This window comes from Myiozetetes cayanensis, unplaced genomic scaffold (assembly GCF_022539395.1).
Source record: "Myiozetetes cayanensis isolate MyiCay16 unplaced genomic scaffold, myiCay2020 scf1, whole genome shotgun sequence".
In the NCBI taxonomy this organism is placed as follows: Eukaryota; Metazoa; Chordata; class Aves; order Passeriformes; family Tyrannidae; genus Myiozetetes; species Myiozetetes cayanensis.
The window spans coordinates 123,566,264-123,710,442 of NW_026086604.1; the positions used below are offsets into that span (position 1 = coordinate 123,566,264).

At 38.1% G+C, this 144,179-nt stretch overlaps 4 protein-coding genes across 4 annotated transcripts in view; 1 reads left to right on the plus strand and 3 right to left on the minus strand.

Moving 5' to 3' along the window:
• Positions 1-3,874: 3,874 nt before the first annotated feature.
• On the minus strand, positions 3,875-40,490 carry LOC126649969 (uncharacterized). The gene is given in 6 exon segments (XM_050334436.1): positions 3,875-3,931; positions 6,184-6,326; positions 8,225-8,258; positions 9,212-9,502; positions 11,737-11,834; positions 40,397-40,490. Coding segments are annotated over 6 exon segments (717 nt in total).
• Positions 40,491-57,155: 16,665 nt separating this feature from the next.
• VWDE (von Willebrand factor D and EGF domains) lies at positions 57,156-90,067 on the plus strand. Its single transcript, XM_050332876.1, has 30 exons — positions 57,156-57,334; positions 59,735-59,966; positions 61,931-61,987; positions 62,736-62,995; positions 64,567-64,656; positions 65,882-66,026; positions 66,690-66,904; positions 67,233-67,306; positions 69,339-69,612; positions 69,693-69,901; positions 70,347-71,332; positions 72,521-72,657; positions 75,436-75,591; positions 76,182-76,286; positions 76,648-76,762; positions 77,732-77,982; positions 78,102-78,321; positions 78,870-79,007; positions 79,597-79,659; positions 81,134-81,805; positions 82,136-82,231; positions 82,317-82,412; positions 82,936-83,031; positions 83,777-83,872; positions 84,210-84,305; positions 84,800-84,895; positions 84,993-85,088; positions 86,328-86,423; positions 86,980-87,083; positions 88,197-90,067. Exons 1-30 carry the CDS (start codon positions 57,290-57,292, stop codon positions 88,215-88,217), a joined length of 5,337 nt encoding a protein of 1,778 aa, XP_050188833.1. The 5' UTR covers positions 57,156-57,289; the 3' UTR covers positions 88,218-90,067.
• A 3,630-nt stretch (positions 90,068-93,697) lies between these two features.
• Positions 93,698-102,262, minus strand: LOC126649029 (von Willebrand factor D and EGF domain-containing protein-like). Its single transcript, XM_050332851.1, has 5 exons — positions 102,015-102,262; positions 99,198-99,293; positions 95,928-96,032; positions 95,419-95,514; positions 93,698-93,965 (listed from the first exon to the last, which is right to left on the minus strand). The coding sequence occupies exons 1-5, from the start codon at positions 102,223-102,225 to the stop codon at positions 93,856-93,858; spliced, it is 618 nt and encodes a 205-aa protein (XP_050188808.1). The 5' UTR covers positions 102,226-102,262; the 3' UTR covers positions 93,698-93,855.
• A 31,936-nt stretch (positions 102,263-134,198) lies between these two features.
• Positions 134,199-144,179, minus strand: part of TMEM106B (transmembrane protein 106B) — an 18,714-nt gene continuing 8,733 nt past the window's right edge. The window contains exons 6-8 of the mRNA XM_050332826.1: positions 144,051-144,100; positions 140,698-140,751; positions 134,199-139,975 (exon numbers count right to left, since the gene is read on the minus strand). Of these exons, the coding sequence (XP_050188783.1) occupies positions 139,837-139,975; positions 140,698-140,751; positions 144,051-144,100 (243 nt within the window). The 3' untranslated portion in view covers positions 134,199-139,836. The remainder of the gene's footprint in view (positions 139,976-140,697; positions 140,752-144,050; positions 144,101-144,179) is intronic.

Here is a 144,179-nt window from a genome sequence, read left to right on the forward strand (position 1 = left end):
TATAATAAATATATGTAGGGTAAGTTATATATGTATGGAAAATACTAATATTAGTAATGTACAGAATCTATTTATTTGTCTTTATAGACTCAGTATATGTGGCAGACAGATCTGAACATGTTTTTCTGTAACACTGTTTCTTCAGGTCATTTATGAGATCATAGTATTTACAGTTAACCTGTAAACCTGCTTCTTTCTTTTAGGATTTTAGAAAGTATCCACGTGCACTCTCTGCATCTATATAAGCTGTAGAGGTTTTCATAAAGCAATTATAAAGGAACAATCCAATAATGCTGCCTAAAACAAAAGAATTCACCTCCATTAAGCCCATTTCAAAGTACACTGAAGTCAATGGAAAAATACCGACTGACAGGAACAGATTTGAGGTCAGTGAAATTTTTGGTAATGAATACTGTTCATTCCTTGTAAGATGGGCTAAGAGGTGTCCACACCGCATTTGACTGTGTCCGCAAATGCTGGCATAGCTGTCAGCAGGATTTATGGTGTATTTTCACCCCCACAATGAGAAAGCAAAAGTAAGAAGGACAAAGAGCTTTTACATGTATCTCCAACTGCTGAGGCATGAGAACATCAATTTAGCCAGCCCTTGATACAAAAACCACACTCCGCTTCCTTTGAAGAACTTTGTGAAAGGTGTCAGAGGAGATGGAGATCAGCCTGAATGGCAAATATCTCTGCAGGGCAGTCACAGGCTCCTTTGGGCTCTGGAACAACTTGTGTGCAACAGAGGGACAAGGAGATGCTACTCTGGGGCTGACATGAAGAGTTGCCACAGCACTCTGCTTGGGAGCTGAGCTTTTTCATGTGCACCTGTAAATCAGTGTCATGGGCAATGGTACAGAGACACAGCAAAAGGTCAGTGACACTGAACTCCTGCTGGGCTCTGCTGGATGCTGGCATTCACCAAGCCAACACTGCAGTGGAAATAGAACTGCTCTCTGGAGAGCATCTAAATCTCTGTGTTGTACAGCAGCATCACCAGCATCTTAAGACCAAGCCACTGTACTGGTAAGCCTGGAAGGGTAATGGGGGCTTCTAGCTGCACAGCTGGATGGCAGCTTGTAGTGGGTTTCTGTGGCTGCATTTTGATAGCAGGAGGAGTCTACAGGAGTGGCTGCTAGAAGCTTCCCCTGTCCCATGGAGCCAATGCCAGCCAACTCCAGGATGGACTTCCTGACGCTGGCCAAGGCCAAGGCAATCAGGAGTGATAGTAACATCTCTGTGAATTAAGAACAGAAAGTTGTTGTGCAGAAAGAATTCCAGCCAGGGAAGAGCAGAGTGAGAATGTGGGAACCACAATGCAGACACCAAGCTTGGTGGAGAAGGAGGGGCAGGAGGTGCTCCAGCAGCCAGAGTTGAGGCCCCTGCAGGAGAACATGGTGGAGCAGCTGTGCCCCTGCAGCCCATGGAGGATCATCGGGGTGCAGAGACCCACCTGCAGCCCGTGGAGGAGCACACGCTGGAGCAGATGGATGAATGAAGGAGGCTGTGACCCCATGGGAAGCCCAAGGTGGAGCAGGGTCCTGTCAGAGACCTGCAGCCCATGGAGAGGGAAGCCCATGCTGGAGCAGGTTTTTTCTGGGTAGGACTTGTGGCCCCTTTGGGGGACCCACATTGATACATCTCATCTGAGAAGAACTGCATCCCATGGAGGAGTGACCCACGGGACAGCAGTTTATGAAAAACTGCTGCCTGAGGGATGGACTCACACTGGAGAGGTCCATCAGGGACTGTTTCCCATGGGAGGGACCCCACAGGAGCAGGGGAAGGACTCCTCTCTCTGAGCAGCGGCAGAAACAACAGCTGACCACAACACCCATTCCCCATCCCCCTGCACCACTGGGTGGGTAGCAGGGAGAACATGGAAGGAAGGAGGGAAGGAAGGAAGGGGGGAAAGTATTTTTAAGATTATTTTATTTCTCTCTCTTTAGTTCTTATCCTGTTAGTAATAAATTTAAATCATATCCCTACTTTGAGTCTGTTTTGCCCGTGAAGGTAATTAGTAACTGACCTCTCCCAGTTGATATCTAACTCATGAATCTTTAGCTGTTTTTTTTGTCTCCTCTGTTCAGTTGCAGAGGGAGAGTGAGAGTGGCTTTAGTGGGTACCTGGCATCTGGCCTGGGTCAAACCACTACACAGCTCTAGAGCTGCCCTTCACAACAGCTACAGCTGGATGTCGTACCCCTGTAGGAATTTGGAAGCAATATGTTTTTCCTGTCAGTAGCAGTAATGCTCTTTAAGCTGCTTCATTGCAAGGATGTGCTGTTCAAAGAAAAAAGACCTTTATACTTCTTCATGGTGTTCTTAACAGTAACAGCTGTACTTTCTTATATATGTCACATATGGTAAAGGTATGTAATATATAATAATCGCTCAAAGCAGGTGAACAAATTGAGCCAGGATTTTCAAGAAACTCTTAGGTTCGCACCTTTCAGTTAGATTCTCAGGATATCTCTTATATTTGCCAGTAAAGAGGATTTTCCATACACAGATTTACTGCAGGTACCTTTGTTTCCTTAATAGCCTTTTTACTTAGAGGCTCTAGCAACTTGCTCTCTCCTCACTGCAGAGTAGCAGTGTGGTTTTTTCCTGACTCTTTAATAAAAGAGTGAAGATGCCTGAACCAGGAAATGAGTGTCTATAACATGTCCGTGTGACTCCCTCCCCACTGCAGGCAAGTGCAAGAGGCTACCCCCATCTTATGGGTCAGAACAACGGCATAACTCTGACATCCATATTTTTAAAGATGAGGTGTCATGCACAGATGTTTAAGACCAGTTCATTCCTCTTTTCCTTTGGAACACTGGAAGTGCCTTCCCACGTGTTATAAGAGATCAAGTTTACCTGTAAGACTTTGCCTGAAACTGACTCTTCCCTCATGCTCTTGGACCAGTCAATTTACCTGCTCTGTGCCTCCTTTTTCCATCCGTAAAAAGACCAAATCAATAGCATTCCTTTGAAGGACTCCAACATGTGACACTTCATTAGTGTCACTCCTATTACTATGGTGAAGCCCAGCTGGAATTTTATCATTATCCATGATTAGTATGGATACAATGCTATTATATTAAGATTATGTCTACCAACAAGAGCTCCAGATCTAACAAGCTCTGAAACTTTATTTGTCCCAAGTCTTTCATTTGCCATGCAAAGAGAAAGCACCTTTCACTTGGCTGGGTTTGTCTGGCATTAAGAAAATGGGTAATTTACAGGAAGACGGGGGACTTCACTCTTTCCAACCCAGATTTGGGGAACTGCAAACTTCAAATGTTGCCTGTAGATACAATGCAATTGGCAGGAAGTTCTCTTTAACAAAAAAGCATATCGGTTTTGTTCTCAACATCTTACATATTTCTCTTTCCACACAGTGTTACATCTGGGAAATCCTGGAGAAACACTGAACTCCACAACAGTGCAGACAGAGCTAGAAGATCATTGCTTAAGGGATTCTTACTCATGTCCCAAGCTTTCCAACGTGGTATATAACTCACAGTCATTTGGAATGGGCACAATGATCCAATATCTAATTTTTTTGCTAAATCACTGTCTGGGTGTGCATTTACCATGCAGCTACAGTTTTAGTCTAGAGATCTGAGTCCAAATCCGGCTCTGGGTATACCTCCAGAGCCCTCCACAATGCAGACTATTACAAAAAATGCTTCCCCCTGGGTGCACTCAACACCCACACACTCTCAGTTACTAGTAATTAGAGTCAAGAGCAAAGCAGCTATTTCTGTTGATGGAAGAGGGAGTATGTGAGGGTTTATTTTGGCACAGTCTGCTGATCACCAGCTCTTGGGTGCAGAGGACAGGGAGTGTCCAAAGTAAGCTCATGATGGCAGTCAGCACCTCTAGTTACTCGGTGTGATTGGCTGTGCCATTTCTTTTACTTCCAGATGACTGAGGGACTGGTTAGAAAAAAAAAATTCATTAGTTGGAAGCATTGGTAAGTAATTTTTAACAATACAGAGAAATCTGTATAGAGAAGAATTTGTTAAGTAGAAAGAGATAATGTTAATTTCCATGTTATTTCAAAAATCAGGAAATAAGGAAAAGAGGTCAAATACTAATAAACCAGATAAAGTGCATTTAGTATGTTTCTGTACTGTGCTGGTATGTACAGTTAGAAACAGATATTTGCTAAAACATTTGAACATCACTGATAAAGGCTGTTACCCTCTATGCCAGGTTTTGCACTGTTGGAAGGACCTAGGCCTCCTTTGTTACAAGTGTGTCAGTTCTCTCAGAGAGCTCTTTTCTGACCTCACAGAATAGACACAAGGCTGCTCAGGACCACTAGTGTCGACTGTAGCATGAACATATTTCTTGGGACCAAGAAACTGGTAGGTTAGTGTGGATAATGGTGTGGAGTCCATATCACATTGCTTTATTCTTAGCACTATGCTGCTCAGGTTGGAGTTCCTGTGAAAGGAAAGACATTGGCATTTAAATACAGTCATCATCCTGTAGGGTCACATCAGGCTAGTATCCAACATGATGGGAAGAAAATGCAGTTTTACAGAAAATATTGGTTTTATCAGTGAAAAGATCAAGATTTCCCCATGAGAAGTTTGTTTTAGACAAGATGGAAGTAGAAAATTCTAGTTTTCATGGATATTTTTCTCTTTCTCCCTGGACTTTGGATGCCAGTCATGGAGATATGTGTTGGGGGACACTATTAAGTGTCAGCCGCTCAGGAACACTGAAGGAGAGGTGTGTTGGAAGGTAAAAAAGTGTCTCCTAACAGATTAAAAAGCAGTCTTACTTTCTACCTGTCTTAGAAAGCCATCCACCATGACCCTACTTTGAGTGGCAATTACTTCCCAAGATGATCTCTGCCAAGAGAGTTGACAATCAGCAATATAGATCCTGGCTATAGCAGAAGACGACTCTGATCAGACAAGAGTATTTTTCCAAGAAGGACAAGCTATTCCAGCTAAGGTCAGTGTTGTGACCAGCACATTTTCTTTTCTTCATCTTGCACAGATTACCAGCACTGCAACTCACGTTCTGAGACAATGCTACATTGTCTGCATGGATACACCGAGCCCACGTAAACCAGGATCACCCTGGATGCTGCAAGGATCTCACTTGATAGTAACCTTTCAGTAGTGCAAGGCAGCCCAGCTGTCTCCATTTTTAGCTCTCAAATGAAGGCTTGGATTCAGTTTAATTTGGCATCAGTGTCCTCCTAACCCTCTGGAACAATGGAGTTATGGATTCTGCCAGCACCTATCAATCAGTTCTAAGTTTGCCCTCTGGATAAGGCTAGATCCAGTGTCCCTAACACAGCAGAATGAACACTTGCATCTCTGCCTGCCTCTCCCTGATGCAGCTGGCAAAGCTTTTCCTCCACATGATCCAGGAACACAGTGTGAGCACAACGCTGCAGTCTGTGTTGTTGTGGGCAAAGTACAGATCTACAAAATGAAACAGGAGTGGCTGTCATAAGGATGATCTTCAACAAGTTCATCAAAGAATTCATTCTCAGACATGTTTCAGTCTTTACTCAGAGCACAATATGTTGAAATGCCTAGAGACATTTGTGTTCAGCCAATTCATGTGTTTTACAAATGTGCCTATTGACTTGCTGCTATTCGGTAGAGTTACATTCATAACTCAGAATCTGTCACTATCTAAACTGGTTCTCCAAACATTTTAACTTTTTATGCAAATGGGAACTGTTTTATAATTAAAATAGACGTATTCTGCTTTTGGAGATCTCTACGTTTAGGTGTTTGGTATACATATACAAACAATTAAAGCACACACTGAGTACCTGCATGTTCTGAAATACTCTGCGTCTTTGAACAGTCTAATGTGGACATCTTAATCCCATGAATTACCACATACAATGCTGTATAACCTTCTGCTAAAGGCTGAAATAAGAAAATGTTCCCCAAGAGATTATTTCTTCAGCTCCACAAAAGTCACCAAGAGCTGGAAACTGAATTGTATTCTTGAAAAGCTAAGAAAATTAATGGTCCGTGTCTCTAGATCTCCAGTAATATGACATTTCCCTTAGGATAAGCCAGCTGCCCTCTCAAGATTGCATGGTCCAAAATGTTAGAAAAGAAATATAATTAAGAATTACTATTACTATTACTATTATTTCAAAATAATTTTGAAAAACTAGAAGTTGTCTCTTAATGTCACTAACCATAAATGAAGCAGATTTAGGTGGCCAGGGACTCTTTAGTCGTAGTAGCTGTGGATCCCATTTGCTTCCACAAGGCTTGTATGTAAGAACTCTCTTATCTCCAGAGTGCTTTTGCTTTCCTTTCAGTGAATCAAGTCCAGGATCTGAAAATATTAAGCAGACAGCATTTATAAGCTATAGGAAAAACTGTCTGCACTCTAGGATTTGAAAAGCTATGCTTATTGTTAATCAGATAGGATCTAGAAAAAGGAACACCAAGACATACACAGTAAACATCATAAACAAAAAGATATTCTGTGGCCTTTGCTGTGAATCTGCAAAGAAAATAGTGTTGTATGCTACATGGTGTGTATGTGTGTGTATTGTAACTAGTGAGTAGTTAATCATTTTAAAAAAAGCTATCCTTATAAGAGGTGGAGCTATAGAAACTACCCTGAAGGGCAGGCATCCCACTGGGAACTATCCAGCACAGTAGGGATGCAGAAATGGACTGTTGCATCTACCATGACAGCAGCAGACACTGGACTTGAATCAGTTGCCTGGGAATAAACCTCCGTTACGAGATTGAAATTGAAGTCTTATCAGAAAAATTGATGTTGACAAGCAGTTTTCAGCTAGTAATCCTTCTTGTATCAGGTATCCTTAAATCTAAGTGTCTTTGTATTAGTAAACTAGTGTATTTTCTGTGATCTGAGTCTGTTATTTAAAGTTAGGAAGCAGACTTTCTCTGAAACTTACAGGGAAAACCTGACGTTTGGTCTATAAGTTCCACCTGAGGCACTTAAGCCAGTTTTGTGGGTTCAATGCTCTTATTCCTGCTCCCTACTGTTCAAGCACGGGTTCCTGATTTCTTTAAGACAATGAACATGCATGTTGCCAAGGACTTACCTATGTGGTTTCTTCTGAGATACAAGATGGAAAATCAATAATCATCATGTTCTGGAGGTCTCAGCATCATCTGCATGAATAGGAAGATATATTTCCTTGATTAATTGAACAAGATAAAATCAACATGGTGAGGTTCAGCAGCCAGATGCATACCCTGTGAAACCAGGGAGGGAAAAAATAGTGTGTGAAGTTACATGCTGAAAACTCGATTGTAATGAATATTTAACTGTGGGTTGATGGATGTGATACACATCAGAACTGCATAGCAGAGAACGCCACAAGGTTTTGCAAATTTATATTTTTGGTCAAGATTTGAGAAAAAAAACCAACGTATTTTTGTTTAGCAGGTTTAAAGAGAAATTAGCATCTAATTGCTATCATGAAAATTTGTATAATCTTGAAATAAAGCAAATTTTCATTGAGATAGAGTATTGTTGGACAAATTTCTTCTGGCTATGACAGCTAACTAGAGGTTTGCTTTTAATTACTTTAAGTAAACTCAGAACAAGGAAGTTAAATTCCTGCTATAGCAGATGGCAAATAAACTAAGATATGATTTATAGATTTATATTCTTATGGAGACAGAATGAGGAAGAAAATACTGTTTTCCATGGAAATGCAACTTTATATGCCATTTATGTAGTTCTTTAGTAAAATGCATATCCAGGTATAAATGTTTGCTTTAGAGGACAGAAAGAGTTTTGTTTACTGTCTCAATTTTCTTTCCTATTTTAGAACTAGTAAGTTTATTGGATTGCTCTTTGGGTAAGATTCATTGAAGGGCTCAGAGCAGAGGAGATAGGAACATTTGTAATGAAAAGATAACTGAATATGGATAGAATAATGAATCTGATTTTAAAACATATTACAAAGACAAATAAACCAAAGAACTACTATGAAGAAAACCACAATTTAGACTGAATATTTCTCTTCCTTAGCAGATTTAAAGTTAAATTCACTGATTGAAAGGGAATGCACTGATTCAAATTGTACCTTGAACTTTTACATTTCCTTTCAACTTTTTTGTACACAGTTTGTACACAATCAGTGTTGTGAAGAAAGAACAGATCCTTGCCTTATGAACAAAAAAGCTAGCAGAATGAGATGCTGGTCTCATTTAGGGCTGCTAAATGGAAATATTACTGTACAATACTTCCATCAAGCATGTCGAGCAATTCAACTGCTAGCTATTTATACAAGGAAAGCAGAAAGTACAGGCAGATATGTCACAGTGAGCAAGGTAAAGGTGAACTGACTAGCCCTATTTCAGTCTGCTTTACCCAAATAAAAACTACAAAGCACATTAAACTGTTGCCTAAAAGACCGAGGAAAAAAGACTCCAGGTCAGTTTAGGTTGGAGATAAAATAAGGAGAGCAGAAGCTTTAATGAGCCTCCAGCCCCAGGAATATAAACTGCTGCACGCACCCTTGGGCACAGGTTCTATGATCTTATAATGATGTCCATTCAATACCTGCTCATCCAGCCCCTGGTTCTGCCCCGTTCCACCCCTCGGCACACGTCCTCGGGAACTGAGTCCAGGGGAGTTTGGGATCCCTCTTTCATTATCTTCATCCTCTTCTCATCACTTTGAGTCCTTGGAGGCCTTCCAAAGTTCCAGGCTTGAAAGTCATTGTGCCCATGTTTACATCTTCTGGTGCAGATGTTAAGGTGTTTTTCTGCAATTCTACCTTGATAAGAAGACTAAACTGCTAATGGAATTTTGAGGGATTGATAGGGGACAGGGTTTGGTATGTGGACATTACTTTTACTGGAAAATACTGGTAAAAGATATAATACCATGAGAAATATAATAAAGCTACATTTAAAATCTGCATTCACTACGTAACTACTTCTAAAGTCTATAAAAATTAAAAAATCAAAAACTCCAAGGCATCAGTTCCCCCCCATAGAGGTCTAAGGCTGCATTCTTCAGTATTCCCTATGGAAATCTTTTGGCAAATAATCTGTGCCTACAACACAGTTAACTAAGTTAGATCCCAACTGCAGTATTAACTGCAGTGTTTGGGGTTTTTTTTTGCTAATGAGACTGACATCTAGTGGCTTCATTTACTGATTTCCAAGCATCGCATCTATTTCATTGTATTTGCTTTGTAAGAGTCTGGGAGCCAGACACTTTACCTGCCTATAATTGTGTAGTTTGGGGTCTTCATACACACCAGTCTTATATTTGGTATTCTTCACAAAGAGTATTTTGGCCTCATAGAGTTATCTGTGGAAAGTGAGTGACAAGCTCGGGAGAGTCCCTTCTCTTTTCTGGAAGAGGAAGGAGTAGCCTGGACCTAAGCCAGAAAGCTCTTGCATGGCTGTGGTCTCAGGGGTACTTTTTAGTTTCAGTTCCTCTTTCCTCCATCCTTGTGACTTCTGAGAAGTGTTGGATGATCTATAGAGCTGGAAGCTAAAATCAGAAGGCTGCTTTAGCCATGTGTCTGTATTGGCTTTGGGTTGCTGCACTGAAGTTTGTTGTTGGGAGAAAGGCTAGTCAGGGCTTGAAGAAAGTTTGCTTTGAATTTCAAATAAAATTTTTCTCTTTTCTTGGTGGAAGATGAACACACGTATACAACAGAACAATTATGATTGTTGGTACTTTCAGTAGCTAGTCCTGTCTGCATAACCTAGTACATTCATGGAAGATAAATGTGTAATTGTACTTTAATATTATATTGTACCTCTGCTTCAATGAAGTATTACTTCTTAATACCTGCTTTCAGTTCTGCAAAGTAACCTGAAGAAGACGACTCCTAACCCTAGAGAAACCCCATCTGGAGCCAAAAGCATGGATGTTCAGGAATTTACACATTCATACCAGCCTGTAAGAACTGAAGCTCTGACTTTTGTTTTGCCTGAAATACCCATCACTAAGTAACAACACCAATACACCCTCTCCACATTTTTATTCTTGCCTCATTAAACACCTTGACAGGATACTAAGCCTGTGCACATGCAGGGCAGCACAACAGGGGGGTTGGGGTTAGAGGGGCAGCACTGGGCTCACACTGCTCTCAGGTTGCACAAGTAGAAGTGACCAAATTAATCTTAAATCAGAGAAATGTTGAAGCCCTGGTCTCTATGCTTCCCGATGCAGTTACATCTTTCTCTGCATTCCTGGACACACCCAGGCCACAATGTTCATTAGAGCTGCCCCATTGCTGTCCTGATATAGAACAAGGTGTTATGTCCTGCTATGGGCTATCTCATCAGAAGTGCCACTCAAGCTTCACCATCTTGCCCAGAGGTACAGAAGGGCCCTTTCCTTCACCTTTGAGCAGGGTGAAAGACCACTGGAGCAGCATTAACACACTAAATAGGCAGTAAAGTATTTAACTCTGTGCACAAGCTAGATACTGTGTTATATCTGTTTTGTCACTGTGATTTAAAAGCCATTCCCATACTCTGTTACCTTTCTTACACAAGAGCTCCTTGTATGCCCCGAAAATCTGCAAGAAATATGTAGACCATAAGGGTATTGCAACAGGCTCCAACACAATACAAACAATTTTTTCCTGCTTTGTTTAGTACTCAATGCTCAGGAAACCTGAAGGAAAGCTATAACATTACAACTTTCTCTACTTTGTGCTTATTCATTCTGAGGATAGAATGTTTTGGGGTTTTTTTCTGGAAGAAGCTTGTGGTCCATTGAAGGATAGGGGCAAATGGAAATGTATCCCTACCAAAAAAACTGTTTCTGAACAAGGATTTGGGTAGGCAGCTCACTGGAGATAAATTAAGTTCCCACAAACTCTTTTCATCCACTGGGTAACATACAACACTAACTTATGAGTTACATGAATACCCATTCCTCCTTACCTCTCAATCTTCCACCTATTTTCTCCAGCCCTAATTTTCTTCCTAAACCCAAGGTTTTGCATCCAGAGGAAGTTTCTAAAGCTATTCTATGATTCTCCATTAATTTCACCAAAGCAAAAAGTCTGTGTTTTCACACATCCCACCTCTACCCCCTTTGTTACCATTGATATTCCATGCATACATTTATATCCTAGGAACTGAAACTCACTGATCAAAAATACCTGCAGATCCACAGGCACAGTGGCAAATAAGGACACGAAAGAGATGCTAAGAACAGAAAAGACGGAGATTGACTCATCACTCTGCAAAAACAGGGACTTCCAGACAAACTTCATTTGCTCTAGCACAGGAGGGTTCTCCTTCCTCTCTTCTAAGGGAAGTTAAGTGAAGGGGCAAACTTGCAGCACATCCTTACTCTGGGAATTGTTTATTCTTCTATTGTAGAAAAGAGCTGGAATAAACAATCTACCCATCTGTGTTGCTAAGAAACAGGACACTGTTGCCTTGGGACTTGATTCAGAATTCAAAAATGAGAATAGTGTCTCATAGGACTGCATAAATGCAGCTTGAAGCCTAGCAACAAGACTACAAGTTCATTGTACTGCTCTTATATGTTAGAAAACAAGGGTATTAGAAAGAAAATATAAGACTGAGACAAAGGAAACAGTAATTTGAAAACAAAACAGCAGTGGTGTATCATCAATTTTCCTAAGGGTGGGGTGGAACTATGTATTACTAAACACACTTTTATGACCTGTAAGATCTGATACTGCCCTGTGTTTTGAGCAGGTTCATATTTACTATAACAAGTGAATATAAAGCAGCATCAGCATTTACACTAGTATTTCATAAATATTCAACTTGTTCAGTATAAGAGACAACAGAAGAGTCAGGATAGCAAAATGGATTTCCATTTGTATTTCAGTTTTCAAGCACTCTGCCAAAGGAGCAGTTTAATAGTTGCTGCACACACTCTGAAATGGTCACTCAAAATGTCATGGATTCAATAACTGGGAGCAATTACTTAACCACATGTACATAGACTGTTTCCTACATTTGCTTATGTGCAAGTGAAGTATAAATTATAAACACGTTATATACCCTTTCACCTTACAAATGGTCATTATGTGCTGTTGGAAATTATATTGGTTCAATCAGCTATTTCATTGTAAAACCTATTCCCTGTGGTTGCAGAATGTCACTACAGCACTGAAACTGGCTAGCATTCCAGCCAGGTAGGCCAAGTCTGAACAAAGTTGCAGTTCTCAGCTGAGAAAACAGGTTGTTTTTTCTTTCCTTTTTGGTGTCCCATCATGAAATCATGAAGAGGTATTCTTCAGCAGTGTGATATGACTGTGTACGTAATGGATTTAACTGGAGATGAAGAAGGAAACAAAATTCAGTGGTGCAAATCATCTAGAGCCACCTGAACAGTTACACATTTGTTTCTATGTCTTTCTTCTTAAAAACATACTATTTTGAAAACAAAGAAAAGAAGAAAAAAAAAAGCTCTCTTCCTCACATGTTTCTGAGTTTGCAGCACCTCCATGCAGTTCCTTCAACATTTATGTTGTTTCAGTTGCTCAGTCAGGATCAAAAGACTATCTGGGAAAATACTTTTGCTTTTTTTGTTGTTGTTGTTGGTTTTGAAGGACATTCAAAGCCCTTTGAGAGGGTACACTGTTACAATACCTTTTTCTCTGTCTTTAAAGAAATTGACGTTTCTTCTGGCCTTTAGTTGAAAAGGAATTTGGAGATTGTAGTTGAGCTTCGTGGTAGGACTTTGTATCAGTTCAAACAAGAAAGATCTCACAGTGATCCTAAAGTAAATAAGATATAATTGGATGGTCCTTTGAAAATTTACACTGTTCAGATACCTGTAGTTTTACTAAAAAGAAAATAACATATAAAAAAATTCCTCTTTGCCGACAGATGGCAGCATGTTACTTACTTTATAAGGTAAGGGAGTTTTAAAACCAAGGAAAGCTGAGGAGCAAGTGTTTTTGCTCTACTGTAGCGTGAGATGAGGGCTTGACATTTCCCTACACAAAACCACCTCATGTTTTCAGCTAAATGTAAGCTGGTTGTAGACTTAAATAAGATTAAGGAGACCTTAAGAGTACAAGCTGGAAAAGCAGTAAAGCTAGTCAGGATTCTAGTCTGAGCTGCAGAATCATCTTAAGGACAAGTAAGCACAGATGGAATATCATACTCAGATTTAACCTTAAAAATCGTAGCCAACAGTATCTATACTTTCTACCTTGATAGAAGGTATTTCAGAAAAAAAAAAAAAAGGAGAGAGTGAGAAAAAAAAAAAAAAAAAAAAAAAAAAAAAAAAAAAAAAAAAAAAAAACAAGGAAAAATGGGGGAAAAGGCAAATAAAATATTCCTATTCATTATTTATAAATGGTAAAAGAAAAAAGGATGAAAAACGTTTTGTTCAATCGCTATTAGCAGTCAAATATAAAACCTCATCACTTGACAGGAGCATTATCTTGACCCTCTGAGCAGGTTGTGTTCTTCAATAATTTTTAGGGTTTTTTAAACTTGAATTCTTTTCTGCTATATTGATTCCAAGTATCAAAAAGAAAGCAAAACCAAAACAAAAACAACAACAACAACAACAACAACAAAAAAACAAACAAAAAAAAAAAGGAAGAAAGAAAAAAGGAAATTTACTTCTGATTTTGAAAACAGACAATTCTTATCACCACTTTCCAGCCTATGTTATAGAATCTTTCCTTTCTTCAGGCTCTCAGCTTTTTGGGATAGTGACCTAATTTCTTCTTGTATTTCTGTGTCAGCTAGGACAAAAAGTTCAGGGCCCTTGTTTGGGATATATCATAGCAATACTCCAGCAATAACTCAAAAAAATCACGAAGATGTCACTAGGTGCTGGTAGTTCTGATTTAGTCCTTGCACTCATGCAGAATCTGAGTATGTCCACTGAAGTCAGTACAAAGGCAGTGTGAATCAGAATTAATTATTGAAAACCACTACTGGAGCACCAGAATGAAAGATTACATTACAGAAGTTTACATTACTGGGTAAAATGCTGATCAGTATGTAATAACAGGGTAATATTTCATTATTCCTCAACTAAGATATAGAATAGTGTTTGAGGGCAAACGGTGGCTTAGTATTTCTCTGCTATAACTCATTTAAGTAAGGAACAAGCCTACAGATTTCATAAATCCACTTCTTACTTCTCAAATCTTATTAGAGACTGAGTAGAATAAACCCTGGTTTACACTAAAATAACTCTTTCATTTCTCTCACTCTGAGTAGTTGTTCATCAAACCAGGGAATAAGAAGCATGTCTACCCCATGGAATGCAACTGAAATAACCCAGCTAACTCCAGGATCAATGCCTATGGACCCAGGTCAAGGTGACACATCCATTGCCAATAATTAGTCCTCATACTCAGTGCCATGCAGACTTAATTCTGTTGCACTGAAGTGCTGGATTTGAGAAATGGAAGACAGCTCAGAGCTATTTTAGGCTTCTCTGCACTACACAAGGAGTTGTGAGAATACTTCCTTATCATCACTACTTCCACAGAGATGAAGGAAAAATAGAACAGTCTCAAAGGCTAGGAAGGGGTAGTTCTTATTTATTAAAAATGCAATAGACAGGAAAAACAGCTAGGATACCTGGAGTAACAAACCAAACAATAATGAAAACCAAAACCTGAAAACCAGCACCAACACTTGTCAAATTTGAGTCCTTACAGATTTCCTCTTTTATCTGGCTATACCTTCAAACATCTAGACTCCAGTTCATCTTAAGTTATTTTATGATACAAAATAAAAAGTCTCATCTGGTTTTGCTGAGAGAATTATAACAAAATTATTTTTAATGGAAAATTTAGAAAGTGACTGATTAAAAATAAAATCATAAGAAAAATTATTTTTCTTTTCTAATTCATTCGAATAAGAATCTTTCATTCTGCTGTTTCCAAATGACATAGAAATGAGAACATAAACACACAACAAAGAGCAGACAGTAGTAGAAATGATAGCACAAAACTCTCTTATGATTTGCAATGTCCTTCTAAAGCTAAATTAAACCAGACAGCAATTTTCTCCCCCTCATACTTCTCCTTTCCAGTAAGAACCACAAATGTAAGTGTGTGTATGTGTATAAAATTAGCTTGTGTATATTTGGCATTCCTACACTTAAAACAATTATCACCTGTATATATTTACTATTCCTACCTTAAAATGATTATCACTCCATAATCTCAGCCTAAGCCAAGTTATGGCCTTAGCCTTTATCACCAAGTTCTAAATCCCTCAAGAATAGGATTTAATTTAAAATTACTGACAAAACTAAAACAGGGAACCTACATTGCTGCAGATTTGAGTCACTGCTGCTGAACTAACGGTGTTCCCTTTTCTGAGTTGGGAGTCCAGTGAGGTTGGATTCTCTGAATTTTGAATTAATAAAAATCTAGACACTATAACAGATAGGCACAGTGATTCAACATATATATATATATGATATTTATTTGGTTAAATAATTAAACACTTTTCTTTTGAGCTAGCTAACTTTGTCATCATACATTTGGTTTTTATTTGCTTGGTCTAATTCTGTTTTTTCTGAAATCAGACAGCCTTTTTCAAACATTTCCATGATCTCCATGAGGCTGGAAACCATCCACCTGAGAGGATGGAAAATAGCCACCAGAAATAGGGTCTTTACCTCTAGACAATGTATGAGGAATAAAGTATCTCCATTGAAGGCACTGACACATTCAATCTCTGTTAAGGGGAAAAAAAAGGAGATTCACAAATTATTTTCTAAAATACCTTGTACATAACTGTTTCTGTCATAATGACAATTTTGAGTGGCTGTCATTCCATTTTATCACACTGATAAGGTAGGTCAGAATAAAAAAATATGGAAATGACACATCAGAATAAACATTAACCCTTAGCAGTTAATTGCTGCCTTGTTTAAAGTATTTCGGTCTTCCAGCTGGGGTGCATAAATTCTCCCCATAAGGTCATGCCTTTTTATTCTGTACTTGTACAGTTCCTACCAACAAAATCCTGCTTTCAGGACTCTACTACATCTCAGGCAAATACCTACTTTATGCTAGCAGGGAAGTAGGAAACTGAAATGTTTGAAGTTACCCATCTGGAGTTATCAAGTCAGATTATTCAATCAGTGGAAACCATCTAGACAAAAGGTAGGTTTCTCTTTAAAGAACTGCTGAAAGATTTGACTGACGAAAAGGTCGTGACTGAGGCAGAAGGTTGCACAGAGATATAAGAAGAAAATGACTGGAAATGGGTTATTTCCGCAACAGGAATGGAAGTAGAATATTACAATTTGTTCTTAATATTGTACCCTAAGAAAATTCATACTGCAGTGTCTCACTTTTATCCCCTCATATAATATAATAATATCTGTAAACAGACAGGAAGACAAGGGTTTAACCTCTTCTTACAGACCCTGGCTTCTTTAAACCTCACAGAAGTGCATACTTGTATCAGATCTTTATGATTCACACCAACTTCTACAAATCAAGAGCAATACAAAACAAATTAATAATCTCATGGAAATATATCCAAGAATAGCGTTTCTTTTTAAAATAAGAAACAACACACCAGAAGAAATGGCTCATTCCATTTCTTGATTTAGGTGTTCATACAGACCACTGGGTTGCTGCAAATTGAATCCTAGGAATCAAACTGTCCCTATTCAATATGCTCTATCTCAGTCTTGTGAATCACTTTTATATGTAGGTACCTCACCTGGAGGCATCAGAGAGTTAAGCAATATGGTTCCTAAAACATTCTGTTGGATGCATCCTGGGAACTTTTCAACACAATGGTGTCCTTATCAGTACCTTTAACAGGCTGTAAACTTGGGAGAGGACAGAGTGAGTTGCAAGACAAGGTAGAAGGAGTGGCCGTGTCCCAGGGAGCATCATAGGCATAGACATATGATATGGAAGGAGGAACTGAGACCAACCTTGATTAGCACTGCTTTCAGACTTGCAGACTGTGAACATGAGAACCCTACTAGTTCTGTTCTCTTTGAATAAGTAGGGACCTAATAAATGTTCTGAGCAGATTGTCTTTGAAAGACAGTTTCAGTCATTACTTCGTTGTCATTTGACAAATGCAGATGAGAGTCATTTTCTGCAGGATGCTTTTCCTCGTAGGAAACTAAATTCTTAAACAGCAGAGTAGAATTCAATAATTGCTTAATAAAGATAATTCTCTTATTATATAATAAGTCCTTTCCTCTTAAAAATTAATTTTCCAGTAATACTTTATTTCTGTAAGATATGAGAATAATCATATTGACTCTACTGAATACACTTAAGTCATTAAATTCCTTTAGCTAACCATAGTTTCATGAAACAGCCAAATGATCACTGTCTTTGTAATGAAGATCTGCAATCCTGAATGCGTTTCAGTATAAATACAAAATTTTACCACTACAGGCTGGGTATTATTTCAATTAGCCAGAACTATTTCAGGTAAATTGACTAATCATTTCCTAACACTCTAGATTGTAAAATGCACAATAAAGAGTTAAATTAAAGTCTGAATTCACAAGATTCCTTGTTCAGTGTTTCAGAAGCCAAATCAAATATAATTTGCATTACTACAAAGGTGCTAATAAATATATACTGTTTCCAAACGCTGAATATCAACTCAAATAGATTGTGTATATGTGCAGCTCTAAATCACAGATTCATTTATAAATGAAAATCGTTAATTCAACCACCATATTACAATAATATACCACATTGTGGGACCTGAAATATATTCAGGTGGAAGGAGTTTGCTGTCATTATTCAATATGCTTAGCACAAAAAAATAAATAGAAAACAATAATGAGTCAGATCGATGTGGGTAGATCAGTGCATGAAGAAGCTTGGTTTTTATTTATTTAACCATAAAATAAATTGAAAAAAAAAAAGAAAATAGTTATCTAACAACACCTAGCTGTTATTTTTCTTCTCTTAAATATCTCTCTGCCTTATTTTCAAATTTTTTTTCTTGCTTTTTTGGTGAAAGCACCCTCACACTTAGGAACTAGACCTTTATGTAGCCTCACCACCCTTTGCTGAAATACAAGTTTTGACATGTACAGCTCAAATAAAAATCAAGATTCTTTTGTAACAAGAAGGTTTAGATCTTATACAGCTGACTGACAGACAAACTCCCCTTAGCAAGGGTTGATGCAGAGGGTTAGATATTAAAAGCCATGGCAGTGAAGCAGAGTTCAGTGAAAGCTTAGGAGTAAAACCACAAGAAAGTAACTCCTAAATCCAGATTGGGATGTGTCATCTGGCAGGCGAGGCTTATCCGGGTGTATATCCCTCACTAGACATAATTTGAACTGCTGTTCTTTAAGCAAGAGATCAGCTCCAAATATCCCTTACTTTAAAAGACAAGCAATTCCTGTTCTGGAAGGCTTCAAATGTGTCCCCCAGTGGGCAGATATTTTGGAATACTTCCCCAGTGCTGCATCTTATAAAAATAGGTGGCAACGCTAGCAACGAAGTCCCTACATATCAATAACCATCTGGAAATTCAAGACAGGCTTTATGCAGAGCTTCTGTAACAGTGATTGGTATGGCAGAGAACACTGCCAAAAGTCTCTCTGAATTCAAATTGCTTTGGATCAGGACAATTGAATGTACAGATGGATAAGCTATTGACAGAGCTTTGAAGAAAGAGAGCCAGATGCTTCCATCTTGAGATGAAGTGGAAACACAATTACTGTCATGATCTGACATTCTCTCATGAAGTAAAAGAGAGAGTGGAAGTTAGCAAAGGTGAAAGTGCTCTTTTATGTACTTTTGTGCTGAGGTCTCTTCAACTGGATTAACTACTCTTCATTTGCACAGTATGCCTGCAGAGAGAGGTGGCTAAAAAGAGCTGTGAGCATGGTCGTGTGGATAAGTGTTGTTGTCAGAATGAATATTAATACCTCAGAGCCTCATTTTTATTTTTATTTCACTTTCCCAAGAATAATGGTGGTTAGTTTCTGAGAGGAAAAACTGTATTGAATGATCAGAGGGAACTGACACAGAAGAACGGTAGAGACAGCAGAGAGTTAGAAATTAGCAGTATTTATGGAAGAGAGTACACAGGTAGGTTACGTATCACAGATCTGAAGGATGCAGAAAGGTCCAGTTTTCTTTAGGATGATAACTTTGGAGGGCACAGATATATTATAAACATTCAAAAGAATGTGCTGCCTTCCATTCTGGAAGAATTCTGTTTCCTCAGATTAGCCAGGATGAAGTTACAGGAAAATCTTTTTTGTCTCTTTATCTCACTCATAATGACAATCATAACTCATAATGACAATAAATTCATTTACTGACATGACTGATACTGATTTAATTTAACAATGGTCAGACAGATTATATTTCCACCTCAGAAAGTTACTTTTACTGTTTGGTCAATGTAGTATTCCTGAGGATCTACTTCAGACTGACAGGGACTTTGCTCCGCATGGTATCGCTCTACCTCCATCTGCTGCCTAGGGTTAATGCTGGTATTTTCCTTACAGGGAACAGCAGAGATGTTTTTTCCTCATCTGTAAATCCTGAAAAACAAACTAGAGATGGACTGAGTTTACAAATCAGCTGCTACCTTTTCAAAAGAGACACAAATAACTCCTTTGTAGGGACTTCTCATCTCAGTCTGCTTGTTAATAGTAAAATACCTGCTTTCTGCCCAATTTCCTGCCTTAGTGCCTAGGTTTCAGAACATAATTCTGACCTCTAATAAAACTGAAAAACATCAATAGATTAAAACAAATATTACTTCTTTTTGGGGTAGGGATATTCTCTCACTGTCCCACCCTATGCATACTGCAGGATGCCCAAGTCTGAAGACATATTTTGTTGGTATGATGAGATATGTGAAGAGGAATGTAACACTGTGATTAAGTCTCTCAGAAGGTCAGAGACCTTTAGCTTACCTGATTCATTTCATTCATACCTGGCTCTATGCCATATTCAGCTCAAGACAGAAGGGCAGTCACAGATGGAATGCTGACTTGCACATAAAAAGCAAAGGCAGCATCCACCAAAGTACTTGTTATGCATCCACTCTTTGTGGAAGGGAGGAAAGAATGGCAGAGCTGAAGCTATAGTTCCTAGTTTTCAGAAGTGCTGCACGAGAAGGCAACAGAAGAGCTCTTTGTTACTTCTATTGAAGCTCGACCGCTAAGAAATCATTCCTCCTGGAAGAACCACAAGTTAGAGAATGAAAATGTAGTGGGCTGACTCCATCAGTTAGTGAAGGTCACTGTCCTGGGAGATGGAATTGTGGGTCCTCTTACCACAAGCATTTCTCCATATGAGTCATTGCAGCAATCTTTTCCGATGCCCATTACTCAGCCTCACCAGAGGGCATGCCTTCCCCTCTGCTCTTACTGTTGTGTCTGTCGCAGCCAGGCACACAAGTAAAGTAAAAAAGAATGTAGGTTAGGGAACTGAAGCTCCTTATAGATTTGTGCTTAAGCCAAAGCAGTTTATTCCTAGGCCAAGATTTAAGACCTTGTCTTACTTCTAAGTCAAATATGCTTCCCATGTGATTACTCAGTGATAGTTAGGAATTAAGAAAAGATAGTCTAACCAGATCCCACAAATAACTGTCTTAAATAACTGAATAGCCAGGAACTTCTTAAGTCATGAAATTATGGTTTACCAGGTCAGGAATTAACAGGATTACTCTAAAAAGAGCACAACTTGTTTCTTGTTACACTGGTCGTACAGCTTCCTTTCTATTGACTAATAAATCCAGAATTTCACACAATGTATTTCAGTTGAATACACTTAAGGACAGGTTACATGCATACATGTAGGACTGTGCTTTTCAGTTCTGTGGCAAAAACCCAAGTCCTGAAACATACACCTGGAAACCAAAATAAAACTTCTTTGTTCCTTTAAAATTCACTAGAGCTTTATACTCTGTGTAAAACTGTTTAATTTTGGAATAGATCAAATGTCCATCCCCTTTCAAAGTAAGAAAGTTTTCTAGTTGTATCATGATTACTTGAATAGTTAAAGCTTCCCTGTGTCAAAGACCTTCAAATTAATTATTTTTGTTAAAAGATTTATGACAGGTCACTGGTTTACAACTGATTTCGGCTCACAGCTGAATAGTTCCTGCTTTTGCATATGTCTACATAGCTGAAATCCACATAACTAAGCTTTGTGGATATCAGAAAGCTTTTTACATCTCCACAGCAAAGGGCATTTCAAAAATTAGTTCTCAGTAATCAACATCCCTGCCTGGTCTGACCTGGAACATTTGTTAAAAGTGAACTTAGTTTGTGAAAATAATGAAACATCTGTGATTTGCTTTTTCAGCTTCCTGAGGCCACTTTTTAATTTATTAAAAAAGTTGTAGATATACACTCTGACAAGCAAAATACAGTTTAAGATATAAACCATACATATTTAGTTTTGTATAAAAGAATTTGTGATTTTCAGAAATAAATGTATCTTTGATATATCCCGAATTCTACCCTAATTGTGTAGAGTAACAATATATTTCCTTTTTCTAATGACTGCTTTTCCAACTGTGTTTACAAAATTTAACCATTCTTGTATTTTAACGGAAGGAGAAGCCACTCTAATTTGATCTGTTACATAAATAGGTCTCAAGAACTTCCTTGTTTCTTACTACCTATTCAAGATACCTGTAATTTTCTGTTAGAGAATTTTGGTGTCTGCTGTAGGGTGAGCTACATTAATAAAAAGTGGTATCCTCCTTTACAAAGGGAGAATTAAAATATCTAAAATACAGATCAGATTAAAACAATTTCACATCAGAGAAAATAAAGGGAAGTCTGAGAAAAAAAATGGGAATGTTAAATTTCATTTCCAAATTGAAAGCAACTGTTTGCTTTTATGAGTAAACATTGTAGAGGGAGCAGAGGTGCCTAACTTACAGCACAAATAGTTTAGATTGAACAGAGCATCACACTAGTGCCACTACAGGGTTTCCAGAACTAGACTCACTCATTTTCAGTTCTCTCTAGTATTTCAACACATGGACATTTCTCATGTCTCAGTAGAACCTCTCCTATCAAATATTATTGAGATTAAAATCTGCACTTTCTCACCAAAGATCATCTCAACAAAAGTCTGGGTGCCTATTAGCATAAAACCATTACAGCATCCATGTGGGGTTGCTCATTCACTTCTAGTGTTTTCACTTGTGGTGTCTGTCTTACACCTTATTGTCAACAGGCACCCCAAGGTCAGGGTATCACTGCCTACATTTTACTTAAAGGCACTTGAGACACAGAGTGCTATAGTCAGCTAAAGTAATTGAAAGCATACAGGGAGGTGAGGTCTAAAGTAAGTTTTCAGTAAAATTAGGGATATATGCAGAAAAGTCTTGTTTCTAGCAGGAATAATAAATTGCATTGAAAAAAAAAAAAGAATAATGGGATGAGTTTATACTGGCACTTTCCTTGTTATATCCTCCTAGTTTTGGCAGCCTCTGCAGAGGTTTTTCAAATCTCTATCTTTAATGGAGCTCAAATGGCTTTCTTTGCTGATTTTCTAGAATTCATTTTTTGAACCATTTAAACATCTGCCATGCCAAACATTCATTTTAATTATTTAGTTTGAAAAGAAGACCTTTCTGTTTTCTTTCATTTTTTTTTTTTTAAACTGGAAACTTGACAATTTGACCAAATACTCTCTAGTCCTTGTTTTCTGAGAATTCTTTTTTCTTATATCTTCTCTTCATCCCACTCAAGTTTGGCAAATCCCTATCATGTTCCTCACCTGAGTCACTTCTCCAAGCAGAAGAGCCCTAGCCTCACAGAGACTCTTTCCTGACCTGGAAACCACTCCTTATCACATGTGCCTTCATCACCTTTCCCTGTATATAAATGCACAAAGACCCTGAAATATTTGGGCAACCCACAGGCTCATGAAGGCTCATAGCAATATTTTCTGTTCCTTTCCCAATAAAGCTAAGCATTCTGTTTGCTGCTTTTTGACTGCAGCTGAGCCTTAAAAGTATGTTTTCAGAGAACCATCTGCAATAATATGTTCTCTTTTCTGAGTGGCAATAACTGAGAAGAGCCCTTCATGTACAGTTAATGTTATTGCTTTGCCCCATGTTCATTCCTTGCGTGTGTCAAGGCCAAATTTCATCTGCCAGCTTATCACCCAGACAATCCCTAAATTTCTTCATGGTCCATTTCATTTTGACTACCCTGGATTATCCATATCATCAGCAAATTGCCATCTTCCTACTCACTTTATTTTTTCCTAGCTTATTTATGCCTATATTGAAAGCTGTGTGGATATCTTTGTTTCTTACTGAGAACCTCTCTCTCTTACAATAACTAACTTCTGAACAGTGTTTTTTAAACTATTTTAAACAGTTTTTATCCCATAAAAACCTCGATTTCTACAGGAACATCTGGAGGTAGGACCAGAACATCAATCACAAGACCTCTGTGCTCAGGTTCAATCCCCACTTACTCCTAGGTGCCCAAGCATCTTCAAACACCAATAAGACTACAAACTGATGTCAGCATTTTCCCATTCCTTTTGGAAATAATCAGTTGGACTTCCAAATCAGAGTCCACAACACAGAATCAATACACCTAAGATGATAGTGATTTTATCTCCTAGATGCTCTCACACGTGTCTAATAATCTTCTGTGACTTGGTTTTCTTTAAAAATCAATAGTAGCTTTCACTTTCCTTTAGCGTAGGGACAAATGAAGAGATGAAGGTATTCTTGCACTTTTCTTCTTATTTTATGAATATGTAGATGATGTGTATGCCATGGGACAAAAAGTAATGGCAAGTCCAGGGCAAGGAGCAGGTGCTATCAAGTGAGCACTAACATAATCATCAGCTGTAAATCCAGGCTTGGACCTAATCCCTAGAATCATAAGGTTTTTCAGACAAAACCTTGTTTTCAGCATTTCTCAGTGACTCTAAGCTCGATGAATGTCTCCCATGCAGAAGAGTCATGGTTTTTTTTCCTTTCAGACCTTTCAGGCACCGTGCCACAGCCAGCACTGTGACAGTATTCAGCAGCATTCCAGGGTTACCGTTATGTTACTCTGTTGATTTCCAAAAGTTTAGCCTATACCTTTTACCTGTATTCTATTAAGAAAGAGAAATATTATCAATGGAAGCAGAGATGTGCATGCTTGCCCTCTGGCATCACATTAAATGAAACAGGAAACCAATACTGAAGGGATGAGGAACAGAGATTGTCAATTTCAAGGGGCTGTTTTTTATTAAATGTTACAAAATATGTTTAAAAGTCTAATTTCCATTTTAAATGTTTACATTTTGCATTGGATGAGCCCAGTTCAGTGGAACAAACACTGTTTGTCCAATAGGCTGTAGACTCTTGCAGTGTTCTGGTAAAACAGACCCATTATCTGAGAACCACGGGATCTATCTACTTTGTTAATCTCTTTCATTCTTTCGTCTTCAACCAGAAAGTATGATTCTGTCCCAGCAAACATTACTCATGCAATGAGCCTTTTCTTGGGGAAAGAGGTAATACAAAAGTGAAAGAACACCTTAATCCAAACCAAGCATTCTTAGTCTATAAAGTTCCTTCCTGCCATCGGTGTCAATGTCTGTCTTCACTGAATAGAGATTAGATATTACTTATACAGGATAAGTGTAGAATTGCAGACTTGTTTTCAATAAAACCAGTGTATTTGGCATCTCAGAAAAGAAACTTATTCTGCATCCTATTTCAGTACAATTTTTCCAACTAAATTGTTGGACATGGGGAGCCAATCTGTGCTATATACCTGAGGCACAATCAAAACTCTTCAATTTTTGGATAATATATACAATTTTTAAATCAACTTTTCTTACATGTGAGAAAAAAATGACAAATATTGCAGAAGCTTTAGAGAATTTAGTGATTAGTACCAAAACAAAAGAGATTTAAAGATTATGTGCAGTGCGTCTAGAAGGAAACCAGTGTGTATATGACCTACTATCCTGGTTTCAGGACACCTACCAAGACCTGGGGTCTCAGTGAGCTCCACAATAGCTCTCAGTAGCTCCTGGTTTGTAAAGGTGATGCACAAATGCCATTATAGCTTCTCTGTGATTACAGCTTGTGGTGTCATGTGACTGTGATGCAATTCAAAGATTGCATATTAGCATGTATCATTAATAATGCATATTAATTAACAATAGGAAAATAATTTATGTTGGAAAAGAAAGCTGGACAATTACTGCTACAGAAATCCAACCATAAAGGGAATTATCCTGGCTTGAGTGTTTCTGACTGAGACATATTATTATTGTGTAGCACCCCAAAAGAACTGTTACTCTGGAGTCAGAAAATTCCACAGATCAGCAGTGATCTGATGCAGTAATTTGTTTGGGTGTCTTTCCCGTGTCTCTAGCTACCACCCTTACTGCCGTACCTGCTAGCCTCCCCCGTCACTACCTTTCTTTTCAACAAAATGCAATAGCCCCTCTCTCCCTTCCCTGCAGCAGCAAACTGGCTGCCCATTTCCTCCTCATCTACAGAGGTCACCTAGCTCTGAGGCCTGCCTGTTATGCAGAATGCAGAGGCAGAACTGTGGCTGACTCTCAGCTGCTTTGGCATCAGCAGTGGCTGCCCAGTTGCAAGCGGCCTGGCTGAGCAGCAGTATGTTTTCTTGCTGGCCATTCATAGAATCATAGAACTATAGAATCAGCCAGATTGGAAAGGACCTCTGAGATCATCGAGTCCAACCCTTGATCCATGACCACCACGGTTACTAGACCATGGCACTGAGTACCACATCCAGTCTTATCTTAAAAACCTCCAGGGACGGAGAATCCACCACTTCCCTGGGCAGCCCATTCCAATGCCTGATTACCCTCTCTGTAAAGAGTTTCTTCCTAATACCCAACCTAAATCTCCCCTGGCAGAGCTTAGGCCCATGCCCTCTTGTCTTACTGGTAGCTGCCTGGGAGAAGAGACCAACACCCACCTGGCTACAACCTCCTTTCAGGTAGTTGTGGAGAGTGATGAGGTCTCTCCCGAGCCTTCTCTTCTCCAGGCTATTCATTCCTGCCCACCTTATCTGCTCAGAGCAGTAAGTGAGAGAAAATGCTCAGCAGGACATATGTGGCCCATCTGCTGGATACCCTATAGATCCATAGCTCCACAATCCATTTGATTTTTTGATTTGGGGTTTATTTTTCCCGTGTCTTTGCAAGACAAAGGTTGTAGAGTATAAGGACTTCAGAAATAGACTTAAGTGCCCAGAAACCTTCGAAGTAGTTTCTCAGTGGGAACTGCAAGCTGAGGAGTCTTCCCTATAATATTTCTTGTTTATATTGTGAATGAAACATGGTACCTTATGTTTTATTCTCCATATACAAACAGATATGTTGCCCTAGTTTAAACACCAGAATACTTGTAGAACTGTGTCAATGCCAGACCTACCATCCATCCAGACTTTTTTCTATGTCCTTTTACCTCTGAAATGTTTACTTCAGCTAATTAAGGACTTCCTCTGTCTTTTTGTAGGGATTTATTATGAAAATTTTGCAGAGGGCAAGAAAACCAGGAATTTTTAAAAGCGAGCATTGTGGTCCCTACTACGATCTATGGTAAAATTCACTCAAATGTTAATATGCCCAAATTTCTTTTGCCACAATTTGAGAGATGTAAAAGAAAATAACAGGAGAGTCTGAAGTGATCCAGTATTTCAGAAAGCTGAAGTCATACAGAGTGGCAGAGATAAGGGCTACTGGAACTGATGTTCTTAAATATGAGCCCATTGCTGCACGCAACTGTGAATAACTACAACTAGCAACTTCTCCCATTAATTTTAGAAAAGCCTTGCGCTGTTTTTACTGCTGCAAGAAACTGCCCAGTCAACAAAAGAGATTGAGACAGAAACCTCACGCTTAAAGAGATTATAGATGAGGTATTTAACATGCATAGCACTTGGGATCCAGTTAAATGAGGAATGTAGACTGCAAATGCTCCAGGGGATCTATTAGCAACAATGTCTTGCAGTGAGAGTACCCAGCTAGGTAACAAAATAATTTGTAATAAGGGTATTCCCCAGAAAAAAATAAATCATTAATGTGTTCCCACTGTGCTAGGAGTATTCATGACTTATGGAGAGACAGCAGTGGTAACTGGGTTGGAGGAGTAAAACAAGGGGTGCTTTCTACAAGACTGATGGTGTTATTTTATACCGACCAGGTATAGTGGGGGAGTAAAACCAATATGTCTAATGACAGCTCACTAGAGAGGTTATTTATACTGTGCCAAAAGATTTCAGATGCTGAATTTAAACAGCCACCCACCACAGAAGTGTGGAATAAGAACAGTAAGTGATAAGACTTGAGACTTAGTTCAGTTTCCAGGCTAAAAAGATGTTTATTGATTTTATATAAACAGTGAGATTTGATGAGTGTTTGAATTTCTCTTAAGCAGTGTTTGACCGTGATGTGAAGATTGGACTTCAGCAGAGGCTTGGCACATGACCCAGAGACTTCAAAATTTTGGAAGGCTCCTACCTCACAGTCACTACTCCACTGTACACAACCAAGGGTGATAATTCAGTTCTAGATTCAAAATGACACTATTTCATATGCTCTAATTATAATAAACAGACCAGATTTCAGAAATCTTTCTAAGTATGGGAGTCAAGTCTCTTGAAAATGAATGAGAGAATTCCCATCAACACTAATGAGCACTTAATCAGAACCTAAAAAGAAAGAAACTAACTGCAGACATCAGCTCTTTGTCAAGCTATATTCTTTTGACAGTAAGAGTCTGTGTAATCTGTGCCTTTCTTCTAAAATACACTATTTTTCATTGGCTTACTGTGGGATGCCCTTTGATAATAGAGAGTTAATGGATTTCCTGGCACTTACAGAGTTTTGAAAATTCTGACTCTTCATCACATGGAATTACTTAAATTTATTAATGTTTACTGAATGTTTCTGAATCTTCTGAAGGAAAATTTTAGATAAGGTGACAGTACTGTTCTTTTTTGTCTCTGCAGCTTTAACTTGGGATTTGCCTTGATGTTAAACAGAGCATTCATGAGAAAGCTAGAAAGCTTTGGACTTCAAAAGATTCAACCTTACTTCTTAAACAAGAGAAGGAAAAAAAAAAGGTATTCATTATTTTTACCCCCCTGATGATATATGCAGTTATAAAGAGTTCAATTTTTAAGTCCTGAGAAAAGAAACATTAAAATTTGACATCATCTGTCAATAGTTTCCTTTGAAAATAGTCCTGGAAGGGGAGACAAAATACTGCTGATTTATTCCAGAAGCTCAAGATTTACATGAACAGGAAATATACCCCACAATGGTCTATTACAAGCCACTACCGAGAGCCAGGAAATTGAATCTATTACTTTATGCTTTTCAATATGGTCTTTAGGAATTTAGATAGAGTGATTCTCTTTATGGAAGAACATGAGAATTTCACATTGCCCATTCCTCTTGAGATCTGAGTTTCCTTTTTGCCAGTGCAATAGTGTTGCTGTTTTTCCTGTTCATTCATTCTGTCATATCAAAATATATTACCATTCTTTTGAAAAATTATAAACAGAATGAAAAGACAGATGCTTTCAGCATACTCATTAACTAATTCAATAACTCCATTTTATTCCTCTTTCAGGTTTTGCTTCCTGGAGTACAGTAGGTTAGCCCTTGTCATTTGCCCCTCAGCCCCTGCACATGGAAAAGGGAAAATATTGAGTAAAAAGATGGATTAATTTTTTTTTTTTTGAAGCACCACAACACTGTAATATATTTTTTAAATCTTTCTGTTGGAAAGATAATGCCAAATATACAATGCAGATTTCTGGTTTGCAATTCTTTCTCATTTTTTAAAAAAACACCGTTATTTCACATTCTCTAACAGTCATTTGTGTGTAAGCTTTGTGGTCCTTGAAACCACAGCTTTGGTATATTCTAGTGGTCACATATGATCATTTTGAAAAGTTACTTTGGAGCTTCTGTTATATTTTCCTTCCTATCTGCCTTTTAATTATTAGCGATCTAACAATCAGTGTCTAATTACGAGGTCCTCCATACAGGAGAGGCATGGACACACTGGAGTAAGACCGGTGACGGGCCGTGAAGATGATTAAGGGACTGGAGCATCCTTGATGTGACAGGAAGCTGAGGGCTGGGACTGTTTAGCCTGGAGAAGGAGCTCAGGCAGATCTTATCAGTGTGTAGATGATAGATTTTTTCTCCATCTGGCTTCAATGTTTCTTGCATCAGGGCTTCAGGGCTGCTTGTGGCAGTTAACAGGTCTAGTGCAGCTCTGAATTTTTTAAAACAGTATCCCATCAACACTTTCTTCTATTTTTTGACTACTCTATTTAAGTCATTCTTCCATTCTGGAAAGTCCAAGACTCTGCGTCAGGATAGTCACATTGAAAAAATAAATATACTCATTTAGTCACAAACAAAGCAAACTCTCTCTCCATGAGACAGACAATGTATTAAGGAATGCCTGTGAACTGTGCCTGTAAAGAGAGTACTTGCAAATCCCACAATAAGCGATACAGTGGAGACAAATGTAATTGGACCATACAGACTGAGGGGAAAACAGAAAAAGTAAGTAAGCAAGCAAACAAGCAAGGTGTATCATTCTTATTGGATTACAGGAACCTGTGATCACATGAAAACCTGTAGGCTAACTGCCCTCTTTTTTACGACACTTTTATCAACCCATTTTTTATAGGTGTATTTGCAATCATATTTTTAGAGGCTTTTTTCCCCCTCTTATGTAATCTGAATGCATGTTCAGGGACTTATAAGGGAACTCTGTTCATAAGCAATTGCAGAACTAAGTCCTTACTGATAAAGTCAGAATACAACTGTCCAAAATAATTACAGTTATATACAGAGAAGGGACTGCATTCTAGGCTGCCTTGTATGGTGTAAGGCATAAAGCAGACAGCAAAATAATTGATATTTCAGACCCTATCTGTTGCAGTATGCTTTTGGTATAGAAAAGTATGCTGAAGTTCTAATGTTGTTTAAAGTGAACATGATTCCAAAATGGTGTTAACTCTTTGTGTAAACCTTTCTCCTACCCAAGATCCCTTACCTGTATCTTTGGAATGTCTAAGAGATAACTGGAAGCTCATCTGTTGGTTGTTAACCCTTTCTTGTAATTGGTTGGTTTGTAAGACCTCCTGGACTCCCACTGGTCACTTTGTAATTCCCCCAAGAGCTATTTAAGCAGTTACCCAAAACAATAAACTCTCTCTGCCTGCTCTCCCTGCTTGCTGCTGGCGTCCTGGTCTCTCTGGGGGCCATGAGACGCCACGAGGTGGGAAGGGGAGGGGGAGGGCACCTTCCCCTCCAGGACTAGGGGTAAAAGGAAAGCCTCTAGACTGGAGTTCCCCTCCCTAACCACTGTTCAGCATTTGTCACCTATCCAAGTTATCTATTATTTGTTTTTCATGTGCTTTTTGTTTAACTTCATGATACTTCAGATCAGAAAGCTGTCTGATAGTATGCCTAAGAAGTAAGTAATGTAACTTACTAATACTTACTAAGAAGTGAGTATTGGAATAGCTGTAAAGCAAATTACAGATCTACATGGAAGATTCTGCAACAAACATTGTTTATGAAAGTTTTAAAATTGTATCACTGGTACTACCAGAGAAACAAGAATAAGAAGGAAACTGCAGAATGTTATGAACAAGAAAAGAGGACTGAAAACAGCTGTGGAAACAAGTACCCTCTCCACAAATAATATTTTTAATGTCATTTTATAATTCTTTTATGTACAGCACTATCTGCTTGAGGCAGTGCAGAAGGTTGCCAATGAATATATCCTCAATATGCCAGCTGTTGCTCTACAGTTGGATAGGCTATTTTATGTCAGGCAACATTTAGGTTTATAAGAAATCTCCACACAGAATTCTGGAATAGGTAGCTCAATGGGATTCCATTGCCAGGAGCAGCAAGATTAATTGTACTACCTCAGATTACAATTACCAACTCATATTGGAGAAGCAGGAATTAAACCTACAGTCAAGAACATCAGGATGAAGAGGCAATAATCCTACCCTACGAAGCCACCCTGCTGGTTCTTCTTAAGCAAAATTAAATGGGTAGATATTCATTAAACTGTTTGGAACGTGGTAACCTGCCAGGTCCACCAACCACACTTGATTTGGGTGGGTGGGCACCTCGGTGAGAAATCTGATTAGTAGGAGATAGCTCAAAAGCCTCAATGAACTGTTTTGTGAAAAGAGACAGCCCTGCTGTGCTATATTGTTATATCTTAACCATGCCCTGCTGAGATAACAGATAAAGCAGGAGTAGTTATAGCTATAAAAATTTGCCATGTGAATGCAATGCAGCAAAAGGATTAAACTTCTTTTAGTGACAGCACTCAACTTTAATTTTATCAACATCATCAGAAGGGAAAATTCAGTGGAACAGCGAAAAGAGCCCTAGTTTTCACAGTTTTCAATGCTGCTACCAAATATGTGGCCCCACTCTGCTGTAACCAGGTAACCAATCTCTTGGCCATTTTTACTTTTTATGTGAAAATGAGTATGACAGAATTCAGACTGTGAAAGAATATAAACTTTTAAATACACACGCTAGCATCTTGATGTAAAATTATGTCTTGTGTAGTTTCATCTGCAATGTGCTTTTTTCCTAGGATAGTGTACGTTAGGGTTAGATTAACAACTTTAACTCATTTTGTCAAGTATTTTGTCTTAATCTCTTTGAACAAAGTCATTTGTACTCCTGCATTGTCAGATCTTAGGGCTTTTGGCTTTTGACACTCCTTTTTGAAGAAAATTTTGGCATTCATTGAAGAAAACAATACAAAAATACCTTTGCGAAAAGCTATTTTAAAAACTCTGAATGTCCCTCCTGCTAGTGCTCATATGGCACTAACAAAGGCATAACCAAGAAAGAAAGTGCCTTAAGCTCCTAAGACAAATTCTAGCTGTGAACACACAGCATCTGGGAATACAGCAACTTGGTGAGCTGTTCAAGTTTCCTTCCTCCTTTAATTGACAATGTAGTCTGACATTTACTCTCAAACTAGATCCAGAATAGGGCCAATTTTATAGTCATTGCTTTGTTAGGTTCACTCTGAGTGAACCTAAGCTGGAATTAAATGCTACTTTATTATTGAAATCCAAAAAGTTGCATCATGGCAAAACCCACAGCAAGCAGAAAGTACTCTTAGATATGTCCATACTTCACCATAGACAAAAAGAAATTTGTCATTCAATGAAGTTTGCCTCAGGTTACATGAGAAAAGCTACTGAGAAAAATCAAGTTCCACTGAAGCATTGTTGCAATTTGGATCCTGAAAATGCCTCTTTTAACAGCTTTTCTACATATTTTTGAGATAAGACACTAAACTTCAGGTCATGAAGGTTAACTTTTTGTTTCTAGATTCTTTCTGCAGGAAGTGAAAGCAGAGACTTTCTTTCAGCAAGATTCACAACACACTGTTAGACCCAGACACAGAGGAGAAACGTTAGAAATGTTGTCTGTAGGAAGATGTGGAAGGTGACCTTAAGATCTTAAGGTGATTTTCCTCTTTAAGACCTAAGTAGATTTTTTTGCCCAAGACTGTAATCCCTATAGAGACTGTTGAGCTTTCTTTATATCTATATAACTAGTTTGGCAACCTAGTGAAGTCTACATGCTGTACTTTCCCTGCAGCACTTAGACCTGTAAGGCAACTTTATTCTAAATAAAGGAGACCTCTCTGTGAGCACTAAACCTCGTAATGTTCCTAATACTGCCAGTCAGTAAGTGATAGCCACAAGGAACTCAAGTGTGTTTGGTTGAGGCCCCAGGTGAAGTAATCTCTTTATTTCATATTTAGTGTCCATAACAGCTGTTTTAATATTTTTTCAAATACCCAGAATCAATATTGCCATATCTATTATATGTGCAAAGAGAGGATGTGGAATATTGTGTTAATATGCAATATATCTAGTGAGAGCTGTCTCTGTACATGGCAGAGGGGTGGGAAGTAGATGATCCCTAGGGTCACTTCCAACCCAGGCCATTCTACGATTCTATGGTTTTATGATTAAAACCTACAGAAATCCTCCTTTGGAACATGAAGACCACCCTGGTTAAGTACCTTGTCTGGGAGACTCCATTTCAGGACTGGTTGATTCAAATGTGTTTATGCCGTTTACATGTAGAAGTAATGTTAAGTTGGTAGAAGCTCTAGATATAAGTTTAAACCTGTCCCCTCTTTCTTCTAGCCACTGGAGATATCCTACACAGTGCTATCTAGTTTTTTCTGAGAACTTTCTCTTCTTGCCTGTGTCTTGTGGTTTGGTAGCTTGTTTCTAAATGAAACCTCAGCTTTTGTACATAAATAAAATATAATTCTGGTTTGTCATTAAGTTGGCATTTGGCAAAGACAAAAGAAAAACATTGCTGAATCTGTTACTGCCCCTGCTCAACTGTAGAGCTGGGCAACTGAAGAGCTTTGAATATAAGAACTGTGGACAGCAAATCATCACAGATGGAAGAGGTGTAGTGCCATGAAAACACTTTATCTTCTCCATGCCAACACCTTCTTTGGACTCTGGAAATTCATGTATGTGCCGTACAAGTTTCAGTAGAAGATTCAGCTGCACAAAGAGACACCACTTTCCTCTTTTTCTGCTCTTTGGTGTGTATTTGAGAAATTTAAACCCTAATGAACAGCATTTTCCATAAGGAATAAACATGACATTACATTACACAGTAGTGAAGGAGGTATTTCTGCATATTGTGTTTCTTTCCTCTTCATTCAACAGCATAAACATTGTCGGCATCTACGACCAGCACACTAGAAACCTTAAAATACTCTTATAGAACTTGAAGTAGATAGTTGTGTTTCCACTCATGAGAATCTAGAACTAATTTTATTTTCCTTGAGAAGGATAATTCTGATAATCTTTATAATGGTAGAATAGCTGTTCTGTTCATCCAGTATGGGATCTGAGGGATCATAATAAATGTAACTCCTTATATTATATTACCTTATTTTTGTCATGCACTTAAGTCTACTCCTCATGCTGTATTTTTTTTCTGTCAAGGTTAGCTCACATGTTACTAATTAAATTTTTAATAAACTTACATTTTTAACTGTGTCATCAATCAATTCTGAGAAATTTAATTTTCTGTGGGAATGGCTTTAGGAAAGTGTTACTATCTACAGAATAGCCATTAGCATATGTAAATGAAAAAACATGGAAAAGAAGATGAGACCTGTCTGTGGGCTCTGAAATGATCAATCTCTGAGACAAGATAAAAGAACTGCTTTCCTGGGGGAGACAATGACTTGCTTCTTCATGGTAGTTATTTAATGTCAATGTACTTTATTCAGCTAATAAATAAGAGGAGTTCCCCTGAGCCTGATTGCTTGTATAATATGTTCTCATATATAATTATGAAGAGAATGAAAAGCCAAGCTGGCTTGTGAGGCAGCAAACTAACTTTACCACCCACTAGTTCTCCCCATGCAATTGGCTGCTCACCTGGGAAATTGGCAATGCATCTGTAGCTGACACGGAGCTTTTAATCTGCAGGCTGTATTTGTGACACACTTGTGAACTTCATTTCTCTAACAAAACAATCTTGAAGAAAAACCCAAACCATCAATTTGCTTCTTATAAAAGATGTTGCTAGTACATACCTAAAAAGGGTGCAATAACTCCTAATTCAGGAAAAGAGAGAATTAACTACAAATTAGATAGCTGCCTCTGCCTTCAACAGATTTCAAGTGGAATTAATTCTGCTTTAAGATAAGAATACAACAATCTTAATGTCCCAAATCTGAAAGCCACATAGTACCAGATGTTTAAGACATACTCAAATAAATGAGATGCTAAAATCCCCAGAAACGGTTTAACTTTCAGTGAAGAGCTAGGGATTTATATTTAGCTAGAGATTCATAATTTTAGGAGTCTGTCCCACAGTCCCTACTGTGTGAAAGCCAGTACAAAGCCAGTGGAACATGTAAGTCCTATTAAACTCTCCGTCTGTAACTTTAATGATATAAAAGCGTCATGCTGACTTCTGCAGAAATGACTCATGCTGCATTCTTTCTTTTTCTACACTGCCAAGTTATGTAGGTACACAGTGAATATGCAAAAAAGGTTTTGGACACTCAGGTAGGGGGAAAATAGCAAATATTATACAACATCTAATCCTAAAAGTTGCAAATATAAGAATGTTTTCATATCTTGCATGCATGAGAAGGAGAAATTATGACTCAGAAAAAGGTCATTTGCAAATATGAAGCTGTCACTGCTTGGTATGTAACATTGTATTTTCTTAAGGAGTTAGGATGTTAACAAAAATACTCTGTCTCCCCTAGAAAAGAGTTATAGCTGACAAGGCATTTGCTTTGTGGAATGCAAGGCCAAACACTTACTAAAAATCCTTATGTACAGGGCCTCATTAGGATGGAGTTAATTTCTTCATAGCAGCTCATATGGTGCTGTGTTTTAGATTTGTGACTCAAGTGATGGTGTTATCACATCAATGCCTTGGGTGATGCTGAACAGCACCTGCGTGGTGTCAAGGCTCTCCCTCCAGCTACCCAATCAAAGGCCAGTAGGCTGGGGTTGGCAAGAGGTTGTGAGGGAACACACCTGGGACAGCTGAAACCAACTGACCAGAGGGTCCATATAATGTCATGTACAGCAATAAAACTTGGGGACAGTATTTCCAAAGTAGACTTTGCTCAAAGGCTGGGCATCAGTCAGCTAGTGGTGAGTGATTGCTTTTGCATAACTTCCTTTTTTTCCTGTTTTTCCCCTCTCCTATTAACCTATCTTTATCTCTACCCACAAGTTTCCTTACAGAATCTTTCTGTTCTTCTAATTGTCTCTCCCACCCTACTAAGGAAGGACTTAGCTGCCAGGTGGAGCCAACCCACCACACTTAGACAGAAGAGTTCTGTACTTCTGTCTTCACTGTTCTATTGTTCAAGAGTCTCATCCTCAGAAGAGGTCATGATGAAACAGTTGGGGGACCACAGACTTATGAGACCTGGTCTCCTAAGCAGCTTGACAGAAAAAGAACCAGATTAATGCTTCACTGAAATTTCACTGGAATGAAGGTATTTTTCATCAGGGCAAACTGTTTTGTTGGAAGTTTTGCCAACCTGCTCTAATTTGGACTAGATTTTTCTTGTGCCATGCATTCAGAGACCTCCTGGTAGGAAAAGGAATGAGTTGAAAACAGGCACAGCTGGGGACCTAATTACAGCATAATTACCGACCTGTCCATGTTGATATTTTGGAGAGCCTTGGAATTAATATGGCATAGTTATGTCTACCTCACTGGACTTTTATGTCATTCCCTCAGAATATTTTATCTGGCTTTATGGCCAATAAAATTCTGAGCCTACTGCCGTCCCACCCACCACCCACAAAGGAGCATGCAGTGATGTCCTGTGGTCTGATTTTTCCCCTTCCACACATTTCTGGATATGAAAGGCAATAACAGTTCTAACAAAGGAGACATGGTACATTATGTATATCTTCATGAATCACATACAGCAAAAATTAATTAGGCTGTTTTTCAAACAGAAATGTACTGGAGAATATGCATTCATTACTAATGAATGTGACAACAGATGTATGTTTAAGATGGCCGAGTGGAATTAAAGTACGTATATCCAAAGCTGAGGTCAGGAATAAAACCAAAATATTTCAAAGACAGAGAAGTATATAGCTATCTACAAACATAGGTACAAATCAGGTTTCCATAAAGATATTTTATTTTACCACAGAATTTAAAATCAGAGAGAAGTTTTGGCTGAGTAGAGACTACAGAAAACTTTACAGTTGTTTCTAGCCCTTCAGCTATTTCCAGTTTCACTCCAAAGCCATTTTTTTCATGTATAAGAAATGTGAAGATGTATTTAGTACAACTTTGATTTTTCTTGTATATATGTGTTTGTGTGCTTGTGTCTCTTCTTATATATATAGGTAAAAGATATTCTTAGACTCATATAACAGATAAAGGACTTAACTTGCCCATTCATATTTCTAAGATTATATTTGCTGCAAAATTCAAATTAAGTCTATCACGTCCATGAACGGCACAACAGTAGAACAGTTTTATTTTTTTAAGGGACTCCATAAAACATAGACGCAACAATCACTACAATATATAGAATCCTTTAACAGGGACACCAGTGGCTGAACAAAATTTTGTCCCCAGTACATTCAGTTGCTGCTGGTGTTGTCATAAAGACAAGCAGTGACTAGGAGATGCACTTCCTTTGGAGTAATAAGAGCCAAATGGCAAGATAAACTGTAAAGTATCACATTGCTTCATTCAGTAACCAGGTTTGCCCATTTGTTAAGCCCTCATCAGCACACTGTTTTTCATCAGTGGTGGAAGCAAACTGCCATTTAGTCTGTTTGTACTCTCATGGCCAAAAGAAGAGATGATCTGAAAACACCTGCCCTGGAGCAACACTCAGCCTTTGAATTGGTAAAGAAAAACAAGCCAGTTTCAAAGCCACCATTCTTATGTAAAGATCATCATTAAAACTGATTTTTAAATTGCAGCCTTCACAAATAGCTATTTGTGCTCCAAATCCTTACAACATTCCCATGCTTCCCGCATTTCAACTTAGTCCTATTTTAGAAGGAGCTTTTGAGACATGTAAAAAGTTCTCAGAGAATGTGATTTTTTTTTTTTTTTTAAGAATAATGTCCTCAACTAGTTAAATACTGACATCTAGGTAAAAGAATGCTATAATATGTAAGGAATTGTTTTCACATCTGCCAAGTATTCAGACTTTAATAAAAGTCAGTTTCAATTAGAGTAATTATGTTTTTGCTTCCTAGAAAAAGGAAATCACTATATGGGGTGACTTCCATGTCCAGTCATTGCTTTCACCTGTGTCTAGTTTAGAAAGTCACACAAAATTAGCATGATTCCTATACATGTAATAATAGAGGTCTTGTCTGTGAAACTTCTAAAAATTTGTCTTTAAACTGAGTCATAAGATTAAAAACCATTTTTCTCATATCTAATATTTTGTGTGAGATTTTTATTTTATGTGATTTTTGGTCTTCAAGATTCTTTCAGATATCCCATTTTTAAATGAGGGTAATACTTTACTGCATAATTGTTTACAGTGAAATAATCTAAATACCAAGTTGTGTGTGTGAAACCCATCGATACTTTTCCAGGTTTGTGGTAGCTCTTAAAGAGTCTGAGGATCCTCCAGGAGATACTATATAGAAGGGAGGAAGAAATATTTCATGGCAGGATGTTGCTGCAGCTCCATACATGATTTACATGATTTGGAAAGTTTGTAATTATCATGGTTTCTCCTACATTTTTGTAGAATTTGAGCCTATAGCACTCTGTCTATTTGAGAAAACATGACACAATTGTCTTAGAGACATTTTGTTTGCAGCTACTCCTAGAAACAACTAACCTTCCTGTCTGAAAGGTTCTTTTATCTCCGACATTTTTTTACACATAAATAAAGACAAGAGACAAACATTTTAAAAGGAGGAAAACCCTATACTACCAGTGACAAAATGTAGCTTTTGTTTCATTAAAGTACTGCTATGAGCAATGGCATATACCCAGGGTTTTTTTGTGTTTTATTGTATTGTTATGTTTTTCTGGAATGTATGCTTTAAAAACCTGTGATAGCAGAGCTTTTAAAGAATAAACAGATGTTTTTATGTTCTAGTGCAAATGAGTCTCAGCGGCTTTCAGCTATCTCAGCTAAGGTTTTTTTAATGGCTGTAATGTTTATTCAGTAAGCTTTTATGGAACTCTTTTTACTGAAAACTACCTCTACAACTAACACTGAAATAACAGTGAGCATGCACGACCCCCCCACACACAGACACACACACTTCAGCCCTCTGAGTCCTGCAGTTGTAGGGTGGGACATCTCCAATCACATCCACAGTGCCAAATGTGCTACAGAGGGTGAGGTGAACATAGTGCCAAGGTCAGAAAGCACGTCTTCGTACTGAACTGCTGACAAAACATGCTGTTCCCAAGCAGCAGAGAAATGTTTTTCTAAATAGTTTTGATTATATCTATTAATCCCTTGTCTCCTTTAGAGCCCGTGGGTTACAGTTACAAAAACTTCATGACAAGGTAAAACAATATATTCATTGTGCCTATGTTTGTGAAAATCTCTAAAACCTATCTACAGATTTATGATCAGCTTATTTAAAAACAAGCATTTTCAGGTATATTCTAGTACATCATTTTCATTCATGAAGATCTGCCTGGAGTGTTATTGCTATTCTTCAATATTTAAGAAAAATCAGATTGATACACATTGTTAAAACTAAAATGAATTTACACTTTTACATTAAGTTCACAGTAAACCATAAGTGATTCCTTGTGTTCATTGAAAGATGTGTATTTTGCCATGGAAAGAGACAGGTCTCATACATAAAGCTTGATTATTGCATTTACACACAGCAAAGTTTTTCAGCATTTTAAGTCACTAATGTGTCCTATTAGATTAGCAATATCTTATTAGCTGCATTTTAATTTTATTTAGACAAATTTCCACAGATTGGAAAAGCATTCTTAATATTTACTGTACAGAGAACAGCTCCAGTGTGAAATTACAGCTGAAAAGAAAGGTCTCTGGATCAAGAGGTTTAATGTTTTTATTCCACTGGGTAAATTTTGAAGATTTTTGTAGAAACCTGAAGATTTTTGTAGAACATCAGTAAGATTGCTTTGCAATTACTGATACTGCTTTACTCAAGCTACTGAAAGGTTCAGAAAAAACTGTAGAAAATACTAAAGATGCTGAATTTTGAAAATCTAATGAGTAAAACCAGTTGAATCATTTGGAATAAACACTCTTCAGTAAAAAGAAGATTAGGTTAGGGAACACTGAAATAAACTGGACATAAATAATTTGGGACTGTGTGGAAAGCAGCCAGACATGCTGAGGGAGTTGGCCAACGTCTCAGTTATCTTCCAAATGTCATGGCCATTGGGAAAGGTTCCCAAAGTTGGGAAGGAATCAAATGTCTTTACTATCTTCAAGATGTACAGAAAGGAGGATCCAGAAACTACAGGCTGGTCAGTCTCATCTTAAACCTTGGGAAGGTGAAGAAGCCAACCATCCCAGGAACCATTTCCAAACACAGTGAGGACAAGAAGGTGGTTGGACATAGTCAGCAAGTATTTATGAAGGGGAAATCACGCCTGACTAACCTTGTTGCTTTGCACAGTAAAATGACTAGTTCAGAGGACAAAGGGAAAGCAGTGGATTTTGTATACCTCAACTTTAGCAAAGCTTTCAGCACTGTCTACTTTTACCTTCTCAGAGACAAGATGATGAGGTATGAGATAGATAAACAACAGTGAAGAAGACTTAAAATTATCTGGACTGCTGGGCTCAAAGGGTTGTGATCAGTGGCCCAAGGTCCAGCTGGAAGCCACTAATTGGTGGTGTATCCACAGGGTCCACACTGGGGTCAGCACTGTTGAATACCTTCATTCATGACCTGGATGATGGGACAGAGCGCACTGTTAGAAACTTTGCCATTGGGAAGAATTCTTGATGGATCCAGATCTTGTGTGGCCATTCAGAGGGACCTCAATAGGCTGGGGAAAAAAAATGGGAAAATAGGAATCTCATTTTCAACAAAGGGAAATGCAAAAGTCTTGCCCCTAGGAAGAATAATCCCATTAGGGGGTACAGAGTGGAGACCAAATGGCTGAAAAGCAGCTTTCCAGAAAGGATATGGAGCGTCCTGGTGGACAAAAATCCTGGACATGAGCCAGCAACGTACTCTTGTGGCAGAGGAAGTCAACAGCCCATGGGATGTATTAGCCAAAGTCACCTCCCAGTATGAGGGAGGTGATCCTTCTCCACCACTCAGCACTTGGTGAGACCCATCTGGAGCACTGGGTCCAGTTCTTTGCTCACTGATGCAACAGAGGCATGGACATACTGGATTCAGTCCAGTCAAAAAAAGGACAGGAATATGATTAAAGGATTGGTGTATCTGACTTGAGGAGAGTATGAGAGACCTGGGACAGTTCAATCTGGAGAAAGGTGGGATGGCGGGAATCTCCATGTGAAGAGATACCTGACAGACTGGGAGTAAAGAACAAAGAACTAGTCTTTTCAATGATGCTCATAGAAAGGACAAGAAGTACTGGGCACAAATTGAAATACAGGCAGTTAACAGTGCCCAAACACTAAAACAGTAGTGGAGGACCTATTTCTCTCCTTTGCTTAACATGATCATTTTGGAAGTCTTTTAGACTTTGGTTTCTGCAGAGGTATTTAACTGAGCATTATCCCCTTCAAACTCAAGGACCTGGGAACTTTTGCAGAGTGGACAACCTGTGGGACTGCAAGTAACAAGGAGAGGAAGATTGAACTGGTTCTATGGTGCTACCTCTGTTCTGTGATAAGGCTGCACAATACCTTCCAGAGCTATCCATGTAACCTTTTTGTGATTCATAAAGGCTACACAAAGGAAAAAACATCCATTTTCTTATGGAGGAGTTAAAAGATCTTTGTAGAGAATTGATAGTATCAGATGATATAGGTCATGAATGCAGAAAAACACCCCATATATATTAAAATTTAGTGCCTGTAACATGACTTACACTGAACACAAAATTGCATGGCATCATGCAATAAAAATTGTGCATAGATGCTTTAGGCAGATCTACAGTTTAAACCATAGGACAAAACAATAAACTTTTTATATCCACCAGTATCATTAGTTATCCTTTATATGTGAAAGGTACATGTGTATGTATTTACATAGACACACAAACACACAGAGACATACACACATATATTCTTTAAATGAACTTATAAACATACACACACACATGTAAGTTACAATTAACTGCTTCAGACTAACACTAAATGGAGGCACAGAGAAGTACAGATGGAATTTAAGATGAGAAGATAAAAGGTAAAGGAATATTTGGTGGGTTTGTTTTCTAGTTTGTACACTACATGCTAGTACATGGTCTGGAATTTTGAAAATGGTCTGAGCTTTGCTGTGCAGACAGAATACAGGGAAGCAGGGAATAGTTTATAGAGCTGGACAGAAAGTAAAATGTTCTAAAATTTCCTCAAAATGGGAGGAAATATTTTAAGGACTCTTTGGCAGTTTCTTTCCTTGCTTACTTTTTCCCCCTCAAGCAAGCTTATTCTTGTTATTACTGTGTCTACATATCTGAGTGCATAAGTACACGCACATACACACTAAGGAGATCAGATCACTCAAACAAGATGATAAATCCCAGATGCAAGCCATGGATGTTCTCCATCTATATATAAAAGACAACCCCTTGGGGAATCTAGCCGCTCTTCAACTGCAAAACATTTAATGGCCCAGAGAGGATGTGGATCTTAATCCTGCAAACACTTAAACATGCTGCAGTGTAAGCTGTTAAATAGTCTGAAGAAGTCAAGTGTGTAAAGCTAAGTACATAATTTAGTTGCAAATTAAAGGTCTTAAAACACAGCAGAATGTATTGCTTTTAAAACTTCTAATTTTTTCCTTAGCAATACCACACAAAGAAGGAAAAGATAATCACAGCTTGAAAATCTTTCAGTAGAATTCTTGTAAAACCAAAGATTACACTCAGAAGGGGCAACTGTCATAACCCTTATGTTCACAGATGCCAAAAAGACGCTGGTGGTCTGGGGATTATCTTCAAATACACAATGCTAAGGCTCCAGTTGAACAGCAGGATGTCTGTTCTTAGTACAGCAGCAAGTCTGGAAACAAGGGGGTAAGAACATCACAAAGAGTCACAGATCTGTAGCAGGGGAATTCTTAGTTTTACAAACTAGCAAGTGTAATAACTCTAGATTAAATCTGTATCATCAAAGAGGAAAGATGTGAAATAAGGTCTGACTGATTACATTGCCTTTGCAGAGAGGGTTTAAAGACTAAATGTTTTAACTTCATTAAACCTCCTGGCAATGGATTGATGTAATTACAAAATGACCCTTCATCCACAAAATACAGATGAGCTGTGTTCTACATACATGGGGTCATTTTGAAAAGAGAAGTCAAAGAGGATGTTAGGGACTGGGAGGGAAAGAAATGATGCAGAGGACATCTCCTGTTAAAAATATGTTCTGAGTTCTAAGACTGCTACTATATACAAGACAAATAGTAATTTTTTTGGATCAGCTGTATTATCTTTCTTCTTCTTAATTGTCAGTCCCATTTTCTATGAACAAGACAAAAATGAACAGATTTTAAACCCTGTTATATATATAAGCTTAGACCAGTCTAAATACAGCAGAATGAAAGGAAATATTTCATGGTATTGATTGCTTTTACTTCTAAGCATCTTAGCTTCTGAGCAATAATCACTTTAGGTTAGTAACTAAACAAATCACGTTTGCTTTACGACAGTTAAAGAACAGCATTGACCAGGATAATTATTCTTTTCACTGGAACGCAGAGGGCATCAGCTTGGAATAGTCCTGGTGGGACACAGTAGATGTGTTTGAGATACATGTTATCTATCAATCTGTACGTGAAGCTTTAAATTGTGATATTTTACATTTTCACATGGGACTCGTAAGCATTAATTTCCATCACATTTCAGGGTAGGTTACAAAACAAATTTTTTACAAGTGTTTGAGGACTATTGAAGATATGGGAACTTTTATTATCCAGTTCTTTTCACGACCTCATTTTTTGCTTTTATATGTGCGGACTGTATTTTAAATTCATGACAGTTGATTCTACAAAAGTATTATATGCGATGGAAAAGAATAAACACATAAGTAGGACTGAAAGAAAACCCATTTAATGCAAAACCTTCTTTTCCTAATTACTGGAATTGCATAAACATCATATAAATCCTACAGCCAACTTTTACCAGCATAAAGTCATGTAGTTCAGTGAGGCCCACCAGTGTAACTGGGACTATTACAATAATCAATATTTTCCATTCTTTTCAACCTTTCTCCCCCAACTTGCAATCAGACATTGCTGCAGTTTAACAGTATCATTTGGCTTTGATTTTTACAGGGTTTTTTTCTGGTATCTTTTATGTTGATTTCATGTGACAGTTTCAGCAATGACCTGCTGAAAGTATTCCCCAAGCCCATGGGTGGTCTCTGAGCCATATGGAAAAAGAGTTGAAAACTGAACAGTATGGTAGACCAACAGGTCTAACAGGAGATTATTATTGAAAAGATACATTTATTTAATTTTATATTTTCATACCTCAGGCTCACAGAGATGAACACTTAGAATACCAATGGAGTAGGATGCTCTATGACTTACAGTAAAATTCATTCTGTAGCTCCTTAAAGCACAGCAGCTCAAAGCTCTTCCAGATGATGAATTTCACTTAACTGAAAATTGAGATATGACAGGAAATAGGTCTGTATTTCAGCAGCACTAGCCTTTCTACTGCCGACAGAAAAGACACAGGAGTTCATGGCTTTGTTCTATTCAGGTACTTGTCAAAATCACATTTCTTCTCCAGAAAGAGCACAAGCTGCTGACACTTCTGAATACTTCCAAGTTTGAAGGAGTGTTGTATGATACTAAGTACATGAGGCCTTCACACTAGTAATTATGTCAAGGACATCCATACTGTAAAATAAAATGTTACCATTCCTGCAATGGTCCTCAATATTTTTCTCTTTATTGTTTATATATCCATATATGTACATTTATATATCAATTTATTTAATAATTATTTTTATTTAAGTAATACTTTGCTATTTCTTCATAGAAAACAGAGGGGTTTATATCCCTACAAAATATTTAGTGCACTATAGAAGCAACACTTATGAATTCAGATTAAAAACAGCATCTTCTTTACAGCAAAGGAAGTAAGTTGCTCCAACAGGCTGGAATGAGTCTTTGCTTAAGGAATGTAAAGAAGGAGTTCACTCAACTCATCTGCTTACATGTGTTTTTCAAAAATAGACAATACTCTACCAAATGTAACAAGTCATGTAACATGATTTCCCTCTGTCAGGACCATAGCTATAACCACAGCAGCTCTGAAGCCAGACAACTATGGTACAGAAAGGGTGCATTTTAACTGGAAAAAAAAGGAATTGTTTTATATAGTAATAGGGTTTGGGGAAGGATTAAGGCAGAGACAAACGTCTACAGATAGCCTGTGTAGGAGAGGCAGCTTGGGAGAAACCAGTACATTGAAGCCTTGTGCTAGACGAAGAAATCGAGTAACTGTTTTGTTGGAGTTTTTTTAAAGTAAGTAGTAGGACTATGTCTGTCTAGATTCTATTGATGAAGTTACTGTTTGATTCATTCTTGCCCTATGTAGTCATTGGAACAAAACTTGTATCATGAAGAAAAATGCCATAAGGATTTATTTGTTTCCCCAGTGACCATCTGGCTTTCATTCTCAGATTTACTTATGATCTAGTTCTAAAATGACAAAACTGAGATTACTAACAATATTAAACATCAGAATACAGAAGTTAAATTTTTTTATCCTTACTCAAAACTCTGTCTCCATAAGCCATTTCATTATCTCATACAGTTCACATCAAGATTCCTAACTACAGAGGAAGAAAGGTAATGAAACAGCATCTTCCCATTACAATAGCATTGCAAGAGTACTTAAATCAACCTTATGCCAGAAAGACATTCAATTAAAAAAATTACATAACATTTACCATAGTTACTTATACTGCCAATACAATGGGAATTAATATTTTAAACTAATATAATTTAGACATTTTATTTTGCTGTCTCTCTAAGTAGAGCTTTTCTTTCGCAATATTTCTATTCCTTTCTATTGTAAGCTTCAAAACCTGAGCTATAGATTCACAAGACTGCTAAGGTTTCCCATGTAAATCTGGAAATGGTTAGGTAGCTGTTTACCCTGTAATTTTATGAATCCCTTTTTCTGCACTTCCACTTTTTACTAAAGATTAAGAACATAAGCAAAGTCAAACTATATATCACTCAGTACCAGTGCCTGAGAGTGACCAGAAAGTGCTTAGAGAAAACAGAACACACAAGTGAAATAATTTCTTGTCCTGTTCTCACTTCTGTCCAGTCTGATGCTTTGGTTTTCCTGAGCCAGACACTGTAGCTGCATCATGTTTAACACTTCTTGAGATTAATAGCCCTCAAAATAGTTCAGTGTAATTAATTTAGCACCAGGATTTTAAATCTGGTGATCTACTGAACTAATATTATAGTAGATTTTCACATGGGTCAATTTTTTAGAAATCCAACTAGCAACAATACTGTGCCTGATTTTGTAAAATAATTTTTGAACATTTTGTTCATTTCTGTGTCAAAACATTGGCTGTGCTTTGTTCCCATGTCATTACATTTCTGTCAGATCAAGTCATGCTCTGTTCTTTTAAGCATGCTAAAAACCAGTGGTGTTTAACTAAAAATTCAGATGGCCAAACCATCAGAGAGGGAAGTTAACAGGGCACCAGAGATTGTCCTTCCAGTTTCTTCAAACTATAGATGATAAAAACCATTTTCATAACTTACTGTGCCAAGAAAATGCTATTTGAAGTGAAATATCTTACTTCTGTCCAAGGAAAAGGCATAGTTTTATCTGGGGAGCAGCCAGGAAACATATATCCCATTAGTATGAGGCAGGGGAATCTGTTTTCTTCAAAATTCTTGTTTGAAACTTCAACAAAGACCAGTGGAAAACTGCAACGGGAGGGATGGGGGGGTGTGGGGGTGGGTGCAGAATCATATCTGTTTCTCTCTATGAGGATGCAGAATCTGAGTTTTTTCTTACTATATAAAGATACACTTGAAAGCAGGCATGCTGGGTGAAACTCTCAGCAAAAACCTGGAACCTCAGTCAGTAAAGCTAACTGCTAATCTGTGCTTCTGCTCCTTTAGAGTGCATCTGTTCTTACCATCCCAACCTACGTTAAGCCAGTAAATATTGCCTTTCCTTACAATTCAGGCGAAGGCTTATGAAAAGACACGAGTCAACTAACTTAGTGCAGTATTAAAAGCTGAGGAATCCTCTGCTCATGCTTCCTTCCTCATCTTGAACTCTCTCCTTGAGAGACCACAGAGACCTTTCCATAAAACAAAGACAAAGAATGTGCTTTTCCTGCTTTGGTGAATGCATCTTTCCTTGCCAAGCCAGCCACAGGTTATTTATTTGTATATTCACTGTTATCAGATAGCCATGGAATGTGGAAAGGATGTGCCATGTCTGTATTTGGACACAGCCAGAGTTGGCTGCTCTGTGATCTTGCTGACTCGCTACCTAGGTAGCTGTTACCATATATAATGTAAAAGCTAGAAGGAGAAAATACAGGCCCAGAAAGAAAGAATGCAGCTTTTAGCACTAGGATTGGGAGATTTTTAATCCCCCTTCTTCCTGATGGATTTTACCAAAACATGTTTTAGTGTTTACACAACCAAAGCTTTTGATACTAACAAAGGTAATGCAAGAATTTGTGAAAAATATTTCATTAATTGTTCATCATCTGAATAGGTTATATATTTTAAGAATATTTTTTCTCATCTGCATCTTAGAAGAGCACATAAGTTAGTCAAGGTTTTTACCCAGTAATGTTAATTTTTATTTTACAAATATCAAAAATATTAATGCAAATACAAATAGGTGAAAGTCAGTAAGACTGAGTATGAAGTACACCATTAAGTACACCTATAAGATCAATATTTTGTACCTTACTCAAGTAACATTTATTCTATAAAGGCTAAAATGAATTTTATGGTGTCATACTTTTTTAAAATTGCAGCTAAATAAACTGTACAAGCACAAAGAGAAACAGCATGGAAGACAGAGAGAGAAGAAATAGTAGCTGAGAATTGTATCACACTCAACTGATCAATGTAATTACATGTCAGTGCCACAGTTCAGTATGGGTAAAGCAAAGATTATTCCCTTAATATTCTACTAGCCAAGGGACTTCCCAGAGTTCAAAATATTCTGCCACATTCCAAATAAATATATTCAATTAAGAATATAAAAATACTTGAGAACTATAAAAGAGTAAGGGGTTGATCCAAAGACAGTTAATGGAAAGCCTAAGACTGATTTTATTTGGCTCCTAATAACCCCTGGAGATCAATTTCCTAAGACTTACATTAAGCCTTACACTGCTTATCAAAGCCAAATTACATTAGATTTTTATACTAAAGTCCTTTACTACATAAGTCAAATATAGTATATACAAGAGGTCAAATATAAAAGAGAATTAGAGGCTAAACCATACTAAAGATGTCATTACTTCTGAAAGTTAAACAGGCTGTCAACGCTGAGTACATTTACATGGCAGTTTAAAAAATACCCTCTACAAATTTTAAAAGCATTTTGGAAAACAAATGCCACCCAAAAGCCACTCAGTTTTCTGAAAGAGCCACCAGCAGAAGAAATTTAACCTCTTGTGATGCCGTAATGTCAGTCACAGAATAACTGAAATAAATAAATGCACGTGACCATTACTGATTCTTTGTTTCTATTTATTTGGTGTCAAAGATAGGGATGGGGGATAGAATCAAATATCTCATTAGGAAGTGGAACTAGCAGTATGTCTTTGTGTGTCTTCCTACATCTTAGTGATGTTTCCAGACATTAGTTTCAGAGCTACTTTAAATCAAATGACTGCTAGCTCAGTTAAAAGTCATACAACCTACAATTTGAAGGAAGATTGAAATTTGACTTTAAGGACAGAATTGATTAGACAAAGAATGTTAATAATTTGTTGTTTTGGAAAGGACGAGTTCACCTACCATTCACCTTTATGAACTGGCACAAGCAAAAAGAAATTATTTTTACAAACAGAAAGAACTAAAAACATTAAAGGGCAAGTGCAAGAGAACTCATCCCTCTCTGATAATTTTGGATCTGCTTAGAGCTGCAGGCTATCTCTCAGCCATCTGCTCCTTACAGGAGGGGTGTTATCTCCTAAGGCAACTCTTTCCAAACATTCAGCACTTGGCATTACAACAATAACCTTTGAAGCTTTGCAGGGAAATTTCTCCCAACTTCCAAGTTCTGCTCACAACTTTATTTAGACAACATTTATGCTCTATCTCTGCATAGATAGCAAATACAGCAACATAGGTTATAAGGGCTTACTCAGATTTACCTTGCCTATAATACAGACAGGTTTAACAGTGCAGCACAGAGGATTCATTCAAGAATGACTTCCATCTCTTAGCTACACAGTTTGAAGGAAAAGCCTTATAATAAATCAGATACAGTTGGCAATTTTAGGCTTAATGAGATTGTTCTCTAACTGTTTATCTAAGTTTACAAAACATGGTTAAGAACCTCTAAGTGTCAGAGCTGGCGATTCATTGTTCAGGTCAGCATCCACCCACCCAACTGTCCTCAGTTCTCAACCTCTGCTTCCCCTCTCTTGAGCCCTACCATTCCCACTAATTACCTGTTATTCCAAGGAGGCTACCACAAACATTGCCTTTCTTCTACCTGATCCTCTTATTTACCTTTGAGTTGGGGGTTTGGATACAACTAGAAAAAACATTTCTGACTTTGTCTGGAGCCAACAACTTTTGAAACTCGAAGGTGATTTTTCATTTCCAGTTCACACCTGAGCAGCTTTGCACACCTATTTGAAAATATTTTGGCAAACACTGCTGATTGTTCTTCCTGACTTGGTTACCTAAAATAGTTAAGGCTGTTACTCCTTTATCTTTAATCCACCTTCTATCCACTTGCCTGAGGCCCACTCTGAACTGTTCCCCCAAAAGCAATTTGAGATAACATCATCTTGTTAAATAATGTATAAGACATTATTTATTTCATATATATTAAGTTAATGATCTAAGGTGCACTGTTAGAGACATCACACTGCACTTTAGCCATAGAAGTGTCAGGTGATGAAGTTGTTATGTTGGCTGTATTTGTAAGCAAATTCTTTTTTTTCCGTTTGACATGTTTTCTAGGATTCCTGTTACCCATACACACATGCCAGAGCTCACAGTAATGAGCTTATGCAGATAACCATTAACCAGAACAATCTAGGTGCAGATCCAAGAACTTAGCATCAGCAGAGCCACCTTCTTTGTTATCTGAATTTTTAAACTTCTGCAGTGATTCTATTTCCAGCATTGCCCCAATCATGTTCCTTGTCATCCAACACGTCTTTCTTCTTCAGTTTATCATTATGCTCTTCCCTCCCTACTAAAATAATCCTGAGCCACCAAAATCACTTCTGCTCAGGCTTCCTTCAAATGTAGTTCATTTATAGACAAAACTTTAGAATCTACCTTGAAACAAATACATATTTAAAAGCTTTACCAAACAGACTGAGATTACTAAACTGGTATGCCTTGGAATAATTTTCAAAACCAACCTTAAATCTCTCTTTCTTCATTGTTCATCATAAAATACACTCTGGGAAATGTTGCTTTGGGCTGCAATGTCTACATGCTCCCTAGCATTGATATCATCACTCCCTGTGTGTATTTTCAGTTTAATATTCAACTGTTTGCAACAGGAATGACTTGGACTACATAACCACTTATAGTATCTTAAATTCTTCATTTAACAGTCTCGGTTTTCCTCCCAAACATCCTGATACTTAATAATATGCACATACAAAATTCTAGTTTGAGTTCATATTCCATTTTAAATGAGAGAGGTGTTTTCAGCAGTGCAAACCAACTTTACATAGCCTATGATTTACTTAATTAAAACCACAGAAATTATGGACTAACTCTTTCTGAAATTGCAACCTGTTAGAAAGACTTAATTCTCCAATTATAAGCATGAGGCTGGCCTAGAATTACTTTCATTTTCCGTAAATTTCACTCTCATTGACACAACTCTGTCACCATGAGTGCCAAGTACTACTTTTGGCCAGTTGCCAGCTCTTTTAACCACAATTTGCTCTTTCTCTGCTGTCTCTGTAAGAGGCTACAAGGTTGATAGTAGCAAAGGGAGCTGGCAGAGGAAAACCAGTCTATAAAAGATGAAAGGTGTCTGTACTCCAGCAGCCATTACTGCCACCTCTTTCGATCCCCTGAATGATCCATGACCAAAGGCATAGATTCCACTGTAAACATCACTTCATCATGATTCAGCTGGGGTCAAAGAAGTAGCTCAATGTTTAAATTTTGTCAAAGCTTCTCATATCTCTCTTTTTAGGTCCTGATTTTGTAACTTGATTTGAAAATACCTCGTTCTCCCCTCTTGTCTTCTTTATAAGCATGTGGTTTTAGAAAAATTAAAAATAAAACCCAAACTAATTTCAGACATATGCAGCTTTTCAGGATAAAAGTTTATTGTATCTGCTAACAAATAGCCTAGATAGTTGATAGTTGTCAGGATTGACAAATCTAAAATGCTGAAATTTGTCCTGTCCTTTGTCCTCTGACAGACATGAGGAACATCTCTCAGCAAGTCTTGAAATTTGGGCTCTTGGCACCGTTAAATGTTTTCTAAACTCAGTCTGCATTAATGGTAATGAAGGTTACACATAATAAAGGCTACAGAAATATAAAACACTCATTGGTTATGTGTTGAATGGCCAAATTGAAACCGGCTCTTCATCATTTTACTGCACATTAGAAAATAAACACCATTGTGGGATGGGGCAGTAGGACATTCCTCACGACGCTGAGCAGCTTTGAGTCTGTCTGGGATACGGAAAAGCATCTTTTACAAAGCCCTCAACAAGAACTAAGGACTGTTTCTCGTTTTCCTTCTGAGAATCCTCACCACGGAGCACCGGGCAGGGGATGCCACCGTGCCCCGGGCACAACCCCCGGCCGTGTCCCTCCAGCGCCGGGAGGGGACAGGGAGCAGACAGGGACAACCCACCGCGACCCCCGGGGGGCCGGGCCGGGGCCGGGGCTGGATGGGGGGCGGGCGCAGGGCCGGGCCCCGCCGAGGACCCCCGAGGGAGGGGCTGCGCTGGGGAGCGAGGTGGGCGCAGGGAGCGCTCGGAGGAGCGCGGAGACACCGCCGGGGCCGGGAGAGCCGCGGGGGCCGCGGAGCGGAGCCATGTCGGGGGCCGCCCCCGCAGCCCCGCATTTCTGGCTCTGCGCGGCCCTGCTGGGCTGCCTGGCGGCGGCCGGGGCCCGCCCGAGAGGTAAGCGGCGCCGGGAATCGGGCACCGGGGATCGGGAGCATCGCCGCCAGCAGGTGGACGGGAGGGCGCAGGGCGGGCGGCTGCTCTGGGCGCCGCGGGCAGCGCCGGGTGCTGCCCTGTGCACATCGCCTGCCCACAGCCCCGCAGCTACGTGTCACTGCGGCACTGGAAGAGGCGTAACTTTATCAACAGGAGTAGGAACTGTCCTTGTCGTAGCGCACTTGCTGGGAAGATCTGGCGAGGGAAACTCGAGGACCAGGGGTGCTGGTTCTCCCACTCTCCCTTCACGGCGCTCTTGCCCTCCGTGCTGGAGCACAGGCGGTGCGTTGGCGCATCCTTACCTGGGACTTCTGCAAACCCCGTGTCTGTATTGTTTCTAATTTTGGACAGAAAATCCACATAAAGGGTAGATGCAATAGTGTATTACACTGAAAACGACTACAAAACATTCTATAAACGTATATTTTACATTTTTATAAAGGTTACGCAATTATTTACTACCTTTGCAAAACACCCCTGAGGGTGTGGACATGAGTGGTTGAAAAGTGGTTTTAACGCCAAATCAGACAAGGCTATTTATATAAGATGTATTAATGTGTTCGTGTTGATTTGATTTTCTTCATTGTTCTGTGCATAGGAATAGTCATATTCCTGTTCAGTGGGATTGCAATACTGTCATTGCTACAACATTTTTGCTCACATTCTCATTTAGGTCTCTTCCAAGGAGATGGCATCTTTTAGGTAGTTACAGTAATTTTTATATTTTGCTTTAAAAGCGTTACTCTAAATAGTTTTTTCAGGATAACTTCCAAAAAGTGAACTTCTTTTTATTTTAGTATTTTGTAAGAGTTTAAATCCACAAATACATCTAAGCACTTTTATTAAATGCAGTCCCAGTTTTAATTTCTGCCTTGGGATGTTGATATGCTGCATCCTTTGAAGTCAGTGGTTGCAAGAAAAGGCACATTCATGACCAGAATGGGCACTTACTAAAGATGCTGTTTAACTGTGGTCTCTTACCAGACCCTGACCTTTGGACAGCAGGAGATATAAACTAATAAGCTATTTGTACCAGAGGAACTGAGTTGCCAGTCCTACCACTCTCCCCTTGTCTATCTGTACTCTACTGTGGCTCTTTTTCCCTTCTCTGCTCTGGTTTGCATTCATCATTTCTCAGTTATTGACTGTTCCATCATGCTGGAAGCATTATGGACAGGTGGAAAATCATTGAGCCCTCTTTGCACGTGGATGAAACAGAGATATGAACAGGAAGTTGAAAAGCCCCTCCTTTGTGGAACTCATTTTCTGCCTGAGTGCCTCAGAGGCAGTCATCAGGAGCCTTAAATATCTCTTTGTGGAAAATAAGCTCTTTTGTTAATTTTAGAAACCTCTTTGACTTTTGGTTAAGGTGTGGTATTCAGAGTACCTATTAAGTACCCCAGTTTATGTCAGTCATGATACGAACCCTGATGTGTTGGCAAAGCTTTCATCTACATCTCTCCCAGTAGGCTCATCCAGTGGCACAATACTATCCTTGTCTTTAGAATGTTGCAGCCTAGGGTCACATTTCTCAATATCCGGCAGGACCAAGAAGGTCTGTGATGGATCCCAGCAAAGCTCACTGTATTAATTCTGAAGACATCCAGGAAAAAGCAAATATGGAATCAAATACTTTCTGGCATGCAGAGACTCGAGCTGAAGAACAGTAGAGATCCATGTGCAGTATATTGAGGGTCTGTGGAAAGAAGCACAGAATATGATAGAATATTCTAGGGAAACATCTACATCTATTCCCGGGATGGATTGCTTTTTCAGCGGACAGTATGTAGTATCTGGACCTCCAAACAGAAAAGAGAGTTTGACTTTCTAGAAATATGTCTCTCCTCATCACATGTATCCTATTGCATGTATCTCCTTTGAATTAAGTTAAACCAGAGGTGCACAATATGCAAAGAAGCCTAAATTTCATGGTCTCAGTTCTTAAGTATCCATTTGTGTGTTTCATAGTTAGAATTTCATTTTTCTATGGCAAATATTTTAAATTAAAGTTATTAAATCACAAATATATTTAAAGGTCCAAAGAGAAATAAAAAGAATATTCCCATATACATGGAAAGATTTCCATTAAGAATAATCTTGATTAAATGCTAAGTTTTGTTAAAACTTACATGAGTTTTCCATTTTGTGTCAGAACATGTTAGAATATTTCCTGATTGTGGGTGAATTCCAGACAACAGTAGTGCATACGTCTATGTTCTTAAATACTAGGCAGAGCTGGTAGGTAAGCCTGCCCTGTAGGTAACCTTCCTTAGCACTTTACAGCTTTCAGACACTGTTTTCAGTTCCTTATAATTTTGTCAGACTTTACTCATTGGAGAGCGACTCATTGGAGAGAGACTATTTGCAAGAGCACGTAGTGACAGGACAGGGGGTGATGGTTTCAAATGGAAAGAGAGTAGATTTAGATTAGATATTAGAAAGAATTCTCTACAATGGGGTTGATGAGACACTGGAACAGGTTGCCCAGAGAACTGTCCCATCCCTGGATGTGTTCAAGGCCAGGTTGGATGGAGCTCTGAGCAACCTGGTCTAGTGGAAGGTGTCCCTACCCATGGCAGAGGGATTGGAACCACATTATCTATAAGGTCCCTTCCAATGCAAACCATTCTATGATTCTGTAAAATTGTTGGGTGTTAGACACAGGCAGAGCTTTTCTGGAGCACTAAAGCAAAATCAGTATTCATCATTCTGAGAATAATGTTTTAAAGAATGTTTATACCAAAATTTATTTTTATTTAATGCACCCTGAAAAAGTAAATTATGACTTCAGTGGAAAATTTAGCCAACTCCCCTCTTAAATGCCTGTGGTTTGAGCAGATCTGGTCTTCAGGAGTAACTTTCACAGAGAACATGACATTCGCTGTCCTTATCTATCCATAATTATGATAGCATTATTTGTTTCTGCTGTTGCTGGAGTCAGACAGCATTTCAGTTAAACTCAGAGGTGTAAAAAAGTAATTTTTATTTGTGTTATTGGTGAGTGGTAATTATTTTCAGTTGTTTTGCAGAATGGGTAGGGAAAGGAAAAAAAAAAAAATCAACCAGTATTATGCAACTCTAAAGTTTCCATACAATAACTATGGAAATATTAGCATACTTCTAGAAAGGAAGAAAGAATACACAAAGAACTGGGTGACATTTTAAAGTGATATGCATAATAAGAAACTTATAATTTGATCTTTAGTAGGATTTATAACCCTATTACAGATGAGTACAGTCAGCTGCTTTAAAGATCTATCAAATGATGATCTAATTAAACTGTGGAGGAAAAGAAAATAGAGACTTGTCTCATGTCTAGTTTGATTTATTAATGGGGAAGGTAACAGATATTAATTGTTTCAGGAGTGGCTCAGTTACAGGAAAGGAAACTAATGAGGGTGCTGTATGAAAGGAAGAATTCCAATAAAAAATAGAGGACAGGAAGAAACTTTCACCATGGTTCATAAACTGCTTGTGCTGTAGCTTGCTTGGAAAACATTTTAATAACACACATGACTGACCTGTGATTCTTCAAGGGCTTTTCTTTAAATTCCAGTGGAGGGTAAGTTCTCTGTAAGGTCAAATTGTATGGACACGAATAGCCTACAGGCTGCTACGAGCAACTCAGAAACACAGTGGTGGCACAGTCAATCATACCGACTTCCAGCTGCCCTTAGAAGCTAGAAGATAAAGCTATTGTTACCTGCCTGGGTAGCCTAAAGCCATACTGGATTAGATCTTCAGTCTTTGAAAGACTATAGGATTCTCATGCTGTGTACTAAAGGAGATGAAGTCTGTTCTTTCACTAAGGCTTCTTCTCCATTTAAAGGCAGGGAATTACTTGATTTGGAAACTGTTTTATAGTTGTGGTTATCTAGACAATGCCAAAATTGTGGAAGATTTTACATTATTGCATGATTTGAACCAAAATATGTTTGTAATCAGTGACACAATTATACCATGGAAAATATGCAACAAATACAGACAAACGCAGGACCAAAAACTGAAGATCAGAGCATTCCTATTAAAAATATAACATTAGAGAACTTTGCTTACAGCAGTATTTTAAAATTCATTAGCAGCATAGTGAAAGCAAGAATAAAGAATCACTGTGTCATTCAGTGTAACCTGAAATTCTGTTCACAGCACCAGCTGGTATCCATTTTTAAAAGTAAAGTAAATAGATAGATATACTTCAAGTGTAATTTATTTATAAACGTTCTTCTACTTTGTTTTTCTCTACTTTCACTTCCCAAGCACATTCCTGAGAAAGAATGGTTGTTCAGTACATTGCATGTAAATATACCATTACTCAGAACTTCTGTTGTCACTGTCATTGATAGGAGTCAACTCAGCAGTCAGATCAGACTCAGAAATATCGGCATTCTGCTTTATTTCTGAATGAGTCTGCATTAAAAAAAAAAAAACTATCATAAAGACTTATTTCATTTTACCTATCAGAAAATTTGAGATATTCTTTGAGGCCACGAGGTCACTTAGATGTCCAAAAATAAGTTTTTGCGTGTATTTACTTTATTATAATTTAGTGTGTCTACCCATGATCATACACACTTTTGCTATAATCTACATGTATGCATACAAACTGTATACAACCATCCAACTATCTCTCATTCATTTGAGTGAATTCTTAATTTCATGCATTGGAATCCTGTAAAATGACAGCCTATTTACAAAAGACCTTTGGATAAGCCTTACTTCTCTTCAGGTAAGATTTTGGTCTTCTAATATATCTGACACTCCATTTGTATTCAGATTTTTAAATTTAATAAACATCAGTGGAACCAGAAAGTCAAAATCTAGATAGACTGTATAAACATATTCCTTCCCTCTGTTTTTACATCTTGGATAAATGGTTATTAATTTGCATGTATTGCCCACAAAAAAAAAAAAAAAAGAAAAAAAAAGAAAAAAAAAAGGAAAGTTATCACATGATGAATTCTATTCCATTTCAGAGAGCTAACATGTGAATTTGTTGTTACTAGGACTTCAATACATTTTTCTGTAAAATTAGTTTCAATCATATTGTGATATATCCTTATTTTCCCTTAAAAATACTTAACATGTTTTTAAAAATATTTGTTAGGCATTCTGTCTTGATACTCAAAATACTCTTGCTCCACAGTTCTTGAGTGCTCTCCTGCTGGACATCAGATCCTGCAGAGTCCTTACCGAAGCGTTGATTTTGATTCATCCCATCTCCAGCAATCAGCTATTCAGGATTTGATCTGTGACCATTCCCTAACACCAGGATGGTACCGCTTTATGATTTTTGATAAGCCTGCTGAGATGCCAACCAAGTGCGTGGAGGTATTGTTACGAATCATTTGATTCTGAGAAGTAACTCTTTCTGCTGAAGAATTTTTCAGTAGGACAGATATAAAAAAAAAAGAATATGGTTATGGAGACTGATGTGGAAAAATACAAAGTACCTGATCTTTTCTAAATATTTGATTATAATAAAATGTATTACCTTGAAAATTAAGTCTTAAGCATTGAAAATTTTACACTGAATGGGCAGTAGCAGAGGATGATAGATTAAATCCCTTTCAGAGCGCTCAAAAGCTGTAATTTGTAGTCAGTGCTAAGGATTTTCTCAGTGGTAGCATAGCAGGGATATCATGTTGTAAAGTTGCAACTATGTGATGGTCAGTCTGTTAGCAAAGCCGTGTGAAAGCAGAATAAAGACTTGAAGCCACATGAATCCAGTAATTGTGGAGCTTTTAAAGTGATCATGCCAGAGAGAATGGATAACTCATAAAGTGACTTGAACTAACAGAGCTAACTGAGGATAAGTTGCCTTGTCATCTGCAAGCCTCCAAAGACTCAAGAACTACTTGAAATATTTAATACTTTAGATGTGTAATTCTTTATTTTGCGGCATGCAAAAAAACTCAGTTAAATTCTAAGATTTGTCCTTGTAGTTTCCTATTTTAAAACATTTCCTTGTTTAAAAGTCTAAGAATGTCATCAAAATATTTTACCCTTGATTTTTCTAAAGAATTGAAGTTTCCTGGTCACAGTCTCCTAAAAAATTAAAATAAAATCCCATCAATGAAGTGCTTCTAAAGGAATATAAATCAGTTGAAGTATACTAATGAATTAAATTTTTATAGCAGCCTATCTTATTTTTATTTATTTATTAAAACTCTGCAGCTGTATAAAGCCACTGAAGTACCTTTATTGTACAGCTGACTCAAAGACTAAGAGGGATGTGCTGAAGAGGCTACTTGTTATCCAGATTTTATACTGAAAAAACCTAATAAGTATGATTTACTGAAGGACTTTCAGTTATATTTAATATAAAAAAAGGAAAAAGTTGCATTTTCTCAAAAATTGATTCTTTAATGCAAAGAGTCAGCACAATAAACCAGGCGAAAAAACAATGCGTTTTTCAGAACAGAGGTTAGGAAAAATACCTACTTGTCTCATTTAGGTAGGTTTTAGAAATTTGACTAAAATTCTCAGTTCTTAGTAAATATTATTAAAACTAGGCTGCCATCCTAACACAGAGGAGCTCAGATAATTGCAGTTGGAAAGAGATTGATTCAAAGCTTATTCAACAAATTAAATTTGTGCATTGAAATCTGCCTTTTTGCATCTGTTGACAAAACCATAACATTTATTTTGAACCTCAGAGTCAAAACATTAAAACCAAACTAAAATGGATGTCTTGTTGAGGAAGTTTCCTCCTTTGTTTTCTTTTGGGAAACTTTTATTATAGCTGCATTTAATCTTTGTCAAAGATTCAGACTTAAACAATCCATCCCATTTCTGAGTACTTGTTATTAATTTTGTCTTTCTGATGGATTGATGGTGGGTTCAGAGGTTATAGATTAAGAAAGTAAAGCTTAATTTAGAGGTAAGTAATTGCTCAGTGAGTCTGCAGTAGACTTTATACCAAGAGATCTATAGACAAGTTGATTTTGTTGCACTATCAGGTCAAAGAAAAGAATACTTGAGGCAAAGACTGAAGAAAAGGTTCTCAAAATCTCACAGTTTCAGATTTATAGTTTTCATGTAAATGTTTTTCAAATGCTGGCTTTGACATGCTATGTTCCCCTAGTTGTTTCTCTTCAGTTTGCTTTCAGCAGCACACGAAAGCCAGGAGCTGATCTTTAACTCATTCTGGTAACCCACGAACCAGATTCCTTCTTTGTCTCTTCAGGATTCATTTTTCTACATTCCACTGGTAAACTCTTGTGTCTGTTAAATCAGACTTTGTTTACCATGGTTGGTACTACTGTGAAGTTGTGACTTTCAGGGCAGCTTCCTTGACCTGAAGACCTGACATAGCCATAGTGGTGAGGGGTGAGGAAGAGTTTTCCACAGCAGACTTCTTACTCCATGAAGAAAAGCACTGAAAAAAGCTTTTGCTTGCAAGAGAAGGAGCAACAATCTGCTAAAATGACCTGTTGAATCAGCATCTGAACTACAGACCATGGTCCATCCTTTGTAAACACCAAAGGATTTAGGGTTGCTACAAAGTCAGTGTGATTGTTATGGGGTTGCAACAAGCATATTTGCATCTAAAGATGAGAAATTGAAAGGCAGATGGGGCTTTTCAGTTGTCTTGCATTTTCAACTCAGGCTGTATATCAGTAACCTTGCCATTAGTTGGCCACATCTTTTAGAGGAAATCCAGGAGATTAGCAGCAACAGTTTGATTTAGCATTAACCATTTTCTTATCTTTTTTTCTGATGGTGAAGATGAATCACTGTGGGACTCAAGCGCCTATCTGGCTGTCTCTGAGGGAGTCAGAATCCATGCCTCGACCTGGTGAGATCAAACAGTTAACAGCTTGTGCTACATGGCAGTTTTTCTTCAGCACTTCAAAAGACTGCTGTCTTTTCCGAATCCCTGTCAGGGTGAGGAACTGTGGAGATTTCTTTGTTTACTTACTGCAGCCCACCCAAGGATGCATGGGTTATTGTGCTGAAGGTGAGAAAATGCATGCTCTAATTCAGCTAAGTGTGTGATACTTGGCTTAGTGGAAATGTCAGAAAATAGTTCTGCTAAAATTTCTTGCAGTTCTTACCTTTACTATTGATACAATAGAAGAATGATTTGAAATGTATAAGGTGGGTTCAGTTCAACCCTTTTTAACTTACATGTAGCACTCAACTATTTTTCAAAGTTCAAAAACTTAAGAATTGAAATTTTCCATATAATGAAATGGGGTTTTAAGACACATCTGGAAATAAAAAGTCACCGTACCTATAGTAACACTCATACTCTGCAAATACCCATTACTAAGCATGCATAGAATTATGTATCAGAGTGAGCTTTGTCTAAGAACTTGACTAGACTGTGTTTATTGTTTAGCATTGCTGGGAATACTTTTGTTACTGTAAATCTTTTATCATCTTTCTGGGAGAGCTTACACTTTGTTGCTAGAAGATAACACAGAAATGCTTTACTGATGCACATTTTATTAGTAGTTTGAGAAAGAAATGGAGATTTTTTGCAATGTCTCGTGGTGTCTTGGACCATTGTGCTTCAGAAATGTGTTGGTGTTCACAGCTCAAAACTTTGGTATTTCGTTATTCCTGCCAGATTTTTTCAGATAAGTAAGGCATGGTTAAATCCTTACAGTTATACTGTGAAATACTGTGAAATAGGGACAAACTAATGCAGTAGGAAGTTCTTAGTAGTTCTTATAATGTACCATAGTAAAAATACTAGTGATATTTTTATACATCATATACTGTAATTCTCTGAGTCATAGTCTCTATTACTGACTGCTTTCAGAAGCTTAATAGCAAATCTACCAGTGGGCTTTCTGGTGCCTTAGTGGTCTAGGCCATTATTATGGCATTATATGACATTATATCTTTAGGTCCAATTGTTAAAGCATTCTCCAAGGTTTCAGCGTGCATGTGACTGAAACAGTGAAAAATTCCTGCACAATAGGACTTGCATTTACTTTGGCTCAGGACTTGTGAAGAGGAAGAAGGAAGATATAAAACCAGAGAGGCAATAAGCTAGCAAATCTTTACTGTCTCAAAACAAAAAGGAGGCAAAAAGCATAACTCTTATTTGGCTCTGCTGAATGCTGTAAATCTGAAACACATTTTGAGTTTACAAGCACTCATTTAAGATGATGTTTTTTGCATGAAGTGCGCTGTACTGATGTGCTACTTTTTGTATCCAGGTTACCATGTGTACTGTGTTGTATCTTTCACACTTGATAGCTGTAAACACTTCATGCACATTTTTGAACAGACTGTCCTCTACATGATAAGGAATTCAAACATTCAATTGTGAAGTGTGGAACAGCATAGTCTTCATTCTTTTTGGTGAATGGGATTTTCAGTGTTGTTGCTGCCCTTCGTATGTAGTTTGAGTGGAGTGATTAACCTCTTTGTGCTCCTATTACAAATGCAAAGTTCCACTTATTTTTTTTATAGCATTCAAAGTGCAAAACAATAGCAGTGCAAAAGCACTTTTTCTTAGGTTTTTGTAGGAAAGGGGATTTTTTTTTCAAAGCAGGTCTGCACTGAATTTGGCTGTCCAGGATTGCAGTTAATGAATAAGTGTTCAGATGTGGATTTGGGGAGGGAAAATATTTATTCAAGAGAATAGTTTAATTCCTATTTATTCAGTAACAACATCTATAAGTATTGGCTGAGTACATCAGTAGTAAAAGATGCAGAGGTGGTAGAATGTTCTCTACCCTCCCTCCCTCCAAGGTGATTTCCAACACAAGCCTTTATACTGACTGCTGCCATAGTTATATGTGGATCAGATTACAGGATTGCCTCTGTTCTGCAAATTTGCACTTCAATTAGTGTTTTGTGAAATTTGGTGTATTTTTAATATAGGGCAATACTTTAAGAGCACCGGAGCACATACGCTGTATGTGTGTGAATATAAGATGTAAGAACAGTTTATGGTTATTTCAGATGCAAAGCCACAGACATGTGATCCTGAGGGAATGAAATTTCAAGGTGCCTGCAGCAGTAAGTATTTTGGTTTGATTTTCAAGATTTTCCGTGCATCTGTGACCCAATAATGTCAACATTTAGTCATACTCTGTCTTGAATAAAAACACGTTGATGTTATCAACAAGTATTGCTTGGCTTGTTCAAAATGAGCAATTTGTAAGTAATTTCAGAAAAATCTGGATTACAAAAATACTTTCTCAGAATAATGTTTTGAGTAAGTACCAAAACGTTAAAAAGTAATTGTGCTAATGCTGATTTACAGATACTTTGATTCTTTGGAAATAAAATATAAGAGGAATCTGCAGATCTACAGTTGCTTATTCTGTTCTTTTATAAGTATTCCTTTTCTTTTTCCTTTATTCTTTTTTTTTCCCCACTTTCTTCATAAGTAGTGAAATTATTCTACTGTATGGCAAATTCCTTTGCATGTTGCTCTTCCATCTGGTAAAATAATTAATTATATTTGATTCCCTTGTTTATGTTTTTGGATTGTCTTTTTTTTAATTTTTGCCGTCTCTTTAGCACCTTCCTATTGGCTAGAATATAATCAAAGGTTCATAAAGAGTTTTTCTCCATTTAACAATTAATAAAAGGAAGATACACATTTTTCTTGATTCTCTTATGAAATTATATAATATTTCCACATATGAAAAAGGTAAATATTATTAGTCTATTAACTAGCAAAAGGTATGTCAGTGTCAATTTATCCAATACTGATTTTGCACAGTATGAAAAGCACAAACCACACTTCTGTTTGAACTAGGTAACCTGGCTGCTACATCAGCTCCACCTGTGTCACCACCACTGCCATTGGTTCCTGAAGTTGTAGCAGAGATGATCAAAGGCAGCATTTACTTAAGGTGTACCTTTGGTGTTCCTTCTGCAAACAGCTCTGTTGGATTCATTGTAACCTGGTCAAGACTTTCTCCTGAAGGTATCAAAGAAGAACTTACACACGAAACTGCAGTTCATACCTTCTCACTTCTAGAACTAGATGGGATAAACGTCAGACTTGGAGACAGAGTATGTTAAAACTTAATTATAATTTCTTTGTATCTTTGTAAATATGGTCCAGTAGACACAAAAATTATCAGAGGGAGGTCCAGCACTGTGCTGTATAATTTTTCCTGGCAGAAGCCTACTGCCTCTACTTGTCTACACCGACAGTGCCCATATGAATGTGTAAATACCACAGAATATATCAGTAATTACCACTGCCTTTAAGGTTTTGAGACTGACTCAATACAGTGTAGTGTGCATCCAGGAGGTTAGTTTTTATTCACGTTGCCTCCTCTTCACCCTGTACTGTGATTTTTCTTTGATACTGTAAATTAGGAGGATTTTTGGAAGCAACTGCATCTCAATGAGAGGCTATAAGAGAGCCAGAGGTTGTGAGAAACTGTGTTGTTGATTCATTAGATAGATTTTTTTCTCTAAATCAATAATGAGCTGCTGCTTAATGGTTTTGTCTCTAGGATTGGATTTAAATGGTTTAATTTCTGCCATCAGAAATTAAGCCAGTGTGAGAACCTGCCTTACCTTCCATGGTAGCAGAATCAAGACATAGGCTCTCATAGTAACTTGGAGAAGCTTAAGCATTGGAAAAATCAATAACTATATATACAAAATACAGGTTATTTTTCCTGGCCAAAATAAAAACAAAAAAATGTGGTTGGTGTGCATATGTATGTTCAAGCCAAAGACAGGCAGCTTGGATGTCTTATGCACAACAATAGCAATTGTTAATCCTCAAAAATCATTCACGGACTTCAGTGACAGTCAAAAGGAAAGGCACAGTCATAAGTTACCTGCTGCTGTTATGAATCTGTGGGTTTTTTCAGGATTGGAAATATTGCATGTGTGGCCAATGTATCTCAAAATGGATACAACAAAATTTAAAAAACCCAAAACAAAAAGCCAAACACAAAACCAAAGCAAAACCATAGTGTCTAGTAGGAGGGAACTGGTTCAGTGGAGGGAAATCACAGTGAATTCATCATCTTGAAAAAGATTATCCAGGCCCTTAACATCAGAAAAGCATAATCTGAGACTTAATGGGCACTAAACAAAATTAAAGGGCAAGAAATGTGAAATGGAAAAAAAGAAGTAAATAACATGTAATCGAGCTGTAGAATGCATTTTTACAAGATGTCATGGATTGCAGAAATGCTCCAGAAAAGGCTTTTTAAATCTGAGGAGACATTGGTCAAGACTTTCTCCTGAAGGTATCAAAGAAGAACTTACACATGAAACAGCCGTTCATACCTTCTTACTTCTAGAAGTAGATGCAATAAACGTCAGACTTGGAGACAGAGACATCCTGTTCGTTAAATAGGATGATTTATATGCAGCTTTTAGTTCAAGAAGTCTCTGCACCACTGGTAGTGTATGCCAGGAAAAGGTCTTAAGCAGCTTGATCTGTTTCTATTTTTTTTCTATGCTATGTTTACCAATTACCACTGGCAACTGTTAACTTCTGGTGCAACCAGAAGACTGGCTCTGATGGATCCATTGACCCACGGTGGCTGGGTTTTGTCTTTATCTGACCATTTCATACCACAAATGTTTTCTATTATGCTGGTTTTGCCCTATAGGTCTACTGTAGCAGTTCTGCTTTTTTCATGGAGAAGCCAGATATACAAAGCTCTTCAGTTGAGAGCAAGGAATTTTTTGCTGGAATTAAGGTAATTTAAAAAAACCATAATGCTTTACTTTATCGGAGCAGGAATCTTTGAGTATTGCTATAGCAGTCATTCCTCTGACTAGAAGGCTCTTAAAATGTATTAACTGTGAATTAATAGAGCATGATGTCAGCTGAGGTGAACCTTGAATTTGTCAAAAAGCATAAGAGTCACAATGGTTTCTGTGCTCTTCATGTACTCAAGGTGCAGGAAGGCTGAATTGGCACCTTGCACATGCAGTGCAAGCCTTGGATTACATCAGCTAGAGCCAAATCTGGCACTGTATTTATAAATGTGGAGGGCCACAGCTCAGACCTGAGCCTAGGGACTCTGTTGTCCATTAGTTTAACGCTGCTGCCATTTCTGGCATGATGTGCCAACAGGCTCTCCCAGCATGTGACTGACAGGACAGTCTAGGCTGGGCCCTCTTCCCAGCTGTCTGTAGGAGTGAGGGAAGATGAGGCCAACCTGGTCTGGGCTTAAAGAGGGAAGCTGGGACATGATCTGTGAGTTTTTACTGTGGATACAGCTATAGGGAGCCATTCTCTGGCCATGAATGGGACACCAGTCCAGGAAAGACATACTGCATGTCCTTACATGTTGGGTACAGTCTTATTGACTTAGCCTGAGATTATGTTTCTGGAGGATCAGGGCCCAGATTTATCTCATGGAAGTGTAGCAGTGTACACTGCTGAGGGCCAATGTGTTATTTTTGTTTCCCTGTGAGTCTGAGTTCAGAATTCTACCCAGTGTGCCAAGCTCAGCTGTGGGCCTCTGTTACTGATCTCTTATTGCATTTTCGATTATACATCTTTAGCAAGCTGTATTGTAAGCTTATGGAGAAGAATCCCAGGAGAAATATGGTGCTTCCAGACTCTTTTGGGAATTGTTGCCTGTAGGTAACTTTCCCTCCATTTCCCTGCCCACTCCCCCAAGACAGTACACCAAACTGTATCTTAGCTTCCAGGGGTTACATGGAGAATACATTTTTGTGGGGTTAATGTGGTTTGTTCGTTTCTTACCCTTCTATCTGGCCTTTACTCTTGCCTTTTCCTTATCCTTGCCCCTTTTCCCACCTCTTTAAGACTCAGTCTGTAGTGTCCACATCTTTTCTCCAATGTGCTGCTGCTGCTCAGCCCATGTAAACAAGCACTCCTAGCTGGTTAATAAGCAGTGCTTCAGTTTACTCACAAATGATGCATTTTAAGTAAAGTTTCTTCTGTGTTAGATACGTCCAGAAACATATGATATATCAGAAGATGGGAAGGAATACAGACTGACAGTAGAAAGTAGCATTCCTATTCCTTGTCCTGAGTTTAGCCAGCTTGAAAGTGACTGCAAAATCTCACTAACATTAAATAGTGTTGATGAAGGTAAGTATTAAACTGATTTTGTTTCATTTTGTATGTTTAATATATTTTTCTAAATATTCTTGCTGATATCTTTCTTTGGAGAAGCTATTACAGTGTAAAATACTTTCTAAAATGTTAAAGTATTCACAGGCTGTATATGATGCTGCTGAAAGTATGGAAAAGCGTGTCCATATTACTGGTTGAAATTAAGTGGTTTATGACAGCTGTTGATATCAGACCCACATTCTTTAACTTGAATAGACAGAATACTTTAATACTTGCAAAGTTTAATTCAGTTAATTTTGTTTACCTGTTGTTTTCCAAGTACTAGATATGCAATAGCAAAGTCCCCATTTTTTGCTATTACCATTTTCCCTAGTACTTTCTCAAGTACAAGTCCCGTGAACAGGAGGAGCCTTGCCTTTGCAGACGGCCATTTTTATGTCACATTAGCAAACCTACTATGATTTCCATTAGTCTATCAAACAGGGAAATTCGAGAGCAATTTCTTGGGCATGTGTATGAAGGTGTAGAGACGAGGTTGTGCATGACCAAATGCAAGAAAAATGGATAAATTATTTTAATTTATGAAAGACTATGCAAAAAAGTTATCTATATTAAAAGTAGTATAAAACATGTGATTTATTTAGAGGAAAAATTCACTATATATTTTCTTTAAAACAGGTAAAGAGCAGCTCGGTTTAAACTTGGCTCTTTCTTCTTGTCATGTGGATCTTCTCCAGAAACCCTGCAATAATGGAATCTGTAGTCAAGCTGTAATTTATTTCACTGCTGTGACAGACTTCATGCAGGATGGAGACAGAATTACCAGAATTGCAGTTGAGCCTATATCCAGTGAGAATTTCCTGTGGAATGGCTATGTTCCAGAAAGCATACAGGTTAAAAATCTTCATGTTAAGCTCTATTAACTGGCCAGAAGTATGGCTGATGTTAATGAAGTTTCTATTTCAGTCATGACTTCCTGACTCACACCAAGATTTCTAAGTAGTCAATTTTAATTTGTTTTATTTTCATTTAAATTCTGTGTTTTCATTTGAATTTTTTTTTTTTTGACATTTTAGTAGTGATATAACTACTCAGTTTGATTAAAAGTATAATATAATACATATATTAGAATGTAAACTAGTATCCTGAGATAAATTATATACATGAGTCTGTTTATTTCTAAATCTGACATGGCTTACTATTTGCTACTTTGTTCTGAAGATTACAGTTAAGGATCTACCCACTGCCTACTGCTACTCATTTACTGATCCTCATATAATTACATTTGATGGAAGGTAATTACTGAATTAATGCTCCTAACTTAAAGCATATGGGGATTTTTTGTGGGTGGTTTTGGTGGGCTCTTTCATTTATTTAAGTATTTATATATTTGTTTTAAATCTGTGCTGGTGATACAAGTCAGATGAAGTTTTCTGTAACAGCACTGAGTTTAGTTTCTTTGGGGTTTTTTTGACAATAAGGATAAATGTGCTTCAGTTTTTAAAAAAAGCTTGCCAGTTATGATGAGGTTTGTAATATTTGCATTTCTAAAGGCAAGTTTTGGGGTTGTGGCAAGAGAATGAAGCAAATGGACTATTTTGCTTTCTAGGGCCGTATGACAAGAGAGGAGAGGATGCTGTGCAGTCTGTTGATCATAAAAGATAGGAATGCTCATATATGAACCATGATAAAATGATTGATTAGACAAAACTTTTGATGCAAAGGTGTTTCCAATCAACAGCATAGTTTCCCCATTTCTGTGTATCAGTATCTGAATCCTTGCGAGGATCAACTTCCTAGAAGCTATCTACTGTCTGTGTAGCATTTTGCTGAGTTTATTAGTGGCATTGAAAGCAATAGTGGCATTCACAGCACTTATTCAGTACTGTCACTTGCACGTCGCTGGCCTTCTTTTTGAAGTGAAGACAGTTTCTTTGGACACAGCTGTTGTGGTTTTGCTATGCTTCTTTCTTTCTTTCAAAGTGTTTCTGATTCACAAAAGATGTCTGAACAAACACATGCTCCAAGCCTGTGACTTTTATATTCTCTGTTCAGTAGAAGCACATTTCTTCAAGTGGCAGGGTGAGAAGAAGAGGGTATGTTGCCTCCAAATAAGAATGTTCAGACCACAACCTCACTTCTGTGAACTTGATAACAGAAGGAAAAATGAAGGTTGTGATTGATTCTCTGACAGAACTGTGACTAGTAATATTAATAAACTCAATGGAGTTATCCTGATCTTGCAGTTTCTCCTTCAGTAGAAGTTTTAGGGATGTCTTCACTGAGCATTTTAACTGTGGATGCATTGTGATCAAGCTTCCTTGTGAAGCAGTGTTTTACTGTGATGTGGTCTGTCGGGAAGTATGATGCTGCAGGGAAAGAACTTCCTTTGTAAGGATAAATTATGTTACTACAATTAAATTGATGAAACAAGTAGAAAAGGAACTGTCTGCACTGAATCACAGACAATCTTATGCAGTCCCAGTAGGGCAGCCATCTGCAGTTTGTCTGCTGGCCCATTATACACAAAGCAAATTGCCAGTCTACTGTTAACTATCAAATGCCATTTATAGCCAAGAGGCTGTTAAACTCCCAGCAAAAGTTTGGGGGTTTTCTTTCCATTCTTTCTTCTTTTTCTGTCTTGCTGCTGAATCATTAAATTGGCTATTTTAACCTTGCTTCAGGGGACAGATGGCAACCCTAAGGAAAAAGAGCAAGTTGCTATTTATGGTTTTCATTTTAAATAATCTTTGGGAATAAGCCCTCCCCATCTCCATCTTAATAAAGCAGACCTTTTTAAAAAAGATGTGACTTTCAAAATCACTTTGTCAAGGGTACTTGTGCAGTTTTCAGCAGCTGCCCCCACATGCACCCTGCTGTGCGTCTTATTGCTCTTTCTGCATAGGTGTGCTGTTGTAGAAACAGAAAGGTTGAGAAGTACCCTCCAGTTCCCTGTCACGTGCAGTGTTAAAAAAAATAATCAAAGAATATCAAAGGCTTCATGGTTATGTTTCCATTCACAGCCATTGTCTACATATACTCAACTCATTGTATGATACTTCTTTTATTCCTTATTTTTCTGGTGTAAAAATAAGGGTTTTTTTTTGGTTTTTTTTGATTTAGGTCTGCACAGAGGAAAATATGATTGGTGTTTGTTCAGGATAAGTTGTGTGTTGGTCTGTGGGCTGTACTGTTTGTTTTTTCTGACTCAGGAAAATGAGTTGCATTATCAAAGTTCACCAAATATTAGAAATCTGTTTGAAGATAAAGTTGCTGACGTGGTGATTATAACCAAAGTGATACCCTATGCTATTCTTTTGATTCTAGAGTCTATGACAATTTTAAAACAGGAACATTTGTTCTCTATAAGAGTACATCTCGAGATTTTGAAGTTCATGTTCGCCAGTGGGACTGTGGAAGTCTTCACTACCCAGCATCCTGCAACTGTGGCTTTGTTGCCAAGGAAGGAAGTGATATAATTGCATTTGACATGTGCAGTGGTCAGCTGCATGAATCACAGCCACACTTATCTGTAATAAACAGAGACACAACAGGAAGCAATGTCAGAGTCACTGAATCCTACCTAGGAAGAAAAGTAACAGTAAGTGGTAAATAATGCTTACGGAATAGGAAAAATTAAAAATCATGTTTCTCATGATGATATCTTCAACTCCTTTTTAGGTTTTGTTTTCTTCTGGAGCTTTCATTCGTGCTGATGTGAGTGAATGGGGAATAAGCATAACGCTTAGGGCCCCCAGCTCAGATTACAGGCATACAGTGGGACTCTGTGGCACCTTTGATGGAATTGTGGAGAATGACTATCACACTGCAAGTGGGGCGGAAATCCCAAATCATGCTAATGCTCTTTTTTCTTTTATTAAGGAGTGGAGGTAACAATTATTCTGTTTAAATCAAGTGTCATAATTTTTGGTTCTACCTTTCCTTCAGACTCTTAAAAACTTGTCACAGTACTAAAAAAAAAGTGATCTTCTTAAGTTTTTAAGTTAATGTTAGAACGTATCAATGCATTCCATAATTAGTTTAAGAGAAAATTGAAACTGAAGTACCAAATAAGTATTTAGGTATTATGATGTAAGATTAGTTTGATTATGTTTTGAACAAAGTATCAAAGTATACAAGGATATCCACTCATCTCAATTCTTTTATTATAAGTTATTCTCGAGGTTTTGTGTTTTAACTGGTCTTTAAATATAACTGCAGATTCAGTGACATGATGTAAAAGTGTGGAACAACAAAGAACAAAAAGTTAACACTTTAGTAACACAATGAAGATAGTTCAGATGGTACAGTTTCATCTTTTTCTTTCTTGTTTAGAATTTTACCAGGAGATAGCTTGTTTGACAAAACACCTGTTTCTTTAACATCTTCGAGAAAAGTAGTCTTCTGTGACTGTGCACTTGAAGATGACGGATTATATCCTTCAGTGAACAAACTGGAGACAGCTTCTCAGTCAGAACTTCCTCTGTCTTGTAAAGAAAGTGAAAATGGTAGATTTCTTTCTTTAATACCAGGACTGGATGTCACTGCTGAGTATCTTGGTCCTATTGATCTTGTCAGAGGCTTAAAGAAACGTTCATCTGCAAATGAAATGGATTCATCTACACTTCTTCAGAGGGAGGGTAATCAAACCAAACTTCACAAAACATCATCAGTAAACTCACATGTCTTAGCAACCTCAGTGACAAATACTGGTATAGAAAGAGAAGGAAGTTCAAGCTCAGGCGTTAGAAAAAATTCTCAGCATTACAGTAGTCATCCTCTCAAAAGGCTGTCAGTTACAAGTAGAGGGAAGCGTCAGAATTATTATGAATACCATCCAGTATTCCTATTCCAAAGTCTCAGCCAAACAGACTTAGAGGAATATAGTTATTTTTTCCCAGAGGACCATGCCACTGACACAGACCAGAAGTTCCTTCCTTCTTGGCCCACACCTTCAGGCCTCACCGAGTCTAGTGCTTGGCTACTCTGCCAGCAGGCAATAGCTAATTCCAGCATAGGAAGATCTTGTGGTGCCCTTCTTGGTCGGCGAACAGAGGATGCAGTCGATATGTGCGTTAAAGATTTGCTGCTGAAAGATGACCTCAGTTGGGCAGAAGCTTCCTTACCTCTTCTGGAGAATGAATGTGAGAGAAGAATTTTAGAAGAAATAAATTACAACCCACAGGAACTTGAAGGCTCAGTTGAGAGCCTGCTTACTGCATTGAAGTGTCCCAGTCTCTGCAGTGGTAATGGGGAATGTACAGAATGGGGCTGTGCATGTTTTCAAGGCTACAGCTCGTATGACTGCAGCATACTGTCTGGTAAGTGGGAGGAAAAAAGGAGATTTACCTAAATAATCTTCTCAGTGTTCATGCGACATACATGTATTTTTCTCTCCTGCCTCGTATGAACACAAAGGTTCCCAGTGGTGGCCCTGTCCATTACCCAGTAATTTACTTGCAGCTATAATTATTTTCCATTCAGCCTTCTTGTTTCCAAAGGACAAAACATGGGCTTACTTTCTGGTACGTCAGATTTAAAAAGTTTACCACTTGGTCAGTTTGCAATCCAGAGGATTGCCCCAAGACACTGGCGATGTTTCCACACGCTGTCTTCTTCAGAGATCTCCCTTCCCAATTTTTTTATAGTCTCTGTGATCCTGTTTACTAACAGGATCTGTAAGTGGGATGTGCTTCTCTTTGGTGATGTTACATCTCTGTAAGATAACTGTTAGATGTGATGGGATTAGAATCAATAGTGAAGAAAAAAATAGATATGATAAGTAGAGCTGGGCAGGATTTTTAAAATTTTCAAGAAGTAAGACAGTCACTAAAAATTCAGTTAAGTAAGTACACTGGAAAAATATGAACACTACTACAAAACTCAAAACTCTTTCAAAATAAAACCTGCTAATATTTTCTTTTGCAGTGGTGTTTTTGTTTTAGTGACCTACTTAAAAGAAAATAGTGAAGGAGAAATTCTTTCTATAAAAAGAAATATTTTATTCCTCTTGAAGTCAAATAAGATGGTTTTACTTCATAAAAACTATTTTTGAGTGTTCTAATTTGTCACGTTATTTCCTGAAATAACTTCCACCTGAGATATTTTTTAGTCTTCAATTAAAAAAAATCCAATTATAAATTAATACATAACCGTCACCTTTCCAGTTCCTATTACTAGGGCCTGAGTTTCATTTTGATTTTATTCTGCCAATGTGATGTAAAGAGTTGTAGTTGAGAAAGCAAAACACATATTCACAAGTCTTCCTTGTCTGTTGAATTTTCTCTGCTTCATAATATTCAAGGTCTAAGTGCAGACAGAAGCCTAGCTTTAAATTTAAGATTAACAATAAAAAAAACCTTTCTGTTTATGCCCTTTTTCAACTGGGTCTAGATTTCATTGTTTACATAGTTTTCTTAGTTGGATAGAAAATTAAACATATTGCTTAATGTAAATGCATATTAATGAGTTAATATGCTGGCATTTATTGTCTAATCTCTACTTCCAAGACCAGGTTCCAGAAATTACAGAGCTGGAGAATGCTGGGCTGTGTAATATTCGACAGTATGACTGCACATCAGTGAGAGTTTTTGGACATGGCTTCAGGGAGTCATTGAATCTGAAATGTGAAATCATCAAATTGCAAGTAGGTCTCCCTGAATAGTGACAAATATATTTTAAACTTCTTGTAGAACGAGAGACAAAATGTCTAGCATGTTATTCATTGATGTGGGTACAACCCAGTGCTTCAGTCAAAGCTAAATGCAAAGGCTCTCAGCGCTTTGCAGCAGACACTGAATTCTTTGCAATATTGCCATTTCCTCCATGATAAGAGAAATACAAAACATAATGGGAATGTTCAGCAGCTGAGAGGGAGATAACAGCATAGGGCAGCTATCCATCAGAAAAGGGCAAGGGCAACCCTGTTAGTAACAACCAGTACATCGTTGTTCAGTTTTTTAAGTGCTTATGGAGAGGAATTCAAGTACCACTTCTTTGAAAAAGGACAGCAAGGTTAAAGACATTACTGGATTTCTGCCTCAATTTTAATGCTTGAAATAGCCCTTTATAAATCTGTTAGGAAAAGACAAAGACATTTTTGATATGTTGTCCATTTCCCTGAGGTAGAATACCATGGCTATTTAATGGTATACGTCAGCTCTATACCCCAGATTTGAACAGGAAATTAAAAAAATTGCATGGTAAATGTTGCACACTAAACTAAGGGGAATCTGTATAGAGAGACTGTTGTTATTCAGACCTAGAATTTGCTCAAGGCAAATTTATAAGCGGTTTACAAGTTTTAGCCTGGAATAAGCAATCAGCAATTACAAGTTTTTATGTTGTGTTATACACGAGAACAGAAAAAGCTTCAAAGTAAAACTGTGTTTCATTGATGTGATGATGGAGGGGGTGAGAGTTGGCAAAAGGGGAAGCATTCAATGGCAGATTTTGTTCTTGAGACCAAAGGTTTTCTTAGCTAGTTCCAGCAGATGCTAAAATTATTTTGACAGAATAAGCAATACTGGCTATAGATTTTTCTTAAACTCAACATGTATCCACTCAAGATGGCTTGAAATGATAGTCGAGAGTAAGTTTACACTCCATTAGGTTAGAAGACTTTTAGACCACTCTCACAGTAAGTCAATTATTGGGAATTCACTTATCACAGTTTGAAATATCTCAGTTTTAACTTGTGGCAAGATATTCTGGAATCTCTCTTTTAGGTGGTGTACTTGGCTCCCAACTACAGAAACTTTCTATTTAATCACTTTTAGTGATGATCTTTTCACTGACAAGAGCCAGCTGACTGCTGTTAGCTGCAGTTGAGGAGAAGGCTGTGAATTTTTTCCTTGAGAATACAGAAGAAAGGAAGTGGAGGAGGTTGTTTTGTTTAGTTTTCCAGGCTGGAGTAATAGTGAATTTATGGAAATGTCAATAGACTTGCAACAGAACTCCCTGTATTTTGAGACTGAACTTAAACAATTAAAATTTTGTATGTGAGGCATTTTGATGGAACTTAGAATTTCTTAGTTTCAGTATTTCCACTTTTGAAATTTTAGATCAAATCTGTGGTCCGTGGACTGTCTTACCTACTTTATGGTAGAAATTTGATAGAGGTTTGGGTTGGACATGGCCAGCAAGCTATGACTGCAGAGATACAGAATTTAAATGTAAGGCATGAGAGTGTGTTTAACCTCTGCAAAATGAAAATATTTACTTCCTTCTGTTCCCAGAAGTAAGTTTTTCTATGAACCTAATGAGCTGGAATGCTAGTAGATCTGAAGGCTTTTTAATTGGTTTTTGAAAGGTTAATCTGTTTCTGAAAAAATTATCTGAACTTGCCTCCAGGTAATAACAAAAGATTTCTGGAGAAATAGACTGTATCACTTTTCAAAGGTTACAGTACTAAGTGCACTCAAATTTTTATATTTAGAAATATTTAACATTTATACTTTTACTTACCCTTGCTGTGAATTCTTTGAATACAGGGTGAAAGAAAAACAAAATGTTTGATTGGAACAAAGATAGCTCATATGTCTTTTTAGCAAAAGTGTTTAATTTTCTGTCTTTAAAAAAAAAACCAAACAAAAAACCCCCACAAAGGCCTATACTGCAGGTGACACCTGTGTAAGGACGGGGATTGAATAAATGTCTCAATTGGCTTCAGTAACTAGAAAATGTGCCAGCTCAGTAAAACCTAGTCAAGCTCAAAATTATTTTTACTTTCTGTTCTCTTGATTCTTAGTCTGTCTGGATTCTTACTTCCATCTAACTTTATTTATTTTTCATATGCTTATTCCTACTTCCACATCAATACGTCAGTCAAACAGTATTATCATCCTTATTCTGTTACCTTAAGCTCTCGAGATGGATCCTTGGATGACTTGTCTTCAGCTCAGTTTAGAAGAAAAGTCTGCAGGGTCAATGGCGTCTTATTCTATTGAAAATCTACTGGCCTGTACAAGGGATAAAAGGCTCAGTGCCAGTATTCCCCCAGCACCCAGAATGATACCTGAGCTCTGCCAAAAACCTCATCTGTTCCTTCGACTAAAGCCTGTCCTCACATGGGAGCAGAGATGGAGTGTGACAGAGGCACTCGCACGTCAGATCAGTGCTGTTGCAGGACCACCCACTGTTTAACCCTCCTATTACTCTCCAGTTGGAAGAAGAATTTGTCTTTGACAATGCAGTGCCAAAGGACTGTGCGTCAGCAAAGGCTTCTCTGCCTTTCTTCCACAGTAGCAGGCTTAGCTAAAAATCTGTGTGTGCAAATAATGTCATTTAATATTTGCCACCACATTCTAATCCAGACATATTAGACTTGTTCAAAAACTGTACAATACATGTGTTTTTTCTCTCTGATAAAAATATTTTCATGATGTGCTTCACTGAAAAACAGATTTTCTGTTTTAATGTTTAGTATAGTAATAAACAATGGATTCCTGGAGAACTTCTGACTATGCCAGCTGTCTTCCAAAATGCCAGGACAGTCGACTGCCAATTACCAAATGATGGCCAGCAGTCTGATGTCATGGATGTGGTTGATGATAAACCCATTGCCATGTGGCAAATAAAGGTACTTACAGGACTTTCAAATATTCTCTTACGAGTAAGATGGAAATATATCACATAGATGTTACTCTTTTTTCAGTGGTACTAAAGGTGGAACTCAGCTTGCCTAACTTGGGGGTCTCAGTTTCATCACCTAAGCTGAAGTGTTGAGTGTCATTTGAGAGTGTTCTCCTTCAGGGGGACTGTAGATATGACCTAGGTCCTACAGAGACATTTGTTCTTCAGGAGTGGAAGTTACCCTAGAGCATTTCAAATAACATTGGGTACATTTATGGTAGAATTGAATTGAGCCCAGCCTATATGTACTAATCCCTGTGTGAAGCAGATATCAGAGCTCTCACAGAGATTGAGTCAGTAAGGTCAAGAGAGTGTACACACTAATCAACTTACCCTAAAATAGACACCTACATGTGGCTGGTCAAATATCTGCCTAGACTTATGGGCAGGTTTGATTAGATTTCTGATGACTGTTGTGAGAGTTTAAATACCTAAATATAGGTGTCTGTTAATAAGTGGAAGCTCATGTCAGCAGCCCACACTGGTGATCTATTGATACCTGTATTGGTTAATCCATTTTTGCTGTACAACTTGCAGATTTCTAATGATGGATTCATCTATAGCAACTCTAAAACAATGATATTATATGATGGAGCCTGTCAGACATGTGAATCACAAGAATCTGGGTTATGTACATTAAAGGTATGTGTTTCACTACTCTCCATTATGAATAAAATTATTTTTTTCAGGCAGAAAAAAATGTCGAAAAATCAGCAGAATGTACCCTGTTCTTCTTTCCAACAGGGATTTTCTATGCACAGAAATGATATGCACAGAAAGACAAGCTGAGATAAGGCAATTTTAAATGTAAAGAATCAAACCAAAAGCACTTCATATAATTACCAAATAAAACCAAACTTACCGTCAGTTGATTATATTTAAAAAGAAGCTTAGTTGCTTAATGAAAGTGCAGAATTATTAGATTTTATTTGATGCTATACAAATTCATAACCAATTTGATAACAAAAAATGTAATTGAATCACATTTTTATTTCTCTAAAAGGAGAAAACATGCAACATAGATGGACTCTGTTATGCTGAAGGAGACACAAATCCAACCAGCCCTTGCTTACTCTGCAGACCTGACACATCAAAGTTAACTTGGTCAGTCGTTGAAAGTAAGTTCTAAATAGTTCTTTTGTAATACCAAGAAGTTGAAAGTCTACTACAGTTTTATATTTATGGAAATAGTGATGGTTTGGCTTTAACTATTTACAAATAACTAATGAAAATTAACAAATTTCAGTTTAATGGGCATTTTGAAGTCTTTTGGTATTTAGCAAACTACATACACATATGTTTGTCTTCAACATATTGATATAAAAAGTACTTAAAAAAAATTATTCTGATACCAAACAGGTGGAGATCACAAACTGAATCAAATGACATGTCATATTTATTAGCCCCCTAATATGTGGACATCATCTACATCAGTGGCATAGATACAAGGCCTAAATACTTGAAAGTGTATCCAAAGTTTTCATACTTCAGTCCATTTAGAAACCACACTATGAAAAGAAGACCTAAGATTTTCCTTTTCCATAGTATAAAGTTATAGACTAGAAATTGTAGTTCTTTTGGCTCAGATTTTGTATATTCCATTGGTGTTTATGTGTATGAATGTGCTGGCAAGACTCTACCTTGATTGAATGGGACTTCTGGTGCCTGTCTTGGTGAATCCTCGTTCAAACTTTTACTGAAAGCTATTGTAGCTATACCTATTTCAAAAGAATGAAACCTGAAATAAAGGAATGAAATGAAACTCATCCAGCAATCAGGAAGACAAGGGATTTCCATGTTATAGTCATATAGTTAAAATACAGTGGTTAAATTCCATAAATTCTTTTTTGTTGTTGTTGTACAGATGCAGTGCATTACGAGCTCTTGCTTAGTAGAATTAATTTCTTTGTCATGTTGCTATAGTTAAATGAAAATATCAAGTGCTTTTTCTGTACCATACAAATGGCATTAGAATTTAAGAGAAACAATTGCATGTAACTTCCTTAATAGAAAGATATAATCCTTTTAATTTTTGTAAGTATATTGTAACTTTTGCTTAAAAGATGGAAACATCTCTTTTGTTACAGACAACCAGCCTCCGGTCCTTGAAACTTCTCAGGTTATGCTACAGACTTTTTATGGAGAAGACTTTGTATATCAGTTTTTGGCTTCAGATCCAGAGGGCTCTGCTATTCATTTCACATTGGATTCTGGTCCAGAAGGTGCCAGTCTTTCCCCATCAGGTCTCCTTTTGTGGAAAGCTGCCTCAACGAATCTCCATAAATTAACATTTTCTTTGACAGATGACTGCAATGCAACAACTAAGGTAGAAATAGAGGTAATGAATATTACAGTAGAATGACACCTACTAGTAAGATGTTTAAGATATCTAATTACAGAACTCATTACTAGTTCATTAAAAATATAGAAAACTGTCTTATTGGGCATGTCTTGTAGGTCAGTGTAAAATCATGTGATTGCCTAAATAATGGCTCATGTGTGACAAACATTAATTTCCCACCTGGAAGTGGAAGATATCTTTGTGTGTGTGTGGCTGGATTTGAAGGTGATCTCTGTGAAGGGAATACTGATGACTGTAGACTTAACCAGTGTGGTGTTGGCAGATGTGTGGATGGAATAAACAGCTATTACTGTGAATGTCCACCTGAACTTCAAGGTAAATTACTACTTTATTTACACACATTTATCACGTTTAGTGATAAATAGGAGTTTCTAATTTTATGTCTGCAATTTTATTTTTTAATTTTTGACCATAAATAGCTTACTGTTAGATTATGAAGAAATTTTGTGGTCTGGTGATAAAAACATATGGTATACTTCAAGATTTTTCTTGCATGAATACAATGGATGTTTATATTAGTTTACTATGAAAACAAATTTCAATTGTTTTTCTTCACAAAGATAAACTCAGCAATATGGAGAATCACAGGAATGATGAGTTTGGTTACAGTGTGATTTCTCCTGCAGATAAACATGTAGTTCCCACAGCCCATCTTCTCCATATTCTGCAATAAAGAAGATACTTAATATAAGATGTAAAAAATGTGAATTGCAAACCTAGTCAGCTGTTCTTATTAGATGTGCTGAAACAATACATGTTTTTTTCCCTACTTCAGCACTTGCATACATTGTACTTTTATAAATATGCCATCAAATTCAAGTGAGACAATAATATAGAAAAATTGAATCTGTATTTTAATGCAGGTGAACATTGTCAAGAGGATGTAGATGAATGCGCATCCAGTCCTTGCTTCCCTGGAGTATTTTGCTTCAATACTTTTGGTTCTTACCATTGTGGTCCATGCCCAAATAATCTACAAGGAGATGGGAAGTCATGTTATGGTAAAATTACTTGTTTTTTAGAAGAGTAGTATTATCTTACTGTCATTCAGATAAAATATCTTTGATTATGCTTCATGTTTCTAACAGTAACTTAGAACTCTTTTCAGCAGTCAGCAAAACAGGACTGTGTCTCTGGTGATGGCAATGTCAGACTGTACTGGATTGCATAGCTGTAAGAAACTTTTTCTAGTGACAAGTAAAAAACCAGATACAAGACATCACAATTCTTTTATATCAAAGTAGAATGCAATGAAATTTTGGGGTTTTTCCTTCATTATTTTCATGATATGAGAAATTATTGATAAAATATTTTTCTATTAGATTGATTATCATAGAACTATTTACCCAAATCAAGGCATTTGCCAACTAAGGTGCCCAAACATTTATTTACAATGCAATTACTGAATAACTTGTATTTTTAAAATACTCTGTTAAAAACTTTTAAGAAACATTTTTTACTTTCTATCTGCTTTCTGAATTTTGAGTTGTTTTTATCTATTAAAACTTTAACTGTTTTGATTTATTTAAAGTTGAAATAAATGTAGCTACATCTGTGCACTATTAATGTGCCTTCACACATATTTTTTAGAAAGCTCTGAAGACCCTGATGTTGAAAGGAAGGATTCCACAGGAGAAATTGGAGGGAATAAAGGTGATTTTTTTCATAAAGAGAATTGAATTTCTGATTCACATACTGATAACAATAGAGTTGTCAAACAAAGGTCCTAGTCAGTTTTATGTTAGTTAGTTTAATTTTTCAGTTTGACACAATTTAATTCATTACTCGGGTTGTATTCTGATGTGAAAAATGAGACCGAAATGTCAATATCAACAAATCCCTTAGGTCAATCAAGTCATTTTATTAAGAGTGTGATGTATGACACTCTTACAGTTGCCTTTTGTTTTAGTGACTAACCACTGACATAGAATAGGTAACAAGGGGATAGGAACATCTGTTATATGAGATAAGCAAAAGTTTATGGCATTATGTTGAATGCCATTTTTCTGCTTTAATCAAAGGAAAGGTGAAAGATGTGGCAAGTGACTGTCTTTATTCCAAAACTCTAAATGCTGTTGCTGGCATTTCCAGGTCTGTGCCTGCTGGGGCTTTCTTTGCAGGAAATTCTCATGTGTCTTTTCCCTTTGTCTCTGAATTGTTGCTGAGGGAGAAGGAAGATACTCTCTCACTCCACTGCCAGTGCTGGATAACTCTTCATCAACTGCAAAATAGTTTGCTTTTCAGCAATGCTAGACAGCACTCTAATACAATTCAGTAAAGTTTAACCTTTTGTGGACCATTTTCTAGTACTGTTATAAATTGGTGGAGGGGTTCATTCTTTCTCTGCCCCACAATGCTAAAAGACCACATATGGCATTCTACCAGTCTCGGATTACAGTGCCTTACTCCTTTCCACCGACTGGGGCAGAATATGAAGAACTTTTCATTCATTTTGCACTCCTTTCAATGAGGAGGCTGAGTCAGTCTCTATTGTTTAGAAAACACAGGCAAAACGCACTAATAAAACCCATGCAGAAACTTTAAGAAAGTTGCTTAAAAAGTTTGAGAAGTAAAAGATGGTAATACTTTTGCAATAAGGTGGTGGATTATTCACCAAGAATATTGTCCATGGTGCATCAGTAAGTAAAATCACCTATATACTTGCACTTAAATCTTTGCTTCTGGACTCCCAGCTTACTACTAGCATTTAGACACACCGATGAACCATATGCAGTATCTTTTCTTTAAATCCTTTCAGTTACCTGGCTGGAAGTCATATATGGAGCTGGTAATCTGCTCTAACAGTAAATCTCTTTATTGACGTGATGTGGGAAAATCTCTGCTGTCTGACTCATATATATGGTGATTTCTCCTTATCTTCCAGCCAAGAAAAGGCCACAGGTGAGGGTGAGAAAGGACATAAAAGAATACCTTGATCTTCTCTAATTCTACCAGTTAGGTTCTACTGCATGTTTACATTCTGATGTAGCACATGGAGGGACTTCCTGAATCACAGAATGAATGGGCTGTATGTTTATCTGTTCAGAAAGCATGCCCCACCCTCAGAAGGAAAAGAGTCTGTCAGTGTTCACATAATTTCCCCACCTTTCTTTCTAACATGCTGCAGGGTTTCAACAATCGTCCTTTGAGAAGGTTTTAAGCATCTCAAGCTATAATCCCAGTTCTACAGATGTCCCAAAGAGATTTATTTCTACAGAAATGTTCAGTAGCAGCACACCACCAGCCTCCACAGTAAAAACAATCACTGCCTGGAAGTCACTTGATTCTCAGAGAAGTGCTTCTTTACAACCTGCTATTACTGGAAACATTGCTCACGCTCTCATCAGTGGTCACCTTGCTGACATGGAAGTGAGTTCTTCAGTACATACTGTGATGACTGCATCTTCAGGGAGCCATGCTGTATCATCTGAGAAGAAAACAAGGGCACAAGTTGAGGACTACAGCTATTTTGAGAGTAGCAGGAAGACTTCTAGCAGCAGAGCAAATATAAGCAAAGGACTTTCTTTGCCAAGCAAAGCATTCAGAGGTGGCAGTGCTCAGAGAGTTCTACACCTGTTAGCCAAGCATAAAGCAAGTAATTTACCTTTTACCCTTGTTGAAGTCACTGTCCCACCAAAAATGTTTCCTGAAGAATTAAGTGAAGCAGTGATTCCTAAAGCAATAAGCTGTACTGATTTACCCTGTTTTCCTGGTGTACGCTGTGAGCCAAATCAGGATGGAAGCATCAAGTGTGGTCATTGTCCTTACGGTTATTATGGAGATGGCTTCACTTGCAGAGGTATTACAAATGACTGAACTTAAACGCCTTGAAGAAAAGGATCTTGAGATGTCTTTGTAACTTGAAAGTACATTGTTACTGTATAATCAATGAAAAGCATGGTGTATTGAATTTTCTCAATTTCATTATTAATATTGGCATAGCCTACAGGCTTTTCATTGTATGGATGCACTTAAAAATATTTTTCTGATGTGTATTAGACTCCCATTTATAGGCAGTGACATAATGGATTCACTGTGATCTGTGTATTACGCTAGGTAAAACACAGTTGTGTGAAATGCCACTTTTATTTTCCTTATTCCTTTCTTTGTTTTCTTCATTGCCTTTCAGCAAGATGTAGACAAACATGTGGCAAAAATATGGAGTGTGTGGCACCCAATATTTGTAAATGCAAGCCTGGTTATGCTGGTTATAACTGTCAGACCAGTGAGTATGGCATTTTGATTTTGCCTATGGTAACTCCTATGCACAAATTAATGATTTGGAGAGTGATATTGATTTTTTTGCACAGCCCTGTGCAGACCTGATTGCAAAAACGGTGGGAAGTGCATTAAGCCAAATGTCTGTGAATGTCTACCAGGATTCAGTGGCTCCACTTGTGAGGAAGGTAAATAGAGTATTTTTTGCTTTTGAATGCATAAATACCCAAAGGATGCTGTGAATATCTTCCATGACTGTTCATTCTGACAGCAAAGAGGTATGCTCATTTTACTTTTACTTTAACAGAACTCTTAAGTAACACATTACTGTATATCCTAATTTTCTTGATATACACTGTAAACATTACTTGTGATTGGATATTCCTAAATTTAGCTTTCACAGCAAGTAGAGGACTTCACCAGTGAATGTAATTGCCTCTAAGCTACACAGTCCTGAAGAATGGGAAGTACTCTCTGGAAATTGTGTCAGGTTTCTTTTTTCAGGGTGGCCACCACTGCTGGGACTTTGTGTATTGTTGGAATGAAATTCTTCTTGTTATTCTTGTCAAAAGGCATAGCATATGTCTCCTTATTTTATTTCCAGTTCTTTGCTCACCACCAGTTATTAACATTTCCCTTTTTATAAAGCATGACCAATCCGTGCATCTTTGTGGAGCTGATTTCTTGAACAACATAATTCTGTATCTGCAGCACATTGTAAACCACCCTGCCAAAATGGAGGCACGTGTTTGGCCAGAAATCTCTGCACCTGCCCATATGGTTTTGTGGGACCAAGATGTGATACAAGTAAGCAAAAGAAGTATAAGGGAAAAATACGGAACATTTGCTTCTGTTCTTCAGGAGCAAGAAAGCAAATTACGGTTTAAATTTTTGATGCACTCTGTCTAATGCTAGCAAATGACATAATACCTCTGCCTCTTTGAAGGAACCCATATTTGGGCTTTTTGAATATTAGATAATATTTGCACACAACTTTGAAAACATAATGGACTATAAAGGTTTGCCTAGATTTCATACTGGTAATTTGTATTGTTCAGAGAGTCCAAATTTAGGCATGCTGTTTATATACCATTCACTTGAATGTACTACTTAAATGTCTTTGCCTGTTTGTCTCGTGTCACTATGAGCGCTTGCTGAAGTGATGGAAGATATTTGACTGAACTTCCTTGGAGTCCTTCAAACCCATCATGTAACATGATCCACTTGCCTCTTAGTATAACATTTTCCATTTGTTTTAGAATTTTTTTGAAATTTTCTAGATTTTTACTGAACATAACCAAATCATGCATAATTGCATGGAAAGACATTTTATTTACTTTCTTGTCTAGTGCTAGCTGTTATGGGTTTGAGACTGGATTAATCTGTTCAGCAATTCCTCTTCAGCTAGTGGTATGTTATTTCCAGCGTTGATATTTGGGAAAGAACTGAAAAATTTATCCAGCATAATTTGTAACATATCTCTCTCTCTCCCCTCATCCCCGTCTCCTCCCCTGCCTTCTCCTTTGTTTCTGCCCAACTTTCTGGATGGCAGTGGTTTGCAACAGACATTGTGAAAATGGTGGTGAATGTCTCACTCCAGACATCTGCCAGTGTAAACCTGGGTGGTACGGACCTACATGCAGTACAGGTAACACTCCTACAAGTTTCACCTTCCTGATAGAGTGTCCGTGGGACCTCCCATAGTTTGAAACCTGGAACTGTGTGACTCAGAGACCAGCGATGGGCAGTTGCTTACTGCAGCACAGCCCCAGCACTCCCTCGTGTCTCTGCATGTAGTAGTTTTGCTGCCAGCACCTCTTGGAAGTCTTATGCTGATCCTTTAATTTTGGAGAAGATTCTGTGGGAGTGGTGTTACCTGCAGTTGTCTTAGGTGTTTAGTTCCTGTCCTTGCAACACACACACATTTTTTTATATACCTTATTTGGATGTCATGCTTCCCAATCTTCCTGAACCTGTTTCTGCAGCAAGGTGTGATCCTGTGTGTCTCAATGGTGGTTCCTGCACTAAGCCAGATGTTTGCCTCTGTCCACATGGATTCTTTGGTGCCCAGTGTCAGAATGGTAATATTTTCTATTTTTTCTTACCCTCACCCCTTAGCTGCCATTATGAGACAACATGTGAGAATACATTAAGACACAAAATTAGCAATCAAGTCACGTACCTGAGAAGTGGTGCAAAACAGATACTATGTTAATTTTTAGATTTTATGACTGATTCAATGAGTGTCTAAGGAGAAGGGAGACTCAAAATTTGTCTTGTCTTCCACTCAACATTTGAGCAGCATTCAGCCAGTTCCGTTGTATATTTTGTGTAACCTAGTTACTCATGTACACATACAGTTGCCAGCCTTGACCCCTTTTTATCTGATTTTGTCTTTACTATTGATGTTGGCACCAAACCACATTAATATGATTTTTACAACACTGGCCTGATAGTGCTGAACATCTATACAAGCTGTCAGAATCTTAATGTTGCTCTCTTGTTTCATAGAAGTATATCACTGAGTCAAACAAAATGCAAACTACAGCCTTTTCCTCCTGTTTCTGTCTTTTAGCTGTTTGCAGCCCGCCTTGTAAGAACGGTGGTCACTGCATGAGAAATAATGTCTGTAGTTGTCCTGATGGGTACACGGGTGGAAGATGTGAAAAAAGTAAGCCAGTGTTAAAATCCTTCCAGGATCCAAAAATAACCAATAAATTATTCTGTAATCAGTTAAATGTATTAAACAGCACATTTTTGATTTTAAGGCATCTGTGAGCCAAGGTGTATGAATGGAGGAAGATGTGTCGGCCCAAACATTTGCTCTTGTCCTTCAGGATGGAGAGGAAGAAGATGTGACACTCGTAAGTCCCTTGTAGTTAACAGGAGAACCATACCTTAAAAGTAATATATGATTTAAGGTAACTCTGTCCACACAAGTAATAGGAAGTTAGTGCCAAAGAACTTAAGAATGTACATGCATTGAAAAAATAGTAGTCTGTAGCTTGGAAGCGAAATTTAGGATGGAGAACTAATACCATCCAGTTCTTAGGCTAAATCATGAGATCAAAATATCTTTTAAATTCTTGTATAGCAAATATTATCTGTTTCTTTCTTAATTCTTGTCTGTATTTCTGCAAGGAGCTGAGTTCAATAAAGTGAAAGAAATCCAATTTGTGCTGTAGGAAATAAAAACAGATAGAAAAAGTTCAGTGAAAGATGGAAAAAACTGTGGAAACAGTGTGAAGCAATTGAAATAGAAGATGCAATGAGCACAAGCTCTTTAGGACAGGCAGAAATAGGACTGTGATGTCCTAGAACATCTGTGGGTCGCGTTGTACCTTAATGAAGATACTGATGGTGCATAAAGAAAATCTGTCAGCGTGGATAAAAGCACAATCTGCATGAAAATCAGCATGAGGATGGGTGGTAGAAATCCCACAGCTAAAGTGATAGTGTCTGTCATAGTACTCATCCAAGGCTCAGGAACTGATGTGGGCAATGAGCTCTCTAATGGCATGGAGGAAAAACAGTTTTCCCTCCATTACTTTCTGTAATTATTGGAAAGGGTTTTTTTTGTTGAAAAAAATCTTACGAGTATTGACAGGGATGAGATATTCTTGGACACTGTGGAAGAGAGATTTGATTATCAAATAGGCACCTAATGAATGGAAATAATAGCGGGTTAGATTATGGTTTAATAAGCAGGGACAAATGTGCAGAAAAATGGGTCACAGAAAATAACTTTGGATCAAATGTTTATGAGTTGATTCACCGTGTGTTCAGTTGCATGACAGACAAAAGATCTTTCGCCAAGGTATGGGGTTTAGAAAGGTAAATTTGGAAAACACAAAGCTATTTAGCACATTTCAGGCTTTTGTAGCAATCTGTGATGCCGCAGAACATCTCAGCCATAGGGCTTTTTGTTTCCAGTTGCCTCTCTTCTTTAATATCCTGTTGATCTTAGATAGATATTTCAGTGAAGGTGATGTGACTCTTGTGTATGAAAAGCACTCAGCCTCTCACGGGCATCCTGAAATCTGAGTCATAAGTCAAAGTAACCACTTGGAATTTAACCAAACTTTGTGATGATGTTTGTGCAGCAATCTGTCTTCAGGAATGTAAGAATGGTGGGGAGTGTATTGGACTGAATACATGTCATTGTCCTCCACAGTGGGAAGGAATCCAATGTCAAACACGTAAGAATGATGTGACCTGAAACCTCTTGCTTCAGCGCAGTTCAGACTGCACGGTACAGCCATATGCAGAGCCTTGAAGTCCTGTACCTTGGTTGTATTTTAGCCTAATCTTGTCAAAGGCAGGATAAAGAGTAGAGATTCCTCTGCCCGTTCTGAAGCCCTCCAGGATATGATGGCTGTCTGGGACCATGGCAGTATGTGCTGGCTTGCTCTAGTACTGTACACTGCTGTACCAGCCCTGAGAGGCCATTGCAATGGCTTGAAATAGTAAGATGCATTAAAAAACACCTTACTCATGTTCCTTGCTCAGTCTCATTCACACCCTTGGCATGTTTTCATATTAAATCTGCATCAAAGCATGAGGGGGAGGGGATGGGCATAAGAACTTTGTTGCTTCCACATGACCTTTAAGTCTCCTTATGCTGAGGGGTGTTTCCCTGAGAAAATACTGAGTTCTTGGCTCCTATAAGCAAACAGAATAAGTGTATAGAAATAGTAGCCACTTCTCCTCCACCAGGCTGTTTCGATGAATAAAGCCACATATCTCTTGTTTCAGCTGTGTGCAACCAGAAGTGTCTGTTTGGAGGCAAGTGTGTGTTGCCCAACGTATGCTCTTGTCGTCCAGGTTATACTGGAGTCCTCTGTGGGAAGAAAATTCAGGTACATGTGGAGTCAAGATGTCATCACAGATAGAGTGATTTGGGAGTCGTTATCTAGCCCACCCTTGTCCAATGAAGCAGCACAATATACACCAAATGTGTATTTAGTTTGATTTCTCCCTTTCAGTCTTCAGTGAGGGAAAACTAATGAAATTCTTAAGAGCTATTTCAGTAAATTTTAGGCTTTAATATTTAAAAAATTGTTCTTAACACCTAATGTACATTTCCTTTGTTTCAAATTAAGCTGATTATCTCTTGTCATGCAGCAGGGATTGGTAACTATCCTCTTCACAACCACTATTCTCTCTTCCAGCATCTGGCCCCATTTCAGGGAGAAGTGTCCCGCTGCTGGCTTTCTTAGCTTGCATCAAGTCAAGCCCTGATCTTTTCCCAACTAACTGCACTGCCACTCGGTTCATCCTTGTTTTATACAAATGTTCCTTATACACAAGTGTAACTTGGAAATAGCTTTACTTTTTTGCATTATAGGGTATGATGGCAATTTCTCTATTTTGTCACACAATTTTCTGTTGGATTCCCTTGCTTGAGTGCTGACAGTCACTCACTGAAGTAGTTTAATTAAACATTTCCTTACAAGTAACTTCATTGTGACATGTAAAGTAAAAGTAGGCTCTTCTTGCATCATCTGTAATGTTTCTCTTCTTTTAATTTCAATCTATAAACATTTTTCTGGTGCCAGCAGAATTGAGAGATGGGGCAGATGTGTTTCAGAAATTGAAAGAGAGAAACGCTCATACATATTTTGAAAATATAAAACTATACATCATATGACAATAAGAGGCTATTTTTTGCAATATGGGTTTCCAAAATGGAACCTAAAGAGAGGAATATTCTGATTTAAATGTTTACATAAATATGACTGCAAAGCACTAACATATTTTTAATCTAGAAAATACATATTGATGATCAGTCAGACAGTGCTGTATTGATCAAAATGGCACATTTTCTTTAAGAAACGAAAGAGCTATAGGCACAATTTTAACTTACATTGACATTGTGTATCAGGAAAGCAGAAACTCATTGATAACTTTATCATAAACACAGGCTGCATCATTAAAGTCTGGTTTTAATTTATTTTTTCTCTCTCTCCCAGGTACAAAGGCATCAGGACTGAAGAAGTGTATCAATTAAATTGCAATGCTTCATGGATGTATGAGACTTGAAAAAAAAAGGCAATTACAGAGTTTATTTAAATGAAAGGAATATTCAGAAGTGTTATTTTTAAAGATACGTATTAGTCACAAATATTGGTGAGCTTCAAAACAACAATCTTGTAGTCATTAAAGCATACGTATATTACTATAATTTTTTGCTACCTCATGCACAAACCCCACAGCCTCTGATGTCTTCACTGGACTTACGGATCTGATGACTGATGCAAACTCAGAATTCTGCAGTTTGTTGATGCAGTCAGCTGGACTACGAGATTTCCTTTGTGGGGATAAGATTGTTAACAGCTGCTGAGTGAGTGTCTCCAGCAAGGAAGGCAGCACTGCAGCACTTCCTGAATGGTACCTTCTGTTTTTAAACACTGTTTACATTATGTGTTATTTGGCTGCAGACAGAAGAAAAAGCAGAACTATGTTTTTCTTCTTCTCTTGTATTTGCATCATTCTTGGTATAATGACAAGTCAGTAGGGAGGAAGGTGGGGGAACCTGAACTGAGGTTGGGCTACTAACAGTGGAGGCTTCCTTCCTGTCTTGTTAACAGTCAACCAGATGCAGAACAGCTCTTATTTTATCTATGACAAGCCTTTGTAGCCACAAGCCAGATACCAGCTCTTCTGTTTTGACTTCCTTACTTAACGCTTATAAATTTGAGTACCCAGCTACTGAATTATTGCTGTGTCTGTAAGACTTTAGGCCCCTCCTTTGAGATAGCATTCAGTAATATGAGGAAATTTTGTCCCCAGGTCTCTAGGAGAAATTTGACAATGCTTTTAGCAATGCTGAATCCTAAAATGGGAACTAATAAGCAGAGAAATTTGTTGTATATATGCCATCTGTACCCATCATGTCAGAAAGTATTTGTAAGGCCTTCTTAGAGGATTTCTGAACTGTTAGCACCTACCAGCTGCCAGGTAGTTTTTGAACAAATAAAATCCCATTTTTTCCTAAATTTCCTACAGAAGACTGCTACCCTCTCCTAGAGCTGTTAAAGACATTTCAGTTCCCACCACAACAAACTTGAGTTCTAGTAAAAGACACAAACACCCCTTTACTTAAGCCATTAAAATTTACTGTTTTGTTTATTTTAGACCAAAATTAAACATCATGACTTTCTGTTTTCCTGAGCAATATTTAGTTTACATGCTCTAATTCTGAGCGGGAAGAAAATAAGAGCTCATTTTGCCATTTACTGCCACTCTGGGATGCTGATTGCCAAATCACAGCTTTTAGCAGCTCTGTGCCTAGATTTCTCCTCACCTTTTGATAGTCCTCTTAAGTAATTTTGCAAAGTAAGATGGCAGTTTGAGAGCTCAGCATCATTCCAGAATGATACCTGATGGATTTCCAAGTACCTGACTTGTGTATTTAAAAAATATTTTCAGTTTCCCACTTGCATTTTAAATGTCAGTGTTTCCATAGTTTCTTTCAATCAAGTATCTCAGTGGCTGATAGCTCGATAATCTGAGAACTATTCTGTTATTTAAAACCTTTCTCACACCTCACAAAGATCTCGATGAACAAAACCTGAGTAGCTCTTGGAACTGATGCCTCAGGATGATGCTTTGAATACAAAAGGTTCTGAAAATGTTTTTAAAGTGCAAACACCCCGGTATCACATAATCTCATTTTGTAATCACCCCCAGTTCTACATGCCAGTTACAGAGGTACTGTGCTAAAGAGAAAGAACATCTGCCTGGAACACTGCTAATAATATTTTGGTTAATGAGTTTCTGCAACCCTCTGTTCACTAAACTTAATATGTATATGTGCATTTCTAGGATTTCAGGCTGAATAAAGGGGTTTTTTATCATAACTTTTAGTATTTCCCATTCATTTTCAATGGTTCTAAAGGCAGAAATTATTTTGTTTACATTTTCCAAACACAAGCTGTGTGAACAAAAGCATATCCACAGTTTTGCTATAGTAGCTAAAAATGCTCAGTACTAAGCTGTGCTATTTTCCAGCAAACACATGGTGCAGAAAAATTACTAGTACACGCAAGAGGCCAGACAGCTACTTCAAAACTGTCCAGTAATTATGTGATTAGTTGAAACTATTTTGTTTCTAGATTGTCCATCATAACATGAAACAGAATTCACTGTAAGCACAGAGAGTGCTTGGGTACTGAGGTTAACAAAACTGTTCCAAACTTGCAATCTGAAATTAAACCCCAAAGATTTAGGGGATTTGGGACAGGGAGAGAAGGGTTGCACACTACTGGAGTTGACACAGTTCTGATCTGACGGAAGGAACGGCCACTTGTGCCAAACTGAAGATCTTGCAGTGACCCTTAGCACACTATGCAGAACACTGGCATCTTCGCTGAATTTTCTTGCATGATTTCTTTAGACACTACAGAGTGCTGGAAGGTACCTGTGTACATCATCCATTTATTACCAGGTTGTACTACAGTTGCTCTTCAGGCCAAGTGCAGATTGACTTTTGTCCCTGATCTTGAAAAGATCTTTAAAATGCAGTACAATCAATGATTTCTGAAGGAAGGACTTGTATCACAGGAGATATCACAGCCAGCCACGTTAGCCATGATTTGAAAATAAAACCACAAGTGGGCCCCATGAGAAAGGCTCTTTCTTTTTACAAAAGTTAATTACATATTCTCAGAGCTGTGAAGAGAAGCAAGGTAACATTTTCATTTACAAAAGCAAACTTATAAAGAAGAATCAGCACAAAAGTAAAATAGGTATAAAAACTGAAGCTACTTGACAAATTGGTTACATCGACTCCATTACTTGTCCAAATGAGAAGTTACAAAGTTTAAATTCTCCATAAAACATAACATCTGGGTAGATATACCAACCCAAACATAGAGGTTAGAAAGTGTTACTAATGACTAAAGATCTTTATGACCTTTCTGTCACATAAAGGTGTCACATAAAGGTGTTGGGTCATTTTATCCAACTTCCGCCCACAGCTCCGTTTAGTCAGTAAATGATATTTTATAGATAAACCACTTAAATCAATTCTTGTAACAACCACTCATTAGTAAGAGAAAATATAAATGGTAAAATGTGAGTGCAACTAAATTAGAAAGAAGAAACACTTTTCACATTTCCATGCACACTCTAAAAAGACAGAGTATCAAAAATGCAACCAGTGCAATATCCCTACAATGTTTCCAGTTGTTTATAGTGAAAAACAGAGCATCCTACTAACTATAGTTACAATTAGCTCTAACAAGTAAGAGAGCTAACATGTTCTGTATTGTTTTTCTTGACCTTTGAGCTGCATGCATGACTCACTTCCCACAGAAAGACACATCAGTTTCCAAAAACCACATTCTGTAACTTGTACATTCAATCCTCCAGCGAGTGGAAAACAAACAAAAGACAAGAATTACTAACAGTTCTTTTAGTAAATGTACGTGGAATGTGGAAATAATGTGGGGACCTTGATTTTCACTTTTAATCTCACTTAAAATTTAATTGAATTCTAAAAATAAATTATACTTCTTAACAGAATAAACAAAGAAAAACCCATTAAAAACCCTGTAGCCAGTAGATGGTGCTACATTCAAGCAATATTTCTAAAATATGACATTGCTTTCTGTGTGCTATCAAACGACTTCTTACTTATTTCAGTCGTTTCTAAAGAAGAAATTAATTAAATCAGCATTTGTTTTGGCCTGCTCAGAAACACCAATTACACATCTCACTGACTGCTCATTTTACTCCTAACAATGTCAAGATCTCTTCCAGCTTCTAGTCACCATTATTGTCAGTTTTGTCTGTACTACCAGAAGTCAGTCTTTTGGGAATAATACTGAGATATGCTACTTTTTATTTGCATAGTTCTGCTCATTTACTCTGAATCTTTGGTCTGATGTAAGTAATTTTTTCCACTTCACCCCCCCCCCCTGCAACCAGTATGTCACCTAAGGTATTCAGCTCCTGAATTTCTGAATTATGGCATGATTATTGTAATGAACTGTGACACTAAATTTCATCAACATCAAGCCTACTTCAGAACCACTGATGAAATCATCTTGTTTCATGCATGAAAATCACTTTTTTTTACTAGTAGGTGTGAAATAGCCAGTGTATCACAGTAAAAGCAGCATAAAAACCATGCACTCCTCTTATGTGGTCCTCTGTCTCTGGGAACAAATCCTGCACAACATGCCTGTAGCATGTTTTGTCTGAAAGAAATGCAACAGCCTCCAAAGCAAGGGCAGAGGAAAGCTCGACTGTGCCACACAGCAATTGCTCACAACAAGAAATCAGGAGTCTCATGAACTACACCCTTGCCTTTCATTTGCTCCCTGCATTCTTTTAGGGAAGGCTGGTAACTGAGAAGACCCTATTACCCTTGCCTTTTTACTCAGTGGCTTGTAATCCCCGGAGAAACATGCCCATAATAAGTCACTCTGCCCACGAGATCTACTGCATGTTTTGGTGAGGGAGTTTACACATAAGTTAAAATGTTATTCCAACAAACGGACTAAAGTAATGCATAGCTAAAATTCTCCAACCAAAAATTCCAGTTTCACCTAGAAGACAATGAAAACCAATCTATCTCAAAAAAATAATTGATCTGAGCACCATTCAGAAAGTTGACTGATTCAACTCACAGGTTTGGGCAAAACCTTCCTCAACTGCAGCATTCAAGCAACAGCACAAATGAGACATGGAACAATGGACATATGAGTCTCAGTCCAATATGCAGCCTGATCAAAAGGCTGCAAAATCTAAATAAGGCCACATGGGAATACCTCCAGAAGGGAGGCCTCAACATGTTCCATGCAGGTGATTTGTGATAGGCACAGTTTTTCCTCCCTGCCAGTCCGTAGCCTCCTGATGTACTGCTCCTATAACAACACAGTCTTGAATGGAAAAGAATTGTCAGTGTCTCCAGAAGAAAAACACATTTCCCTATCTCACTGGGTTAAGGAGAAGAAATAATTGGAAGTTGAGAGATGATCAAATAATATGACTGTAGAAGCGGTCAAGATAAGGACTCTTTTAGAGTATCAGTATGGATTAAGCTTTTAGAAAGTAACAGCAGAATTGTTTGAATGAGTATTGTGTTTCTTTGGTATTGGTGTAGGGTTTTTTCTAAATACTGCTTAACTGATCAAGATCCAGATCTGACTGGGGGGGAGGGGCAGGAAGCAGACATAAAGTGATAACCAGGATTTAAATAAGATGCTTTGCAGACTGGTAATGTTCCAAAAAGATGCAAACTGCAAATTTCCTCTTGCAACTGTTTAATCTCATTGAAGTGAAATTATCATTGAACTAACATCCACTTCTGCTGATCTGAGGGCTTTTTGTTTCATATGCTTTTTAAAACACACGTAAATAATAGAACACAATAATTCTAATCAAAGGGGGAAAAAATAAAAAAGTAGAGAAGAGACCTACTCTGAAGTACTTGATTTGAAGAACAAATTTTATTTCAAGGTCAGCTGTATCAACCAAGACATAACACTTCTGCTTATTAAGAAAAAAATGAGAACAGAAGAAAAGGTACCATACACTACACACAGTTGAATACTTAGAACAACTTAGTTACAATCAGCAATACTTTCATATAGAAAAGCATTTATCTTTGCTGAAGTTGCTTCATTCCTTCCTTTTCTTCATGCACTGCAGACCAGAGTATGGCAGTCGACATCTGCACACGTTTGGAGCTATGCACTTCCCTCCGTGTTGACAGGGTAGTTTACATACAGCTGAAATGAGACACCAGATACACAGTATGTCTTCAGCACAATACAGGATCACTTTTTTTCTTCTCACTGTGGTAGCAGAATTGTTCCCTGGTGACTGCACGGGCACAGTATAAATAACAGCATAATGGAAGAACTGAAAAGCAATGCCTCTCAATTTATGGCATTGTGGCCTTCACTGGAATACGGGCACAGTATGTCTAGTCTTATTCATGCTCCATTTCCCTTTTAAAATACTATAATTTCTGTTCTTTAAGGTACAGGTTGTTTTTGAGATGGATGCTTCCATGAAAGTGAGAGAACCATAAAAATTCCTGCTGAAAATTTAAGTGAGTTCTTGGATCCACATCCATGAGAAAAAACAGGCATCACTTTCTGTTCCACCACAGGAAGGGCAGAGAAGGGCTCAGCTTCAGCTGTCCCCTAGCTACACACAGTTCAGTTAACAAGCCAGGGGCTGCAATTTGCTTATGAGCATCTGCACCAACAAAAGTCAAACTTGATGCAGATCTACTTAGTTTAGGAACAGTGATTTTGACATGAAGAACTTGATCACTTCTACCACTATTGCAGCTGCAGGGAATGGAGCTAAGCATTTTGCAAGTTCTTTGCATCTCCCACAGCTGGCTTTTAATATCACCCTCTATCTTAAGATGCTGACAAATACAAAGGATAAAGATTTGCATGGTCAAAGTATTATTTGTTAATGTTTACTTGAACATATTAATTGCAGAAGAACTAACACTAGCTGATTTAGATTCCTACAGCCACACAAAAAATTCAAATGCAGAGGACTTAATCCAGAGACCTTACACCCACGATATCCAGTTTAAAAGCTTTTAACATCAGGGCAGTGCTGCTACAAGCGTACAAGGCCCAAGAAGGGTAGATTAAAGACTTTCTACTAATTTGCTTTTGTGAATCAAAATTTGTAAAAATACCAGTGTTTGCTCAGCAAGAGTGTCAGTACTAATACTGACTACAGGTAGTTTTCTCTTACTCAGAATTCTAAGAGCACCTGGAATTGATTCTGCCAACTTACCCTCAAAGTCAGAATCAAGTTTCAGTTTTATATGTCCATAAAATTTAATGAAGTTTCTAACCCACACCAGTAGCAATAATATTTCTGTAATGGCCATTTTCAGTTCTTTATTGTAGGGTCTCGGTTTATAAAAAATATTTCAGAAATACTGACAAGACATACAATGTAATTTATTTGGTGACAACCAAAATCTGAATCTCGGTCAAAGTGGAAAAATTCTGGTTTTGACCAAATTAAAAAACTGTCTACTCCTTATGCATACTTGTAAGAGCCCCAGTATGCAGAAGCAGCTCTCAGTTACTATTCTAAGATACTTCCCTAGAAGCTTTGTTAGGCACTGAGGATTTGAACACTATATTGGTAAATCAAACAAGCAGAGGAAAGGATAAATGAGAAATGTCAGAAGTCATTTACCTAAGTGACATGCTCCACCGACCCATCCAGCTGGACAGCTACAAATCCCAGGAGCCACACAAGCTCCATTATTCCGACAACCTTGAGGACAAATTGCTAGAAGAAAAAGAATGGATAAGTCAGCAGGATTTGCAAAACTGATATAAAAGAATCCTGACAGAATGAAAGATTCAGGATGATACAAATCAAAATAGCAAAACACATTTTCTGCCAGGCCAGATACTCAGCTGGTATAACTCCAAAGGCACTTCCAGGACTATGAAAATGGGGAAAAAAAGTACTTACTTATTGTGCTATGATTTTTGGTTTAAATCTTAACAGATGTACACCTGACAAAAGTAATTTCACATGATTTTATCTGGTATACACCATTAATGTATGTCACTCATTTCTGTAGTAGTGCAATGACATTTCCATAGTTATTAGTCTCTTAATACTTTTAAAATGGTTTTGTTACTGCAGTTCTATTTTTAATCAATATAGACATTTTCATGAATGCAGATACCCACCTTCTTGGCATCTTGATCCCGTCCAGCCAGAAGCACAAAGGCACTTCACAACTCCACTGACAGAGACACATTCCCCACCATTCTGACATCCTCCTTCACAGCTTACTGCAGAAGACAGCATATGCCATGCATTTCAGAAGCAGCACAGGACTTCAAACAATTATCTTTAAACAGGTGGTCTAGCATCAACTACTTGTTTTATCACATCCGCAATGACTTTTCAGAGCAAGGCACAGTTCTCTAAGGGATGAGTGAGGATGACAGAATCACAACTGCAAATGTCACCTCAGAAAGCAGTTAAAATTAGGCATATGCTTAAAAGCTTATTGAGCATTTAGCCTGAGAGTATTATTGCTGTGGCACAGCTCCTCCCCTCCCCAGCTGTGAGCCAACTGCTCACCAGCTACACCACTGTTCATCAGCTACACCACAGGAACTACTAACATGCATATTCATATCAAACTTGCCAAATCACAGCTGGTAAGCCAATAACATGTGGTCAAGGATGTACATATTTCCTTACCTGACAGGACCTACATGTAACAAGAGGAAGAAGAGAAATGGATATCACTTTGACAAATGAACCTAAGCAGTGCCTTCCTAAAGGCCAAATATCTAAGCTAGCCTCCTCATTCCAGAACTGTTCCACACATCAAAGCCCTGCAGGTTTCACTAATGAAGCGTTATTTATGCCAGACATATGATTGGTATCAACTGTGGTGAGCAACACCTTTGAAAAGTGGCACAATCACTCTTCTGTACAATCAAATGCTTCCTTTCACAAGCATGAATGTAAATTATACACCACCTTCACTGCACTGAAGAGGAACAACTATCCTTCATTATAAAGATGGACAAATGGGATGTCTGCTTGATAATTTGTACGAAAACAAAAAGGCCAAATCTCTGTTCTACCACAAGTTTTGAGCTAATAGATTTTTGGCACAAATACTGAACATGCAAGGACAAGCAAGTCAACTCCAGAACAGCTGGAAAATCTCTTCAAGCTTGTTTGCATATTTCTTTGTCACATTATATATGTTAATGTATTTAATATTGATTGTGTTTGATCGATTTTGGTAACTAGGAAAAGTGCCTGAAGACTGGATGAAAGCAAATATCACTCCAATCTTCCAGAAGGGTAAGGAGGACCCAGGGAACTGCAGGCTGATCTGCCTCACCTCAATCCCTGGTAAGGTAATACAAGAACTGACCCTGGAAACCATTTCCAGGCACATTAAGGAAAGGTAAATCATCAGGAATAGCCAGCAAGGCTTCACAGAAAGGGTAACCAAGTTCTGGTAGAGATTGCCCTGGGAAGTTGTGGAGTCTCCATCCTTGGAGATATTCAAAAGCCATCTCGACATGGCCCTTGGCAACTGGCTGTAGGTAGCCTTGCTTGAGCAGAGAGGTTGGAAATTATGACCTCCAGAGGTCCCTTCCAACCTCACCCATTCTGTGATTCTGTGCGATTCTGTAATAGCACATTGTCCTCACCACAAGTTTGTACAAGGTGAACACAAGCCTCACCTTTGCCTTACAGGGATAACATGATAACAGAATCACAGAATATTTTGAGTTGGAAGGGACCAACAAGGATCGCTGAGTCCAACTCTTAAGTGAATGGCCCTTACAGGGATCAAACCTGCGACTTTGGCGTTATAAGCAAATACAAGAAAGACTTTTACTCAGATACAAATCCAAGTCCAGGTTGTAGTATCAGCATAAACTGAATCCTCACTCTGCTTTTTCTGTTTAAGTAGTACCACTCACCTTATTTCTGATTTAGACTCTTGCGAGAATATCAAGTTCCCCTTTCTTGGGGGGTCCCTGTCAAGATTCCACAAAGCTACACTTTCAGTTGGCTTTTGAGACATTAAAAAAAAAAGTTGAAAATTCTTTTGCTCGAAAATTAAGCTGACCATGCTCCAGTTTGCCTCATTTCTGTCAACACTGTTATGTCTACTCAAACTGCATAGTTCTTTCCCAATGCATTATGTAACAGCACTGTGTTATACAGATCTTCACCAGAAGATACATTCTCATCTTTTCTATTCCTCTATAATGTTAACAATTTTGATATGAAATTATTATCACTGGCAGCTGAATTCCTATTCAGTCTAGTTAACATCCCAGAGCTATAGTTTAAGCTTCTGCAGACTTAGACAGATGTGACCATGTTAGGTACTCAGCTCACACTTCCTTCATAAAATATCAAATATAGCTTTATGAAAGAAATAAACAGAAAAACCCCACCAAGCCCCAACAACCATCAACTACAAGGCAGAAAGCTGCAGAAGCTAGTTGAGTTCCTTCCCTGAGTACCCATTAGGTTACATTCCAAGTAAACTCTTGGTAGTTATTACACATTTGAAGGACATAAAGAAAATGCCCTCAAAATAAACATCAAGCATAAACCGAGAACCCTGTGAGGTGTTGCTAGCTGCTATGACCACAGTGAGATAGAATGTTTATTAAGTCCTCAGCACACTAACTACTGTCCAACTAATTTACCAGTGTCCTTTCAAAAAAATTTTCTAAAAATTTTTAGCTGCCACATTGAGGCTTTTCTTCTGAAAGGAAAGAAACACTTCCTTTTTCCTTCCCTTTCTGGAGATATCTTGCCTACTACATAATTTTTCCCTAAAACTATTTCAAGTTTGCTTCCCCTTTACTCCCAGAACTTGAGTTATCAGTATTCTGATCAGTTCATAACAACATAACAATGTTTTCTTGGATTGCCTTTTCCAAACCATGCATATATTAAATAGGCTTCACAAAACCATAAAAATTGGTCTTTGCTACTCCTCATCTCTGTCATCTCCTATTACCTCTCAACAATACATTGACACACGTATCTTTAGTGGCTTGCTCTCAATATTACCAGTCTTGTAGATACTACACAAAGGTTTCAACTACTTAATGCAGAAATATGGATCTATACAAGTCATCTCACTAAATTATTTAGAAAGAATCTGTTATAGAGCTAAATAGAATATTTATGTAACACATAAACGCGGTATTTTCCAAGTGAAAAATACTGCTCAGATTCTCCCAACACATTTCAGTAGATGTACTCCATCCCATCCTCCTGCAAGCATGCAGATCCTCTAGGCCATGCATGTCTTGACAGTAGGGTCAGAGGTTTACAGAATTAAGGTCATTATTTTGAAGTGTATTAGATACAGGACTTGAGGAGTCGCAAATTAATTTAGTCTGTTTTCAAACTCCTTGTCTTTCAAAGCTACCACTTTTTTAGCTCTTACTCACCTTTATGACAGTATCTACCTCCATACCCAGGTGGACATCTGCATTTTCCAGGTCGGAGGCACTCTCCACTGTTTTTACATTTTGGATAACATGTAGCTGTAAGACAGACAATAAAGAAAGTTTGGATAAATATTGATGAAGACTACTAAAGTTATTACTTAAATACATAAGAAATTTACACATTAGTATATTTGCATAAGTTGTCTTCGTATTTCCTAAGATACATTTGCCATGTCATCTTACATTGTTGATCAGGTGAAATAACTTCCCCGCACAAAGAACACTCCACCCTATTAAGCTTTTAAACACTCAGAGCTAAGGAATGTTTTGGATCCTAGGCAGAACAGGCACCAGAAAGATCCATATTAAAAAGGAATGAAGGAACACAGCTGGACTGCCAAAAAAGCTTTTGAAAACTGAAGTCAAGAAATGACAAGTGAGAAAACAGGTCATAAGAAGAAATGATTTAATAAAAAATGCTACAATTTCAGTGGCATCTTCTGATTCTTAAGATGAAGTATCCAACTTTTTCCTCTTTACTGGATTCCTACATACCTGAGTTGCGTGTACCTCTCCAAAAAAACTACATGCTCAATTCCTTACACCTCTTCTTTAAAAAGTCTCCAGAAGTAAGTCAGCATTTCTTTCTCCCCCACCTGCTTTTTTTTTAGTTTAGAAACCATCTGAGATACACATAACTTTTCTCATAATTGTAATTATCTATTGTGAGAAAAGCACCTATGATCATCACAGATCCTGCAACTTTTTCACTGCTGACAGCTTGGACAGATTGGATAAGATGCAAATAAACATTCTGATTTTGCAAAATTCTGGATAAGTCCAGTCAGGTTGCAAATAAATTATCTCTCACACAGACCTCCTTGCTACTCATAATCATTACTGAATCAGCTCTGGTGTCTGAGAAAACATTTGTTTATTTACACACAGATTTGAGAAACCCAAGTGTTTCTGAGAGTGTCATCTGAGTTAACTGCAGTTCTCTACATCACATTGCTTTATCCTTTGACTGGATGGGTGAAAAGTCTGAAACAGAGGGAAGAAAAGGCAACAGATGAGCAGTGAGTAACACCACACTGATTTTGTTCTCATACAGCACTCTGAAGCAACCCGACTGAAGAATATTTTTCACATTAGTACCTGCAGAATGAGTATTTGCAGGCAAATAAAGAACAGAGACATGTATGAAAGAACCATCCAGTTCTCAGTTCTCTCCTTAACTGTTCTACCAAATGCTCTCAGTTAATTGGAAATGCCATACAAGAGTTCTCAATCTAAGAAAAAATCTATTTCTGTGTCATTTCACAGTTTTCAGTTCAGCTTTCTTGACAGAACAAGGGATGAACCTTCATTTATCCATTTTTTTTCTACACTGATGACCTTATGAGAACAAGGATTCAGTGATTCCCTTAACAATTCCAGACAGTTCACCTGTCTAGTTCAAAAATAGATCTCCATCTCCAACAATCTTTCACCTCTCCCCAAAACCCAAAAATATCTAGGATCCAAGAGTTGTCTGGAACAGTTCATACACCATAGTTTTTAATCTCCACTACACAACACATTGGCTACCCATCATTTGTCACCACCTGCTAGCCATAGCCTCCAAATGAAACAACACTCCATGAACGATTACAGCATTGAATGAAATTTTCAGCATGTTATCTCAGAGTTAAAAAAAAAAATCACATTTTAAATGAAGGACATTGAAAATTAGAACAAATATTGTACAAATTATATCACCTCTTCACATACGGATAGCATGTGAAGCAAAGGAACTCCTGACATTGAGTGACTTTTTAGCAATTAATACCCACAAGCTCTGCAGTTAAACTTTAAAAGAAAGGATTTATAAATAAGACGTTACATTAAATAGGGTTTAAACTAAAACTCTTCTTCACGATGTTTGTTTTTGCATACTGGGTGACATTTTCAAAAGTACTTTGTCTCCTCTTGGAAACCAACAGGCACAGATCTCAGTTCACCTTAGCTTTACACCTCCTACCATGGAAATGGGATGTATAAGTGATTCTGTGGGTCAGGTAACATCTAGGAAGTAAACTCCAGTAGCTTTAAAAGCACAACATATTCTAAATAAAAAAAAAAAAAATCCAGAACATAACCTCCCTTCAACTCACTTTCTTGATCTTTTTGTTAGTACTGTTCTGACTAATCACACCTAGAAATATCAGTTCAGTGTTGCTGAAGCTTAGAAAGACGTCAGGCCTCTAAAAGCATTCAAGAACCGTCTGGATGCCATCCTGTGCCACGTGCTCTAGGATGCCCCTGCTTGAGTAGGGAGGTTGGACCACACAGCACACCGCGATTCTGTGATTCCTTAAATACTCCCAGGGTAGCATTTAAGCATGCACAGTTAAAGCAGCAGAAGGCAGCCAGCAGAAGCCTGTCCACTAAGTGAACCTTTACCCAATGCCCAGGTGGTAAAACACGATCTACTGACCCACGGAGGGGTCTACTCACCTAGGCGAGCTCTTCGTGCCAGCTCTTGGCTGTGCTCTGTCAGTCTGCTATCACTGCCTCACCTCACCAAAAACTCTGTGTCTCTACCCTCCTCTGCCACCGCACCTCATTTACGCCCTCCCCGGCACCCAACCACCCACCTCTCACACCAGATCCAAACCCGAGCTCCTCAGTCCTTCCCGCAGGGCTTTCTCGCAGGGAGGCTGTCGCGACAGGGAGCGAACACAGGTAGCTGTGCCCAGCCCTGCTGGCACTCAGACGCGTCCCCAGGGACCCCAGCGCGTCCCGCCCCCGCCGTCCCGCCCCGGGCCCCGGTACCGTGCTGGCAGCGCTCGCCCTCGTAGCCCTTGGAGCAGAGGCAGGTGCCGTTTCCGAGGCAGAGCCCGCCGTGCCGGCAGCGGGGGCTGCAGGCGGCCGGGCCGGGCTCTGAGGGCAGGGCTGCCCCGCGGTACAGCGGGCACAGCGCGCACAGCGCCAGCCACAGCAGCGGGCGGGGCAGCCCCGTCCCGCCGCCCTCCCGCCGCGACATGGCCCGGGCGGGCCAGCTCGGGCAGCTCGTCCCGCTCCGCTCCCCGCCCCTCGGCCGCCAACTCTCCGCTCGCTCCCCTCTCAGCCCCGCTCCCTCCAGCTCCCCTCGCTTTTACCCTCTCCGTTCGTTCCCACTCCTCCTCCTCCTCCTCCTCCTCCTCCTCAGCGCCGGCCTCCCCCCGCCCCGCCGCCCCCCGCGCCGTGTCAGGGCGGGTGGGAGCCCCCCGGGTGCCCGTGACCCCAGCGGGGCACGGTGCGGGCAGCGCCGGGAGTGCGCGCAGGAAAGCGGCCCTGCACAAGGGAAAGCTCAGGGAGGACCTTAACGCTCCCTGCAACCTGGTTGTAGCCAGGTGGGGAGCGCGCCCTTCTACCAGGCAACCAGGACAGGACGAGAGGACACAGTCTTGGGCTGCATCATGGGAGGTTTAGGTTGGGCATTAGGAAGCATTTCTTCACAGAAGGGGTGATTAGGCATTGGAATGGGCTGGCAGGGAGGTGGTGGAGGTGTTTAAGGAAAGACTGGATGTGGCACTTAGTGCCATGTTCTAGCTGACATGGTGGTGTTCGATCATAGGTTGGACTCATATGATCTCAGAGGTCTTTTCCGACCTAACTGATTCTGTCTGCAGGCACAGAAGCCTCTGCCAGTAGAGGACCAGCCACCAGGTAGTCACACCATACGTCGGGCAAGAAGCCCACCTTAGCACCTGGCCTGGTGGCGCACCCACCAGTTGCTGGCCCTGCCATCCGCTTCTGGGACAGCACAACTCTGACCTCCAACCCCTTCTGAGGCCTTACAGGCTCTCCGATTTCTATTCACTGCCACCTTTAAAGGTACCATGTGTGAATATCGTGACACAATATTCAAAGGGTGATTTGAGAGAGAGTGACGTACTGAACTCACTGCCACCTTGCAGATGAGAGGAATTTGATTTTTGTAGAATCATGGAATGGCTTGGGTTGGAAGGGACCTTAAAATTATCGAGTTCCAACACCCTGCCATGAGCAGGGACACCTTTCACTTGACCAGGTTGCTTATATCCCCTATCCAGGATGGGACATCCACAGCTTCTCTGAGCAAATTGTGCCAGTGCCTCATTATCCTCACAGTAAATAATTTCTTCCTTATATCTTATCTAAATGTACTCTTTTTCAGCTTGAAGACATTCCCCCATATCCTGTCACTCCATGCCACTGTCATAAGTCCCTCTCCAGCTCTCTTGTGGGCCCTTTAGGTATTGTAGGTGCCCTAAGTTCATCCCAGACCATTCTCTTCTCCAGGATGAACAGCCCCAGCTCTCTCAGCCTGGCTTCACGGAAGAGGTAGCCCAGCACTCTGAGCATATTCATTGCTCTCCTCTGGACTTGCTCCTTGTCATGCTGTCTCTGGATAGGGCTTGAATACAATTCTGTGACAAGGAAAATAGCTATATAATTCAGTTTGATCATGAAAATATTTTTAGTTACAAAGAACACAAACATAGATGATCAGGAAATATTTTTTTTTTCTTACTATTTCCCATATTTCACAAACATTTCCTATAATTTTAAAAGTTTCCCAGAGAAAACACACTTTCAGCACCAAGACAGAGCCCAGTGGAGTGTTTTCAGAAGAGTTTGATTGACCAATAGTGAAAATGGGAGATTATAAGCACCAATACAGTGTCCACAGAAAAGTAAAATAAACTTCATGCCTTTTGAAAAAACTAAGGGAAAAACAAGTCTGTTTTCAACAGTGAGAGCTGCCTTGAATTTTGCAAGTGGCACAAAACAGCTTAATTTGTTTTCTAGATCAAGCAGTAGTATGATTTGGTAAATACACTCACTTTGACTGGAAATAAAAATTTATGCAATTACCTTGTAATTGATAGAATAAAAGGCAAAGGTACTTCTGGTGTAAAACTGGTTCTAATCCCTTTTCATACCTACAGAGTGTGGAACATAGAGTTCATAGAGGGAGTGGAATACAAGGCAAAACCTGTTACTTGATAGCATGAGGTGCTATCTGCCTTCTTGTAAAGGTTAAGATACATATAACGTGATCTTTGCAAGATGCATTCAGACTTTCAAGTAGCATAGTACCATTAAATAATTAAAACAAGAGTAGCCTACGAGTGCAATACTAAATAATAACCTCAAACACACACAATTGCTCTCTTTCTTGTGCCTAGGCAACCAAAGCAACATTTAGATGATACATACATACAATTACATTCATCCTGTGCAAACCTCTATTGCAAATATTCTTTCATGTAGTACTAATGCTGCAAAAAAAGTAGTGATCTCATTACTCATGCACAAGTTTCCACAGTGTGTTTATTTGCTATCTAGAGTAACAACATACAAGTCCCATTCTTGATTGCAGTTCCAGTTGTGGTGGGTAGAACAGCATCTCCTGGTTTTGCATACAGTATTCCCTCTTGCAAGTGGCAGGGTAATAGGATTGTGCAGTGAGAATACTTCTGGTAAAACTACTTGCCAGAAATATGTTGCAGAATAAATTCTTCCCAAAAGGAATAGCTTTCTTTATGCCACCCCCACAAGAGCAAAAGGAAGAAAGAAAAGAAGATGCTGACTCTCAGCTGTATTGTTCTCTGGATACATGATAATTTTGCACTTCCTTGACTTCTGCCAATAATTTTGACCTGCACTGAGCTCTTCACAGAATTATTTTTTCTATTTCTGTATTTTATTCATAAGATGGTTTAAATGGGGAAGTGTGCCTTTCTGATATTAATGCCTATCAACAATTTGTTCATACAGAATTCTGTCTAGGTTTTAACAGCTATTCTTCATTATTCATGTAGACAGTCTGATTTGTAAAGTACTGTTTATTTTCAGTCCCATATCCCAGCTTCTCTATTCCAAAAAGATGATTTCTGGTGGCTCAGGTTAATTAAGAGCCTCCTTTTTTATTTTTCTCCAGGTTTCCTTTGAGGATCTTAAAATAATTAATACTAAAGAAAATAATCGTATTTGAAATATGGCAAGTGCCCCTTCAGCAGGGATAATTAAATGCAAAGACTATATTAAATAAACTTGCCCAGGTGTTTCATTGAATGAAGTAAATTTGTTTAAACATTGTCTTCTGTAGGAAGGATTAGATTGCTTCACCATCTTTGTGCATCTAAATTCATCTCAGGGCTTATCAAATTTGCTGAGTGCATGTCTGCATTTACAAGGGATTGAGTCATGTTAACAGAGATTCTCACTGAAAACTGAAATGGTTCCAGGCATCCAACATGCTTAGCTGTAGAAGCAAAATAATTAAGAAAGACAGCAGTTAATGAAGTTGCTAAGTAGAGAGTTAGACAAAGAGTTCAAGTTCGTTCATTCACATCATAATGGCCATATTTCATACTTCATTTCTAACTAAAACCAAAATAAAGCAGTTTTAGAAGGCTCATTTTTGCTTATTTGAGTGGTAGAAGATGGAGTGCCAACATCCTCCCACTATGCTGGCTAGCTGTATCATAGCAATACGTAATAGCCTCTTGAGGGGCACTGCTGTCCAGTCCAGAGGAAAAGATAGAAGAAATGAACTCTGAATTATAACCAGAGTTAAGATAGTCTATAAGGTGGTGTGCTGTGGCCGTAAGGATGCTCACCTGGAGTCTGGGATTCTGCTCCATGTAAGGTAAAGCAGGTACAACAACCCTATTCCCCACTTCTGGCCAGCCTAGACCATATGCATGTGTCTCTTGTCTATTTCAAAGACTTTTATTTTGTTACAGTATGAAAAATACTCAAGACACATAAACTCAGATCTTTATGCGCCATGGGAATTTATTAGTCGGACAGCTGTAATACAGCACAACCTGCTCTCAATAGTAGTCACTTGTAAGAAAACAATAAGCCTGGAAATAGAGATACAAAATCCCAGAGGGTGCTTGTGCAGTTGTGATACACAACAATCTAACAAAACGTCAGTATCCCATTAACCAACTAGATTTACTGGGGTGGGAGATAATGTTAGGAGGTGTATTATATGGCTAAGCTTTTTCCTAGACCTGTGCACGATGTGCAGTTCCAAGGTCTGGCACAATCATCATTGCACTGTTACAGATAGACTGGGTGCTGTACTTCAGTCCACGTAAATAATGTGTCATTCAGAGCTGATGCTTTGTTTATCAGCGTAACGTCACAGGTAGCAACCACATTTATAAGTACTTTTCAGCATAATTTGGTCTCCATTCTACCATGTGTAAGTGAGCCATCAGGTAATGGTACAGTTAAGTAGCATTGATCACAGCTGTGTCTTAATTCAAGTCCATGTCAAGGCTGTCAGATAATAGGGACTTATGACCAACATCAGTCTTCTTTGTTGACAACTTGAATACTGATTTGTCTTCCAGTGGAATTGGGCTATGGTGGCGTTTGAATGAAAGTCTGCTAAAAGAAGGAAAATGATATATGGGTTTATTTTCAAACATGCCCATGTGTGAATTAGGTGAGCAGAAATATTATACATGTACGGGCTGTGTACAAATATTCATCCACAACTGCCATGCACGTCTCTTGTTGATGTCCAAACTTAGGGCCTCTATGGATTGCAGGTACAAATTGTCCCCATTAGTGCACCTAGCCCTGATTCCATAATATGAAACCCTATTTTAATTCATATGAAACAGATATATTAATCAAAAGGATGCCAACCCTGTATGCAACTTCAAAACCATTATTTTAATAAGTAATTTTCTTCACATAACAGCAAACTCTTAATACATGATCTTTAGTCAACAAGACTGATGTGCACTGAAGTTCTTGTTCACAGATTTATCTTGCTTACTAGATAGAAACACAAAAATGGTATATGTTAGTGACATATTTCAGAATTAACACTTTAGTCATTGCAATTAGTTGTAAATCTCTCAGATTGTCACCTTATATAGGCATTTGCAATTAGAATTCAGAATAAATCTGTGCCTGGGGACTCTGGGTATCCCAAAGCAATACAAGAGTATTGTCAAATGACCAGCCAGGCTCACTAGGAACCAGTTTAGCTCTGTTTGAAGCTTTGTTTTATGCGAGTCAAGGTCACCCAGTAACTATTCCCTGGATGCAAACTGCCTGACAGGAAAAGAAATAACATTTCTTTTGCCCATTAAAAGATTACTGAGCAAAAAGATCAAGGTCTGTCTTATTGGCTGACAAACAGCTCAGCTTCCAGCTGTAACCTTAGTTCCTTGTTGGATCTAATTCTATCTTTCAGGAATGTTACGTGACGTTCAAGCTAAGATATCTTCCATTTTTACAGAGATGGTAGGCCAGTGTCCCTTTCTCTGATTTTACCAGCATAAAGCTTCAAAGTTGTTATTTTATAAAATGAGGTCCTAATATTCCACTGCAGATCACCTTCATTAGTCTTTGCAACCAGGAAAGACCAAACGTCTGCAAAAATATCACTTCCAATTTAATTTTGAAAGATGAAGCCAGTCTCACCTTAAATAAGGAATTTTCTGCTCATGCTGTGGGTGTTGAGATCAGCCCCACATTATAGATGCACCATCTGAGAGATGCTAAACAGATACCTGTCAGCAGAACCAAAATCTGTGATCCATATACAGAAGTGACCATGAAGGATCAAAGTCCAGATAAAGCAAGACTGGGAGACACTTTTAAGTATCACATCCAGCTTCCTTTAGTGCCATCTGGAACATCTTTTTTTTTTTCTGCACTGTGGTATCAGGCCCTACATCCTGGCAAACAAAGGACAGGATATTGCAAGGTATTTTTATTTGGCCTGAAGTTTAGAGGACTCAGTATCTGATAAAACCATCAAAATCAAAGTGAGATAGTCCTCCTCTCATCCACTTTTCTATTGCACTGTACTCTGCTGAGTTATGAAAGGGGGCTTGCAAGAAAAGGAAAATAATTTGATTTTCTCACTACTTGTGAGCTCTCAGCCAAGTCCTTCATAAATAAAGTCTTTTTGGACACTGAATCTTATATTTTGCCCTCAAAGAAATTTGGCATAGTATGTAGTGAAAACAATAATTGAATAGCACTTGGTAAACTATTGACTATAACTCCAATACCACAGCACTGCACACAGTCTAAATACCAGGGGCCTAATGTTCTGTAAATTAGTTGAAATGGAAAGTCCATATTCACTATTCATCCAGATGAACTTGAGGACAAAACCCAAGAGGCTAAATACTAATTCTAAGATAGGGTTTTTTTTACTATTGAGTAACCTCACAGAATTCAGCTTTATGGCCATCAACTTCCTGCGGTATCAAATATTATTAGTTGTTTGATATTTATATTGTTCTTACTGTGTCATAATCCTCATACACACTTATGCTGCTGTAAGCCAGAGCAACACCACTGAAGCTGTCAGAGTAAAACCACTGTGAGTGGAAGCATTCAGAGAATCATCACTGAGACAAAGATATCACTTTGTCTGCCACAAAAATGTTGCCAACATTAGGGTGAATGTGGCTACTGTTCAGAAGGGCACTGCAACATTGTCCAGCAATGTGGAACAGGAAACGAATAATAAAAAAAAAGGCCACATCTAATTGATATTTAGATGTGGTAGGATGTAATTACTCATGCTGGAATTCATTCAAAGCATCAGCATTCTGAATACTCCCTTATTAAAAAAAAAAAAAAAAAAAGAAAAAAACTACAATCAGTTCTTTACTGTCCACCAACAGAGAAGACTTAGATTTGGCAGCTGATTGTTAAAAATCAGTTCAATACATATTTCTATGTTTTTCATGTCATTGTTATGTTTGTTAAGCTATATTGCCTCAAATCTACATCTGAATGAAGAAAGTGGTAGCTCAAGTAAATAGTACTCAGAAGTTTAGTTTTTACAAGTTTAGCCTTTATTTAATTTACCTTTACAAGTTTAAAATTCATTGTAAATGTTTCCTGCTTGTGTTCATTTCCACAGCACTCCTGAGGGAAAATAAAAGAGCAGAAACACTTTACAGAAAGTTTTTAAGCAACTCACATTTAGGCCTAATAGCAAAGCTGGAGTATAAATGGTATTGTTTGGTCCATGTTTCAAATCATGACAGCATATCTAATGTAGATGTGTCTTTATATGACCTTAGCACATCTGGCCAGGAAATTAATATGTGAAAAGAAGGAAGTCAGATAATAGCTTATTTCTAAAGAACACTGTCATTCATCTGAAAACCACCAGTTGGCATCATCTTTTCTAACAGCATAGGTATGATCATGTCCAGGGATCACATCTCTAATTTCAACACAGCTGGAATCTGAGCCCTAGAAACTTAAAAAGTGAGAGCTCCTAAACATAAATCCTTAATGTCAACTGAGCAAAGAGGTTGACTATGAATTAAAATTCACGTTAGCCAACAGACAAAAAAAGTAAAAATTATCACTAGTATCAATGACAATATCTCAAATCTACCTCTGACTCATGTGTGTGGGTAATAGGTAATCATTATACCCAGAAAATTTTAACATTTGTAGAAAAAAACCCCAACATCTTCATCATTGTCTCTCTTTAAACATTCCCATTACATAGGTGATCTCTAGTTATTTGGCTCAGTTCTCTCTGCCATTTATTCACTGTGCTCCATTTAAATTCAACCCATGATGGACACTAACTTCAGTGGATGCTTTAATCTACACTGGTTGAATTTTAAAACTTGTGGCAAAGAGTTAAGAATGTAATCCTAGAAAACTCAAGCAGATAAATTTCTTAATTTTGCCAAATTCTTAAAAATAAGACACTAGTATCTATACTTATTTATGTGTGTATGTCTACCCCTTGAGCTCCTAGAGTAGGTAATACTGTCCTTAATTTCAATTTTTATAAATGCAAAATGGCAACTTTGTACATACAGGCACACCTTGGAACACATGTTCATGAAAACAGAGCCCGAGGTGGCCTGACATTCTGGAACAATCCAAGACCAAAAATCCTGAAAATCAGACTTCCAAGACATAAGATTCTCCATTTGCTAATTTAGACATTACATCTACAAGCATTCATAATGCAATCCCTTGCATTACCTTAGGTGATTTTCACATGTGACATTTTCGTAAACCAATTTCTTAGGCTATATCTCTTCTGGGAAGCGTCCTTCTCCTTGTTGCAGAGTTACAGTTACAAGTTATATGTGAATCTCAAGTGGGAAGAGAAGACATTCACAGTTTCTCATTTTATCACCTGATTATTGTCAACTGGTTTGAATCCAGCAACGCCAAAGGTGGCAGGTACCAAAATCTGGGGTCCTGACTCCCACAACTGGTAATTCTATGTAAATAAAAGAAATATATTTCTGCATCTAATTGCCAACCATTGGAAGATTTACAACTTCACAGTCCTTTGGTGAAATGTACCCCAATGGCACCAAATTATCACATCACCTCATATACACTGCTCCTACCTGTAGCTGTATAATAGATGTTGTACCAACATATAGAACCTAGATGCCAAATGGAAGAGTGAAGAGCTCCTGCAAACACAGTTTGGGCTTGAAACATAGCCAAATAAGCTCAGCAAAAAATGTTCCAGACAACTGAAAACAAAACACTGACTGTACAAATTTATCCGAGTATACTTGATGAAGATGAGACTAATAAAAGCCCAACTGCTTTAGCATTTCAGACTTTTAGCACACACTGCTTGTCTGTGAGATCATTTTGGTTCCAAATTGAATGGTGCTGGCTGGAGATTAATAGGTAGACTGAACATATGCTCTTTGTCTTGTTTTAGAAGAGAAGAATAACCGAAGTTAAAAAAACTTAAATCTGAAAACCAAGTCAAATAATGCAAACAGATTGTAAGACAGCCTCTTCCTCTCTGAAATTATTAATATTAATGTCAAAATGTTTCATTTTTGCTGATTTGAGTGATGAAAAAGTCCAGTTCTGCATTACTTGACTCTTCTGTGCCTTAAACAAGACAACCAGACAATACCAGAACAGACCTTCCCTTTTTTATTATAGATTTGTGGACATATTTTCATTAAAGGTTTTAGCAATTTTTCTTAGGCAAAACACAATGAAATGGTCTAAATACAATTTAGTTAATACTATCAGATTATAATATCTCCATTACTCTTTAGAGCTAATGTTCAGGAATGACATCTGCAGGGAAGACATAATAATGTTTGTCATATAATAATGACACCAATAATGTTTGCCATCAAAACCTTTCAAAAGGTATCATATCTGCATGACATTCCCATACATATTTGCTCATTTTTGTAGACATGCAGTTCTAAGACCCTATATTGGTGACTTCAGAAGCTGGCAAAAATACTACAGTAAAGGATGTCAAAGGTTGCTCTACAAAGTTATTTTCAGGGCCTGTTAATGTCAGTTGCAGAGGTAGTGCACACTGTAGGACCCTGTTTTAAGACAAATCATTGTTAGAAGGTCTTGACCTAATTTTTAGAAGTGGATATTTTATGGACTAAAACAGAACACATGGCTGATGAAGCAGAGGATGACACTTTTGTTTTCTTCCTAAAGTTGGTCACTTGGTTTGAGAAACTTGGTGTCCTGCTGCCATTATACCTTAAAATAAGATGTCCCTGCATGTGCAAAACAATATGCATTTGCAAGGGAGAAAGTGACAAAACAGACGTGCTCTTTTTTATAAATCAGTATCCTCCATTTCACTTCCTTTTTAATGGCACTCAGAGGAGCAGATGGGCTGCAGATCACAAATACAGGCCCATTGCTTCCTTCCTTGGTGAGCTCAAGGGTGGCATTCAAGCATTCCAGGCACAATTCATACTGACCTTTACACTCGGTAATCAATATGAAATACCAGTAATGTTTGACTCACTGTTAGAAGTGTTTTGTTGCACTGATGAAAGAAGATGAGGCTGATGGGAATCTGTACCATCCCAATGGTTCCAAGGACACCTGGTCCCCACACCTCTCCTTAGCCCTCTGAGTCATCCAGCACCAACACCCTGCACAAACTAAAATTCCCAACTTGTGTAACATCAGCCTCTAGAGAAAACTGTGTTTTTCCTCAGAAGGAAGCCAAAAGGTATGAAAGATGTTGCCAAAGGTTTATTTGCTTAAACCTGTAGGGAATTTTCTTAATGAAAACTTAGATAAGCCAAATAACCCTAAGAAGAAAATGTTTCCCCTTATGAAAAAATACCCCACCAGTGGCTCCCTGCCAGCTCAGTCTGTCAGAAGTAAAGGACACCTCTTGAGTACCACAGTCCAAGACAAGTAGCATTGGTTCTGCCTGCATGAAAATCATCCCACTGGAGTGTACCCAGTGCAAAACCAGCATTGTGGCCTGGTCAACAGCAGGCCAATGCTACTGTTCCTATGTATACTTATGGATATTATTTTTGTGAGTTACTGTCATTTCTGCAAAGGCAATGAGGCTAATCACAGAAGTAAAAGAAGCAGCATATAGCCGAAGCCAAGCAAGACTAATTTTAAAGTAGTACCAGACAAGGGAAGTTGCAAAAATTACAATTATAAAAGCTTGGGTTATATTTCTGTTTTGTAAAAAGAATAAAAATAGTGATATGCAAAAAGAAAGTTTTATTTCCTATTTTCAGTGCTAAGAACACCTACATGGGATAACATCATATTCATAGCTATTTTTCCTCTACAGCTATTATCTGCAAGCTGTCGTGGAAGTCAACACACAATACAGTCTAGTGCAATGAATGAAGGTATTATGAGACTGTAAGAATTTGTGCCTCCTTTGCAATCCTTGCATTCAGTTCTAGCCATTATGGATTTGTAATAGAAGAAGATTACCCAGCAATCTGCACAGCCCATATAGTGTGTCATATTGTCTCACTGGGACTTGGTGAGTTGCTCACAGTTTATGGATACAACAGAGCTAAAATGGAGTGTAAATACCTTAATGTCTTCCCTGCAGATGTCATTCCTGAACATTAGCTCTCCATCTGTAGAATATTGTTGAGCTGCCACAAATACGTCTATTCAAATGTGTCTTAATTTTTAGCTGACTGTGGCTTTTTGACATGTCCCATCAAATAGCCAATAATGATGTATTTTTGGCAGTCATAAAACTGCTTCCCATGTCTCTCAATTCCTTGCCCCCAGCGAAATGGCTGCAGTTATTAGCTTGTGCTTCACTGTGCCATTTGTGTTATTCTAGTCCCATGTGAAGTATGACTTCCTGCCATTTATTTGCTGATGGCAAGTAGCTGCCTTTCCCCCCCGAGGTTTTGTTTCCCCTCTAAAACATACTAGATTTTTTTTCTGACCAGGAGCATAGTTATTTTTCATTGTCAGTACATAGCTCAGTTTCATTAGATTCTGTTCACATCCAGCAATATAAGTACTAGAGTTACTTAGCAACAATTAAACTTCTGGAGTATAATTAAGAGGTACTTTTAAAGTACCAAATCCAAACAGCATATAGTATACTATCTGTCATGAACAAAAAAATACAACCATAGAAAAATGCCTTGGGACTTATGATTATGATTTTTTGTTGCTGTTGATCATCTCAGATTGTAGTCTTTAATTCCAAAATACAATTCCATATGCACAGTAATGATTCAAACTGCCTTGGCAGAGTTCTTTAGTTCTGTTTTGTAAAGAGGAATGAGTGTTTAATTTAATCTGCTTGGAATCAGCAAAACTAAAGCCCACCGAAATTCACTCCTCTCTGTGTTATTTCCATTTGTCAGAAGAAAATCACAGTTTTGTAGATTTGTTTATTCAACCTCCATTAAATACTGGTTACCAAAAAAGTTCTTTGTACACTTCTGGGTATCACAGATATCTACCCTGGAACTGTTGATGAAACTGGGACTGTAAACCTGTTACAAGGAATGAAAAACAAAAAAATCCAACTGAATGATGGAAAAAAATTAAACCAAGAAATAAACAGTTGAAGTCAGGATAGAAAGCAGTCAAAGCATGAAGGCAACAGAAGAGTGTCCATCCTATACAGTCCCATTTTCTGACCTACTTCATTATTTCCTTTACTGTTTTATGTACACTGTATTTCCAAACTGTGCAATTAGAGGATGCTATAGCACTGCTTGCTGCCTATGTATATTACATAGCCTATCCCCTCCATAGCCTATCTGGAAAACTGGCATCTTTAATCCTTCAAGTCATAAATGGGTTGGACAAGACGGATTTGGGATGTGGTGAACTAAGTCTACAGCCGAACAGAAAAACCAATATGAAACCAGCACAAAGATCATGCTAAACATGTAGTTCTGCATTAAACAGTGCCAGGGACTATGGCTGGGAAAATGGTAGATTCTTTGTATGTAAACTGTTCACATGATCTGTGTGGCTCTTGGCCATATGAGCCAGCATTCTCCCAGGCCACCCTGAGGACACCTACAGAGTTTGAACTCCTCAAGGACCATTCCCAGCCTATAAAACAATGTGCCCCGTCACACTGTTTTATAGGCTAAGACTGTTTATATGGGCAGGGTATATCACGCCTGTTAGTCTCTTTACCACCAAATAGACCTTGAGACTTTTAATATCCTAATCTAGACATAGTTTTACAGCCCAAACATCTCCTTAAGCACCAAAGGGGATCTGCCCTATGATCTACACCAAGCAGATTCACTATTATCTAGCGTCACCATACTAGGATTTGGAAATAGGAAAAACAATTGTGATACATCTCTGCCCAAAAGAGCCTTTTCATCCAGTGGAATAGCACCCAGCAGTTTAATTATATGCCATATGCTATTAAATTTGTATATATTGAGTTAGATATGCAAAGTACTAACTTCACATTATGTTGTCACGGAAGAATTGCTCAGCATTCAGGTTGCAAAGTATTTTACACAATATTAAAGTCAAAAGGTTAATGATGAGAACTGGGAGAGAAAGTACTACAAACAGATTAATAGAGAATTGTTTAGAATAACTCAGGTACACAGTGTGACTCTTGGGGATGGTCCTGTGCAGGGCCAGGAACTGGACTCAATGATCCTTCTGGATCCCTTCCAACTCAACATATTCTGTGATCCTGTGAATTTGTATTAACTGTGTCATCCATATGGATATTTGTTTATTTGCTACCATTGAAGGCAATATTCTCCCCTCATATTTTTTTAGGCAAAATATTTTACTTCTGTCTGATCTGTCTGTTTCAGATTAGGCTGTAGGAAAAATGTTGAAAGTACATTTTCTTTATTACTATGACAATTTGAAAGGGACTCCATGGCTTGACATGATTTGGGAAAAAGAAAGTATTCACAAGAAAGCTTGTGGAAGAAGGAGGAACCTGTGATTTACCAGCCATTAATGTGATAATAGAGACAGAAGGAAAGTACCATTGGACTGTCTATTACAGCTTTTTAATTTCCAGTCTACCCTCACGGTAACACATACTCCACTTGTGATTTGTTCCTAAAATCAGGCTTACAGTCTGCACCCTAACATATAAACAACACTCAAATAGTTGCAAGGTTTACAAAATAACACAAATTACGACTCACAGCATTAATCAATTGTCCTACATTTTACTGGGGAAAGTCATCAGCAAAGACAATAATCATTAAAAAAAGAAAACAAATCTGTCTCTCCATCAGGTTCAATATTACTAAAAAGCACAGAAATGAGAAAACAAAACCAAACATTGTGACAACTGTTTATTACTCAGATAGCTGGGAAAACCAAGCAATTTGAATACATTATGGAGGCAACAAATGTCCTTCTAAATTGCCTGCATCTGAGGGTTCATATGTATATGCAATTCACATAGAAATAAATGCAAAGCTCTAAGTATACTTTCTATTGCTCAGCAACTCAGAGGATCTCAGCATGAGTCTCACAGAAAACAATGACAGGCTGGTACTTTTACCTAGAATATGTAATTTAATATAGACTGTAAAGAAAATGGATTTATTTTAAAATGTTTTCTTATTTGTTCTGACAACATCTGAAGAGGAAGTGTTGTAGACCTCAGTTTGATTTCAGTCCTGCTAAGTGTTGAGAAAAAAATCCTTGTGTCTCTTAAGACACAGCATAAAACAACCATCATCAACAGGAAACCTCACATCAACAACACTTACCTTACTTGTTTCAGGATAAGGTCATACATCTCCTCTGAAGGAAACACAGCAAAAATTGTCTTCATTTTTAGCACATATGACAAGTACATGCTGTAGAACAAAATTCACCCTCCTTATCTGTAAGTGGGTGCTTTGGTCCCACTTACACCCAGAGCAAGCATTTCCCTGTAAGGACGCTGAGGGAGTCATTCTTGAGCTTTTGAACAAGCTCCTCTGAGTGAAGCCTGCAGAGGTAATTGCAGGCCATATTAAATTAAGAGGATCAGATGGTAAAGTGGGGAGAGGTTAAATAATTTTAAAGCTATAATGGTAAATTTGCCCACTTCATAAAAAGTTTCTGTCTATAATGCTCTAAGGGATGGAAAAATCCTCTTTTCTCCTGGCAAATTATTTCAGCTGTCAATTAATATAATGAAAAATTTTGCACCTTACCTTTATTGTGAAATTTTTTGAGTCCTTAATGTCTCCGTGTGGGAAGACTCTGTTGGAGTCCTTTTTGCGGCTAAAGACAAACAAAATCTCATCTTATATTGATATAGGACTTGAAACTAGTCCTAGGCAAAGCCTCTACTTAATTACATAGGTATATGTATGTATATGGTATATATGTAGCCTTTAAAATCAGGGTATCTTCCTGCAAAGATTACTCCTGTTTCAGAAAGATATTCTTAATTAAACAGTAATAGCTCTGGCATAGCTCTATTGCAAACAGCCTTCACTACACTGAAGTTTCAGCCAGAAAATGTACCATTTTGGTACATTGTACTGATGACAAGAGGGACTGGTAATAGGAATGAGGCTGAGAACTGCCCCTGACTGATAAGTAAAGCACTTCTCTGCTGTCTAGGAGGCCAGCAGAAATTGGGATGGTAACCCTGAATATCAGAAGCATCTGTGAAATGGCTACAGCTCCTTGCCTTTGCAGGGAAGGCCTCTTGTATCCCAATACATGATATAATGCAATTGCAAGCCAGTGTAGTCCACCATGCACATCTTGTCCTTATCAATGGGCATGATAAAATGGAAGGGCCATGAAAACATGAAAGCAAGATTAGGAAATGAGTTTCCCAGTGTTGACTGCAAAAGAACAGGATTTATATTGCCTGCCACCAGCAGTTAAATTTACTGCCCCTGCAGTTTTCTGAAGTCTTTGACATGGTTACTTATGGTTCTCCTTGGGAGGTGAGAGAAACTTGTTGGGGAAGTTGGAGTTGTTACGGGATGAGAACAAAACTGGTGAGAAACACCCCAAGCCTTTTCCAAGAGCTCTTTGGCAGAGTGGGAGGATGTTTTTCAGAGGATTCATCAGCATCATAGCTCATAAGGTCTGCCCCTTAAGCTAACCCACATAAGAGTTGCTTTAGCCTGAGGGAACTGAGTTATCTTGAAAGATGTGAAAGAAAATTATACACATGTAAATTAGTGAAAGAGGAATTTTGTGTGTCTGGTTGAATTTAAAACAAATAAATGAATAATGGTTTGGGGTTATTTTTGTGTTGTGTCCTTTGGCTGAGGTAGTTTATGGCTACCAGCAGACATCGTGACACTGCAGAAACAGTCCTTGTAATTCTATGGCAGTGTACAAGTGACAGCAGGTGGCAGTAAGAAGAGTGTCTTTCAGACATCTGGTTATGGTCTACTCAGGACTGCTGATTGCTTCATCTCCTAGCACAGTAGAGATCTGGAAAAGCCTTAGGGCCACCTTAGCCCACATTTCCCTCAATCTCACCCACACATTCCAAGGAACCTAGTTGATGCTTCCCCTCTTAATACTAAAATTAAAATGAGGCCTGATTAACCTGCTCCTGGTGGATATTATCCCTCATTTCAATAATTCAAAACAGGCCCAGGAGCTGTAACTTGCACAGTGAGAAGGAGGCAGGCAGTATCTTTCATGTTTAAGGGAGACTGTACATTTGTTTATCTGAAGCAGCTGGTATTTCTGAACTTAAAAATAAAACATGATGCCGTGAAAAATGTGTAGGTCCCACATTATTTGATAGCTTTTCCATCACTCTATGAATACAAGACACACTGTCAGTCCATTTACACCTTTGTGGCTTGGTAATGAAAGTCTTTTGTGAAGTAAAAAGAAAGAAAAGCCTAGAAGAGTTAAGCCTAGAAGCTAGCCATTACTCTTCTTGTCGGTGGCTGTATCTCAGTGAACTTTATCAGTAATTCATGATATTCCTTTTTGTTTTTCTTACCCCGCAACATAGTGGGACTATCTATTGAGACTGTGATTCCTTGTTGGGCTTCACAAAGAGTCAGTGGTTGACCAAGAAGGAACAAAAGAGTCTTGTGAATCTGTCAAACTGCAGGGCTATTAGATTTTTAGCTAAATTTGAGAGGAGAAAAATGTCATCTAGAAACAAAAAGGGCATACTCAATCCATATGTCAAAGCCTAACAAATCCTGTCTTTGATTTGGGGATTGTGAATGGATCAATTAAATGGATGTTACATTCCTGAATGAACCCTTGTAGCTTTTATCCATTTTGGCACGAAAGCACTTTCCTGAGTGGGAACCCGGGGTTCAGGAAACAAAGGGCTCTTGAACCCACTTTCATTTCCTTTTCACAAAGAGCTTAAATCTTCAGATTAAACAAGAAATTAGGACTTCCACACTTAAGCAAAATAATAAATGAAGCATCTCCACAACAGCTGCACTTCTGGTTAAATGATAAAATACGTAGACAGAAGCTTTTCATTTGGAGCATTTCCTGAGAGTATTTTTGAGAGGTAACAGCATTTCAGACATTGAGGACTATTTCTCTGCTCCCTTTCACAAGCAATAATTCTTCCATAGAATATAGAAAAGCGTCAAGAGACATAATTTTCCTTCCCACTCTGGGGAAGGTGATAGCCTCAGAGCCAGGAAAACAGCTGAAGCCAAATGATGACAAGGTGCCTGCAGCATCAATTCTCCTTTAAAAAGTTACACCATAAACCACAAAGGCCAGAGCAGATAAGCATGCCAGGACCAGCATGACTTCCACTTTTCAAGATGGAAGAGGTGGCTTCAACCACTGCAACACTGTCCAGACGTGATATATATGTAATTGAAGCAGCTGAGAAAAAGAAAGGAAAACCAGAGGGCATTGCAACAAGAGTCTGTGGAGACATCCAGTGCGATGAACCAATGGGCTGGATATTCTACCCCAGCAGCTTCTCTGCCTCAGTGGGTGTGCACAGTAGGTCAGGGAGCTGTACTTGTCTGAAAACAACTGGTAGTGCAACAATCTCCTGAAAAATATGTTGTTAAGGTCAGCAACCATGCTCCTGGCACCATCATAGTTTCTTTCTTCTCTCCACAACTGATAGCGTGTATCACAGGCAGGGATTTCAGTTCCTGACGTTTTTTGACCTTGTGACTTACAGCCTCCTCCCCCAGACAGGCAGAAAAACAGCCACCTCCTCCTTATCTCAGAGATAAAGTTGGTACAGCATGTGGATATTTGCTCACTGCAGTGACAAAAAAGTTAACTTTAGTTTTGCTTGTCTACGTGAATATATGTTTGCCTTTGCGATGCCATTAATGATGCCTGGGCTCCGTAGCTCCAAAGTATCACCAAGAGAAAGAGAGTTTCTGCATTTCCCATAAGAGATAGGCTGATCAGGACATTGGAGGAGAACAATTAGTAGTACACTGCTTTTACATAAGGCTCATCCCAAGTGTCCAGGTACCAGAAAAGGTGGGTTCAGCTTCGCTTCTCCCTTTTGCAGGTGTGAGAAGACTATAATAGAGAGCACAGTAGTTCGGTGAGATCAGTCTTGAGTCACCTATCCAGCAGGACACAGATCCCTGGTGCTAGGGCTTATTCATATCATCCTCTGCCACCAACACACAGTGATTAAGCAGTGAAGCCAGTCTCAGAAACCAGCTCCAAATCCGGTTCATCAAACTCGCACTGAAAGGTGCCTGAATAACCTTGTTCCTGCTCCCTTCATGACTGTGTCCCCCACCTGCAGGGCACGGTGCAGAGAGATTGTCAGGTTTCACACATTCACCTGGCACTCAGTTATTTGACTCGTGCATGATGCAGAGTCCCATTTACAAAGGAGTTTTGCAAGGCATATCCAAACCAAAATCAGATTAATCATGAATGAAGTAGCTAATAAGTACAGTCTTAGTGGAATAGGGACTACTGGCTTTTAGCTTGGTTACAGAGAAACAAGCATACACACAGTATACCTGCCTAACTCCAGCTCGCCTATTGCCTTTGAATCCACTAAATATGACCAATCAAACTTAGAAATGAAGCCAGTTGAGGCATGAGCTCCTTGCAAATGCTACAAAAATTGATGGTTGTGTAAAAGAGAGATGTCAAAAGTACTCCTGTTGTAGGAAAGAATCCATTGCAAAATATCTAATCTAAAATATTTACTGATTTATCTAACAGGTTAATTACAGTTAAAAAAAATTGGAAAAGAGAAAGTTCCTGACAGTGTAATAGAAGTTTTAAATGAAGAGAAATTAGGGGTGCCTAAATTTCCAGAACCAGCATCCTCCTAAGAAATAAATCCTAAATTAGTCAGTGCCATAAATAATCCCCTAAGAGCCTATGCTCCTGAGATTGTGGGCTCAATTATTTTTGTCATGAGAGTTAGAAGAGATTAAGCGGATAAGGGCAGAGCATGCTGATTAAGGAAAAAGTGGTTTGCTCAGCAGATGTCTTGTCAAAACCACATCCTTTAATCTGAAGTACAAACACTAAGACTAGCATTGCAATGATCTGTTTCAGCCATCAGAGTATAGAGTATTCTGGGGCTCAGCAGCAGGGATTATGAAGGAAGTACAGTCATTAGGGTGCACAGGAAGTGTAAGTAAATGTCTTTCTGTGAAAGGATAAACACGGTTGTCTAGACAGTTTCCCATCAGAAGGAACTCAGGAGATGGGCACAGCCCTCCCAAGTTGTTAAAACTCAAGTGGGGAGTGTGGTCCTCTGAGGATGCCTGAGGGATGGGCTCATCTCTCTGTTGACCTTTTGTAGGGAAAAGATGCCCTGTGCAGAGTCAGTGGGCCAAGCAGCAGGCTGCCAGCAGGACCAGTGGTGTGACTCCAGTAGAAACCATCCCAACACCTGGGAAGCTGGAAACGGTACAAACTCACCTCTCTCCAGAGAGCATGGACAACTGCAAAAGTTTAACTTGGGTGTTGAGCTCAACTCCATGGCTGAGACTTGGTGGCCTGAAGAAATCTGTAGCCTGAGAGACTGGAGATGAGGCTAAGAAAGCAGAAATCTTAGATTCTGTCAGTGTGGTCACTCACATGATGTGTAAACTTGTTTACATGAGAAAATATTCACCTTTCATTTTTGTCAGCTGTCAGTTGTACTAGAGTGCTTTAAAGTGTTTGTTCACAAAATTAAAAATAGCAATTTTTTTCCCCCAAATGTTGGACAGATTCAAAGTGGTCTTCCACAGTTCAATAGTTGAAAGGGTACTTTTTGCGAACAGAACCTTTACAGGAACCAGAGACTATAGACAGTCTTTTGCAGTATTAACTCAGAGTTCAATCATCGAATTGAAAGCATAGTAGCAAGAAAAGTGACTTTTCCAACAAGAGACCTGGGATAAAAAGCCCATTGACAACAAGGCTATAATTTATGATGGGACACCAACTCATCCATGCTAATGTTGTTTAAAAATGTAAAACAGAGCGGAACTGTATCTGCAGTATGAGCCTTCACAGCCTTTTCATTTGTCATTTATGAAAACATAGATATATAGCAAAGATTCTTTAAATTCTTTAAACTATTTTATCCATCATATCCAACATTATAGAAACCTAATTCAACACTTTACAAAATAACCCCATTTATGATGGCTGCCCTTTTTTTTTAATCTGTTCAATTTTCTGAACATTAGCTTGTTGGAAACCTTAATAGGGAGTTGGATTAAATATTAACATTGTATTACACATACATGTATTTTTCCAGCTAAGTGTACAATGACCCAACGGTGCAAGACTGTGAGTGTGCATATACGAGTGAGTAAACACATGCACAAAATCATTGCCTTGAATTGCAGGCATGGAATTAAGATTAAATAAACTAATATGTCTAAATAAACTAATTAAGATTAAATAAACTGTCTACAGACATGAAATCCCCAAAGTGATGGGGTCTGACAAGTGGGGTTTGTCACACTGAGTATAGAGGTCTTCCAAGGAAAAGCTCGAGGGACTTTGCTGCAGGATGTGCACAAGGCATGTAACAGAGCACTTCCTTCCTGCCACCTCACATCCCTGGAGCGTCTGCAGGGCACAGGCAGAGCACCTGCTGGCAGAAGACAGGAATGTGTGAAAAACCATGGGGACTCAGGGAGAAGGCATGAAGCATGCAAGATGCATCAGAACACGAGCCTCAAGGTTGCTGTCCACACCTGAAACTGAATGGACACTCTGAAATCCCAGCACTGCCCCCCTGTCCTTCAGTCCCAGCACTTCTAGTGAATATGACTGACAAGTTCACCAGATGAGCAGCTTGAAGGTACATCGAACAACCACAAAGCTAAGGGCTATTTTCCAGTTGTCCAGCAGGACTGTCACATCCAGTGCACGAGCAAATGGAATGGGTCAGAGTGTCCAGACAGTACTTCACATTACATTACAACCCCTGGATATTATTTGGATCAAGAGGCATCTCTTGTTTTACTCCTCCCTAGTTCCAGTTCTGTGCTGCTTCTGAGCATAAAGCAAATGTTATCATAGCTCTAGAGATCCCAGCCTTTCCAGATCATATTAAAATCCTTGGTAGAATGATGATTGCCCAAACCAAACATTTAAACAAGCAAATATCTAATCTACAACATTCATTTTGGCTTTAAAAGAAAGAAGCAACTTCTTGTTGTTCTTGTTGTTCTATTTCAATTATATTAAAAACTTCCAGTAACATTTTACATAATGTTTGATCAAAGATCTCAGAAAAGTTCATAAACTTGACAAAACTCTTAGTTTAATAAAAGTTATCATTAAAAATTTAACAAAATACGTGGACAAAATTTTAACAAAAAAATACTCTCCTTGATTTAGGTAAACTCTGCTCCAAAGTCCAAGTTCATTGAGTCTTCTGATGTCTATATTGGGGCTTACATGTAATCCATAACTAGTTTCTAGTAGAGAAATAAACATTTTGTTTTGCATTGACTATTTAACTTGGTATTTGCAGAATGAGACACAAAAGGATGTTTCTGACTGAATGTTGTAGATTTGCCAGAGGTGTAAGAATAAGTTTAGCTAATGATTTTTTAATGAATATTATTGACCTCATACTGTTATTCATGTTTCTTGCTGCAGATTCCTGTACAATCTGATGTATAAGTCGTATATTCTGGATATGTGCACAGGTATATGTATTCATTTTTTTGTTGGAAATGACAAAAATTTCATGTGAGAAAATTAATCATGATATGGCTCTGTTGGAAAACACCCTGGCACAGAAACAAACTGGGAGGTTAGAAACCTGTAAGGAAGAACATCTCTTTTTATTTGAATTTATTTCCTTTAAGTCTGTGAATGTGTTTTGTGGATATTAAGTATTTAATTCGTAGAATATAGAAGGTTTTAATGTTTATTCTTTCCTCCTTCACAATCCCAACCCAGCTGCCTGTCTGGGCAGCCATTGCAGATCATCTGAAACCATCAGGTCCCTCATCTTTGTGAGTTAGGCACAAAAAGTCTACCTAGGACAGTGTAATGGACTGCAAGGCTATAAGACTCATTTCATACATGGAAAGTTTTATCTGGATTTCTTAGAAAAATAAACGGGTTACTTACATAAACATTAGCTTTACTATTCACTTCCAATGCATCTCAAATGACAGTTAAACTAGAAGCTGTATTTCCAGCGTCATCCACCTGACATGTCCAGGGTTATGGCTTCTGGGCACTATTGTGGTTTTGCTTAATATGCTTCCAGACACAGTCTACAAGGCGGACACTTCCATCACACATGTTATGAATGGATGCTGCACCACTTGTAGCCAGAAATTAGGTCAGATGAAAAGTGGGAAAGGCTATTGAATAAACTATGTCAGGAAATGATTTGGATAACAACACACTGAAGAGAGGTGATGTATATCAATATCCTTTAGCTTGAAATACTGTCATATGAAACCTTCAGTCTGCATGTCAATTCAGTTTGGGCCATTAGCCATTTTTCCCCAGTCACCCTGTTCTGGAGGGAATGTCTCTCTAGAGACAACACTGGATGATACAGTCATTATTTATCATCATGACACCCCTCCTGGGACTGTTAACAAATTTCTCCTGAAAATCTGTCAAGACCATCAGTATATTACAAAGACAGCAAAGATAGTCATTACATAGTAATTCTTCTGCAAAAATGTAGTTTAACAGTGCAATATTAAAGCCTAATAGCCTATTCATCAGCAAAAAACAGAATAATCCTTAGACTCAATGATCCCATCAATGCTTATGTCTTCTATCATGCACCTTCCGAGTTTAATAACTCAAATGTGTATTCATATATGTCTATGTGTACACATATACACACTTTTTCATTCTCTGGAGTTTAAAATTATGGTGCACTTTTTTGCACTGAAGAGAAACAAATTCGATGGGAGAAAGTTGTCAGAACAGCATAGTATTGGTACTACTAATGTCTAGTCACATAATTCTTTTTTTTCTACTAGACAAACCAATCATAGTGATTGGCCTCATACTGAAGCCTCTACCAAATTTAAATGCTTTTCATTCTGATTTAATCAATTTTAGGTTCCCCAGATCCTGGGTTCAGCTATGCCATAGAATCTCTGGTGTCTCTTTGTAGCCCAGATCCCCTGTTCATGAACCACGGCAGGGACTGAATCTGCCTATGGGACCCTGCTCCTGCAGCACAGTAAAATACATTCCCTGATAACATACTTATAGTTTGAGTTTCCAGAATATATTTTTCCTTGTTGGAAAACTCCTGATTTTTCTTCTGATTCAAAATAAATTTTTTTTCCATGAATACCGAATTTCAGCTAGCACCATTAGTTTAATGCTAAGACTTAGGCATTTGAGTAGTCATCTCAAAACACCTATAGAAAGAAAATAAATCAGCCTATAAAAGAAAGATAAAGATATTACAAAGACAAAAGTCAAATACATCTCTGCACTAATAAAACAGCACTTAATGCAGAAGAACTCAGTTAAAAAGTCTAACAATTTTCAAATAAAATCAGAACAAAAAATTGGGAGTGCTCTATGCTTTGAACTACCCAAAATACGGTTTCAAGATACATGACACTACTTCCTTCCTAATGATTTTATACTATTTTTAATAAAATTAGGTGTGCAAGAGATAAACCACACTTTAACCCCACCAGAAAAGAGCTGTGTATCTTTCTATCCAACTACTTGAAATTCTACTAAAATTATCTTAATTACCTTTCTTGCTGCATTTGAATGACTACTTTTCTTACGCAGGGCACATTTGATATTTCATTAGAAGGACCTTTAATTTTTCAATTTTAGTTAAAATAATGTGGTTTATATTTCTAATTTAATGATTAGGTTGACAAAGGAAAACACCAAGGTATTTGTAACAGGTGACAAAAAAATCTACTACATGATTATTCTTTCTGGGAAAAAATAAGAAATAAATTGATAAGATTCTTTTCAATCTGAGAAAGCAACCACTAAACAATGCTGTAAAGCTGATTTTTGTATGTACTTCAGGACTCCTCCCTTTGATACCTATGTGCTGGTAGTATTGTTATGCAGGAGCTCATTTTAGTTTGGAGGATTTCCTTGCACAATTTATTTACTCCAGGTTCTGCTGTTTCCTATCACTGTCTGCCAAATGGAGAAGTACAGAATTTAAATCTGTTAAATAAGAAGTAATATTCTTACCCAAGAATAAAGCACAGAAGTTGGCGCAGATGTGTATTCATTCGTCTTTTAAATGAATGGTTTCATTTCAGAAAGTACGACACAGATGCAAACCTTACTAGCTTTCCAGGGGAAAGCTGCACCTACTTTATCAATGTACCAAATATAGATTCAGCATTTCAGTGTAAGCTACTAGCAGAAGTAACACATGTATATTTGTGTGTGTGTACTGTATTTGATGTATTACATAATATATATTACATTTTATATTTTGCATTCTATTTTATTTTATACGCTACATATTATATATTGTATATTTGATCTAAAATACAGTAAATGCTATATAGAAATATTATTTTATAGTATATAAATATTATTTTATAGATTAGTTATATACATAATTAATTTTTTTAACAGCATTTTGTTTTCCAAAAGGATTCTTTTATGATCTTGTTATGCAATGTGTTGCACCAACTCTGAGGGACTTATTTTGCTATTTGAGAGGATGTTATTTATAAAAACTTAACCTTTTCATAACATTTCATGTACTTATATGTTCAGGTCTTTCCTAATTATGACTACGCTTTAATAGTTACCCAAGGATTCAAATTTGTCCTTTTTTTATGCTTTCATCATGGTGTTGGTTGATGTTGTTCAGTGAAAGTGCTAACTGATCTCAAAGTTGCAACATTACGTGACCAGTGGTGATGAGCAGAAATAAAGATCTTCTGTGACTTCTATACCATCATCAATTGTAAAATCTCTTCTAAACTACCCTGATCACATTACTATTTATCATTTGTGGATTCTGAATGCATGTTTTTCAGAGCAGAATTTGTTTATTTGAGCTAAAGGATAATCACAGAGAGGAAAACACAAAGTATTGTTTAACCTTCAAACGACAGACCTCAAACCATCTTTTTTTGAAGTCTTATGCTAATGATAAAATTTATTACCATGAGTTTTCATCATAGAATTCACAAACATGAGGAGAAAACTGCAAATGTGATGGATCAGTAGCCCCAATGGGAAACTGAGCATGTGCCCAGGCACATACATAACACGCACAGGCTGAGTCACCAATCATCTCATATAACTCCATAATAAAGTAATTGCTCTTCTTGACACTTGAGATGAGATTTGGGTCAGATTCTGTGCAGCCCCAGCTTATGTGTCATGACAGTTACTTGCAGACTCCTTTGCTTTGCACACCCACCACTATCCATCATGCATCCTAATGGAGTGACCACTGCCACTGCAAGGCAACAGAGCTGTTTGCAGCATCCTCTCCCACAGGAACTCAAACCCCAGGAACCTGGGCACATTTGTTTGTAAAGTTCTTCAGTAATTAGTTCAAATGATCAGGCTTGAGACACAAAACCAACAAAAAACCCCTACACTGCTGCACTGTATCAGTTCATCAGAGGTCATGACCACATCTCCTATAGTCTCACAACAGAAGCTGTGAGCGTAAGTCCAAAATTTCCTGAAGACATAACATCAAAGAATTGGATTCTGGATTGCTGGAAGTAGTTAATCATATGTGCTTGGACTTTAGGTTTTGAACAATTATCCAGAAGTAATAATGCATGAGATTCCACCCACTCACAGTTAAGTGTCACATCATCAGTACCATGAAAAGGCTGTCTGGATGACTTTCCCAAAATAAAACAGGTAGGTTCTATCCAGAAATGTATTTAGTGAAGGCAATCATGAGTGCATAGCATTATCAGATCAAGGCTCTACTGATTACCCTGTAAGGTAATACTGTTAGTATCTATTATTCAAATAGCTAAGGAGACTAAAAAAAAGAAACAAAATTAAGCAAAGCACCATCCTCATCAACCCAAAATCCCAGACTAGTTTGTCTGTTGCATGGTCAATGCAACAGCAGCAGAGGTGTTCTGCAGTGCCTTATAGATGTGAAAACTATGGAGGTGCATGTGACACACTAACAAGCTGAATCACTGCATTTGTTGTTATGCTAAACTTTTACACCCTTCCAGTGAATTTTCCCTGCTTCAACAATTAAGAGATAACTCAGTCACCCCAGGCTACTTTTATTGACAAGATATCCAATTACTACAAAATTAGGTGTCTACAGAAAATAGATGCCACTCCAGATAGACTGGTAAAACTCTCAAATATACTCTCATTCATACCATAGGAAAATTGCTTTTCATATGCATTAATAATGATGATTAACATACATATCTTGAAGATACTACATCCTAATCAGTCTCTCTGTAGTGAAGGGGTAAGAATATCCATGTTTTCACAATAAGGCAGTTTGCTCTTTAAAGGTCATAAATTTGAGAGCATGGGAATGAATTCAGGAATTTCTTAGTTTTCAAAGCTGAGTCCAAGCCTTTAAGCAATACATCTGACTTTAAATAAATTACTAGTTACAAAACTCAAGTCTACTGTGCGAATGTGCTTAAAGTGACACAGGGATGCATGTCTGAGAAATAAGATTTTCCCAGGCATATGTTAAGAGAGTGAACTTGGGATAGGTTTCTCAATGTACTGTTAACAACTCACTCTCTAAGGATGACCACGTTGTAAAACTGACAATCTGAGCAGATACATTCTATATTTACTTCCCTAGGTAGCAACAAAAAGTACATTTTGATGTTAAATATTAATTTTATGTACTTTAAAATACTGATGAAGACATCTAGTGAAGAACAGGGTCAGACGCTTATACCAAGACAGCACATTTTCACATTGTAAAAAAGATTTTTTACATATTACAACACTATAGCACAAAATGTGTTTAAAGCCATCACTCTAACATGTTAAGGGAAACATGCAGACTGGCAAGGTCATGGAGCTGCCTCAGTAATGGTGTACTTACCTCTGGGACAGAGTTCACAGCTATAGTTCTTAACCAAGATCATCTCTTAACCATGTTTTCCTAGACCAGAGCCTGAACAGAGAATCTCACAGAGTATATCTCTGTGTAGCACACATATATCCAATTCTACCTATGGTCATGTTAATACAATGGTAGTAGCATTAATCACTGTGCAGACACCACCCCCTCTCACAGATTTATAATGACCTTGCACAGGTCTAGATTTAGGAAAAATTCAAACCCACTGAATTCAGAGGCAGCCAAGGATCATGGTTTCAGCAGGATAAAAAGTAATGTTGACTTACAGGGAACTAAAATATTACACTGATCTCTGCTAGAGTAATTCTAAAATTTGTAATTGTGTAATTCAAACATTTTTCTTCTGCTTGGGGCCTTTAACCTGCCATTTGATTCTGTGTGCTCAGCCCCTCACCACCGTTCCAGAGGTATGGACTTACCTTCTGCAATTCTGCATGTCCCAGTCACAGGGGCCAGGACCAGTCTAGCACTATGTGGGTGTAACCAAAACTGCGTATTCTACACCCTCTAAGTCATTTCTGATGGACTGTTAATAAATGGATCATTCTCAGCAGCTGCCCAGGGCACACCTGACACCTCAGGCTACAAGATGAGTGTTAAAAAACCCTATGAGGCAGGAGAGCTATTCCTTTGTCTTCACAGCAATGACTTGATAACTTCTCTCCAGAAAGGTATTAACACCTTCACACCCAGTCTGAGTGGTCAACTCTGCTAATGGGCCATACTGGACCGGCATAATAGGCAGCTGCAAGCACCTAGACCAGCAAAGAGTCCAGAAATATCCCATGACTCATAGAGTTAAATCACTCATTGTGAAACTTCCCGCCTTAGGGGGAGGTACTGGGAATTCCCTCTGACCCTAAGCATATGTAATCTTGGGGGTTTGGGACTTCTGGTACCACTCAATGGATTGAGAGGAGGACCAGAACTTCAACAGGACTGCCACTGCCACTCTTGACAGGACTGTGATCTTTACTTCAACAGAACTGCCACCATCATCTGGACCAACTGGTTCTCCTTTTACTTTGCACCCAGGGGAACTGCGTGGTGCTCAGCACAGGGGCTAACAGTGTTCTGTTCTTGTCCCAGGGAGCTGGGTTATACATCTGTCTTTGGGGGTTAAAACCAGTTTTCTCTGTATCATTGTATTTATTGTAGTCTTTTTAGTAAATTGTAACTCTGATTTGTAATCTCTCAAGTCGGGTTCATTTTTCCCACCGATTTACTTTTAAACCAGCACACTGCATCAAGGGGTACTGGGAAAAGCAGCTGATGCCATTGCAAGGCCACTCTCTGCTGTCTTTCAAAGAGTGTGGAGATCCAGCTACACAGACAGAAACGGGGGTTGCTCAAGGTCTTTCACTAAATTAGATGTCTTGGTATCAACAATATTTTCACTGCTATTCAGTTAATAAATACTCAGGTCTCTTACATTTTAAATTCAGAAATAGACCTCTGAATGGAAATATTTCATACATTCAGAATGAAAGTAATAAACTGGATTTATTAGATTGAAACTCCATTTCATCTGAACAGTTCAGCTGTGACAGCTCTGTTGTTTTCTGGAAAGTTGGTTTTGCTTTTTGTTGTACTTAAGCACTGGGGTTGGGGTGGGGTGGGCAGTGAAGGGCTGGGAAGCAAAAACACTTAACCCCATTCCCTTTCTCAGGGAGCACTCTCCAGCTCCTCAAGCATCACCTGAACTACAGCCATCTCACTAAGAGAGGCTGCTTCCCGTGGCACATACTAAAGGTTCCTGGTATCACTGAAGACGGAAGGTAGCAGCACCTCTGCACATTAGTTTTTCATTTACAAGAAAAAATTAAATAGCACCAGAACAAAAACTAGGATGCCTCAGACTGCACAGTAAGTAATGATTAGTTCTATCTACAAATAAATTGTCAATAGTGGTGGGGTGATTTTATTTGTTTGGTTTGGGTTTTTTTCAGAGGTGTTTTAGGGGCCAGGGAGCTGCTTTGTTTTCTAAATAAAGGACCCTGCATACACCTTCCCCTGGGCTTAGCTGGTTTCATCAAGGTTACTAAGTAACCTTGAGTTGTATTCTGCGTTTCTACTGCTCTTTTCAGAAGGAAATTGAATCCCTCCCATGTCTGAGAAGCCCAGCTTTCTGTTTAAATAGGATTTTTCAAGTATTAGCATATCAAAGAGCATAGTTGACAGCATGCAACATAAGATTAGCACATTTTAGTTTTTTCTAAGTCTCAGCTTCCTTCTGTCATACTATTTTGCATTTTTAGGGAGAGCAAACCAAAGGCAACCTTGGTAGCCATCTGCAGGAGCAAGACACCGCGTGTATTTACAAAACAGCTTAGTCTGCTTCCAGAAATCAGAGTGACTTTAATCTGTTGGGTCCCTCCATGAACACTGCTGGCCCACGGAAAGTCTACAAGGCAACAACACTTCAGTTCTGACCCTTGAAAATGTCTACCAATACTGAAGAGCTGGATCCTGCCATGCCACACAGGATGTTAAAGATATTGAAGAAGCCAGGATCCTCTCCTGATCATAAACTGTTCAGAGGGCAGTCGGTCACGTCAGGTCCTATGGTATGTTAAAAGAGGCAAGAGTGGAAATCGCAATTCTGCCCCATCTCTGGATTGGCAGCAAGCAAAAGGGGTTGTAGACAGTATGTGTTTTAGAATCTATATTCTGCAGCCATATTTTGGGTTTTTAAGGTTTATTTTTACACTTTTTTGCATATTTGATGAAAAATTCACACTTTAGTTTCAGCATGAAAAGTGAAATAGTTATGTTGATTGTGTCAACATGTTTAAACACGCTGGATGTAAAATTTGGTCCTAAGTTTATGGTGGGAATGGATCTCAATGCAGACAGCTACTAACACTCCACAAACCTAAATTATTTTAGACAGACTTCACATTTAAGAAATAATATATAAGCCTACAAAAATCTTGAAAAACATAGGTCTTTACCTGTTGTTTTTCTAGATATTACCATGTACTGAGGTAACCGTTATATCACTCCTCTGACTAGTACTAGAACAACAGTCTTGTGGTACAATTGTCACAAGGAAAGTCAGTTAAAAGCAAATTACAGTCATTTCTCAAACTCAACTATATTGCTAGAGCTGTTAGATGCATTACTTCCTAAAAACCTCTCAAGTATGACATACATCATTACCTTTCAGGTATCTATAGCTACAGTCAGTGAAACGCTACATTACAGTGATGCCGAAGCTCCTTAATCAAGTTCTAGTTTTCCTGCATTAGGTAATTCACTGGTTCATGAAAAAGCAGCTCTGTTATGGAGCAAGGTCAGCTCCACAGTGCCCATGACAGCTCATTAAACTTTGTGGCACCTGCTACCCACACAGAGGAAACATGAGTGAAGCATCTCAGCTCTGAGGCTTAAGAAGCAAGGATTCCCAGAGAAGAAAAGGACAAAAAAACAACAACAAAAATGTAGCAGGATCTTTACCTCATGTGACACCAAGAGATTTCTGGCAAAATTAAATATGAGATTCCTCAAGTTGCTGGATAGACATCATCTTCATACTGCAAGGCAGTTGCTGTCATTCATCACCAAGTGAATGGTACCTAGTCAGGTGAAGGCATTAGCACAAAAACACACACAACCCAAGTAGGCCCACAGTTACACAGTTACATTAATGAAGTTTTGAGAAGTAGAAAGAAAGCAATGTAGAGCCAGCCAGGGGAACTTTGAAATCTTTCAGAAGTTTCTGTCAGTCAGGTCTTTGAAACTAGTCTATTTTAAGATGCCAGATCTTTCAGCAGTTAGATCTCAAAATCATCTACATTGGGTGTTTTAGAATAACAATATCTGGGTCTTCATATTTATCCAAATTCACATTTCTTTATCTATTCTCATTTACCAGTGTATTTTTCCCTTTTAACACTCCTTATACTCTCCAGACAGACAAGGTGGTGATTGAAATCTGCCAGGTACGATTTCACTTTCATACTCCCCTACCTACTCTGAATGGGGAAAAAAACAAACATGAGAGGAATCCAAGTCATGTAGTCTGAAGTATTTGGATCAAATAAAACTGTTCACTGCTAAAAATATAACTCTGTCTACCCATCTCCAGGTAGGTAGAACCAAGACAGAAGTGGTTCTTCACATCTCTTCAAGCATTTATCTATACATAGCAAAGTACTGCTTGGAGGTTACTGTTCTCCAATTTTATAAACTTCAGTACAGAGCTTGGACAGTCACAACAATGATTATGACAACTCTGAGAAGGAAAAATGACAGTATGAAAAAGAAAACAGCAAGCATGACTGTAATTATTTTCCCATCTAAACTTAGTTTTAAAAAAATTAGTCTTTGTAAAGAGATTGACTAGTTGAATAAAACTAAAAACCCTCTACATAATAAGACTCTCATTAGTTATCCAGACCAGAAATCTGATGTAGCAATCATGAAAATCCAACAGGTTTCTCCAGGAGAAACCTTAAAAATAACCCCTAAAGGTGTTTCAAAATGTCTGCATAAGACTACCTGTAGCATTTCAATACTATGAATGTTCCAAAGCCATGTTCTTTGTTGCTCAGTTTTTAAAGGTTAAAGCTTTTAGGTCATAATCAATGCTTAAAATAACTTGGCAAAGAGCTGTAACTGGGTCTGGCTGGGATGGAGTTAAGTTTCTGCACAGCACCCCACACAGCTCTGTGCTTTGGATTTGTGGCTAAAACAGTGCTGATAACACAGCAGTGTTTTGGCTAATGCTGAATGGTGCTCACACAGCTCAGAGGTTTCATTTTTCATTGCCTCTTCTTCCTCCTCACCCTTCAGTCTGCCCAAATCTTCAGGGACTGGGCTGGGGATGGTCAAGAAGCTATGAGGGAACACAGGCAGGACAGATGCCCCTAACTGACCAAAGGGTTATTCCCTATGGAATCATGCTCAGCCATAAAAGCTCGGGTTAAAGGAAAAGAAAGGTCATTCAGGGTTATGGTGTTTGTGTTGTACAGACCTGCCTGCTGGTACGAAATAAAATTCCTGTTTTTGCTTTGCCTGTGCACATAGCTTTGCTTGTCCTATCAAACTGTCTTTATCCTGACCCAAGGGTTTTCTTGCTTTTGTCCTGTTTCTCTCCACCACTGGGGGGAAGAGTGTATGAGCAATGGGGTGGGGGCTCACCTACTGGCAGGGATCAACCCACCACAACAGCCCAGGTTTGAACTCAGCCACTTCAGTAGCTCAGTCAGACAACACTAATTCATTCACATATGATGTTCAGCTTTCAGATACTTCAGTTTATTACAGACTTAACACAATAAAACATAGTATCAAAAAAAAAGTAGATTGCAAAGTTTTCACATCATGGAATGCCAATAGTTACAAAAATTGAAGTTATACTATTGAAAATACATGAAAACCAGTGAGAAAATACGGTCAGATGGGGGGAAAACTTGTGGGAGATAGGGAAGGGGAGAAAAAAAAAATTAAGTCAGTTAAAAAAAAAAGGAGAGATACATGATCCAAGCTTTTTAAATAGAAAATTTAATCATTCTTTGAGTCAAACAATCCTGTCTAGAAACAAATATTCATAATGAAGTTAACTCCAGAATCTGAACCTCTAAATAACAAGATTCCTTGTCCCAGTTAACTTACATTAAGACAGCTTGTGTCCTACAAGTCATTCCAAAATACCCTTTTACTTCTAGAGTGCTTATCATGCTTAAGTGGATAGATTGTTTGCTACACAGTTACAAGAACAGCTTAAGTTACAAAAATAGTTATCACTCATTAGTATCTCTATACATATCTTAAGCTATTATATGCACACTCTGTACAGTGGATGTTAACAGTAGTTAAATTTGCTTCCTTAAACAAAACAAAAGAACTAAATCACTGACAGATCCAAAATGTTCAGGCACCATAATACACTTACATGTCTGGTACTAAACAACCCTGCCCATGCAAAGCAAAAGCAGTTTCAGTTCCCAGGAGACAAACAGCATCCAGGCTGTAGGGCCCTTGTGATGGCTGGTGGAAGAGGACGGTCTGAGGATCAGGACAGTCTGACCAAGCTTTCATATTCCATGCAGATTCCTGGACAACAGGCCCTCCCTACCGGCAGAGAAGCAGGTTTTCATGGCAAAAGCTATAGGGCAGTAGAACTGCCCCTCTGGTAATGACCAGAACTCCCCAGTTACAGATAAAATAGGAAGGTGACTTCTCAAATGGAACAAACACTGGATTTTTCCCATAGCCAAATTATTGTTTCCATCATGTTTTGGTTAGGTTTTATTCCTCCCTCCCAGTGCATGATCAGGGCCATCACAAACAAGTATTTTTGCTGGTCGCAAGTAGTCCATTACTGAAGTATGGTGGTTGAACTCGCATTATTTATCCTTTCCCTTTCAGAATTAATAGTAAGCCTGGAAGCCTTGCTAGGGTTGTGGGCTTTTTGTTAGACAGGCAAGTAACAAAAAAAATAGTTCTTACAGGTACCACCACTTGTCTTAATAATCTCTTAACACTTAAAGTCCAGTTCAACTGATGTTCCACTTCATGCAGCTGCCCAACTCTGAAACAGGTCACCTATTTCAGAAGGTGCTGTCTAGGAACATACAGATGTTCCACCACAAATTTGGGGGTTGGGGAGGAGATGGGAAAAAAACCAAAACCACAACTAGTACCCCTGAAAAAAAAAAAAAAGAAGCCTTAAGTGCTGAATAAGAAGTAACACTATTTCTCTTTTAACTTTTTCTGAATTTAGAAGCTTCTCTCATACTACTCCAAGCACCATGCTTTCCATCATGAAGGCACAACACTTCCGTCAGAAGGTTAAAGACCCTAATGGTTCAATCCAAGCATTTAAGAGAGTTGGTGCTTAAATGGTTCCCTTTATACACCACACATTAAAAAGCCCAGGCATGTCTGCAATGCACTACAATGAAAAAACATATTCACTTGCAGAACTTCAAGGACAATTTGAAGCAAAGTTAACTAAGGTACGTACTTAAGTCTGCCAACATCAGACTGCAAAATATAAACACTACAATGTTAAAATCAAGGTCATGCACACATCAGAAGTGCATTAAGAATTTCAAAGCTATACCACACAGGAAAAAGATACTTATGCTTGCCTTCATGAAAGATTAAGAACTAAGCAACTATCCCCTAAACATCAAGATGATCAAAGAAATGATGAATAAGCTTCTACAGCCTTTCCCCACACCAGGAATTCAAAAGTGAGTGTCAGGTACTACATCTCTTAGTAAGAGCACTTCTCTTTAAATCTCTCCAAATAGATATTTGACTTTTGGATCTTTGATGGTTTGGTAGCTTCATAAATTCATTTATTTATTTTTAAAGCAACATAGTTAAAATGTACAGTAATTTTGCTCTCTGATGTCAAATAGCCAACATTTTTATGTATTTAGGTGTTCCATACTTATGATTTTGAAATTTTACAGTTATTCTATACAGAATATATTAAGTTGATTTTCAATAGTGCCATTACAGTGCAACATCTGGACCACTGTTATAAGGCATAACTAACAGAGCTTCCATTTTAAAGTGCAACAGGTTTTGGTACAGGAATTGCTACAAAGAATTCAAGTGAAAAGAACTCTACTAGAAATAAACACACTATGATGCCAGTATAAAGGTATTTTATAGTATTAGAAGGCTATGGGGAAGTTACAAGTGAAATATGAATCACTTCAGAAGAAATCCTTCAGAAACTACCTATCTTACACACATGAAGACAAGCCAGGAAAAATACAATTTCAAGCTCACTTTCTGGAGAGAATTTGTACTTATTGATTTACAGTGCACTGAAAGGCTTGCCTTTTTTTATTTTAAAATCAAGATAAAATAAATGTGAAAAATGACAGGTCTGTCACTTGGATCTATTCCAATACCTTGTTTAAAAGGTTATACAAGTTAATAGAGTTCCCTTGTTCCTTTAGCATGTTTCCAAGCTCAGCCATATAAATCTAGTTTAAGTTAAATATTCACACAGATGATTACCTACTTATCTGATGAGATGTTATATTAAAATTAGTAGATAAATTAAAATACTTGCCTTGTTTGGTTAGTCATATGCTGACAGTTCTGCAAGGAGATACTAACACCTGCAGAACCTTAAGCCTGTTACTGTTACAATTACTTCTCCCATAATGACTTAATTTGAGAATTAAACAGGGCCTTTAACCCACACTTTATTTTTTACGGTGAGAACTCTTCATTATGCAGTAAGTCTACCACAAATTGATGGTGCTAAAGTTTATATCCATTAGATATTCCAGAGGACAAAAACTGAGTTGTACCTTCCCCCTTCTGAGACATACACAGAAAGAATAATTCCACTCAATTCTTTAATTTGAATTAACCAATACCAAGCACTTCATGTAAGGTTAAGATCTATAGATTTAAGTATGTATTTTGCTCAACATGTCTGCCAAAATTTCAAAAGTCAGTCTGAGTCTCAGCACTGCATAAAGTGTAACCTCCTCTTGCCATGCTTGTTCAAAAGCAGCGTTCCCTACTGTCACAAAATTATTTTGTCATTGTGCCATTCCAGTTATTTTAGAATGCCTTTAACCCTTGAAAGAAAAAAAATACTTTAAATCAATGTAAATATCTGCCTAGAGCTGCTTTCTTCTTTTCTCTTTCAAAAAACCCCAAACAAATAACAACTCCTAAACAAAAAAACCCCAACACTCTAGATCTAAATACCTAGGCCTAAAAGAAAAAGCCTGTGGTCACTTACTGGCTGATTTCAGATCTGACAAGATTTAAATCAGAATTCTCTCCCTGCTCTCCAACATAAGCAAATCTTCCTTCAACAGGTAAGATTGAAAAGTTAACCTCTCTGCTTTTAGCCAGTTACCCACTATCCTGGTTTTTAGTTATCACCTTTCAGACAAGCTTATGCACGCATTTTAGCAGCCCCAGGGCTGAACCTCATCTCTACTCTAGCAAGACTAGTCAACTGTGCATTAGTTTCCCTCATCATTGTAAGCTGTAATAAAGAATGTTTACTTTTAAAGGCCAAAATTCAAGAACAATTTTCAGAATATAACTACAGCAAGTCATCCAAATTGACTACTCTAATTCCAGAAATTCTCTAAAGCCAAAACCTGACATCATCATCTTACCAAAAACTATACGAAACTGACAGTTCAGGTTCCAAAAGTTTTCAGAGACTGCCAGAGTAAGTGTATTTCAAACAAAGAAGGGTTGGTTTGGTGTTTTTTTTTTTTTTTTTTTTTGTGTGTGTGTGGTTAAGTAATGCCTTCTAAGTAAGTTTTACATCGTTGATATTCTTTTCCCCACCCACCCCCCGAGGCCCATCTAAGAGAGGCCAGTAAAGAAAAGAGTAATGTAGACACCTATCTTGACTGAAGTACTGGAGCGTCAGAGATTGTTAGGGGCAAGAAGTTACCCAGCAGCCTTTTTCCATAGTGTTTATTGCTAATTCATTTTGTGTAGCTTATTTCCAGCAGATGGGCAGCATAAAAACCACAACATCTATTTAAAAAAAAAAATAATCATTCAATAAAATGCAACAGTCTCAACAGTACCTTCTTACAGCTGCAACTTATCTAATTCAGAAATAAACCAATCCTGATCTAGTTAATTAAAACATTTTGCACCTAACCCTTAGAACAGTCAGTCCTAAGGAGTCAAGCAACTTTGGGCCCAAAATTTATAATCACCATAATTGATAAGAATCCTGGAAATTCTCACCGTGCAAACTATGCTACAGAAACTATTGACCACTGTGAGTCAGTCTGGCAATTACATCAGCATTCACCCTTATAGAAAGCATTGCTGCGTTTTCCCTTCCTTAACTTTGACGTGAACTGTGCGTGCTCTGGAGATACAGCAACTGCTGTATTTGCTTACTCAGCCTGTGCAAGAAATAGGTACAACAAAACACATTAACACTTAGAAGTAGCTTAAATACATAGGATATTAAAATAAAAATCATGAAAATTGACATGAACCTCTCCAAACCCGTGCTCAAAGTTTCACATCTAGTTCCAACTGCACAATATTGATTTTCATAGCTATTCTCAAAAGTTTACTACAAAACAGACCGGCAAAGCCTTTATTTATTAATTTTCTACAGTCTTGAATTTTTCCTTTGTCAGTAATTGTTCTGGGGGTTGTTTTTTTTTTTTAGTTTTAAACCCAACTTTAAATTTAACAATGTACATTCTCCTTAAAACATCCTAGAGGTAGCAGGAGAGAATATGAATGAAAAGATGCCAGATTCTAGAAGTTGCACATTCAAGTGTAGTGTCATCCAAGAGAGCTTTCCTGGCTTTCACAGACTGCATGTCATCTCTAATCATGTATAGAAAACAAAACACAGAATCCCAAAATAAAGGACTATTGTCACTGGGTTATTAATAGAAGTTTCACACCCAGATACCTCAAAGTAATTTTGTTATTTAAGAAGTAATACTGCCTTTTTCAATAGTCAAATATCAAGAAATGAAGTATAGACTTAAAATTTATGAGTATATTTGTTTTTTAAAAATGCTCATTAGTGACACATTTCACCTAAACACAGACATATACACAGTTACTCTAAGCTGATGTACCACACTGTAAGGAAAGGTCCCAGTTCTGTTGAAGAATCCAATATTCCCCCTCTCCCTCCCACCACACAACTCGACAGAGGTGCTTACAGTAACAGAAAGCAAACAGAAGGGAAAAACACAACACTTAACAAGTGCACCTATATACATTTTGCATCTCTTCCCTCCTTGTATCTAAAGTGAACAGGTCACCACGTTTGCTATGCTGTACATCGCTTGTTCTCTCCCCTTCATGTAGTACCAGTCCTATCCAAAGGATCTCTGCAGGCACCAACAGCAGTCATTCCAAACCAACCAGTAGGTGCTTTTACTGTGGAGGCTGAAGTACATTTAAATATTCTGACTGGCCCAGCTGATAGGTCGTGTTTCCTCCACAGTCCACATACTGGTATCTCTCCTGGGATATTTGTTCAGAGTGGCCAAAGTACGAGGTTGTCACTGTCACTCTTAAAAAGACAAAACAGAAGAGATTTTGAGTTTCCCATTCTAAAAATGCGCTGTTACACTACTAGGGTTTTTAAGGAAAAAGTTTTGGAACAAAATATGTTATAAATAAATTTAAAAACATTAGTAATTTACCACCACAGATTTTCTCCATACAAGACATCTGGTTCCCTGAGTACACACTTTTTTTCCCAAAGATGCTAAAGCTGAGATTTGCTCATAATATCTTGCTTAGTGATGAGAAAGCAAATGATTAGACAAGTCATCATATGTCTAGGCTAAACACAGATCCCCACGCTCCATCAACAAAAGACCCCACCGTGCTGAAATTTATGCAATGTCACAAAAAGCAGTCTCTGACAGAGTACTAAAGCCTGTGATTCCTTCAAGATCACAAAGTTCTCAGCAAGTTCTGAACAGCGGCTGATACACAAAGTCACTTTAAAGTCTTTGAGACATTAATAGCTCCACAGGTACAGCCCAAATGCAGAGCAGATACAGTTACAACAGTTCTGTTTATTTGAGTGTCTTTACAACCCCAGAACCTGTCAGAAGGCCCAGTTCAGTTTCAAGAACTGTAAACCTACTAAACTAGAAAGTACGCTGATTTCATTCTATCTATGACGCAAAGACTCCAGGATTAAATATTTCTGAGTAATAGTTCGACAACAATTACACAGCTTCTAAATTTTTTTCCAACAAATAGGAAGTCTACCATACTTACTGCATCATCACTACTATGTTATGTACTTTGATAGATGGTAAAGTACAGAAGTCACTGCAAAAAAAGAAAAACAATTATTAGATTTGCATCAAACGTTCCAGGTAATTATCTAAAAAGCAAGACTTGTGGCTTCAACTGGGAATTCTGATAGAGACTATAGAGTTGGCAGCAATGGCAACAAAATCACTTGCTGTAAGTCACCAGCAGTTACTGTATGCTCACCTAGATCTTTTATGTACACAGTCTTGCTTTCACAGGAACAATACAGACACATGTTTGCTTATATATAATGCCTGCCAACAGAAATGTCCTAAGAAACTGTTCACTCCATCTTTCAGAAGCTAAAAAGTTAACCTGAACCACTACATTAAAGCCTGTTGATATCACTTGGCCACTGACAAAGACTTTCAGTATGAACGGATACAGAAATAATTTGCTGCAACTCCACTTCATGTGGAATCTATATGTAGGAAGGAAATTTTGCAAGAAGAGATCAATGTTATAACAACTTTAGCATTTTTTCATGTAAAACTATCAGTTTATATTAAAAAAAAAACCCTCAAATATCCTGAAGGCATTGCTATTCTTGCTCAACACATACCAACAACTTAGGAAAGTCCCTTTTATTTTTTGCACTCACCCATCTCTATATTATGCAAAGTAATCTTTAACCAATATACAAGGTTATTGTCCTCTTGCAAGATAACCTTTTCAGAGTGATGTTTTCTGACACGCACCTACGTAGTACCAGTTATACAAAGCACCATGTAAGTGCATACTTTTAACCCCAACTTCTTAAATCATTTGCTCTTGGTCACAAATGTATAAGCTCTAGAATGAAAACCACATGATCAGTGCACCAAGACTGCATGGCAGCCCCCCACAATATTTGGGTGGTCAATGCCAAAGTCATTCTTTCTCCCTGCACCAACAAACATATAATATAGTATTAAACAGTGAATGAACACAGGTGGTCCAAATTGTAAGAAAATACAAATCAAACAGTTTGGTATTAAAGTTGTTTAAAAATTAAATTTGTACCAATGTCAAACATTTTGACTTTTTCCCCTGCTAGGCTTAAATCAGAATTTAGTTAGACCGTAACGCCAGATATTCTCAGTTAATGTACTTTTCTAATTCAAAATATAGACAACCTGTAACATAATATAAAGCCAGCTCATATACAACAGTACACACTGGCTGACAAGCAGAGATGGGCAACACCAACATGCTGGTGTTTTTTTAAGTCAAGATTATACGAAAATGGATCTGCTTTAAATAACAAACCACAAACCAACCAAATAAAAAAAGCCCAACAAACACTACACAGCACAAAACTGTAGCTAGGAAACTACACTGAAGGTGAACTCCACATTGAGCCAGCTCTCTAAAATAAATGTGGAAATGCCCTGTACGATGTTGATTTCATCATGCAGGTTGGATGAATGCAGACACTTCAGGTCACTGAGAATCCCTGGTATTCAACCTAAGCCAACTTTACAGGACACACACTCTCTGGGATCCAAACCCAGGAGCTATGACTAAAGCAAGACCTAAATTAACCGGCTGGGGAAACACTGAAACATGATCCACTGTACAATCCCCCAGTGCTATAACCCACAACACCATCTGGATTAGAAAGATAAGCCCAGGATCTTCATATTTTTGTGTAGAGAAAAAACCCAAACACAGAAACAAGTACAAAATGCCGTTAAGACTGACTGAAGCTATCTTGGCTAGGTGTTCAAACAAAGGAAGCTCGCTTGCTGTCTCCAGGGTCATTCCATACAACAGACCCAGGCTTTCCAGACTCACAATACAGCGAAGGAGCAGAAACCTGTCAACAATAACTGCCAACAGCTCAGAGTTATAGAGAAAATGAACAGCTATAATTTTGTATGTGGCTCATATTCTTTTTAGTACATTTCAAACACATGACAGCAAAGTTAATGAGTGCTACTCACTAGGACCTTGCTCTAACAGCCTGTACAAGAACTTAACTGACACAAACTTCCACAGTCACGGGTCTCTCCACTAAGCATAGCCCATGTTTAGTGTCACTGTGTTGAAGCAACAAATATTCTCACATATGTACAAATGACCTATTAGTCTGCTCTCCTAGCACCATTCACAAACACTCCTGAAGGAGAGGAAGTTCCAACTTACAGACTACTGGTACTGACACATTGCAGCTTCGCCATTTCTACTTCAGGACTGCACAACGTACCTCCAAGTTGGACCAGTGAGTACATCATTGTTCTACTCTACAATTGCCAAGGCTCCAATTGTCAAGCAGAAGAGCCTGAAATCCAGTCAGTTCAGGCCATGGACAGTTTCTGCCTGTCTGTATCTTTTTACACATCCAAAGACATGCAGGTTTTTCTAAGGTTAGCCATCAGCTTGCAGGGAAAAATTGCAGCTGATGTTGGGAATAGATTATCAACAGCATTACTGAAGTTAAGGCCACAGTACTAATCATAAAATTTCAGCGTATTACTGCACCAAAAGCACAACTAGGTAGGTATTAGCATGAGTTTTAAGCAGGCCATGAAGTTTATTCCTCATACATCCAGAGTGAGCAGGTTCACAGGACTCAGTGTTTACATTAAGCTACCTTACATGCTTTTAAAAGGTGACAGTTCAACACTTTACATTTGTTTAGAGTTTGTGCCCCTCTTGCTATTTCACACCTATTTCAATTTACTCCAATACTTTAAAACTATAAGGTTCTCCCCCACCCCAAATGGGCTGTCATCCACTGGAACTGCAGACAGACCTGACGTCTCAACAGTTAACTTCTTCTTTTCAGTCTGCATTTCAGTGTAAGAGAACTAACATTTAGCTTTGTTACCAAAACACAGTGAGCTAACAGTCTGTTGGACAAATGAACTTTCAGAACCTATGAATAAAACCGCTCAAAGGGCAGGCTGTAAATACTGCATACTATTGTATACACATGGTCTGAAGAAAAGAAATACAAATTAGTCTCTAATTTGCATAGTATTAAATACAAGTTTTCTTCTACTGCAGAGAAAATTGTAGGAAAGTTACTGGAGAACTCATCAGGGGAACCCACCTGCACCTTCACCCTCCAAAGCAGCTATTGCCAAGGCCTAAATCATTAGGAGAGAAACAATGTAAAGGGCTAAGTGCCAGGTACAGTAAGCCACTATATGAAATTATTGAAACAACTGTGGTTGAACTATTCTTCAGTACTACGACTAAACATCTCTACAGTACTACTACACAACATCTCTGCAAGCAGATTTATGCTAACTTTGAAAAAAGTTGCTTTTAACATCATTGCAATTTTTAATAAGACCCACGTGATATTTAGAGGTGAGTACACTTACAACATGTAGCTCATTTCATCTTGTATGACCGTGGGCACCATGTAATCGATCTAAAAAAAGAAAGCAATGAAAACACACATGAGTAGATCTATATAAGAAGATTAACATGTCTTCAACTTTGAAAGCCTA

Coding starts and splice junctions, on each gene's coding strand:
- LOC126649029 (XM_050332851.1), bottom strand. CDS start 102,225: ATGTCGCGGCGGGAGGGCGGCGGGACGGGGCTGCCCCGCCCGCTGCTG. Junction 99,294..102,014: donor GGGCGAGCGCTGCCAGCACG/GTACCGGGGCCC, acceptor TCTGTCTTACAG/CTACATGTTATCCAAAATGT. Junction 96,033..99,197: donor AGGTAGATACTGTCATAAAG/GTGAGTAAGAGC, acceptor TGTCTTCTGCAG/TAAGCTGTGAAGGAGGATGT.
- VWDE (XM_050332876.1), top strand. CDS start 57,290: ATGATTTTTGATAAGCCTGCTGAGATGCCAACCAAGTGCGTGGAG. Junction 69,613..69,692: donor ACCTAGGAAGAAAAGTAACA/GTAAGTGGTAAA, acceptor ACTCCTTTTTAG/GTTTTGTTTTCTTCTGGAGC. Junction 76,763..77,731: donor AACTTGGTCAGTCGTTGAAA/GTAAGTTCTAAA, acceptor CTTTTGTTACAG/ACAACCAGCCTCCGGTCCTT.